The sequence below is a fragment of the Mauremys mutica genome, chromosome 23 (genome assembly GCF_020497125.1).
Source record: "Mauremys mutica isolate MM-2020 ecotype Southern chromosome 23, ASM2049712v1, whole genome shotgun sequence".
NCBI classification, from domain to species: Eukaryota; Metazoa; Chordata; order Testudines; family Geoemydidae; genus Mauremys; species Mauremys mutica.
Genome location: NC_059094.1, coordinates 12408062 through 12530912, shown reverse-complemented (window position 1 = coordinate 12530912; position 122851 = coordinate 12408062). Strand labels below are relative to the sequence as shown.

General features: G+C 47.9%; 6 protein-coding genes across 17 annotated transcripts; 2 read left to right on the top strand and 4 right to left on the bottom strand.

The window, feature by feature from the left end:
• Window positions 1-928: 928 nt before the first annotated feature.
• Window positions 929-29196, top strand: SELENON (selenoprotein N). The gene is made up of 12 exons (XM_044998027.1): window positions 929-1054; window positions 7855-7972; window positions 8738-8868; window positions 9552-9764; window positions 17498-17622; window positions 18796-18933; window positions 20666-20747; window positions 21845-22033; window positions 23477-23582; window positions 24568-24680; window positions 25425-25526; window positions 27304-29196. Exons 1-12 carry the CDS (start codon window positions 929-931, stop codon window positions 27472-27474), a joined length of 1614 nt encoding a protein of 537 aa, XP_044853962.1. The 3' UTR covers window positions 27475-29196.
• A 4424-nt stretch (window positions 29197-33620) lies between these two features.
• MTFR1L (mitochondrial fission regulator 1 like) lies at window positions 33621-54850 on the top strand. 8 transcript variants are annotated; one of them, XR_006575117.1, is made up of 8 exons: window positions 39222-39746; window positions 39849-39984; window positions 40837-40941; window positions 41716-41825; window positions 42703-42914; window positions 47039-47348; window positions 51715-51977; window positions 53954-54850. XR_006575117.1 is itself a non-coding variant. In XM_044998036.1 (7 exons), exons 2-7 carry the CDS (start codon window positions 39895-39897, stop codon window positions 54057-54059), a joined length of 933 nt encoding a protein of 310 aa, XP_044853971.1. In that variant the 5' UTR covers window positions 33621-33697; window positions 39849-39894; the 3' UTR covers window positions 54060-54850. The 8 variants fall into 8 exon arrangements, 6 of the variants coding, with proteins under 6 accessions (XP_044853971.1, XP_044853970.1, XP_044853969.1 ...); XR_006575118.1 differs by having other exon boundaries at window positions 39226-39746; window positions 51779-51977; XM_044998036.1 differs by lacking the exons at window positions 39222-39746; window positions 51715-51977 and adding an exon at window positions 33621-33697.
• A 2523-nt stretch (window positions 54851-57373) lies between these two features.
• LOC123355490 (aurora kinase A and ninein interacting protein) lies at window positions 57374-64463 on the bottom strand. 3 transcript variants are annotated; one of them, XM_044998030.1, is made up of 4 exons: window positions 60930-63408; window positions 60628-60848; window positions 60328-60481; window positions 57374-58615 (listed from the first exon to the last, which is right to left on the bottom strand). In XM_044998030.1, exons 3-4 carry the CDS (start codon window positions 60452-60454, stop codon window positions 57567-57569), a joined length of 1176 nt encoding a protein of 391 aa, XP_044853965.1. In that variant the 5' UTR covers window positions 60455-60481; window positions 60628-60848; window positions 60930-63408; the 3' UTR covers window positions 57374-57566. The 3 variants fall into 3 exon arrangements, with proteins under 3 accessions (XP_044853965.1, XP_044853963.1, XP_044853964.1); XM_044998028.1 differs by lacking the exon at window positions 60628-60848 and adding an exon at window positions 64386-64463 and having other exon boundaries at window positions 57380-58615; window positions 60930-61068; XM_044998029.1 differs by lacking the exon at window positions 60628-60848 and adding an exon at window positions 64369-64442 and having other exon boundaries at window positions 57380-58615; window positions 60930-61068.
• A 2579-nt stretch (window positions 64464-67042) lies between these two features.
• PAQR7 (progestin and adipoQ receptor family member 7) lies at window positions 67043-77940 on the bottom strand. Its single transcript, XM_044998031.1, has 2 exons — window positions 77848-77940; window positions 67043-73455 (listed from the first exon to the last, which is right to left on the bottom strand). Exon 2 carries the CDS (start codon window positions 73406-73408, stop codon window positions 72350-72352), a length of 1059 nt encoding a protein of 352 aa, XP_044853966.1. The 5' UTR covers window positions 73409-73455; window positions 77848-77940; the 3' UTR covers window positions 67043-72349.
• Window positions 77941-83723: 5783 nt separating this feature from the next.
• STMN1 (stathmin 1) lies at window positions 83724-89602 on the bottom strand. Its single transcript, XM_044998085.1, has 5 exons — window positions 89514-89602; window positions 87072-87141; window positions 86128-86300; window positions 84968-85159; window positions 83724-84513 (listed from the first exon to the last, which is right to left on the bottom strand). Exons 2-5 carry the CDS (start codon window positions 87082-87084, stop codon window positions 84445-84447), a joined length of 447 nt encoding a protein of 148 aa, XP_044854020.1. The 5' UTR covers window positions 87085-87141; window positions 89514-89602; the 3' UTR covers window positions 83724-84444.
• A 16447-nt stretch (window positions 89603-106049) lies between these two features.
• On the bottom strand, window positions 106050-121358 carry PAFAH2 (platelet activating factor acetylhydrolase 2). Of its 3 annotated transcripts, none has more exons than XM_044997999.1 (11): window positions 121257-121358; window positions 119342-119455; window positions 117191-117335; window positions 116335-116431; window positions 114574-114642; window positions 114147-114288; window positions 110898-111011; window positions 109362-109453; window positions 109029-109199; window positions 107790-107938; window positions 106050-106889 (listed from the first exon to the last, which is right to left on the bottom strand). In XM_044997999.1, exons 1-11 carry the CDS (start codon window positions 121326-121328, stop codon window positions 106795-106797), a joined length of 1260 nt encoding a protein of 419 aa, XP_044853934.1. In that variant the 5' UTR covers window positions 121329-121358; the 3' UTR covers window positions 106050-106794. The 3 variants fall into 3 exon arrangements, with proteins under 3 accessions (XP_044853934.1, XP_044853936.1, XP_044853935.1); XM_044998001.1 differs by lacking the exon at window positions 121257-121358 and adding an exon at window positions 121218-121236; XM_044998000.1 differs by lacking the exon at window positions 121257-121358 and adding an exon at window positions 120743-120922.
• Window positions 121359-122851: the final 1493 nt, after the last annotated feature.

Sequence of the window (122851 nt, the reverse complement as noted above, 5' to 3'; positions counted from 1 at the left end):
TTGCTTACGAAACCTGTGTGTCTTGGATTTGTCTTCCTTGGGGTTTACAGTCATATCCCAGAAACAGCCCTCTCGGGGCCAGGATTGTCCTGGAGTCTCCAGGCATTAAAGATTAATCTTTAAGGGTTGTGTCATGTGATGAAACTTCCAAGAATACCTCCAACCAAAACTGGCAACCCCAGGGGAGAAACAATCACAGAGGGAAGAAGGCCCAGGAGCTGCAGCAGCACGGAGACTAGCTGGGGAGAGGGGAAGGCTGGAGGAAACGTGGCTGGTCGTCTTGCTATGGAGAAGCTATAGGTGCCCTGTGGTGTGTTATTCTCTGGCTAGTTTGCATCAAGTTCCCAAAACAATGTGATCTTCCAGCGACTTGCTTCCCCCCCCCCATTAGCTGTTCCCTTTGGCCTTGTCTCTGTGCACCCCAGTGCCCAACCCTTCCCCTAAAGCCCCCACCCCCTCTAACCCCCAACCCTTCACCTAAAGCCCCCAGCCCCTCCAGCCCCCAACCCTTCCCCTAAGCACCCAGCCCCTCCAGCCCCCAACCCTTCCCCTAAGCACCCAGCCCCCAACCCTTCCCCTGAAGCCCCCAGCGTCCTCTGTCCCCCCAACCCTTCCCCTGAAGCCCCCAGCGTCCTCTCCCGCCCCTCCCCTCCGCACCGCGGGACCCTGCCCCAGCACTAACGCCCGGGCGGGTGGTCGCTGCAGCCGGGCTCGGACGCGGGTCTCCCCAGTGGGACTGGTTGAAAATTGCCCTTGGAAACCCCCGGGCCCCTCCCGCCCCAGCGCCCCCGTATGCAGCCCGCGGGCCGGGCGCTGCCCCTTTAACGCCTCCCCCAGCCCGGCCGACGCGGCGGGCGGCCCCGCGCTGAGGGCGGCGCAGGGAGCCGGGCGGAGGCGCTGAGCGGCGCGGCCCAGCCGAGGCGCGGGGATGGCCGTGGGGGCGCAGCCGGGGGCCCCCTCGCCGCGGCTGCCCAGGCTGGGGCTGGCCCTGGGCCTGCTGGCCGCCCTGGCCGCGGTGAAATACTATCGGGACGCCGAGGCGGCCCGGCGGCAGGTACCGGAGCGGGGGCGGCTCCGGGCGCGGGGGCTAGTGCTGGGGGGCCCCGCGGGGGCGCAGAGGGCGCTGGGGGTTGGGGACTTTGGGGGGAAGGACTGGGGGGATAAAGGGGTCTGGAGGCTTGGGGGGGCAGAGGGGGTTAGAGGCTTGGGGGGAAGGGCTGGGGGAATAAAGGGGGCTGGAGGCTTGGGGGGAAGGGCTGGGGGGTAGAGGGGGCTAGAGGCTTGGGGGGAAGGGCTGGGGGGCTAGAGGCTTGGGGGGATAAAGGGGTCTGGAGGCTTGGGGGGGAAGGGCTGGGGGGTAGAGGGGGCTAGAGGCTTGGGGGGAAGGGTTGGGGGGCCAGAGGGGGCTACAGGCTTTGGGGGGAAGGGTTGGGAGGGCTGGCGGGGTTGCTGAGCGATTGTGCTGGGGGCTTAGGGGAGACTGTTTTGCTGGGAGGCTCTGATTTGGAGGGATGTCGGGGGCTGTGGGGCCTGGGGAAGGCTGGGGGCGGAAGGGAGCCCTGGGGAGGTGCTTTTAGGGGGCTCTGGCTGCAGGCAGGGGGCCTGCCAACTTGGGCACCCGCAGGATTTTCTCTTCTCCTCCTTTCTCATCCTTTGCTGACTTGTTTCCGCGTTGTGCGTCTAAACACGTATTTTTATTTATATTTATCAAAGTACCATGGTCAGATCCCAGCCCCTTTTCCTGAGGGGGCCTGCAGGATCTTCACTTCTCTCTGAACTGTGACGTGACCCCCTCTCTCCCCAGCCAGGACATCTCCCAATCCAGATCTTCTCAGTGCCCCAAATCCAGGGGCGGCTCCAGGCACCAGCGCACCAAGCGCGTGCCTGGGGTGGTAAGCTGCGGGGGGTGGCCTGCCAGTCACTGTGAGGGCAGCAGGCAGGCTGCCTTCGGCGGCATGCCTGCAGGAGGTCCACCAGTCCCGCGGCTTCAGTGGCAATTCGGTGGCAGGTAAGCCGAAGGCGCAGGACCAGCAGACCTCCCCAGGCACGCCATCAAAAGCTGCCTGACTGCCATGCTTGGGGTGGCAAAATACATAGAGCCCCCCCTGCCCAAATCCCAGCCTAGCTTATCTATAGAGGGGGGAAACCTTATGAAATAAAACCAACACAGGTTCACACGGAGGCACCTACTTCAGCAGCGAACTGGGATTTGTGTTGAGGAGAGAAATAGAAGCACTTGGCAGTGGGTTGTCAATAATACTCGACAAACATCCTATATCTTGTAATTTCTATGTATTATTGTATGCTTAGGAGCCCCAGTGATGCACCAGGACCCCATGTTGCTAGGTGCAGTACAAACACAAAACAAAAAGATTGTGCCTGCCCCCCAAAAAGTTCACAGTCAAAGGCCGTATGTGCAGTGTGGGTGCTACAGTAGCATTGCTATGGTACCGCAGCTTTGGTGCTGTAAGCCCATGGTGTAGGCACAAACTACAGGGACAGAAGGGGTTTTTCCATCGCCGTAGTGACTTCACCTCCCTGAGCGATGATAGTTTGGCCGATGGAAATAGGCTTCTGCCGACTTAGCTGCATCTGCACCAGGCATTAGGTTGACAAATTTACGGTGCTCAGGGACGTGGAGTTTTCATGGCAACCTATGTTTTAAGTGCAGACCAGGCCTAAGTCTAAGACACGAAACAAGCGCAGAAAGTACAAGGAAACAGTGAGACGGTATTGGTCAGCATGACAGGCTCTGGTCTTCATCACACCAGTAGCCTAATCGTGGTCAAGTTTTTGTAGGTTTCATGGCAGAGGAGAGTTTCGAGGAGAGATCTGAAGTATAACGAGTTAGTTTTGCCATTGTTTACTGGGAACTGCTGCCAAGCATGAGGGTCAGGAATGGAGAAAGCACAAAGGTGCTTGTTTGGAAGTTTAAGAAGGTGAAGATGTAATTTCCAGTGACGGTTCTGGTGACAGGGTGGACTGAGTGTAGGCTGACAGGCAGGAACATACTCGTAATAGTCCCATCTCAGACATTGCCCCTTTTGGGCCTTGGAGAGATCACTTCAGTTCTCTGTATCTTAGTTTCCCCATCTGTAAAATGGGGGTAATTTACTATGCTTACCTCATTGGGGTGCGTGGTGAAGGATTGATTTAGAATTTAGATGAAGTTTGTAAAGCGCGATGTAAGTGGCATTGTAGCTGAAGATGATAGATAAGTTCTTAGCATCTTAGACCCTGATCTCTCAAACTGACTCAGACAAGCTGCCTCTTGTACCCAGCCAGCTTGTAGCATGGTGGGCCTTATGGTAGTAAACTCTTTGGGGGAGGGAATATGTCTTGCTCTTTAAAATGCAGAATAAATTATGAACTAAGGCACTGATCCATTGACGTGGTGGGACTGCTTACATGAATACAGCTAACCATGTATGTTAGTCGAATCAGGCCCGAAGCTCATAAATTAGCAACAGGATGTATATGTGTAGATGTATGTACATACCTGTATGTATTTCTAGTTTAAAACCTCATAGTTGAAATCAGTTGCCATTGTGCTTGTCAGACCCCGAGTTCAGGATTCTCCTCCTGCTGCAGGAGTTGGGAACCTTGCAGACTGTATAAGGACATAGTTCCCTTCTTAATTTGGGGCATTCATGCTGAAAACCACTGCAAGACAAGCAGAGGCGCATGTTCACATTATGCCTGACCTTGTTCCCTGTTAGCTCAAAAGATTTTAACCCAACTTTAAAGTGGCCTATAAAGGAAAAATGAGCTTTTGGGCCCTCTTGGAGTTTTGTTCTGTATAAAGAAGTTCTGAATTTCTTTTAAACTTTTGTTTTTAACACTAGAGATTCTGGTCTTGTCTGCCCTGAGGCTGTACGGTGATTGTAGAACTTGTGAAATGACATTGCATGAGTGCAAGTTGTGCAACAGAGAAAGAAATAGAGCGTTTTTTATCAGACTGATAACAACTTTTTTGTTTTAATAACTATGTAACTCAAATGACTAACATGAACCCTGGAGCAAGGTTGTCTTTGTTAAAGATTCTACTCCCCCTGAATTCTCATTTAAGGTGGGAAAGCCTCAGACGTACATCTAGGAAGACCTCCAACAAAGACCAGACTGCAAAGTCCTGATATTTCAATGATAAAACACCCAACAGTAAACTTTAAAAAATCCTTTTTGGCCTCTGTTATGTATCACAAAGAAGCAAACAGGGTACAAGCCCATTGTATAAAAAACATTCTTTGAAGGTGACTGTAAATGGCAAATATGTCTGTCCTTTATTTCTGCGGTAGGAGATGCATAGAGAGTCTGAGAGGATTTCAGTTGATAAAACTCTTTTCTGACTGTCTTTACACGAGAAATATCAGGTCTCTTCTACTCTGCTCCTGTGAAGGATTCAGTGGATGACAGGCAAACAGGTTGGATTGGGAACTGTAGGAGAAAACATTGAAATCTGAACAGCTGTGAGTGTTTTCTATTCAGACTTTTAAAAACTTTTTGTCCATTGCCTTTGGTAGCACCTGTCTAATTCAAAGGTCTAACAAACACTTGGGGGAATAAATCTTTGAAGACTCAGCTCCCTGCCACTATTACATTTACAGGCTGAGAAAGCTTCTGCTCTTTGCCCCGGCAGCAAAAACAGGGAAGGCAAAACTTTATTATTCCTGACATTTCCAAGGTTAAACAAAATAAATCTTAGGAGCCTTTTTTTGGCTTGCTTTAACATATGTGCTATAAAAAGGCACAAATCCAATTTCTCTTTCTATTTGTCCTTCTTCACCATCTCTCAGAATTTCAGGACTGATTTGCGCTATACAGGAAGCCTCACTTCCATGTTCTGGATCATTATCTCCTATAGGGCAGAAGCACTGGGGTTTCCCTTTCAGTAGGACCATTTTGAGGAGCTGGTGCTGAACAGCACTGAGCTGGCGTGTCCGTGCTGGGTATATATAAATCAAGAGTTCTGATGGAACAAGGTTGTGTGTGGAACTGTTGGAGTATTGCCTGGAAAAGTGCCTGTCAATCTCATTTACTAGATGAGCAGCTAGTTTGTCACCTCGCAGAGGGGAGTGTGTGATGGGTTGAGTCCTAGAGACCCTCTTGGGGCTGCCACCTGATGTGCTGAGACTATCTTTGAGCCTGTTTTCCCTGCCAGCTTCGGACTTCAGTACCCTGTCTCGTTGAGTGTCTGCTGTCTGCTCACGGTAATGTTGGAAGCCAGAGCCTAACCTTACACTGCCGCTCTCTGAATGGAATCTCTCGGGGTTCAGATCATGGAATTCTTGACCTGCAGAACTGGGGAAAATGAAAAAGGACCAGAGACTGGAGAGGGGCCATCAGATAGATGATTGCAGACAGCTGTGGAAAAGACAAAGAAGTGACCCTCTGTGACCATCTCTAGAGCTCTGCATGTGCTCAGGAGGGTGTGATCTGTGGAGGGAAGCCCCTGTATGATGCTATTTACGTTTCTAAACTGTTCTGTCTCCTCTTCCTTTGTTAGCTGCTCCCTGCCAGACTGGCTCTTCAGGGGGATGCAGAAGAAAATTGTAAAGCAGTGGAAAGGCCATTATAAAGCCTATGCCTTTGGATTAGGGGAGTGACCTCAGCACCTGGGCAATTCCCATTCCAGTAACGCTAGAACAGGGGTCGACAACCTTTCAGCAGTGCTGTGCCGAGTCTTCATGTATAAACTCTAATTTAAGGCTTCGCGTGCCAGTAATACATTTTAACGTTTTTAGAAGGTCTCTCCATAAGTCTATAATATATAACTAAACTACTGTTATATGTAAAGTAAACAAGGTTTTCAAAATGTTTCAGAAGTTTTAATTTAATTTTTAAATAAAGTGCAGATCTTATTAGTTTAGTGTGATCCTTGCCCTTGCTTTTCCTTGCTGAGTTTTCCAGTGTCTGGTGGCATGTATTTGGATACTTTAAGGTGCACACAGGCTTCTGAGTGATCAGTTGTTAACTGGCTGGAACCCCAGATTGGCAGCTGAGGTGAGTGGAGCTGGCGGCTGGTAGGGCTGAGCGGGGCCGGAGGCCTGGACCCTGTCTGGCAGGGGGCCTGCGCTGGAACTCCAACTGGAAGCAAGGGGAGTGGGGCTGCAGCGGGGACCCGGCTGGCAAGGGGCCAGCAGCTGGAACTCCAGAGTGGCACTCAGGCTGCCCCGCTCTGGGGTTTCGGACGCCGGCTCCTGCCAGCCGGGGTCTCAGCCTGCGGCCAGCCTGGGGTTCCTTCCCCCAGGCCAGCAGCGGGTGTTGAGTGGGACCAGTGGCGGGACCCTGGATGGCAAGGGGCCAGCAGCGGAAACCCCAGAGTGGCAACGGGCTGAGCGGCTCAGCCTGCCCCACGTGCCATCAAAAATCGGCTCGCATGCCACCTTTGGCACACGTGCCATAGGTTGCTGACCCCTGCGCTAGAATAACGATATCATTGGTAAACGTGCATGTAGAGCCATAGGTAGGTGCAGGGCATTTTACACACACAGTAGAGGAACGGTCCCTGTCCAAAGGAGCTTGGGGTGTCTTAGGGGATTGATCCAGTGCTGGAAATAATTCGCTCTCTCATTCCCTTCCTTCCATAGCAGAGCTGTTGCCCGCCCTCTTTTCCACGTATCGGGTTCTCACCTTGCTTCAAACGGACCTTCCTCTCGTCCCTCTGCGGTTCTTGTTCCAAGAGCGTCTCTGCTTCCCTTTGTTTTTTCTTGGCCCAGGAGCTGAGCCTTCCAGGCTGCATTAAATGGTGTTTCAGGCTGGCAGGCAACAGATGGCACCTAGACTGGTTCAGGAGCTTTGGGGATGTGAATGGTGCTGCAGGCAGCAGAGAACACACACAGCTAAGCAGCAGAATGAGGACTAGTCTCTTGCTCCTATAGGCTTTGCACTGCGGGGAGGAGGGGAGTTGTCTCCCCTGCCAATAGAGCCCTGGATCTGCTGCAGAATGGCAATGAGGAATATGACTTGTCTGACTGCCCCACCCCTCCTTTCAGCAGAGCAGCTCTCTCCTTCCATCTGTGTATTGTCTCTTTCCTCGGCTGGCTGCGTGCTGCAGCGTGGAACTGTCTGGGGCTGTTCCAAGCGAGAACTGCATTTCTGTAGCACCTGTAGGGAATGACGCCATGCAGGCTGCCCCCTCTGAGATCTGAAGGGGTTAGTGTCTGATGGGGGGAACTGAGGCCCAGACTGGCTGTGAGTGCCCACTCCCCAAGGTTAAATAGTATTGATGGCAGAGTAGGAATAGACCGCGTGAGTCCTGACTCCTGGATCAGTGGTAGAATCGCGAGGCAACACTCCCCACCAGGAGCAGTGAGCTGGAAGTTCTTGACTAATCCCAGATTGTTTGTGATCTAGGCTGTGAATGTGGTTCTAGCTAGAGCTGGTCTCTGTGGCAAGCAATGTCTCTGGATATTGATCGGAATGTAAATGTTGATTTGGCCATGTTCACTTCCTTTAAACATGGGAGGGCCCAGTTAGTGCTCTTCCTCCTTGTGAAAAGTGAATGCTCACTAGCAGCACAGAGCCTTCTGCTAATATCAGCAGTTGGCCACATTCTTGCAGGCCCAGAATTACTCGCTACTGAAGTTGACAAGTTTCTTGGACAAAGACTCACTGAGAGAGAAGACAAAACCGAGCCGGCGATTTGTTGTCAGTTATTTGTTGTCCATCCAGATTTAGTTGTAATACATGAATGGAAACTGTTCCTGGACCCCAGTTGCTATTGTTGATAGTGCAGGGTCTTGCCAATGTGCGTTACTTTGTATTTGATGGCTTTGTGTGCGTAGTAACTCAAGAGCCGGGTGGAGGCTAGATGAACTAGTAAAACAGCTCCTGCCTTTCTTCTTCCCAAACCAGGAGCTGGCCTTGAAGTCTCTGGGGAACGAAGGGCTTTTTCTCTTCTCCTCTCTGGACACTAACAATGATCTGTACATTAGCCCTGAGGAGTTCAAGCCAATAGCAGAGAAATTAACAGGTAGGTATCCACCTTGCAAGGTCAGTTGTGCAATAAAGGAAAGGAAAGCTGAAGATCTCCGCACTGCATGTGCACAATGGCTAATTATCTTCTTTTTGTGCTGGTCTGGGGCTGATTTACACAGCGAGAGGCTGCAAAGCTTTAAGTGTTTTTGGAAAGGCTTAAGCCCCAGACACCACTTCCCAAAGTGCACTTTTTATAAGACTGACGCTCCCATTGTTGGACTAGTAAAGTACATAAGTTACTCTGTGCGGGGCTTAGAGGGGATTTGGAATGGATGAATACAAGGGATATGGCTCAGCACTGGCTAGACCAGAGCGATTCCATTCATATTTTCCTCTGGCTTCAGAAGTCTCTGTCATACAGTATCAACATGTAGCAAATCTTTCTCAGCTATGCCAAAATGCATGAAACCCTGTGATGTCAACATAGCATGCAGGAGGGATTGATCTGCAACCGAAATACCAGGAATACTGTCTCATAATGTAATGAAGCAGCTAGAGTGTGTGTCTGCCCCTGCTGGATGCAGCAAGAACCGCTCAACCATGTGTCAGACACTTTATATTGCGATCAATTAAGGGGAGAGTCTCCTTTAACTCAAGTAGCAGGGACTTGTGCCCTTGAAGCAGGTGGGACTGAGGTCTGTTGCTAAGAGCTGTAACATAGTGTAGCATAGTGACAGCTGTGAGGTTCCAAGTACCTGCCCATTAGACTATTATAAATGTATAATAATTTCCCTTGGTGTTAAATTATTGTTCTGTTTAGGTGTTACTCCTGTCTTTGAATTTGAAGAGGAAGAGACACTGGATCCCAGTGGGGAGACGCTATCAATTGTTGCTAAATTCCAGCCCCTGGTCATGGAAACAATGACAAAGAGCAAAGATGGTTTCCTAGGAGTAAGTATCGTACACCATTTATATGAATAGAAAACCCAAATTCCCAGCAAAACCCATGCAATGTAGTAGAGGCTGTAACTACTCCCATTGGAGTGAACATATAGTGCTTATTGTGTCGGTTGTTCCTTCTGTGAGCAGAGATCAGACTGAGACAGTGTGCATTGATGCATTATTTTGGCATTTTTGTGGTGGCATCATCAGTTTATGTAGCACTTAATTTTTTTTTTAAAAGACATGTATGCTTCCAGCTCTTATGAACATGAAGAAAATCTTCTGTATGTGACCCGATGCAGTGTTGTCTACTGGAATTTGAAAATTCATTTGAAACAATAGCTTTGAGAAGCATAAACTACCCCCATTTCTCAATGGGGCGTTAACTCTGGAGTGTAACGGTGCGCACCCTATATGTAACCATTTCCATGGCATTTGTTGCCATGGTATCTGACTACTTGCATTATCAATTTATTTCACTGCTGGTCATTTTTAGCAGAAACTTCTAGCTACTGTGGGATTTTAGGTGGTGCTTGGGATTGTGGGCGGAGTTTAAAAGGAATACCGCTTTCTCTTACCCCGAAAATCTGACCTCTGTGCAACGGTTCATATCCATCTGCCTCCTATGGAACCAGAACTCTTCAAATGTTATTACATCTCATTGGCTGGTTCTGACGTGTTTCTCTTTGTAGATTTCTCACATTGCTCTGTCTGGCCTACGGAACTGGACAGCCCCAGCAGCCCCTATGAGCATGATGTTTGCCAGGCAGTTCAAAGCCTTTCTTCCCCCAAAGAATAAGATAGAACTCGGTGATCCCTGGTGGATAATCCCAAGCGAATTAAACATCTTCACCGGCTACCTTTCCAACAACCGGTTTTACCCTCCGGTCCCCAGGGGCAAAGAAGTAAGAGCACCACTTAATATGAAGCATGATCTCTCTCGGGTGGGAGGGTATTGCTTCTAACAGATGCTTCCATAGTGTTAATTTTGCAATTTTCATATCTTAATGAGCAGCATGTAGCCAATATCACCTTGGGCTATCTGTCATCTCCTCCTGTCTCACAAACCAAGCATGGTCACGTGGGTGCTTGGATGGGACACCTCCAAAGAAAATGTGCATGTTACAGGGAGTGCTGGTGGTAAATCCGTAAAGCCGTTTCGAGGAGGTTCAGCAGCTCTTGGAGGGAACCCTAGTGTAGACAGTTCTTCTTCGAGTGATTGCTCCTATGCATTCCATTGTAGGTGTGCGCGCCGCGCGTGCACGGTTCTTCGGAACATTTTTACCCTAGCAACTCTGGCGGGCCGGCTGGCGCCCCCTGGAGTGGCGCCGCCATGGCGGCTGATATATACCCCAGCCGGCCCGTCCGCTCCTCAGTTCCTTCTTTCCGCCCGTGACGGCTAGTAGGAACAGTGGAGTGCTCCCTTACCTCCACAGCCCTAGCGTTTCTCCATAGTTTAGTGTATATAGTTGTTAGTATTTGTTAAAGTTTCTTGTTATAGTCGTTTAGTTAGTTGTATAGTGTAATAGTTAGGGAATTAGAGGGGTTAGCCCTCTTCTTCCGCCCCGGTGCGGGCTTATGCCTGGAGCACCGGGATTCAAGCCCTGCGTGGCTTGCCAGCGGCCGATGCCGGTGAGTGACCCGCACGACTCCTGCCTCCGCTGCCTCGGAGAGTCGCACAGGACAGATAAGTGCCCGATTTGTGTGGCTTTTAAGCCTCGGATGAGGAAGGAGCGGGACTCTCGGTTAAAACAGCTCCTTATGGAGTCGGCTCTCCAACCTCCGGCACCAGCTCCTTCGGCACCGAAACCGGCCTCCGTGAGCAGCGCACCGGCAGCACCGAGCCGCTCCGGTACCGACACGTCTCGGCACCCTGCTCCGAAGACCCGGCACCGCTCGCTCTCCCCGAGGAAGAAGCAAAAGGTGCCGAAGACAGCCACTGCGACACAGCAGCAGAAGCCGTTAGTCCAGCCGCCACCGACCAAAACGGTACAGGCTGAGACAGTGCACAAGAAGTGCACCGGGCCGTCGACTCCGGCGCCGCAAGGGCCGTCGAGTCCGGCACCGCCCAGCTCCCCGGTGCCGACCGAGGAGGAGCTGAGGCTCCCGTCCACGCCGGAGGCGTTCGCGATGGCGAGGGAGCTGATCGACCTCACGGCCGATACGGGCCATCAGCTTCCAGCACCGCCGGTGCGGACAGTGAAGTCCATCGGGAAGCCATTGATGATGCGCCCTCCGTCTCCTGGCGGCCGAGGTGATCGGAGCACCATGGTCCGCTCTCGCTCCCGTTCTCCCTCTAGAAGGCGGTCGCCAACGCACCGGGGCCGAGCCGCACGACGGTCAACGTCGAGACGCCGCTCCCCATCTCGTCACCGGTCGCAGTCCCGGTACCGCTCGCAATCGCGGTACCGGTCGCACTCCCGGCGGCGCTCTAGGTCCCGGTCACCAAGTCGCCGGCACCGCACCAGGTCCGGCTCCAGGCATCGCGGGCGATATCGAGACTCTCGCAGCCGCTCACGGCGACGTCACTCCCGATCCAGGTCTGACTCCCGGCGCCGCCGGTCGAGCTCCCGGCGCCGCTGGTCGAGCTCCCGGCACCGCGCTTCGCGGAGATCCCGTTCACCCATCAGACCGCATGACGACCGGCACCGTCCGTCGGCACCGGAGCGACAGTTTACTCCGGCACCGGACGTCCGCCCGGGAACCGCAACGGCTCCACCCTGGCCTTCGAGGGAGCCCTCAGTTGCTTCTCCTGAGGGCAGCGCGGTGGACTTTAGAGCGGGGTCTCTGCCGCAGGACCATGGACCCCAGCAGTGGGGATTTTGGGTGCCCTGGGCCCAACATGAGCAGGGACCTCCCCTCCCTCCGAGACAGCCTGGCTCGGCGCGCTCGGTGCCGGTGGCCACTGTCAGCAGGCCACCCCCGTCTCCAACACCACAGACCGCCACTCACGGCACGCCGTTGGGGCAGGAGACACTGGCACCTGATCGCCCAGAGGCAGAGCAGGCACCTGAAGAGGTGCTTCCAGGTCAATCCTCGTCCTCCTCTCCCGACGAGGCTGTGGCAGGGGCGTCAACATCGGAACCCCCGCCTATTGACCTGAAGGCGCACCAGGACCTTCTGCGGAGGGTAGCGAAAGCCATCAACCTACCCGTCGAAGAGGTCCAGGAGGTGGATGACCCCATCACGGATGTCGTGGGAGCAGATGCCCCCGTGAGAGTGGCGTTACCGTTCATCCGCACAATCCAGCGGAACAATGCCGCCATTTGGCAATCGCCATCCTCCGTCCCTCCCACGGCACGTGGCGTGGAGAGGAAATATTCCGTACCGCCTAAAGGGTACGAATACCTTTATGTGCACCCCACACCGGACTCCTTAGTCGTACAGTCCGTGAACGACCGGGAGCGTAATGGACAGCCGGCAGCTGCGCCCAAGTCTAAGGAGTCCAAACGCATGGACTTGCTCGGGCGCAAGATTTACTCGGCGGGCGGCCTCCAACTCCGCATCGCGAATCAAATGGCCCTGCTATCCCGGTATACGTTTAACATCCTGGGATGCCTGGGTAAATTCGCAGAGCTGACCCCACAAGACTCCCGCCGGGAATTCTCGGCCCTCCTAGAAGAGGGCAAGCTGGCCTCCAGGACCTTGATTAAAGCAGCGGTCGACTCAGCGGACTCGGGGGCCAGGACGGTGGCGTCCGGGGTAACCATGCGGCGCATTGCGTGGCTACAGTCGTCCACTTTGCCGCCGGAGGTGCAATATACCCTCCAGGACCTCCCCTTTGAGATGCAGGGCCTGTTTTCTGAGAAAACTGACACCAGAATTCAGACCCTGAAGGACGGACGAGTGGCAATCCACACTTTGGGGATGCATACACCAGCCACTCAGAGGCGTCCCTTCCGGCAACAACCCTATCGGCCCGGGCCGCAGGCCAGATCTCGGCCATTTAATAACCGCAGGGCCCCATTCCGCCGCAGACCATCGGGCGGGCGGCGTAACCAGTCCCAAGGCTCGTCCAAGGCCCCTCAAGGCCCCAAGCCGGCCTTTTGATGGGACGCCCGGGGACGGCGCACCACTCTCACCCCAGGATCCATCCCCTTTGTTTTCAAGTCGTCTTTCCCGCTTCCTTCAGGCGTGGTGTTCTCTAACATCAGACAGCTGGGTGCTCAACACCATTCAGCACGGCTACCGCCTACAGTTTATTTCGCCCCCTCCCTCCCACCCACCTTCCCCGTCCCTCTTCAGGGACCCCTCTCACGAGCAAGTCCTCTTACAGGAGGTCCAGTCTCTGTTGAGCATGGGTGCCATCGAGGAGGTGCCCCCCTGCAGGCGGGGCAGGGGATTCTACTCCAGGTATTTTCTCATCCCCAAAGCGAAAGGAGGTCTTCGTCCCATCTTAGACCTCAGGGAGCTGAACAAGTACCTCTGCAAACTCAAGTTTCGGATGGTAACCTTGGGGACCATTATCCCTTCCTTGGATCCGGGAGACTGGTTTGCCGCCCTCGACATGAAGGATGCTTACTTTCATGTGGCGATTTACCCCCCTCACAGACGCTACTTGCGCTTTATGGTCAACGAGACCCACTACCAGTTTGCGGTGTTACCCTTCGGCCTCTCCACCGCACCGAGGGTATTCACCAAATGCATGGCGGTCGTGGCCGCAGCCCTCCGTCGTCGTCGAATTCATGTGTACCCGTATCTCGACGACTGGCTGATTCGTGGTCGTACCCAAGACCTGGTAGCAGCTCAGGTGTCCGAGATACTGCATCTGTTTTGGTCCCTCGGCCTGCTTGTCAACGCCGACAAGTCCCACTTGGTTCCGACTCAAAGAGTGGAATTCATAGGAGCCGTCCTCGACTCCACTCTGGCCAGAGCCTGCCTCCCTCGGGCTCGACACGAGACGTTGGCCTCCCTGATACGGTCACTGCAGGCCTTTTCAACGACAACAGTGCGGTGCTGCCTACGTCTCCTAGGTCACATGGCAGCGTGTACGTTTGTGACCGCCCACGCAAGGCTGCGACTTCGCCAGTTCCAAATGTGGCTGGCATCGGTGTACCGCCCTCAGCGCGACCCTCTGGATATGGTGGTGGTGGTGCCGAGTCCCGCTCTCCAGTCGCTCACCTAGTGGCTGGATCCGGAGACAGTTTGCGCAGGGGTTCCGTTCCGCCCTCCTCGGCCGTCGATCACCCTGACCACGGACGCGTCGGCGCTTGGATGGGGGGCTCACATGGGAGACCTGCACACCCAGGGCCTCTGGTCGGCCCAGGAGCTCTCCCTCCATATCAACGTCCGGGAGTTGAGAGCGATCCGTCTGGCGTGTCTCGCCTTTCTGTCTCACCTTCAGGACCGCTGTGTGGCGGTGTACACGGACAACACCACAGCCATGTTCTATGTCAACAAGCAGGGCGGAGCTCGATCCTCCCCGCTTTGCAAGGAGGCGATGGTCCTCTGGGACCTTTGTGTGACCCACTCGATTCGCCTCGAAGCGTTTTTTCTGCCAGGGGTGCAGAACACGTTGGCCGACCGTCTGAGCAGGTCCTTCGCCTCCCACGAGTGGTTGCTTCGCCCAGATGTGGCTTACACAATCTTCCAGAGGTGGGGGTTTCCCCAGATAGACCTCTTCGCCTCCCGGGCCAACAGGAAGTGCCACAGGTTCTGCTACTTCCAAGGTCAAGCTCCAGGCTCCCTCTCGGATGCGTTTCTCCTGCCGTGGACAGAGTCCCTCCTTTACGCGTTCCCTCCGTTCCCGCTCGTCCACCGAGTGCTGCTCAAGCTTCGGCGGGACAGGGCTCGCGTAATACTCGTCGATCCGGCCTGGCCGAGACAACATTGGTACACCATGCTGCTCGAGCTGTCGGTTCGGGATCCCATTCCCCTCCCGCTATGGCCGGATCTCATCACTCAGGACCTCGGCAGGCTTTGTCACCCGAACCTGCAGTCGCTGCATCTTACAGCTTGGTTCCTGAGTGGTTGACCGACGCAGAGAGAGGTTGTTTGGCGGCGGTGCAGCAGGTTCTGCTGGAAAGCAGGAAGCCTTCCACGCGCTCTACTTACCTCGCGAAGTGGAAACGCTTTGCACTATGGTGTGACCAGCGAAGTCTTAACCCCTTCTCGGCCCCCATCCAGACCGTCCTCGATTACCTCTGGTACCTGAAAGGTCAGGGTCTCGCAATCTCGTCCCTCAGGGTACACCTGGCAGCGTTGTCAGCCTTTCGACCCGCTATAGGAGGTCGCTCCGTCTTCTCCAACCGAATGGTTGCCCGCTTCCTTAAAGGGTTAGACCGGCTCTACCCTCAGGTGCGTCCTCCTGCTCCGACTTGGGATCTGAACCTGGTTCTCGCCCAGATGATGGGCCCGCCCTTCGAGCCCTTAGCCACGTGCTCTCTGCTCCATCTCACCTGGAAGACGGCCTTCCTCGTGGCAATCACATCCGCCAGACGAGTCTCGGAACTCCGCGCCCTGACGGCGGGTCCCCCGTATACCGTCTTCCACGGGGACAAAGTGCAGCTTCGACCGCACCCGGCCTTCCTCCCCAAGGTGGTCTCGGCCTTTCACCTCAACCAGGAGATCTTCCTCCCGGTCTTTTTCCCGAAGCCGCACGCCTCACCTCGTGAGCAGCAGCTCCACACCCTGGACGTCCGCAGGGCCCTCGCTTTCTACATTGACCGGACGAAACCCTTCCGGCGTTCGACCCAGCTGTTTGTAGCGATCGCAGACCGCATGAAAGGCGAGCCTGTATCTTCCCAGCGGATTTCCTCCTGGGTGACGGCCTGCATACGAACATGCTACGAGCTTGCTCGCGTCCCCCCGTGCCGACTCACGGCACACTCGACCAGGGCGCACGCCTCGTCGGCCGCCTTCCTGGCCCATGTTCCCATCCAGGACATCTGTCGAGCGGCCACCTGGTCTTCGGTCCACACCTTCACCTCCCACTACGTGTTGGTGCAGCAGTCTCGAGACGACGCAGCCTTCGGCTCCGCGGTATTACACTCCGCCACGTCTCATTCCGACCCCACCGCCTAGGTAAGGCTTGGGAATCACCTACAATGGAATGCATAGGAGCAATCACTCGAAGAAGAAAAGACGGTTACTCACCTGTAGTAACTGTTGTTCTTCGAGATGTGTTGCTCCTATCCATTCCAGACCCGCCCTCCTTCCCCACTGTCGGAATAGCCGGCAAGAAGGAACTGAGGAGCGGACAGGCCGGCTGGGGTATATATCAGCCGCCATGGCGGCGCCACTCCAGGGGGCGCCAGCCGGCCCGCCGGAGTTGCTAGGGTAAAAATGTTCCGAAGAACCGTGCACGCGCGGCGCGCACACCTACAATGGAATGGATAGGAGCAACACATCTCGAAGAACACCAGTTACTACAGGTGAGTAACCGTCTTTTCTCTGGCTTCAGCAGCTGTTTCCAGCGCCATATCAGTTGCATCTGTTTCTATACTAGGGTTCCCTATAGCCGATATTAGTGGAGTTGAATGAGTCTCAGGCCAGTCTACACTAGAAACTTTTGCTGGTATGGTTATGTTGTTAGGGGCACAGGGTTTTTATGACATTTCTTGACCAGTAAAAGGCTTAGTGTAGACAAAAATTATACAAGCAAGAGTGCTTTTGTCAGTGTAGCTTATTTTGACTGGGAACCCAGAATATATCTACATAAAGGGAGGGTGGGGGGGCGCGGGTGCAGTTTAGCCAGCACCACAGAGGAGAAGGAAGCAGCAGCAAATGACAGAGAGGAATGGAGGAGGCTAATTTCTACATGCGTGCCAGTGTTGGCCTGGGTAGGATGTAATATATAATGTAGACTGGGCCTTACCAACTCTCTGTACAAAAATTCCCTAGTGTAGATGAGGCTGTAGTTTGTCACTTCTCTGTAAATCGATGTCCCAGTGCAGTGTTAAGGGAGCCATCTTTCAGATGAGAGGTAAAACCAAGAATTTTGTTTGTGGTCTCACAAGATCCAAGGTATTTATAACAATAGTATGGGGTATCCACAACAGCCAGACAAACTACTAATCAATTTAAATAACAAAAATCCTCATTTAGTCTGACTTGGGTAAGAGTCTCCACTCCCCGTCTAAAATAAGTGTGTATAATTAATGTGCTTTGTCAAACGGTGACCTCCTATTCCACCCCACAGTGGTCAGTGACGTGATTCTTGTATGTGGTCTATAAAATCAGTCTGTAAATGCTCTGCCCTCATGGGTGTTTGGTTAGGCTTTAATACTTCCATATTTCGTATACTCCAGTGGGTGGCATAAGTGATCACTTCAAATTGAAAACTACATCAAAGTCTTGAACAATTATTGTTCAGTATAATGCCCAACAGGTAATCTGATCCGTTTCCAGTATTCATTTGCTGTGCTCTGGAAATACTGGGTATATGGAAGACAATGGTTAGACAGTGGTTAATACACTTCCAGATAGAGGATACATTTGCAAGGTGGTGGAAAACTGTAAATTATAGAAGGGAGTCCAAAAAATGGAAGATGGGAGTTGTTAGCCAGATCCAAGTCACATTAATTGTTTTATCTTCCTGGCCTTGTAGGGGAGTAGATTTAGAAGTGTAGCTAAACTGAGGTCTGCATTAAAGGCCATTGCCCTTTTTTTTTTGCTACCTCTCCAATTCTTTCCATAGATCGTGATCCACAAACTCTTGAGCATGTTCCACCCTCGTCCATTTGTAAAAACTCGCTTTGCCCCTCAGGGAGCTGTGGCCTGCATCCAGGCAATGAGTGAGTTCTACTATATCGTAGCGTTCAGGTAAGAACTTCCCAAATGGGACTGGGAGGTGCAGGGTGTTAAAGGTGGGGATTGGTGCTGTTTTAATTAGATCTGCATCGTTTTAAAGACCTAATTTCCCCCCATTCAAAATAGAATCCAAGCAACTACTATAACGTGGAGGTTGGGACTTTCACAATTAGTCTGTTAATTATGTTCAATCTGTTTTGGGGGTGGAAGAAACCTACGAAAGGGGCTGTCAAGCAAAGGGGTCGTGACACTGGGCCAGGCAGCCAGGAGTCCCTGGGGTTTGATAAGACAGCATGAGATCTGGGGAATGGGAGGGGGCAAATATGGACATGTCCAGCTGGCAGCAGCCCGGTGATTTCCCCATCCTCCAGGGAACATAACCCGGGAGCATAACTGTGATTATGCTCCCTAACAACATATGTAACTGACAGAGCTGCTCAGCAGCTTGCAGAGGAGAAGGGTGTGTCCTCCAGGAAGCGGCTTTGAATGTGTTACTTCCCTTACAGCTCTATCCATGGAGCCAACGCTCCTGTTTTTGTCTGAACTGACTGGGTGAGAGACGCTATTGCTCTGTAAGTCAGTCCCCAGTTCCAGGGCTAAGCAAACACCCTCTATTTGGTGATGTCCAGAATCGAAAGGGGGAGGATCTAACCGTTCTAGTCAATGGATGGAACAGTTCTCTAAAGCCAACGGTCCCTGGAAGAGTGACTCCTCACGCTGCTCTGGTTCATGTCTAGTCTGTTCTGTTCAGGTTCTTGTATGGCCGTTATCGTATGGGGAAATGAAAGCACAGGGAAGTTAATTGCTGTTATCACCACAGTATCTGAGTTAATGGCACCGGAACCAGGGGGCCATACCCTCCCCCTTTTTAACATGGGTCTAGTTGCGGGGGGGGCGCTGGGGGTGGTATTACCCCTCTTTCCCCCCCCCCTCCAACTGTAAGCCTTGGGGAGGTGTGGAGCACGAAAATGCAGCCCCTGCCAGCACCTCTCTGCACCTGCCCGAGACTTGCAGTTTGGGTGGCCCCCCGACTTCTACAAAGGTTCCGGCACCCTTGATCTGAGTGCCTCCAGAAGCACATGAAACGACACGACCAGCATCCGGCATGTATGACCCATTCTCTTGCCTCCCTGGTTCTTGGCCTTGGTTAGGGCACCAAGGCTGATGATGATCTTCCTGTTTCAGGATCCATGCCGAGTTCCAGCTGAATGAACCTCCAGACTTCCCTTTCTGGTTTTCCCCTGGCCAGTTCACAGGCCACATCGTCCTCTCCAAGGATTCCTCCCATGTTCGAGAGTTCAAGCTCTTTGTCCCTAACAAGAGGTATGGCCGTCTCTTTTCAGTATACGCTGAGCAAAGTCCTGAGATTACAGTAATTGGAAACCAGAACATGAGTGAAGCTCGAGGGGCTTTGCGATTCTGCAGCTGTGCTGTGTGTGTTGCAGATCTAGAGGATGTTCCTTGCACGTACAGTGACATCTCCTGTCTGCTGATATCAAAATGCATTGACTGTTTTAACTAAGATTTGCATCTCTTTGAGCCAGGTATCACTATCCCCATCATGTATATGGGGAAATCAAAGCACAGGGAAGTTAAATGTCTCACCTAAACTCACACAGAAATCTGTGTTCGGGTACGAATTGGAACCGAGGGGTCTTAGGTCATTATCCCATGCTCTGATTACCAGGTAACAGTCTCTCCCCTCCACACAGTACAGAAATTACCATGCGGTTAATATTCTGTAGTCAGATTTCACTCTTGATCTCTTGGGACTGGACCCAAGAGAGCTAGAATCTGTTCCTGGCTCTGTCACAGACTTGAAGTGATTTGGGTTTTTATTGCCAAATTGCTTGAACTTCTGAGCCTGTAAAAATAAGGAATTTCTTCAACCTGTGCATGAGGCTTAATGAGCGTTTGTAAAGTGCTCGGGAAAACTTTTTGGATGAAAGTTACTAAATGCATATTCTCCCCTTCGTTGCTTGTGCTACTGCAAACCCATATTCCCGAGGAATGTCTGGCTAGCTACCCATGAAAGAGTTCCAGAGATGGCTTAGTTTGCAATTAGAGGTGAGGCTGCTGTTCTGACTGTTGCGCATGCAGCAGGGGCATCGAAAGCCCCAGAAGAATCATCCAATGCCTGTGTTATATTGCACACCTCCGGGCGGTTTACATTTTGCAATAAGTCCCTTGTAAATAAAAGTGAAACAAGCTCCACTGTCGTCATCACTAAAACAGAGAGAACCCGTTACTGCAGCGGCAACACGTTTTTAGTAGAGCCACTGAGAACGCTTAGCTTATGCAAGGATCTGATTTGTTGAACGCGCTGTAAAATGGTAATCCTTGGAACATCAGGGGACGGGGAGAAAAACCCTGGTGATCTCCACATGTGTCTTGGTGCAGTGGAGTCTGGTGTAGTGTGACTCACTTGCTTTGAAATATTCTTCACTTCATATTTCAAAGGCTAATGTATTGTGTGTATAGATTTACACTCTCTCATTATTTCTCTCTGGCATGTGGCTGGAAGCATTTCAGGAGATAAAAGCTTACATTTTTCTCAGACCACGGCGGCTTGAATCGAAATTCTATATAGAGCATTACCCTGGTGACTTGATACTAATGGTTCTGGCAGCATGTTCATTATGGGAGCTCTTTGCTTGCAGAAAAAAATGTTCTACGGGAATGGAATTCCCAAATTCTCAGGGTTTGGGAGCAAGCGGGGATATAAACATTCCCCCCTCCCCACGCCCCAAGTGTCTAAACACATTAAAGCTCATGTATGACTCTGACTCTCCTTTCGTCCTATTGGGCAGGCGCTTAGGGCCTGATCCTTCAGTGGGTTCCAAGAGTGGTGGATCTGTACAGAACCCCCCTGACTTCAGCAGAGCTGCGCAATGTCCCTTGCAGCACCTGGCCTTTAGTCCTGAATCCGGCCTAGGGATGTTGGATGTTTAGGGAGAAATGGCTCAGGTTTAGTTGAGTTATCAAGTGCAAAGCTCTTTCATCTGCACAATTCTTAGAAATGGCTGTTACTGAATGTGCTGGGTTCTCCTGCTAGGTCTCTCAACGTTGACATGGAATGGCTGTATGGGGCGAGCGAAAGCAGCAACATGGAAGTGGATATAGGTTACCTACCTCAGGTGTGTACTAACTTTCTCTCCTTTATATGTGTGCAGCATCTTAGTTGGGATTCCTCGCGCTCCACCCCATAGGAGCGTTGCCTCTATCACTGTTGTTTTTCATGTGACTTCTTGTCATCTTGGATGTGATCCTGGTGTTTCCAGTGTATATGTGGGGCACTGTGCAGAAATGCCACCCACTGTTCCTAACTCATTATTTTTATCATGATGCTCACAATATTTAGTGTTTTTTCTTGAAGCCCAAGCTCCTGGAGTCATGTGATTACACAGGAATCTTGGCTTAAAAATTAAAGTTCTCTTATGACCCACATGGCTGCAGAGGAACAACTTGGGAGCCTGAACCATCAAGTGTCAAAACCCAGAGAGCAAATAAAAAAACACCAAATCTATTTAGCTTAAAATGAATTTCTTTAAAAATCTAATAACTGGGGATGAGGGGGGCTGATTCATGGTTTTTGGATGCCTGGGGTTGGCAATGCTGTTTTTCTCTGAGACTAGATCTTTTTCCCCCCTAAATAATTAAAAATAGCCGTGTTGTGACAGACACCCATAGTCCCAAGAAATATAACCCTGGCCTTGCCTGTAACACCTCAGCAGTGAAGTCTCCTGACAGCTGCCCTATTGCATCCTCTTGTGGCAAGCTGCGGGCATGGAAAACTGCTTTCCAAGGACCCTGAACATCTGACTGTCTTGGAGTTGCCAGGGTGAAGCACCAAGCTGTTCCTGGAAACGTGACCGATTCTAGGGAATATTTGGATGTCAGGTGCCCAGTGTGGAAAATCTCCACATAAAAACTTAGCTGCAGCTTAACAAGGTGAACATGTGTCTGATGTATTTTCCATCCAGACCGGCACAAAGCCGTCACTGGAGGAGAAACGGGGAGCTCAGGAAAACCGTCCCATGCATGCACATACAGAACAGACTAAATGGGGCTACAGTGAATACAAATCAAACGGACGATCTATCCTGTTTTCATTAAAATGACTCCGAGACACTTGTGTGTGTACATCTTTGTTCCGGGCATAGGCCTGCACTTTGGAGGTGGGAGCTACAAATGCAACTTCCTATGGACTAAACTCTCTGACCTTGTCGTGTAGATGGAATTAGAATCTTCAGGGCCGTCCATCCCGTCCGTGATTCGTGACGAAAATGGCAATGTGATGGACAGCCGAGACCCTGCGGGGGAGCCCATTCAGTTTGTGTTTGAAGAGATCAACTGGCAGCGTGAAATAAGTTGGGAAGAGGCAGCCCAGAAACTGGAAGTTGCCATGTACCCCTTTAAGAAGGTAAGAAAATGGCCCGCTCCATTGCTGCGTCAGCATTTTGTTTGGAGGGGGCACTCCACTGAGATGCTCCAGTCATCTGGGAGAACTATGAGCTATGGGGTGAGGCCCTCTGCTGGTTTGATTTAGAAATAAGAAGTGACTATAGACATTGTATTAATATTCTACCCCACGAGCACCTGCCATCAGGTGCATTGCTATTGGACTTGAATGAATCCAGCCTCACAACACTTCAGTTGCAATTGGGACCCGGGAACGGGAGTGGTCACAGAGAAGCCCCGGGCCATGCAGGAAACCAGTGGTGGAGGCCGGTAGAGTCCTGATCTCACATGTTCCAGGCTTGTACTCAGTGTTGGCTCCCTCCTCGTAACAGCAGCCACTGGTGCTATTTTGAGAGGCGAATAATGGTGGTTTTCTTTTTGCACCAGCCGAAAGCCGCAAAACTATTGTAGGGACTGAATTTTCCTTATCAGCAGGAAATACACAAAACACTTATGGCTCTGTGTCTTGCAGTGAAAAGTGAATCTATAAGACAGGGTGACCAAAATGACTTCATGCTCCAGTGGCAGCTAGAGCAGATCGCTGCTCCCTGACCCTGATTCCTTGGCTGAGGGAAACATAAGAGCAGCCATGGGAAAAGATGTCCTTTGGTGCAAATGTTTTCATAAGCTTTCCAAGATGTTAATAAAGTTCAGTGTGTGGGAATGATTGGAGCCATCTTTCTGCAGAGCGTCTCCGTGGCTAGTTATTGACATCTTTTCTCACAAATACTCCTGGACATGTTTGGGTGCGTAGAGTGCACAGCTGTGTGCCAACACCTGCTCTGGGTGTGTAAATACAGACAAATAACAGCCCACACACTCTGCTGATGCATCTGTAGAGGCAGGCTGGAAATCGGTCCCTAGGTGAAACCATTGAACAGGGTTTATGAGAAGAAAGTACAAGATGGTTAAAAATTCCCTGAAGACTAAGGTATCCTAGGTAACAGTGCCTCCAACCTTCCCAATACTTGCCTTTCCATCGTCACTTTCATCTGGGGATCTCATAGCACTTTAAAAACAATGAATTGAACCTCATCCCCCCCCACCTGGCACAGGAGGGAAGAGAGATTTCCTTTCATACACGTGAGAGTCACGGCGAGACCTTCAGCAAGTCCAGGCAGAGCTGGGAACAGAACCCATGAGTCCTGGCTCCCGATCGCTTATGATTTGGAACAGCCCCATTGCAGATTAAAGGGACAGTATAATCCAGTGGGAGGCAGGGGAGCACAGAGGCTTAATCTTAAAGCCAGAAGGGGAGCTGAGAGTACCACTACTAGGGTTTAGTGACTATTTCTTTACTTGTATGTGTGCCTGATGTGATGTGGCAGGCACAGCATCTCTAAACCCTGCCTCGCCCCATGGGCTGCTTTGGCATCAGCTTCTCCAACTGGCTCTCTGCTTGCAGGTTTCGTACCTTCCCTTTACGCAGGCTTTTGACAGAGCGAAAGCGGAGAACAAACTGGTGCACTCCATCCTGCTGTGGGGCGCCTTGGACGACCAGTCCTGCTGAGGTGAGCTGCTGCTGACCTGTATAGGTGCATTCGGGGAACCCCGCAAGAGCGACCAAGCCAGCTGGAAAGAGAGAGCAAAGAAATGTTTCGTCCAGGCTTCCGCGAGGCCGTTGGGATCAGTGGGGAAACCAGCTGCAGGCATCTCCTGTTACACTGCATTGATAGCAAAGCCCCTGGAGTAGATGGGTTTGAACTAGAATTGCTGCCCTGAATTCTGGGAAAGGGCAGATCAGAACCCTGCAGCTGCAATCTATAATAGGCCCAACCCAGCCTCCAAATTCAGATATCTTTCATCCCAGGGGAGGTTTGGAGCTAGGTCCCAATCTGGTGTTTAAGCCCAGCTTTACTTCTAATAGATTTATCCTTCTCCCGTGACACCTCTCTCCCCACATCCCTGCCCCACATCAGCCTAATCCGGCAGCTGCAGCCTCTGGAAAATACAGCACAATTCTCCCCCTGCCTGGCACCTCGTATCATCTCGCATCTGTGCATCCAGGTTCTCCTTGTCTGACACCCACTCTGCACAGGTGTAAATGAGAGCCCAAGCTGCAAGGCCAGGGAGAATCGAGCCCTGTACCTCCCAGAGTTCAATGAGCTGATCCAAAGAGCCTACTCTGCATGCCTGGGCCTCTAGTTTCTGCAGGCTGCAGACACACACAAGTGTCTGAGTCATTTTAATGAAAACAGGATAGATCGTCCGTCTGTGTTAAAGGCTGCAGTGGTTAATTTACTCTTGGAGCAGCCATTGCATAGGGGCTCACCTGCAGCGTAAATTACATAAAACAGCCTGTGATGGGTGTAACTAAACCCTCCTCTCCTTGCTCAGGGAGAAATAACTCTTCGTACCCAGTCAGGGGTGTCCCATTCAAGCTGCCACGGTAGCCCTCAATTGGCAAAGCATTAGCACCCCAAGTTACCACTGCAACAGTCTGTGTCAGGCAACTTGGCAACCCAATCTCTCTCTCTTTCTCTCGTTCTGTCCCAGGTTCGGGGCGAACTCTCCGGGAGACCGTCCTGGAAAGTTCGCCCATCCTTGCTCTGCTGAACGAGAGCTTTGTCAGTAGTTGGTCACTGGTGAAGGAATTAGAAGAACTCCAGGTAAGCTTCTTTATAGCATCTGGCTTCCATGCGTGTCGTGCTGGTAAAAGAGACCAGCTCGACAGTCCTAGGGACTGAAGAATTTACAGAACAATGGTCTGGTGGCAAAGGTGCTAGGGATGTCTGGGTTCAATTCCCTGCTCCTCCGCAGGCTCCCGCAAGTCACGTGGCCTCTGTGCCTCACTCAGCATCAGTAAAAAGGGCTAATACCCCTCCCTGTCCTGGAGGGGTGTCATAAAGATTGAGGGGCTCCCATGTCCTCAGACAGTGTTGCGTGGGCAGTGCTGTGCCTCTCTCCTGACCCGAAGTGACCGCTCCCCCGCAGGAGGGTAGTGCACTGTTGTGGGTAGCAATGCCAAGAGCGTCACCTAAGGATTTATGCAATAGCCAAGAATGGCTGGATAAATAGCTGCCGGGTGACTGGATGGTCTGCGGAGCCTTTCATCGCTATCCGTCCAGGTGAGGAGAGGCCATTGCATTGGCAGTTTGAGTCTCTGTCCACTTCCCAGGAGGACAAGTGGTTGTGCAATGTGGACACTAATTAGCTCCTGGATTGGCCTGGCTGAAAGAAGCAGTCAGGCAAACAAAACAGGATCCCTTTTTTATGTTACTGTATTGAACAGCTGTTCGGTCTTGCATGTGCTGCCTCCACCCTATGCCCCCCCTGGGGTTCCCATGTGCATATTGCATTTATTTTTCACTCCTGGGGGTCCTTTTTTAATTTTTATTTTATTTTTTTTACAGACTAAGAGGCAGAATGAATTTTACAGCAGACTGGCTGACCTGCATCTAGAGAAATATAACTTCCCCGTGGAGATGATGATCTGCCTTCCCAATGGAACAGTGGTACGTTGGTCACGTCGGGTGGGCCGGGTTTTGGCCTTTCCGTCTGTACCCCACTCTGGCCTCTCTTCCTCCCCCTTTATAAGAGGGCATATCTCGGGGCAAGGCTTGAAAACCACCTGGCCTATGTTAGGCACTAAAATCTACATACCTGTACTTATTAGAATGACTGTAAGGGCTGTGGGGTAAAATAAACTGCTGCTGATATGAACCATCAGAGCCGCTTGCAGTTACTAAATGACCAAGAGGTTTCACTAACGGCTGAGCATTCACGAAGCGCTTCTTATTGTCTGTGAACTTAGCAAACGTTCGCTGAGCCTCACCTAGCCCAACAACTACACTTACCAGCTGCCTGCGAAGCACTCAGCATGCTCTTGGTAGAGCCAAACGAGAGATGGTAAATAGTACCATTTTACAGATGGGAAAACTGAGGCATAACGTTTTGTTCTCTGTCACAAGGAGCTGATCTCCAAGCCAGCATCAGGGCTCTCGAGTTCCTAGCTCCCAGTTCTGTGTCCACCCCTCCCTCTCGAACTGCTCTTGTCTGCTAACTTCTGAAATACCTGCTGCTGCAGCCTTAGCTGAGCTCACCAGGCTGCTGTGCTGGACCCACATCTCTGGATCCCACATGGCATGAGGCTGGGACTCTGCAATCTAGACATTATCTCTGGACATCTAGCGCGCACTCAGGGTTCAGTTCCTCTATCCGGCACCCGGCCTGAGATACAGCCCACCTGCCTAGGACCTGAAACTAATGCCGCTCTCCCAAGCCTCCCCAGTGGCTGTTGCGTGCTCCCATTGGGTTTCTGTTTCACCATTCAGGGGCTTTGAGACAGTTAAGGCAAGTAACTCGCCATTTGCAAAGGGAGCTGAATGAATCACGCTCCACTAACACAAGCAATATATAGAGCTGTGGAGAAATAACTAAAACGGTAAGCAGCCCAGTCTCTGTTTCCTCACCCCTCCGAAGACTCCTTGGGTTGTAGTTCCCATCGTTGAGAGCGCGCTGGATTCTTCTGCTCCACTTTCTTCTCCTGCCTCGTCTTGTTTTCTGGCCTTGGTCTGTGAGAGAGCCTCTCTTTTAACAGCAGATTCCAACAGCTTTGTCCCTTCCTCTCCATCCTTCGGGTTTGTCACAGCGAATCAGAATCATTAGCAAGTCAATAGATTTTGTGTCCATCGTGTCCCCTTTGGACTTGAACAGCAGCTCTGAACACTTATGTTGGTTTGGCTAAATATTGGCAATTGAGATGTCCACACCCACTGTCTGCGCCAGCTCTCCAGGACTAAGTTAACCCTTTGAAGCCAGGTAGCAGACACGTGGTAGTAACCATATAGAGGTGCATGTAATAATAATAGTCTCCCACGCGTCTCATGTCTACTCCCTGAAGTTCACTAGTATCTAGGATTTTTCCTGGCTCTGCCATAGGATTCCTGTGTGATCTTGTGCAAATTACCTAGGGCTTGATATTTTCAGAAGCACTGAGCAGCCCCAGCACCCACCGTGGTTGATGGGAGCTGCAGGTACTCAGTGCTCTTGAAAACTAGGCCATCAATCTCTTGGTCCCTCCATTCCCCATCTGTAAAATGAGAGCCATCCTTGCCTTCCCTCCCGTAGGGGGTTGGAGGCTTCATTCATTAACGGAGAACCTGGGACTTCAGGTGAAGGGAAAACTACCTAGTAGTTGGCCATAGGCTAATTCACTGGATGATGCAGTGTCCTTGTACCTGTGCTTATTAAACTCTGTCCTGCCAATACACCCTTCCTCTCCTTTCCCAGATTCACCATATCAATGCCAACTATTTCCTGGATATTACTTCTATGAAGCCTGAAGAAGTGGAGAGCAGCATCTTTAGCTTCTCAACCAATTTTGAAGATCCTTCCACTGCAACCTACCTCCAGTTCCTGAAGGAAGGACTGCAAAGATCCAAACGGTTCCTGCAGACCTAAAAAAAAAAAAAAGGCAAGTGAACACCCAGCAGAGATGGCCAAAGATTTTAGAGTTCTTCTATTTTGATTAAGGCAATTGTTCCTAATCTATAGACTGGACATGGTACTGATACTAAAATGTAAAGGATTCTAGGACTGGAGTCTTGGTCTGAATAGTAGGGCTGTAGATTCTAGAATACATCTTTTTTTAATGCGTTAATTTCACTTAACTTACCCTTTTGAGTTTAGGAAATTTCTACAGGCGCTGAAATACTTTAATTTATAAACTTAATACACTGTTTGTGCATATGTCTCAAAGTCTGATCTGTTACCGGTTCTCCTATTTTCTATCTTTGGTTAAAAGATTGTGTATAGTAAAACTCCTGTTATAGCTACATCGACTGAAAATCAGAAATGCTTGTTAGCTACGGCCTAGTTTCAACTCTCATTACTCTTGCTGAACAGCACCTTGCAATAGTCCCAATGAAATTAAGTGCTTCTGTTAAGTGCTACTCCACATGAATAAGCATTACAGAATTGGGTCTCCAGTGCAGAATGGTTTCTACAAGCATTTCGCAAATGACACCAAATGCTCTTTGCTTCTGGGTGCAATTCAGGGTGTTGACTCTGATCTATAAACTGTTACGTATTTAGGTCCTGAGTAGTTGAGATGGCCTCTCTGGCCGCTGTAGCAACTCAAAATCAGCTAGGACACCTTTGCTGACAATGTCTAGATCTGAAGGTAGGATGTTTTAATTGGAGAGCCTTCAGCTCTGGAAATAATCCACTCCCAGATGCTTCATGACATGGTGTAAGACCCATTTTATTTATTCAAGCTTTTGCCTTCGAAGGGGGATTATGAAATTGATATGGTGCAAGTGGCAGTGGGGTATTGGTCAACAAATGTCTTCAGTGTTCAGTGCCTTGAGAGTTCTTATTCTATGAGATGTCCTGGATGTGACTGCAAAGTGCCAGGGTCATCCAGAAGTTCTCCCATTTCTTGTATTGTTGCAACATGCTACTATCCAGATTTATTTTTTTGCACGTTTCATGTTTCCAATTTGCGTTATGTAAAGTCCTTCTTCAAAAGCAAAATGTAAAAGTTGGGGTTTTTTTTAAATGGAAGGTTCATATTGTTTCTTGCAAGTTACCTCTGATAAAATTTAAGTGTTTTTTTGTTTTGTTTTAACTAGCTGCTTTGAAAACTGCACCTGAGAATTTTCCAAGTGCAAAGAATGAAGGAGAACTTGCCCAGACAAAATGCTTTTCATCCTTCGTCTCTAACCATCCTGCGCATATATATGCATTTACTTTATACAAGTACTTGGTCACAAAACAAACATGGTTTGAGAGTGGGGGTTAAATTTAGTTAAGATCAGAGAGATGAAATTTTAGATCACAAAACGCTTCTGTTATCAATGATACAATAACTATTGGATTTTCCATAAGAACATAAGAGTGGCTATACTGGGACAGATCAATGGTCCATCTAGCCCACTATCTTGTCTTCCAAAAGTGGCTGATGCCAGATGCTTCGAAAGGAATGAAAAAAACATGCAAATTATCAAGTGAGCCATCTCCTGTTGTCCAAAGTGGCATCTGGTAGTCAGAGGCTTACGGACACCCAAAGCATGGGGTTGCATCCTTGACCATCTTGGCTAAGAGCCATTGATGGACCTGTCCTCCATGAACTTCTCTAATTCGTTTTTGAACACTGTTATAGTCTTGGCCTTCACAACGTCCCCTGGCAACGAGTTCCACAGGCTGACTGTGTGTTGTGTGAAAAAGTACTTTTTTGTTTGATTTAAACCTGCTGCCTATTAATTTCATTGGGCGACCCCTAGTTCTTATGTAAAGGGGTAAATAACACTTCCTTATTCACTTTTTCCACACTATTCGTAATCTTATAGACCGCTGTCATATCCCCCTTAGTTGTGTCTTTTCCAAGTTGAACAGTCCCACTCTTTTTAATCTCGCCGCATATGAAAGCTGTTCCATACTCTTAATCATGTTTATTGCCCTTCTCTGGATCTTTTCCATTTCTAATATATGTTTTGAGATGGCGTGACTAGAACTGCATGGAGTATTTCAAGTGTGGGCTTTCCATGAATTTATATGGTGGCATTATGATATTTATTGTCGTCTTATCTATTCCTTTCCTAATGGTTCCTAACATTCTGTTTGCTTTTTTGACTGCCACTTTGCATTAAGCAGATGGTTTCAGAGAACTAGTCTTGACGACTCTAAGATCTTTCTTGAGTGGTAACAGCTAATTTAGACCCCATCGTTTTGTATTCATAGTTAGGATTATGTTTTCCAATATTTATCAACATTGAATTTCACCTGCCATTTTATTGCCCAGTCACACAGTTTTGTGAGATCCTTTTGTAATTCTTCACAGTCCGCTTTGGACTTAACTATCTTGAGTAATTTTCTATCCTCTGCAAACATTGCCATCTCACTGGTTACCCCTTTTTTCAGATCATTTATGAATATGTTGAACAGCACAGGTTCCTGGGGGACTCCACTATTTACCTCTGTCCATTCTAAAAACTGACCTTTTATTCCTATCCTTCATTTCCTGTCTTTTAGTCAGTTACTCATGCATGAGAGAACCTTCCCTCTTAACCCATGACCACTTAGTTTGCTTAAGAGCCTTTGGTGAGGGACCTTCTCAAGGGCTTTCTGAAAGTCCAAGTACACTGTATCCACTGGATCACCCTTGTCCACGTGTTTGTTTGACCCTCTCAAAGAATTCTAATAGATTAGTGAGGCAGGATTTTCCTTTACAAAAGCTGCGTTGATACTTCCCCAACAAATTGTATTAATCTATGTGTCTGATAATTTTTAAAAAGGATTGTTGCTTTATAGTAGCCATAAACAGTTACTTTTGTGGCAGCACATTTTAATTTACATTCCTGTTGGTAGGTCAGACAGCATCCGTGGTAGACAATCAAAAACAGCCAATTGCCTCAGACAAATAGCAGAGCTATTGTCACCTTTTCTGCTCTCTGAAGCACAATGCACTGTACTGTCTGTGTATCTTGTTTTTCTTCCTTCATGGGGTGTGTAACCTGTGACAAAAAGCTCATCCCAACCCACTTGTTGTAGTGACATTCACCCTTGGGATGTTTCCCACTATTGGCTTTATAACTGTGTGTTTTGGCTCCTGCTGGCATTGCTGAAGCACTAGAAATTACAGACTCAGGTTTGGCAGCATTTTTATGGTGATTGTGACAATTTAATGACTGTAAACAGTATTGTCTGAACAAAAAGAACCTGGATCGCTCATGGAAGCAGCCTTAGCCACGCAGCAAACACGCAGTATCCCCTGTATTAAAGGGACTCTATTGCAGTGGCTCTCAAACTTTTGTACTGGTAACCCACCCCCCTTTCACAGAGCAAGCCTGTGAGTGTGACCCCCCCCTTATAAATTAAAAACACTTTTTTATATATTTAGCACCATCATAAATGCTGGAGGCAGATAGCTCGTGACCCCCCATGTAATAACCTTGGGACTCCCTGAGGGGGTCCCAACCCCCAGTTTGAGAACTGCTGCTCTATTGGCTCAGGCTGTGATTTTGGTGGGGGAAAGTCCTGGCCTTGGCTTAGACCAGGGGTGAGCAAACTTTTTGGCCCGAGGACCACGTCTGGGAATAGAAATTGTATGGTGGGCCATGAATGCTCACAAAATTGGGGTTGGGGTGAGGGCTCTGGGGTGGGGCCAGAAATGAGGAGTTCAGAGTGCGGGAGGAGGCTCTGGGCTGTGGCGGGAGAGTGCGGGGGGTGGGTGAGGGCTCTGGGTTGGGGCTGGGAATGAGGAGTTTGGGGTGTAGGAGGTGCTCTGGGCTGGGACCAAAGGGTTCGGAGGGCAGGAGGGGGACCAGGGCTGGGGCAGGGGGTTGGGGTGCAGGCTCCAGCTGGGGTTGCGGGCTCTGGGGTGGGACTGGGGATGGGGGGCTTGGGGTGCAGGAGGGTGCTGCAGGCTGGGATCGAGGGGTTTGGAGGGTGGGAGGGGGACCAGGGCTGGCTCAGGGGTGCAGGCTTCCGGTGGTGCTTACCTCAAGCGACTCCCAGAAGCAGTGGCATGTCCCTTCTCCGGCTCCTGCGGCCAGGCAGCTATGCATGCTGCCCTGTCCGCTGGTGCCACCCCTGCAGGTCCAATTGGCTGTGGTTCCCGGCCAATGGGAGCTGTGGGGGCGGTGCTTGGGGTGTGGGCAGCATGCAGAGCGGAGCTCCCTGGCTGCCCCTACGTGTAGGAGCCAGAGGAAAGAAAAGAATCAACTGGTGCTAAAGATAGTGACAATGTGATTGCATCATACTATTATGGTAAGACAATTGGTGCAAGTATTTCTCTCACTGTTGTGCTAAGGTGTGTCAGTCACCACAGAAGCATAACCAGAATTCACCAAGAAGTGGTGCTGGGAACTCTGGGATACATTCACAGATGACAGAGTGTCACAGTTAGCACAGCATCAATGTGGACACAGGGTAAAACCTTCCACTGCTACAGCACTGCATGTGTCTACAGGTAGTGGAAATTAGAACAGTTGGGTTGACGTTGATGGATATGATACCAGTGAATCTCTAAAGCAGACAGTGCCTACGACATTCCCAACCAAATTAGAACCAAAACCTAGATCTGTGGTATCCTTAACATTGTCCAAAATGACTACATGTCCCTGGAATGGGCATTTTCCCCACCATAATTAGAATCAACTCATTAGAAATTAAGCATGGTGGGAAGAATTCTTCTGTTTCAAGAATAATCAATATACTCCAGGGGCTCAGAAACTGTTGTATGGCTCTCAAAAGGAGCTCGATTCCAGTATTAATCTTGCAATCATAAAGCTGCCTAAAAGAACTAATTGCTGTTTTTACTGTTGTTTAATCTTGGATCGAGTTTTGAGAGGTGGACTCTGAACAAAAGCCGTGTCTTAAACTTTCTTAATATGTGCCAAACTTTTCATATTTTTACTATATACTTCATAGGCTTTTGTAAGTGGTTTTGATATCTCTGAAGAGGATGAAGTAGAAGCTTTTTTTTTTATTCCCTGATCATCTGTGCTTTGTGACGGTCTGATCTTAAATCGTGAATGGGTCAGGGCTGATTTCTGACAGCTGTAATTCAGGGAAAAACTTATTTCATTTCCTCCTCCTCTGCGAGTTTTTTAATCAGTGTATGTAAAATATATTTTCATCTAACGTTCTTGCCCAGAGACAATTCACGTTTAGAGGTGAACATTCTCAAATCGTGTATTTTTTACAAAAGTAAATGTTTCCGTTCTAATGTGTGTGAGACTAATTTTAATACATTGTAGTCAGGCTACGCTGGACAGTTTCTGTAGCAGTATTTGAGAGCTCTCAAGGATTATTTAGTGTAGTAGAGGGAAGAAATACCTAACATAAGGTAATACCAGCCATCCTATAACTCAGATATATACTGTGTGTCAACCATGGATGCTGTTCTCCATTTGTGTTCCCTAGTGATCTTGGAATTAAAGAGCGGTGTGGTAATAAGCTAATACACACAGAGGTCAATATGGAATGATGATTTTTGTTTTGTGCATACCTCATTCTTTCTAAAATGGTTTTACATATTTAAACACCTGATTATAGGTTTGTTCATAACTACACCTACAGAAAAACCATGATATTAAGCATTAGCTCAGTGTTCTGATTGAGGTTTACAGGTAATTCTTGTGAGGAATGTTCTCAATTTTACCATCTGTACCAGCTTAGTTCACTTATTTTTGTGTAATAAAAAAAAATCTGAAAAATAAATGCTTGTTTTGCTTGTCACTTTGATATGTTGGCAATTGGACTAAATCAATCCTTGTTTCCCAGTGAGTAAGGTGTGAAAGGATTAGCAGGGTTGAAATGGCTGGGCACATACTGAAAGGTAGGAGGTATAGTGTGAGGGAAAGGACGTCAAAACTTTTAATGTCTCAAGGCCAATGTTTTGAGCCAGAGCCAATACAAAGGTCAACCCTCTCTGCATACTGCAGAGCCTCAGATCCCTGCGATCTAATTCTTCCCAGGGAAAACTCCCTTTGCTGCTGCTAGAAGTTTGGCAGCACGACACCTACATTGGAATATTGCTGTCAACTCTGAAGGTCACCAAGAATATTAGAAGGAACAGATGATGAAAGTTCTGGAACTGACAAAGGAATCCTAGAACAAAGCCCATTTTTAGGCGACTGACTCTCCTGTAGCCTGGAGATGGATAGACTCAAATGCCAAGGTATTTAAAGTTTGACTGGGTAAGGCCAAAATAGGTTATGTTGCCATAGAGATGGGATTGGAGTTGAGATGTGCTGACTTCTGGACCTTTCTTCATGGGGCAACTAGCATGTTTGTGTCACTTTTCTGCCAATGGCTCTAGTCTCTTCTTTAGCAACTGGCCTATGTCCAAAGCTCCATTGTAAAAGCAGGAAGAAAGTGAGTCAGGCAAGGTAAATTCCCTGTCGCAAAGTGAATGTGCCTGGCTCCTCTCAGCGAGCTCTGGCCTGAAGGGTTACAGTACTGGTGTAGTGGGGGTGAAGGACGTTCTGAAATGCTATGTTGAGTGGAGATCAAATATCTCACTGCTGAGCACCACCTAACAATCCAAAATCACTCTGCATTGTGTCCTTAAGCTAAATCATTCCAATCAGCTGTGAGAAGGCCCCTTGCAAAGTGAATAATGCTACTAAATTGCTACTACGTATATACCTTGGCTGCTGGGAACTCTGGGTTTCTAGAGTGTGACTGGGGCAGCCTTGCCCTGGAGCCCATTAGCCTGAGAACTTCAGCTCTCAGTGGGGCTGGCTCCATGAGTCCCCAGGCTCCAGCCCACTCCTCCCAAGAACTGGGCACAGATGGCTGCTCCATGTGTTTTGGGGACAGTTGAACAGACACAGTTTGATTTCTTTGGAACTGCCTCATTTTGTTCCAGAACTGACTGAAAACTTTTGGGGAATTGCCAAGCAGACAGAAATTCTGATTTTTTTGACCAGCTGTACAGGAGGAATTCCTAGGGGTGGCCTGATGTGTCTGCCTGCCTACAGGATGATGGGGTTTCCTGGAGCTTCCCCCTGTGTCTCTGCACCCCTGCATGGGGTGAAGGGGGCTTCCTGGGATAGGGCTGCCAGGCATCCAGTTTTTGACCAGAACACCTGCTTGAAAAGGGACTTGGTCGGCACTGCCAACCAGGCCATTCAAAGTCCGGTCAGTGGTGCAGCAGGGGCCTGGGGCTTAGGTAGGCTTCCTACCTGCCCTGGCTCTGCACTGCTCCTGGACGCAGTCACCAGATCCCGGTGGCCAGGGACTGGAAGGGTCCACCTGCTGCCTCTGCCCTGAAGACTGGCTCCGCAGCTCCCAGTGGCCAGGAACCGTGACCAATGGGAACTGCAGGGGGGGCGGTGCCAGCAGGTACCAAGGCAGCACACACTGCGCAGAGCTGCCTGGCTGCTGATGTGCCTAGAGGCCACAGGGACGTGGGGGCTGCTTCCCTGGAGAGGCGGTACGTGCTTTTGGGACACCCCACCCCACCTCCTGGCATGGTCCAGCACCCCCCTCTTGCACCCCAAACACCTCATCCCTGCCCCTACCCCAGAGCCCCCATGAGCCCACCCCCAGCCGGAGTCGTCCCTCTATGCCAGCCGGGAGCCCCCTCCGGCACCCTGAACCCCCCAGCCCAGAGCCTGTATCCCCTCCTGCACCCCAGCTCCCTGCCCAGCCTGTGAAAGTGGGGGGGGGGGAGAGTGAGTGATGGAGGGAGGTGGATGCAGCCAGTGGGGGTGGGCCAGGGGCGGGGCCTCAGAGAAGGGGCGGGGCGTGGGGGGGTTAGGAAGTTGGCTGCCCTCTCCCCGGGGCTGCCCCAGGAGGACGGGGGTGGCTGGGGAGGGCCCCTCTTGTCTCCGCCCCCCCCCGCTAGGGCCCCTCCCTCCCTTCACCCCTCTCACCCCCCCGGGGGCGGAGTCAGCCTCAGCCCCCGCCCAACAGAGCCGCGGTGCGTCTCCCTGTGACGCCACCACGCATAGGAGAGCCCGTGCGACGCCGGCACTGAGCGGTGGCTCGCGGGAGGGGGCGGAGTCACTCGCTCCCCAGCAGCAACCGGCGGGGCGGAGGCGCTACGCTCCGGCTAACCCGGAGGGACGCGATACTGCGCAGGCGCGGGGAATGAGGCGCTCTCGGAAGTAAGTCGGGACAGCTGCCTGAGTCGGTTATCGCGTTCTACTTCCGGGTCAGGGCCCGATGGCTGACCGGAAGCGGAGGTGAGACTGGGTTGTGGGAGGTGGCACCGGCACCGGCGGGTTCCTCCGTGGAGAGAATTTCAGGTGGGGGTGGAGGGGCGCACGGCAGGTAACCGCAGGGGGTGATTGTGAGGGGAGGGGGCACGGCAGGGAAGGGGGAGCTGGGGGTGATTGTGAGGGGGGGGCATGGAGGGGAGGGGGAGCTGGGGGTGATTGCGAGGGGAGGGGGCACGGAGGGGGGAGGGGGAGTTGGGGGTGATTGCGAGGGGAGGGGGCATGGCGGGGAAGGGGGAGCTGGGGGTGATTGCGAGGGGAGGGGGCAGGGCGGGGAAGGGGGAGCTGGGGGTGATTGCGGGGGGAGGGGGCATGGCAGGGGAGGGGGAGCTGGGGGTGATTGGGGGGGGAGGGGGCATGGCGGGGAAGGGGTAGCTGGGGGTGAAAGCGGGGGGAGGGGGCATGGCAGGGGAGGGGGAGCTGGGGGTGATTGTGAGGGGAGGGGGCATGGCAGGGAAGGGGGAGCTGGGGGTGATTGTGAGGGGGAGGGGGCATGGCAGGGGAGGGGGAGCTGGGGGTGATTGTGAGGGGAGGGGGCATGGCAGGGGAGGGGGAGCTGGGGGTGATTGCGAGGGGGAGGGGGCACGGAGGGGAGGGGGAGCTGGGGGTGATTGCGAGGGGGAGGGGGCATGGCGGGGACGGGGATCTGGGGGTGATTGCGGGGGGGAGGGGGCATGGCGGGGAAGGGGGAGCTGGGGGTGATAGTGAGGGGAGGGGGCATGGCGGGGAAGGGGAACTGGGGGTGATTGTGAGGGGAGGGGGCATGGCGGGGAAGGGGGAGCTGGGGGTGATTGGGAGGGGGCATGGAGGGGAGGGGGAGCTGGGGGTGATTGTGAGGGGAGGGGGCATGGCAGGGAAGGGGAACTGGGGGTGATTGTGAGGGGAGGGGGCATGGCAGGGAAGGGGGAGCTGGGGGTGATTGCGAGGGGGAGGGGGCACGGGGAGGGAGGGGGAGCTGGGGGTGATTGCGAGGGGGAGGGGGCATGGCGGGGAAGGGGGAGCTGGGGGTGATTGCGAGGGGGAGGGGGCATGGCGGGGAAGGGGGAGCTGGGGGTGATTGCGGGGGGAGGGGGCATGGCGGGGGAGGGGGAGCTGGGGGTGATTGCGGGGGGAGGGGGCATGGCGGGGGAGGGGGAGCTGGGGGTGATTGCGAGGGGAGGGGGCATGGCGGGGGAGGGGGAGCTGGGGGTGATTGCGAGGGGAGGGGGCATGGCGGGGGGAGGGGGAGCTGGGGGTGATTGCGAGGGGAGGGGGCATGGCAGGTGTAAAGAGATTGGGGGGTTGGGGGGAGCAGCGTAACTGGAGGTATGGATGCAGGGGGAGGTGTTTCACTCTCAGGTATTGCCTCTGCTACTCTGGGCTTCTCTGTAAAGTGGGTGAGAGACTGAGAGTCCCAGGTCTGGTTTGGGGGGAATACAGGACCTCGCTAAGAACATGCCCCACTTGGCCTTTCTGCAAACCTTTCCTTCTCTAGTGCTGCCCTCGCTGGGTTTTAAACAGCAGGGAGGTCTCCTCAGGAAGCAGGTCACTGTCATCGCCCCTATTTTATAAATGGGGAAGCTGAGGCACTGCGGGGTGAAGCTGATAATCTGCAGTAACGGTTGACAAGCCAGGAATAGAACAGAGGCTCCTGCTCTAACCACTAGGCCACATTCCCTCCCAGAGCTGGGACTAGAATCTGGGAGTCCTGGCTCCGGATTTGACACTCAAACACTTCACCATGCTCCCTCCCTAGTTCATCTTGCCCAGTATTTTTTAGCTGGAATTGAAGCTGCATCACTAATAGTCTGATTCTCTCCCTAACACAGACATGTACACTCCAGTTGCCTGTTAATTTTCATATCACTTCCTCGAGGGTCCCTAACAATAAAATGCCCTGTGTCAGCATCATTCCGTGTTTTTTTTAATTAATACTATTAAAATAAAACTCCCCAGTCAACCCAAAAGGGTCCCTAGCCCTGCTTGGGACAAGGCTAGGAAAACCGATGGGCCTGGCTTTCTCTGATGGGATCCCGAGTTTCTTGTATCACTGTAACTCAGGAGTGAAGCTTAAGTGGTTTGTAGCCTCTGTTGAGGCATGGGAGGTTTCTCTTCAATTCTGGGAGCAGCTGAGCTTATCCTGGAGCAATAGGTTTCAATCTCTGTTCTGCAGTTGTTATCAGTTCCTCTTAGGCTTCTCCCCCATTGATTACACTGTGGGCTCCTGGGTACGCCAGTGTTTGTACTCTTGTGTAAATGACATGAGCGGGGGACAGTTAATGGTGGTTCTGTGCATGCTGCAGGCTGAAGAACACTTTGGTGGTGCCCCTCTCTGTCATGCGTAGTTATTTTTGGTTGACTGAGCTGTGATACTGTTAGCGTATGTCACTTAGCTGACCTTGGTTCAGTATGGAGGAGGGCTGTTGTAGCTTGTTTTCTCTACATGGCTGACGTTTATATGTCCTTTGCCACACTTGTTGCTCTTGATTCACCAATTTTGTGGCAGTTATTGCTGGAAAAGCAGGTGGTGGTTTTATCACAGCAAACCTGAACTTGTATTTGTATATGAAGGCACCTGGATGCTACGGTGACTGCAGATCTTATTAGAGACGGTTGCTTGCTTCATGAAGTTCTCCATGTAATTCATACGGTACTGATGTTACTGCAAGGGATGAAAGTGGACTACGGCAAATTAACCCCCCTCCCATGAGAAATCAAGGAGAGGAAATGAGCTGGGGGGAAAAACAATCCCTTTCAGACAACTAACTGCTAAGTCTCAAGAGGCCTGTTTATGTTAGGGAGACGTGTCATTTTAAATGCCTTTTTTGGCTTCTCTTTGGATCTTGGCAGTCAGAGCAGCAGCTTCTTGCAGCTGACCTCTGTCAGCATGAGACTTTGTCCCTTGTTTCGCTGGTGCTTGTTAAAACATCTTTGGCATGTTGAAAATAAGGAGCTTAAAGGGACACCATCAGCTGAAAGACAGTCAACTTCAAAAACCTGAGTTAGATGTATTTCCAAGTATACGCCTAACCCTGAGCATCCCCCAGCCAATCTCTGAGTTTCTAATCACATTTTACTATATTTAAATACCCGTCTCTGTTGTGAGAGATTCCCCAAGCCCACCCGCAGCTAACCAGAGAAACTGACTGTATACAAAATCCTGTCAAATGCACAAAGTTGACAAAACAAGGGGGAAAAATTATTATTCTCCTCTGATGTGCCCATCACTAGAGGATTCTCTTTCATGGGTCTCAAGCATCCTCAAGGCCAGATGGAACCGCCAAAGTTTAATGTTTTTGGATGGTGTCATACTCCTCCCCCCACCTCCGCTGTCAGGTTCCCCTACCAGTAAGTGGAACGTTCTGATCCTGTGATGTGGGTACTACAGTTGAACACTGCCTCCAACTGGCAGTTCCTTTGTCACTACTAGCAGGTGAGGAGCTCCCCTCTAGCTGCTCCTGTGGGTTGCGGGTGTGTGTGTTGTTTTTCTGCCTTTGTTCTTTCCACCCACTGGCGAGTGTGAGCTTACATGTGCAAGGGATGAGAGTCAGAGGCCTGTCTTTACAGAACCTTGCTAAAGACATTTCCTGTCCCCTTTATCTGCCTGAAAACCTGCCCTGTTCGCACCCACCTCTAAGGAGCTCAAGTAAGAGATGCCTCAACTTACCCACCTATCTTTATTTGGGAGGCAAGTGCCATAGCTAAGAGGGAGAAACTGCCAGTCACCATGGTAACTTCATGGCAGAGCTAAGAGTAGAACCCAGGAGTCCTAGTATCCAGTCTGGCTTTTGAACCATGTGATTACATACTCTCCTTAGTTCATTTTGTGCATTACTTTTCAGCTGGGATTAAAACTGCTTTTTGAGGAAGGCTGCATGGTTACCATTATTCAAGGTCCAGAAAGACATCCCACTTGATAATCACCTCAGCTGTAAGGGTGGCAGAATTCCTTAGCCATAGGGGCCTGTCTTAAAACCACTGCATGCCCCAAAAAGGGCCATGTTAACGACCCTTCTGATAAAGGTGGGGCTCTTTGTAAAGTTGACTTAGATATTGATGTTTAAATACACAAATGCAGAACTTGTCCACATCTAGGCTCATTGTTTGTGGGTTGTTTTTTTTTAGTGAGAAAATCTGTGTTTGTCAAGGTGAAATAATATGAAGCTGCCTTATGTTTCTTGGCGTTACAATTTTCGTCTCTGATTTAATTGCTCATCCAGCTTGGGAACCTTCTCTACAGCCTGAGATGGAAACAGAGTCAGTAAGTACAACAGCTCTTTGAAAAATACTTAATTATGCAGAGCCGAGGGGATCCCAAAACTTCTCATTCTGCAGAATGCATCGTGAGAGACTGTCTCATTAGTCATCTCCCTCCCCAGTACCCCTAACCTTCATTGCTTGTGTAAGAGCTGCAAGGATGCCGTTTCATGTACTCGCTATCTGTTGGGTTTTATTATATATAAAATTTAGCTATTTTGTTTGAATTGTGAGATTACAAATACATTAAGGAACTTCATGGTATACCATAAAACAAGTGTTGCTTTGGCTTTCAAATCTGTATTATAGGAATTGGTGCATTTATAGCCTAGTGATTCAGTTTATTATTTAATATAGGGGTAAACAATTTAAATTTAAAACCAGCACTGTCAGGTAGCTTAGGTCCAAAATATAGACTTTGTGTGTCTTAATAAAAAGTTTTATCACCCAACTATTAATGGAGTTTTGCATGAACTGAAAAATAAGCTTGCTTGGATTTAAACATTTACCTCCAGAGTTTGCCACAGTCTAGAAGATGACTATAAACAGACATGAAACTGACTAAGGAGGTGATTTTCAAAGGCACAAATACCAGTTAGGCACCTCACTTCCTTTCATTGACTTTCCTGTGTGTAAAGTTAGACATGGGTTTGTAGAAAGAGGATCTTAATTTGAAAATAAATATTGGTACTTCCTGGTACTCTTAACTTTTTATTCTTTTAAAAATAGCTAAAAGAGGTGCTATAGGTTTGAATTTAGTTTATATGGTGGCTCTTGACACTTTCAGAAACTGCCTTTTTTAAATCTAATCTTTCTTTATTTGAAATATTTGATAAAATGTTGTCTTGGTTCTCAGACTATCCCAATTTGGCAGAACAAACCCCATGGCTCATCACGCAGTGTTGTCAGGAGGATTGGGACAAACCTTCCTTTAAAACCCTGTCCTAGAGCATCCTTTGAGGTAAGGGAATGCATAAGAGATTCTGCAAATATATGCAGGACTCTTCAGTTCTTTAGCAACAGTAACAATTCTGATTTGCCATTCTTTCCCATAGCAAAGTAAAGTATTTTTGAAATTGGAAATGCACCACATGCAGCCAATAGGATTGTATAAATTATCAGTTTTAACAATTTTAATTCTTCCTAGTTTTTGTAAATCCCTGAAATGATCAGTGGCAATTTGGGAACATGTTCTATACAATCACACCAGCAATCAGGAAGGAGTGTGAGCTAATGATTAGAGGGGACTGAGTCCAAACTTCTGGGTCCTATTCCTAGCTGAGCCACTAACTGAGTGTGTGACCTCGGGCAAGTCACCTAATCTCCCTGTGTCTCTATTTCCCAAACCATAATATGAGGCTCATGATACATACCTACCTCATTGGGTGTTTGAGAGTTAGCTCAATAATGGTATCGCTTTGTAGCTGAAAAGTGGTGTTCATGTGCTCGCTAATTTTTCCTTTTTTGGCTGCATGTCAGGCAATAGTGAGTACATTTTTGCAGGGTCATTTTCCAGTTTTATGATGCACATCAAAAAAGCTAAGAGGACAGTTTCATAAACACAGACAGCATTTCATGTACTGGTTTATCTGAATCTATCTACACTGGCTTCATACAGTGAAGACCCAGCTATGAATCTGACGCAGAGAAGGCTTCGTGGTCTTTAAATTGTACCAAACACATTAAACAGAACAAAACCATTATATTTATTATAATGTCATTATGTTCTTCCTAGGTTCTACCAAACATTTCAGATCTGTATCTAAATGATGCACCTCCAGTCCCCACTCTGGCAGATATTGCATGGATAGCAGCAGATGAAGAAGAAACATATGCTAGAGTCAGGTATTTTTACTTTTTCTCACCCAATAGCGTTCCGTTCTTCCTGTAAAGTGGCTTATTTTGTGAAAGATAAAACCGTAACTGATCAAATGCTCATAATTTCTAGTCACTTGAGTTGTTCTGGTGAGATGCCGATTGATTTGATTGATTTATTGAAAGTTGTTCTACAGAGAGGAGGGATGAGACGTTTTGGCCAAGGACACTAGGGCAAACTCTTACAGAAAGTGCCAGGGGATACTTAACGTTCAAGCAGAGTGGCTAGGCTCTTAGTTTTTAAGATCATAACTGAAAGACCTCCACCTAGTAAACCACATGGTGCTCAGGGTATCTGCTTCAGAAGGATGAAGGGCTATCATATCCCTTCTGGGATTCATACCTGTTTCTCCAGGGAGTCCACGTCTATCCATTTCACTTTTTGAAGTTCTGGGGCAGGCCAGTAATTTTAATATTAGTGTGTCTTGTGAAAAATCAAATGCAGGCCTTTTGAAGTCCGAGAAACTATGTAATGGGGACAGGTGACGCCCCCATGCATACACAATATCAAATGCCGTTCCATTGCATAGAAATGTAAACCAGCCGGAAGAGAGGAATATCCTACTGGCCTCCTGGGTAAGGCTCTAGACTGAAAGTTCAAAAGCTTGCTTTTTGGTTCCTGCATCTGCCACAGACTTTGGGCAGCAGTTTTTGTGTAGTTACTGTGTCACATTTTCCTCCTCTATAGAACAGGGATAATATCTACCTCCCACGAGTATCCTGATTTGTTGTTTGTAAAATGCTTTGCAGTTCTTGGGTGGCAGGCTGTGGAAACACAAAACATTATTGCTTGAGTGGGGTCTGTTCCGTTTGTATGACTGATGGGCTTTTGTGCTGCACTTTTTAGGAGTGACACACGTCCATTGAAGCACAAATGGAAGCCCAGCCCGTTCTTTGTTATACAGCGAAATGCTTCAGTCCCCAACTTGAGAAAGCAGGAAGAGAAGCTGCTGGTCTTAAAGAAACCTGGTTTACCGGCCCTCAGTCGGACGACGGAGCTTCAAGATGAGCTGAGCCTCCTGCGGAGTCAAATAGCTAAAATTGTAGCTGCAGAGCCAGGTAGGAACATAAGTCCTTCTTTTCTAACAATAAAAGGCTTGAGACTGTGAACAGTGATGATTCTGCTATAAAAAGCAGTGAATACTGGTCAGATACTTTATCAAAATATTGCCAGTTTTCTGGCTTTTTGCATAAAATGCAAGACAATAGATATTTTGTCGTCTTTGGATTCCTATCTCTAGCCTTTGCCTGGGCGATTTAATACAATATATACGTTTGGAATGGTATACATAGCCAAAGCTGTGCATACAGCTCACTGTTACAACTCCAGCTGAGTTGAGTGTTATAGGAGTTTATTGACTAGTGGGGAGACGACACCCATGCTGATCCTATTGCTTCGTAAGAGCTGGCAGTGGCTTAAATGGAATGCATCCATTTTTGGCATCCATGTAGTGGAACGCAAATGACATAAACAGCTGGAGTTACAGAATTCACAATGGCTGAGTACATTTCTTCTCTCCCCTTGTTGGTGCAATGTCATCTGTGATGTCGGTAGAACGAATGGTACTGTTTGTACATATTGGCATTGGTTTGATTAGAAACCCCCAACACACACTTTATTTTTGAAATCAGTACAACCAAAATTAACTGTACTGGAGAGAGAGGGTGTTGAGTTTCCAGACTGAGTGCCTTCCACTGAATGAAAACGTTGGGGATTTAGTCTTGTCATTCTTGCCCCCAGGCCTGCTGTTGGTGTTTAAAAAGGGTTATTTTCCTCTGTTTCTTTGGGAGTGTGATGTAAGTGTTCTGGTTTTTCGTGACCAGAGATGAGTACTAATTGTTCTCGGGCCAGTTAAGCTTTTTGAGAAGAGGCCGGCTGGAGTTCACAGATTAATAGATTATAAAGCCAGAAGAGTCCATTGTGATCATCTAGTCTGACCATGTGCACATCATCTTCTTGAATTAATTCTCGCTGGTTAATTGTTCCTGTCATAAACACACTGATTTTAGTTGTGTTTTAAGCTAAAAAAATGCAAGTAAATTTAATGTGAAAGAGGAAATGCCATCCTTTAATTTGCTCTTGTGGTCTAGCTTCTGCTGGGTGGCTCTGGAAATAAACAGGATGCTATTTTTGGTGAAACTCCAGAGTACACAATGGCATCACATGCTTGTTCGTATTGCTGACCAATCAGAGTCACAGAGCTGTGCAAGACCAGAAGTAGTCTTAAAACCTTTTAAAAGTAGCAACTTGGCACGTTACTGGAACTTGAACCTTCTCCAAAACAGCTTCTCTTGTAGGAAGCTGCATCTGTTGGTGTACAACCAAGGTATAAAGGGCGTGGTTATGATTTGGCTTTCTGTCAATGGCATAAAAGGGGGGGAAAATTAACTTTGTTATGGCAAAAAATGCAAAAGCCTTTTCCATTTTTAAATAAAATGATGTCATGACACTATCTTAAATACTGCTTTGTCATGGAAAATTGTGGTAAGTGAAATACCCTTTATTCTGCAATTAAACATAGTTTGCTTGTTGTGTTTTACATTTAAAACCCAGGGCACTCTTCCATACTCGACTACAGAACCAAACCTAATCCTTTAGGGAGAAGGAGACAGTTGAGTAAGGTGACACTTTTTATGAAAAATACCTTGTCATAGGATCTGTCATAAGTCATCGCTGTGACAAACTTACAGCCTTATAAACAATATAAGCCATTGCTTATAGTTAGTTCATTGCAAGGGGAGACACTTACTCATTACATCCTCAGACTATACTGGATTTAGTTTGAATGTTGGCCTCTGCATTTCAGACATGAATCTAATGTATTAGGTTCAGCCCATTCTAACTTATTTTATCCATCTTTAATATATTAGATGCCCCTTGGAATACATAGGATGTTTTTGTCTGGATCACAATGTTTAAATGCGATGCGGTACAAAGTAGACTGACTAGTGTAGCTATGATGATCCACTCGGGGCAGAATTTGATCACAAGTTCATAGGTCACCGGTTACATGCACAGAATACCTAGGGGAGCACTTACAGAGGTGGAAACTGAGGCAGAGAGGTTCTCTGGGACAAGACTACACAGGATGAGAGTGAAAAAGCTGCCTTTAGAACTGCAGACTTCTTTATTCCCAGGCTTGTATTTTAACCACTGGACATGCCTCAAAAGTAACAGAAGGCAGAATTTGACCCTTAAAATGTCAGTGCAAACTACTTCTTAATCAGCTCTTTGTACCTTTCATTCTGCTTAAGCCATACGGCGTCAGGAACAGCTTTAACGCTTCTAGTTCAGCAGTAAAATGGGGGGTTGTTAATAGAATAGTTTATGGCTCTTGCTCAGACTACATGAGCCTTGTCTCATCCCCACCCCTTCCCTATGTCAGGTGATATATTTTTGTGTAACCGTCTCACTGCAAACTCTGGTCCAGTCGTCATTTTCCAAAAAGATTCACTCAGTGATTTCATGCATGTAGGAATTGTTCTTGCTGGTTATTTTGCTAGGAAACTAGGGAATTGTCTGTGCCTTTGGGTAGGACATGGTGCATTCTTTCTTAGAGACAGGCACCCTCTGACACGGTGGTTGATACTATCTCACAGAAGATTAAGAATTTTTCTAAACTCTTCCAAGATACTTCATGGTCATATTTAGGTTGCATATGTAGAACAATAATTACTTTTTCCTGATCTCTGGCGCATTTGTGCTCTTACAAAAAAGACAAAATGCAGACAAAGGGGGAAAGGGATTAGCTGATCTGTATGGAAAACAATCCATAATTTAACACAGAATGTACTGGGCAGAGGTCAGGTAGTTTAAGGGAAGTACATTTGTATCTTGTTATCTATAAGCCACAAGGTATCAAAGCACATACACACTAAAAGGCTGAAAGAACTCCAGGGGTGGGGAAGCCATCTCACCAAGGTTCTTGGAGACCATGAAAGCGAAGGACATCTCCTCTTTGGAGAGACTGTTACCCTCATTCTTCCTCCTTGTGTAAGATCCAAGAGGAGCAATTGAATTAGAAACAAAGAATGGAGAAGATGTCATGTCTTGAGAGCAAGATGTCAGATCAGTCATATAAACTGTTCAACTCGCCTTAAGTAGAGGAAGGTAATAATTGTGAGCGGATCAGAGGTCTGCATGGGAAACACTGATCATATTTCTCCCTCCCCGCTCCTTCCCTGGCAACGTTCCCAAGTTTGTCAGCTCGCTTGTAAGGGCTTTTTGCAAAGTCTGGAGCATGTTCTGATTTCAGTACTTTGGAATTATAGTTGAGAAGATAGTTGCAGACGAGTAATCTGACAATCCAAACAATAACTACAGTTCTCAATCGCATTTTGGAGGTGTTGGTGGAAAGTAATAGGTACTGTGCAATTGGCTTTTATCTACATCAACAAAATGACTCTGATGGCTGGGAACTGAAAGCAAGTCTATGCGGTTCTGTATGCTCCTTTCTGACACAGAGAAGGCCCTTCTCGAAGATGCATGTACTCTAACATGTTCAATAAATTAGGGAAAAATCCAGGGTCCCAAAGAGCATTGGTATCAGAGTCAAAATTTAAAATGAAGGCATTGCTAGTTCCCAGTCCTGTGTTCATACTGTCATGTGTAATGGGTTTTCAGAACAAAATGGAAAGGAAGCAACTTGATAGAGGCATTGTATAAGGGGGACAGCCCTGGGATACTGCTGTAGGAGGAAGGCCCTGGATTGGAAGAGGAAGAATGGCCTTTTGGTTAAGGAATTCAACTGGGATGCAAGAGATCTTCATTCTGTTCCCAGATTTCACAGATGTCTTGTTTGTCCTTAACCATATAATGTAATCTCTGTGCCTCAGTTTCCCACCTGTAAAATGGGTATAATACTTCCCTGACTCCCAGGGGGCTTGTAAGGATAAAGTCTGTCTCTGCGAGATGCATGGTAATATAGTGATGGAGGCTATATGTGTAGACAGAAGCATGGTATCAGGGGCAGTGGGGATGAGAGCTGTAAGGTTGGGCCGGGAGGGATGGAGGAAGCAGTGTGCATGTGGAGGGTAAAAGGGAAAGTCCTCAGTCATGTTTATTTTTGCATAACTTGGGGGAGGTTGGCCAAGATCTGAGCTTGATTTATATTCTTCTGCTTAGAAAAATAAGGTGGTTTGGCACTAGTTTATGTATATACATATATTGTTTTCTTTTTCAGCTTCCGCTTCATTAACGCCAGATTTATTATCTCCAGGAAGTTCAAATGTATCTTCTCCCTTACCTTGTTTTGGATCCTCATTCCAATCTACAACTTCCTTTGTCATTAGTGATATCACAGAGGAGGCAGAATTAGAAATCCCGGAGCTTCCATCAGTTTCCATGCTTTGTTCTGCAACCTCTGAATGTTGTAAACCAGATCCAAAGGATGCTGACGAGGAAGATTCTGTGTCTCTTTCGAAGGCCAGCAGTTTTGCGGACATGATGGGCATACTTAAAGACATTCATAGGATGAAACAGAACAAAGATTTGTAAGTCCTTCCTGAACCTCTTTTATTTTCTGCATGAACGCTCCTGTCCTCTTTTTTTTTTTTTTGTTTCAAAGCATTGTAGACACATTGAATATTGTGTTCATCTGCTTGTCCTTCGTGCTATAATCATGCTTTACAAAGAAATATTTGTTGTACATTAGAACTGCTGCTATTTCTAGATCTGTTTTATTTGCCTCCCAAATGATTGCCTTTGAGCCAAGCCTTTGGATTGAAGGGTAGAAAACAATGGAGAGAGGGGGGGAAGCACTGGAAGTCTACCAGCACACTGCTTGACAGCTCTGCTTCAACCCGTCCACACCAAAAATCACCTTGCTTTTCTTATCGTTTAGCAAAATGTGTGGGGAGAGGAGACATCATGAGTGAAGCCCTCTGAGACCCTATTGTCAGATATCTGCACACCCCTCACCTCTAAGCTCTGTGCATTCCATGCAATGTCTGATTAGGCAAACCGCCCACCTCATGCTTTTTTCCTCATAAGCGCTGTCCTGAAAGCAGATTTATCGTACTGTTGTTGTGTAACCTGGGAATGCCAAGTCACTGTGTGTCAGGACCCTCCCAATGAAGAAATACCTTCTCTAATATCTCAGCAGGCCTTTGTATTATTCTTGTTTCACATGGACGACATGGAATTAGACTGATGATGCTCAGCCCTTTCACCGGCACACTCCAAAATCCATGTGGCCATTTCTATGGTATCGTGGGGAGCCCTATCCAATATCAAAATAAAAACATTTTGAATATTCATTATGTTCCTTCATGAATTTTATGCCTAATCCAATTAAAGAGAAATGTAATTCTCTGGCACCAAACAAAAGTATACCAAAAAATAAAACACTGAAATATACTCTGTACAGCTCAGCCTACACTGAAGTATCATTGCTCTCAAATTTTCCAAAGAAATATTATTCAGAAGTGGAAATGTATCCCTCCTCCATTATAATTCTTGTCATTAATCTTTCTGGAGGCTGGAGTAGGAGTCAGAGCTTAAATGAATTTCTCCTGCTCATGAATACACACTGGATATGTGTCCTCTTTTGAATTGCAGATTGAAGTTTTTTCTTGCCTGTCCAAAGGAGCTTTTTCTTTTTTACCATCCTTTGCAATGTTGATTTATCACAGTCAAAGGAGATGTAATCTTCAAAAAAGTACTTGTCATTTTGCAGGATTTAGTGGGGTTGCATCAACTTCCGTTGTCCGGCATTAGGTAATTCAGTCTGCGATGTCGTATTTGGGCAATGTGAATCCTCCTCTTTTGGTGATCGAAAGCCAGACTTTCTTCAGACTTTGAACCTCCATCAGAAATGGGCAAAACCGTAGCTAAAGTGCCTACAAGCGTGTCTTACACTTGTGTGTCACACACTATTTAACCTTAATCGAGTAAATTCATTTTCAAAGAGGCAAAGTAAACTTCCCCTGGAGGATAAACTCTTGTGTGAAGGGAAATTGCCAGACACCTGGGGCATATTGGGTCTGGGAATCGTGCACTAATGCAGAACAAGGCTGGTCAGGGAAAGACCTGCAATAATCACTCTTTCAGGTGGGAGTTTCAGGAAGCTCATTCCCCGGGTCAGAAGCTGCGGTTCTCACACCAGCATTCCCAGGATCACCAGGAAGGTGCTAGGTGAATAGGGATTGGTGCTGAGGCATTTCACAAGGTCTTTGAGGCGGACTGGAGCAAATCTGTGGAGAGTTTTTTAGAAACGAGCATGGTGACTTGTTTAGGGTTAGTCTGACAATGACTGTTGAACCAGTGGATGCACTTGGGCGAGCAGCTTGGTTAGCGTGAGAATGCAGGTAGCAATATTATCCCCGTGCTGGACCTATTCGGTCATCTTGCATAGGGCAGCTAGCTCAGTGCCTTCAACAGACGTAGCTGAAGTCCTCCGAAAAGCTTGTCATGGGTGGGATGGGGGGATTGTGCTCTAAGTGCTCGTATTTTGACTTTATGCCTCCCTGGCCAAAATGCATAGGGATAACGAATGATGAATGAAAAGGACTGTTCATGGGATGTTTTACATCTTGTTCCTGAACCAGCCGAACAGAAGATGGCCACTGGGGTGAATATTGGGCGGGAGGGTAGGGAGAGAGAATGTCAGACACGACCTCTCCCTAGGATCAGCAGGAACGGAGCGCTGCCACTGAGAACAAGCTAGGTGAAACTGTGCCCCTGCCTGTGACTGGAGGATTTGAAGACAACTGCGGGCTTTAACTCTTCCAGCAACTCTCCTCTCCCCCCCCACTCGTCATGCAGGGAGGGCGCTAATGTGAACCCTCAGGGCGTTTCAGATAAAGTTAAATGACTTGTCCAGCACAGCACGATTTGATGGTGTTGATGTATACGCGGCTGGTTATGCAGATAGTTCTATACAAGGGGTGTTTGACTTTCGGGGTAGCACCATCCCCATCAGTCCCAGTCATTCTATTTCCCTACATGAGATGGAATTGCATGATTCCCCAGGAAGTCAGTATACATCCACTGAGCAGTAGGTGAGTCTCAGTGCTGTGAACAGGCTCTGCGTAGGTGAGGGGGCCATGGGAATGGATGTGCAGCCAGCTGTGATAACACACAGCTATGCAGAGGGTGGCACAGAGAAAAGGGCCCCAATTTTCTTGCTGCTTATTTATCTGCAGTTCCCATTGACTTCAGTGGAAGTCACTCAGCTGCAGGAGCAAGAGAATGGGACCAGTATAATTTTAAGGACTGGGGGCATGCATACACTGCTACGACCGTGCTGCTGTAGCACCACAACATAGACGCTTCCCTTGTCGACAGAAGGGGATTTTCTGTCACTGTAGTTAATTCACCTCTCCAAGAGGTGGTAACTACATCGGAAGAATTCTTCCATCCACCTAGCTGCCGCTACACTGGGGTAGGTTGAGTTCACCATGGCACAACATTCTTCAAAGCCCTGAGCCCTTAACTAGGTGGATCTAATTTTTAAGTGTAGACCAGCTTGTAGCTAATGGTTTATGCCTTTCTCCAAAGAAGGGGCTTGTTCTCCTCTAGGTAGCTAGGTTCCATGAAGGGGCCGTATTACCAGTAACTATTAGCACAGCCGTCTATAAAGTAGAATACAAATGTCTTGTGTGAGGACATCGAACAGATTCTATCCCACTGGGACTGGGCGGGCAGAGAGAAGGAAGAGCTCTGCTTTTCTGTTCTGCCAAGTTAGCCGAGGCCCGTTCCCCACAGGGGATAACTGCTCGCCTGGTTAACAGGAGAAGCCGAACCACATTGTATGCAAATGTGAGTGTCTTTAGCTGTTCTTTTTCCTGATAGGGGTTCAGAATGAATGGCCCAGATATTAGGCAATTACTGCGGTAGCAATAACTGGAACTGCCACGTCTCCAGTGGATTTACCGAAAGATAACGACATTCGTTTGTGGAAAGGTTGTGGTGATGTGTGTTTTCGCCAAGGCTGCCTCTGAGGCTGTGTAACCAAATCTGTAACCATAGGCTTCACACCATGTATTGCTCTTGTCTGTCCCTCTATCTTAGCCTAGTGCCTTGCCTGCAGTGTGCACAGGACACTTGGCGACGAGGGTTACAATATCTGAATGAGAGCTGGGTGAATAGCCATGAATAATGTATTCCATGCGACTGTGCAATTAACTGGTGAACAATTGTCTTCATTGTTTGACCAGCACAAATTGATGATTGCCCTCCAGGCCAGCCCCATACCATGGTGACGTGCCATATATCTGATGAGAGTTGGTTGGGACTCCCTAATATGCTGTGGGGGGAGCAGCTTGTACCTCACTGACCGGCTGAATACAGCACTTCCTTATTGTTGGCCTGGAGAGCAACAAGACCCTACAAGCCTGGATTTCTTGTGGTGAATTGCTGGGCTTGAATCGCCCTGCCCTAGAATCTAATTGATACGGCTTTTGTTGTCTTATCCTGCTGATGTCCGTTCCGTATTTCACACACAATGTTCAGTGAACAAAAACAAGTGAATGTGAAAAGATCGAGTGGGGCTATTCTTAGAACACCTGTTATTTCACAGCTGATGTACATTAATGAGTTGTGAAATATCCTTGCTGCAGCCACCTAGAGTAAATGATCTCAATCAGCTTAGAATTGATTATAGAGTCATTGAGCTCTTTGAGGTTATTGCGGTGACTATATGGACGTCCCAGCAGGAGCAGGTGTAGAAGCAGCATCATGGGTGTCTGACTTAGAAGAATCATGAAACAGCATGAACCGAAGTTGTTTTCAAGAGGCAGGCTCCCTGGGGTCTGTCCCTCGTCTGACCAGTTTCTCGAACTCAAATGGTACCAGAGCCAGCAGTATAAAGTGACTATGTGTAAAAAGGGAGTTAAATGACACTTTTAATTTTTGTAGGTGGAGATGCCATTTACACCTAACAAGATGATTAAATCCGTGCTTCTCTGATGCTCCTGTTTAGGAATTGGTGTTAAAACCCACAGCCTGGAAGCTTCAGGAATGAGCATGAGACACATTTGCATGTTTCCACCATTAAAATCAGAATAGAGCCCTTGTAATATCTGCTGCCTTTTGGAAAGGAATTGTCTGTGTAGTGTTCCAGCTGATCCGTTCATTCAGTGTGTGGTTAAAAACATTTAGCGTGAGGATCTGCTTTGAATGTGAGTACGTTTTTATAAGTACTGGTCATGGGATTGATCTAATTCAGGTGTAATTGCGCATTGATTTGTCCATGATTGCTTCCCTGGTGGTTGGAGTTCTTCAGTGAGAATTTCTAAAGAATCAAGATGCCGAGATGATGATGGTTGAAGGTACCGCCTCTGCTGCTAGTTGCCTGGTGTCAGTTTTCTGCAATAGCTGCTGGTTGTGCGCTGCTGCTGGAGGCTTGTTCTCTTGCTCTGATTTCCCCCCCCCCACACACACACACCTCTGTTAGCTACCCATGGTGGGAAATGAGCTTTTCCCTTGTATTCAGTACAACTTCCGTCTTTATCGCTGCATTCTCACTTTGCCTCTGCCATCCAGCCTCTTCCTGCATCTGCTCTTGGCTTCCCTCCTACACCCATTGCCCTTTGGAAGCAATTTATTGGAACTCTGGGTGATTTTGGATTCTCTTAAGCTTCCCCAGGTGGAGGAGTGGCTTCTTCAGAGTCCATGCTCTGAACCCTGTCTGTCTCTGCACTCGGATCAGAGGGAATCCTGCTTCTGGTGAAATCAGTGGAGTGTTTCTCTCTCTACGCTCATGATTTAAGCAATGCATTACAATTGTGGACTAAGGCCTTGCCCCTGCAAACACTTCACGTGGTACTGGGGGGTCAGGCCTGAAGCCAGGGGTTACTTGTGAACTTCTTAAATCTAATCACTGAGTCTTGTAGAAGCTTTCGGTGCAAATTCGAGATTAAGTGGCTGCAGGTGTTTAAAACAAATACAGCAAACCGTCATTATTTTTTTGCTTTCATCTAGTTAAAAATATGCATCCGACGAAGTGGGTATTCACCCACGAAAGCTCATGCTCCAATACGTCTGTTAGTCTATAAGGTGCCGCAAGACTCTTTGCTGCTTTTACAGATCCAGACTAACATGGCTACCCCTCTGATGCTTAAAAATAATAGGCTCTTTTAGAGGCTTTTAAAAGATTTCAGAACTCCATGGAATCTTTTCCAGCCTATAGGGAATTTTTACTCTAAAATATTAAACTCTGAAATCAGTGGCTGTTATCATGGGATCCTTATTTTCAAGTATCAGGAATGACCCAATATAATTCATACCTTTTTGGTTTCTTGTGAAGTAAGATGCAGGACCCACTGCCTGCCTGCCATGCAAGACTAATGTTGGATTATGTGAGGAAAAGGGGAGGTAAAACAGAAGAATCCTCTTTTTATTGCACCAAGACATGCCAAGTGAGCAGTGTACCTATTTCACAATTACACCTCTACCCTGATGTAACGCAAATTCAGATATAACGTGGTAAAGCAGTGCTCCGGGGGGGCGGGGCTGTACACTCTGGCGGATCAAATCAAGTTCGATATAATGCAGTTTCACCTACAACGTGGTAAGATTTTGTTTTTGGCTCCTGAGGACAGCGTTATATCGGGGTAGCGGTGTAACAGAAGAACTAATTATCTGATGATATTTCAGTTCAAAGTAATATGTCCTTTGGTTTTAATAGAGGACAGCCTGCATACGGCTTGTATTTTGTACATTTCTTCTTACCTTTTAACACTTCAGATTTAAAGCAGAGGGGTAGGAGAAAATTTAATGTAGGCTGGGATTTTTTACACCACATGGGGCATTTAGACCACACAGTTTCCCCTTGACATTAATGGGAACTGTCTCTCTACATTTCCTAGGCAGCTTGCAAAATCTCAGCCGTAAGGTACTATTCACTCTGTCTTCCATTCAATTTTTGAACTTTACCCAACTCTGACAGACTGTCAGGGTTCCCAGTGCTGCAGGGAAATGTTAAAATAAAAAAGGGGTTTCAGTGACACACAATTTTCTCATAATTCAGTTTATAAAACAATTTTTTTTAACAAAATCCTAAAGCTTGGGCCTAGCAGAGACAGTGTCTTCTACAGACTTCGGAGAATCTCTATCGAAATTGCTGTTAATACATTTAATTTTTTATCTCCATCAGGAACCGAACTTTATTGAAAGAGGAAGACCCGGCTGTTCTTATATCAGAAGTGTTAAGAAGAAAATTTGCTCTAAAGGATGAAGATGTAACCATGAAAGAGAACTGACATTACACTTTCATTTAAATCTGTAAGCAAGTGTATCGTGCTCCTGAGATTTTTCTCCACAGTAGCTGCCTTCCTAAGGATCAAACTTTCTTGCCTCTTTACTAATTAGAAATTATTTCTGCACTGGAAACTTATTCAAGAAAGCAACTGTGGATTTGCAGTGTTTTCCATGTCTCTAAATATATAAAAACTTTCTAAGAAAGGAAATTTTTCCACATATTTTGAAGCATTACTGGTAACAGTGTCTTCTACAGAGTGATGCGAGTGTTGCTAAATGAAGTTCTCTTCCTATCTGTGTTTTCCCCAAGGTGACTTTAACTTGAATCATTCATTTGGCTCATGATGGTCTTGTTGCAATATGACTAGCTACTAATTTATAATATAAATGGACATAAAGCATCTAATTCTTTCTCTGATCAGGGGAAGTCGGGTGCAAAGCTATCAATAAGAGTAAATTGCTTCTTCCTTCCAGGCTGTCAGTTTTTAGGAAGTTCTGATTGTATTGAGGATGGTTTAAGAGCTTGCGTTATTATCTCAAAAAAGGATTCCCTTTCCCTAAAGTTTCTTCCAATTACTTTCCTGTCCCATTTAGGACAAGAAAAATTAAAGTGAATTATCAGACCATTTAACCACACTCAATTTGCTAGACTGGTGTTGGCTGGTGAGTGACTTTTTAAAATAGTTTGTATGTTTGAAAGATCAAAATATGCCCCAAGTCACATTACACGACACTTATATCCTGCCCTAAGGTAACTTGTCAAGAATTCCATGTATTTCATTAAAATGATCTCTTTATTCAGATTAACTTTATTTTATTAATGTAAAATTCAGTAAGAATTTTGCCCTGTTAATGTGATTTAAAGTATATCTACTGAATCATCAAAGCTTGGAGTTGAGTCCTGTAGAAAACCACGTGGGGAAAAGGAAAGGAGAAAGTCAAGTCACTGTTGAAGTGTCATTCTGTGCTAATGTCTCTCAGCTCTATTCAAGGTAGATGATGATTCCTTGATATAAATGGATCCCTATACGTGGTTCTCCAATGATATTTGCAGGTTTCCTCGATAGTCTCAGCTTGGTAACTGTGCTGGGGGTTTTTGAGGATTGGTGCTGTCTCGTACTGGTATCTGAAACATTGTTCATAGACGAGTATTACTGTCTTAAGCCATAGCAATTGTTTTGGGCTGTTTCTGCTGCAGCAAAGGGCATGGATCACTGTTCTCCATGTTGATTCAGCTTAACATCTGTCTGCCAGCAATCACTTGGTTCTTTGGCTCCCTCTTCCTGGTCTCTCCTGAGTTGCTTTTGAGCAGCTGGTGCTTTCTTGTGTCCTCTATTGTCCTTGCAACTTAGCAGAGAATTGAACATTCAGTGCATGCCTGTTTAAAATACTGTGTCAGGAATGTGTTGAGTGAGCAGCTCTCACATATATTTGTGCTGTAGGAAAATATACACTACATGGTGGTTCTGCCTGAAACACACCATATGCAGTTGGTATCTAACCCCATTTGTTCTGACTTATCACCAGGGCTGTAATGGGATTGTCAGGCATGATTTGTGTCGGTTGTAGGATGGGATAGTATAACTGGGAGGACTGCCTGGCACGTATTTTAGTCCTTGGTGTGGAATGATAATTCCAAAGATGCATTGCACAATTCTGTACACATACACACAATCCTCTGCCGTGCCACCAGCTACTAGTCAATAGGGAAGATTAGTCCCCCTTTCCCAAAATGGCTCTGTATCCACACATCTGTGGACATACTGTCTTGTCAGAGGGAAATATTGGAGCCTGATCCCACATAATACAAACAATACTGGGTCAGCTACTGCAAGTGATTGCACTTTTGTATAATCTTCCTGCTCTATACTAACATGCTGCCTTTGAATGGGGTGAATTGCCTCTCTCTCCCCTTACAGAGCAGGCACAAATGTACTCAAGCCAGATTCTTCCCTACTCTGGCAGTGGGGGAAAAAACCACACTTCAAGTCCAGATTCACTCCGGTAGCCAGTAACTGGCTCAGATAGGAAGGAAGCTTGCTCTGTTAGAACCCCCTGCTGGTAGGGCCAGCAAGAAAAGTTACACTGTGACTTCCTCCCCATCGCTCCTTACGGTGGCAGTTGTGGTGCCCTGTAGATTATGAAGCCAGATCTGGCAATAGAAAGCTTGAGACTACCACTATTTTTGAAATAAGTATACCTGTCACTGCCCTCTTACTTTATTTAAACACCCTGGTGGTAATCACAACTTGCACTGACAGTCTAGGATCTCACCCTGTACACAGCTACAACCTTTGGCTTTCACAGTCTGAAATGCCTGTTGTGTACATCTCTTCCTTCTCACACCAGCTACCTTTGGTAGGGATGGTACAACTACAGTTTCTGATGATTTATTTGGCTATTGAGCCAAGTAGCTTAATCCTACTAATTTAATGAAGGGACTGATGCAGGAAGACATGTATAGCTGACAGCTGTGCCCCTTAAGCATTATAGCTTTCTATATAGCACACATGCTCCATTTAACTCAAGATGATATTCTGTTGCTCTAGTAACATAAGAATTACCATACATCAGAACAGAGGTCCATCTAGTCAAATAACCACTACCACATGTTCAAAGGAAATTGCAAGCAACTTAGTTCCAGTCTTCATAACACCTGTCAATTAGGGGTTGCCCTATATGCTGAAGCAAGAGGGTCTGTGTCCTTTACAAACTTGTTTTTAAATAATCCCAGGGCTGTTCTTAGCTATATACATGTCCAGTCCATTTTTGACTCTTGTTAAGTTCTTGACCTAAATTTTGGGGGCAGATAATCCACCTGTAGATGTGTTGTGAGACACTAGACTACACAGTGTGGGTCCTCAGGTTTGTGGACTCTGGGGAGCTGAAGTTAGGAAACCTTTAACTTCGACTTCCAGGCTGTTGAGCCATATTGCAATATTCAAATCTTATGAGATGAATGGGAATGTTCTAAATCACTGGCAAGGTGTCTTTTTTCCCCTTAAGTCTTGAATAGTAATGGGCCCTTATTCCTCAACATGTGGGATTGAAGGTACCTGTCATGCCTTCTTTTATATAGAGCCACCACTAAGCAGAGCCTTGCCAAACATGCAAATTGATGGTGACCCCCCCACCCCCCAAAAAGAGAGTTTACTCACTCAGATACAATGTGTGACAACATGGTGCCTGTGTTCATCTGAGCAGGGCACTGGAAGGAACAGATGTGGAAACTCAATTACAGAACATTTTACTATAAAAGGATCACTTTATTTGCACACACAATCTCTTTAATCAAAGACAATCCTGCATGCAGAGTAAGTAGCCTGTGGGTTTGGGTCTATACCACTCATAGCCAAAGGCTGTATATGCAGTGTTTACACTTACATATTCCCTGTATCTTTCTTAAAGAAAGTGAGGCACTGTGCAGGCTTTAGAGGAATTTTCATGTACATCTAAAAAGTGTCAATTTTTCAGCATCTTCTTTACTCAGGAAGAAAACTACTACTGAATCAGTGTTTGATCATTCTATTTCCTTCTGAATCCTCAGTGAATAACAAATCATAGGATGACTCAGGCTCACTTAAATTCACGGCTGTAGTAGCTAAAGGAGTTCTGTCCCGTACCCCTGAAGAATAAACCTTAAAGCAGCCTACAGCGGGTGGGCTAGGCACTCTATGGACAAAGTTGGTTTTGTCCTGTAGATACTTTTTCTGCAAAGGCGATCTGACGCTCTCATAGAAGTGCTGGTGAGAAATGACTCTGTATCCCTCTGAATCCTGGGTAAACAACTGTGTGGTAGGACTACTGTTACTGGCCCCCTGCTCTTCTGCTGAACCAGCCATATTGTGACAGTTTCTTGTCCAAAAGCCAGCAAAATTTTGACTACTGTCTCTCAAAAGCTCTTCTTTAGTTGTTTGCCCCTGGGATAGAGGACAATTGGTCTGCTGGCCTTCATTACCCTTGGGAGCAGGACATACATTCTCAAGCTCTAAGAAATCCATAAAAGAAATTCCACGAGGGGGCAGGTTTTTGCATCTCCTCCTACCTTGCTTCATCAGGTGTTTAGGTTTGAGACCCACTCTAGTTCTCCCCCTCTCGTGGCACAAATGGCCCTCTTTCTCACCTATACAGTAACTCTCTCTCTTCCTTGAAATTCTCTCATTTGCTACAGAAATTCTTCCAGTGAATGAGTCAGCTGAATTCCTGTGAGCTAGAACCCTATTTCCCTCTGAATCCTGGGTGAAGTTTATGGAGAGAGAGTCTTCTGTCTCATCAGCCGAGGTCCTTGCAAGGGCTGTGCACTTACTCCTGCTGTTAGACTGTGCTTGTGGGAAGGTATAGTTCAGCAGGGGAATGTTCAAGCCTTGTGTGTTTTGTACAGGTGGCTGGCTACACTCCTGAATGTTGTCCTCCTGAGGGCTCAAGATTGGTGCCTGGGCTTCCTCTAACTTAGCAGCCTCAGAGTTCTTCATAGAGGAGGCAGCCAAGAAATCCGAGTCCTTTCCTTTATTTGACATAAGGGGATATGTCTTTAAGTTTTCTTCATCATCCTTTTCATCTGGAAAAAAACAATGTATTTGAATAAGACAACACAGCTGATATGCAAACTCTTCAAACTCAAGATTAGTGACCACACAATTATGCCTCTCCTATGCTTGATTTAGACAACTCTTCACTATCCCCATCCCCCATTTAATTACCGGTAATTTGAATACAACCAGACTCTCCCCTGTTTCACGACATCCTAATAGCTCTACCACCTTGTAGAAATTAGTGAGATGGCTGGTCCAATATATGAAGATGACAGTCAAGCAAGTTCTGCCTCCCATGAGGGAGAAGTGAAATTACATCTGAGCAGTTCCAAGCTCCCCTTGGTGCTCTGTCTCTTCTTCAGGCCTCCCCCAAAGAGTCAAATTCCAACTTCAGTAAAGCCATTCCACCTACCTTCAGTTCCCCATACACTTTCAATAGGATGTGCCTTTTAAGTTATGTAATGCCTCTGCTTTCCACCCCTAAGGTGGCTGCAATGATTTTGATGACACTGTATATTTGTGAAGTGCTTTACTGATGAACAGTGCAATAGAAATTAAGATTCTAATAAATCTTCCTCTGATACAAAGTGGTCTGGTTGCTGTTTAGTGATTAACTACTGGAAGATGCTTCACTTCTTTATAAATTAATGATGCACAAGGAATTGGAAAACTGAACTGTAAAATTTTCCAAACACCTCATCATCTTGAAGGGAGCAAAGAAACCACAGAATAAGTCTTCTGCTTTTGAAACCATGTGAAATAGTGTAATTTCTAAATCCTACTCCAAGATTATAGCTTTTTCTCAATTTCAGAATCAAGAATTAATATTTACACAGCAATAGAAAACTTTGTAGAAATTACTGCAGGGAAGTCTCTAAATCTTGCAATAGGAATCTATAGTGAATGAAAGGATAGTAGCCTTCATACAGTAAACCCAGGGAGCAGGAAATAGCACAAAGCATAAGCAGAGGGTGAATGGCACTACTACAAGCCCTGCCCACTAGAGACAAATAAAATCAGACTCACTCATAGTAGTGTGTGCATGTGTTCAAAAAAATATCATTCAAGATTAGTAGGCTACGCTCCCAAGGCCATTGTTGCGCTCACTCCAACAGCCAGAGCACACAAATGTAAAAGCACTTTTCATCATAAACTGAGTCATGGCTTAGCTCACAGTCAGCATTTCTGAGCTGAAATACTGTGTTAGATAAAATTCAATGACACTAGATGGACCCAGTTGACCAAACCAATTAGAGATGTGTCCACAGTATGGGTACACGCCTTCCCCTACCATCTCCTCTCAGCTTGAAGACTTCAGGGTTAACATGCTACCCTTCCCAACAAAGGTCCTGATCCTGTAGCCCTTCCACAGTACAATGCTCCAGTTTAAATTAATGGGAGTTTTGCACAAACAGTGCATTGTAGCATCAGTTCCAAATTTATAAAAACACATAGGATGAATTGGGCACCTAATTCTTTTAGGTTAATCCCAGGCTTTAACATTTGTAAGGAATGCAATCCGACAAACGTAGGAACAGAGATTGGTCAATCTTTCTAGCGTACTCTGAGGAGGAAGACTACCCAGCCAGCAGGCCATAATTTTTAGCCAGGTTCTGTGAATATTAACCTGATCCTGAATAAGTAACATGATGTAGCATGATACAATAACATTTCACTCTAACTTCACCATATTAAAAAGTTTCGTGTGTATGTATGTGCAAAAATTGTTCTACAGTACCTGTTGGTTGAATGCTGAAGAACGAAGAGATGGTAGTTTGCCTGGTGTATGGCTGGGAAAGTCTTGTCTGAGTAAAATTAACTGAAATGTGACTATTATAGTTCCTCTCAAGAAGTGGATTTGGCATGTTTGAAGTTGGCTTGGATACAAGAGTCTGGGTGGGGAGAGAAGTGCTAGAGTGAATTTAACTTGTTAACAGTGACATAACTCCCCTCTCCTTGTTCCCTTTATCTCCTCTCATCTACAGTTGAACCACACTGCTTGAACAACCCTCTTTCCCCAAAAAGCCACATTTCCTACCTCTTCACCTTTAAATCCTTCCTTGTTTCTTTGCACTGCTAGTCTCTGTTAGGATACTCCCCACTTGCACATCTGAGACAATTCAATGGCTCATTTAAAAAAGAAAAGGTGGTGGTGGTGGGGGAAGAGGTAAAAATGCTCTTGGCTTCTCCCTCTGCCAATCTCTCTTGTTCCCATGCTATATCTCCTCATGTCAGCCCTCTAACTTGGATTGTAATCTCCTGAGGGCAGAGAACATTGTGTACTAGGTTTGTAAAGAGCTGTACAAAGCTATGGCATCACAAATAGTATAGATTTATTACCTGTATTTTGCGCTTCTTTAACTTTGCAGTGTCCAGCCAGATGCCACAAGTCTCGGACTGCTCAGCAGTGCTTCTTTTTCTTACACATTTCATGGCTGATCCTTTTTCTGTATACAAATAATGAGGGACCCGCTGCAGCCTGAAATAAGAAGGCAGCTAGAGCATCACCAGCAGTGTCCTTGTATATACTCTGTGCGAGGACAGGAACAATTTCCAGTGCAGTAGTGGGAGAGTGGGCAACAGGGATATGAAACTGACTCACTGTGAGACATTGGGCAAGTTATTTCATCCTGTGCATCTCATTTACCAAGGGATAAGTTGGTAACTGCTTGGAAAGCCCTTTGAGATCTACTGTGTAAGTGCCAAATAATAATTATGATGATGATGTGCTTTGTAACTGGCTGCTTGTAAAAACTCTTGCTGCTTCTCTTTCACACAGTTCTTAGCACAGCTGGATTTATAATTGCTGGAAACACTTGAGGCTATGGCTTCACTGCAGAATTAATAGGCGTTCTCTACACAGGAGTTAGCCTAGCTTGAGTGAGAATGGCCACATGGTGGGTATGTATATATTGCAATAACTGGGATGTACCCAAGCTAGCTTTCATCAAGCTAGCTCAGGTCCCAGAGCAGCAAAACCATACTGCTTTTGCTTCACTGTTCCAGGACCCAAACTACCTAGTTCAGGTATGTCTGCTCAAGCTGCAGTCACACTCCATACCTTGTGAAGTAGCACAGAAGCTGCATGTCTGTACTTGTGCTGCATGCACTGTTGTGTTTTAACAGGGCCAGCGTGAATGGTCAATAGCTGATCTGCAGGGAGGTGAGACAAGGGGCTATGGCCCAGGGCAATGTGAGAGAAAGGGGCATAGGAAGGCCAATAAAGCTCCATCCACAGCTTTTTAATGACCTGAAAATCAAAAAGGAATCCTACAAAAAGTGGAACATGGACAAATTGCCACGGTGGAGTATGAAAAAATAGCACAAGCATGTAGGGACAAAATCAGAAAGGGGAAGGCACAAAAGGAGTTACATGTGCCAGGGGAAATATATTAGGAGCACGAGAAAGCTGAAGGAAAGTGTAGGTCCTCAACTTAGTGGGAAAAGAGAGCAAATAACTGATGACATCAAGAAAGCTGAAATGTTTTAATGCCTATTTTGCTTCAGTCTTCACTGGAAAGGTTAAGGGTGAGCAGATACTCAACACAATTAATATTAACAACAAGGGGGAAGGACCATAAGCCAAAATAGGGAAAGAACAGGTTTAAGAATATTATATAAAGTCATATGTATTCAAGTCGACAGGGCCTGCTGAAATTCATCCTATGGTTCTTAAGAAACTAGATGAAGCAATCTCAGAACCGTTAGCAGTTATCTTTGAGAACTCATGGAGGATAGTTAAGGTCCCAGAAGACTGAAGAAGGGCAAAACAATCAATTTGTAAGTACCTAGAGGATAACAGTTATAAGGACTAGCCAGCATGGCTTTGTCAGGAAAAAATGCCAAACCAACCTAATTACCTTCTTTGACAGGTTTACTAGCCTAGTGGATGGGGGGAAGCTTTAGAGGAGAAGTATCTTGATTTTAATAAGGTTTTTGACACCATCTCACATGACATTTTGATAAGCAAACTAGGGAAATGCAGTCTATATGTAATTACTATAAGGTGGGTGCACAACTGGTTGAAAGACCACGTGCACCATGGTTTTCAATGGTTCACTGTCAAACGGGGAGGACGAATCTCATGAGATCCCTCAGGGGTCAGTCCTGGGTCTAGTAATATTCAAGGTTTTCATTAACAACTTGGAAAATTGAGTAGAGAGCATGCTTATAAATGCTGCAGATGACATCAAGTTGGGAGATGTTGCAAGTACTTTGGAGGACAGGATTAGAATTCAAAAGGACCTTGACAAAGTGGAGAAGTGATTGAATTCAACAAGATGAAATTCAATAGATAAGTGCAATGTATTTTATGTAGAAAGGAAAAATCAAATGTCCAATTACAAAAGGGGCAATAAGTGACCAGGGTCACAGTACTGCTGAAAGGGAGGCCGGAGGTTACGTGGAAGACATAGGCAGTAACTGTCCCACTCTATGCGGCGCTAGAGTACTGGACCCAAGTCTGGGAACTGCACCATAGGAAAGATGGGGACAAACTGAAGTGAGTCCAGAGGAGCACAACACACACAATAAAAGGTTTAGAAACATGACCTATGAGGAAAGGTTTAAAAAAAAACTGGGCACATTTAGGCTTCAGCCTGAGGAGGGACAGGATAGCAGCCGTCACATCTGGGAAGGGCCCTTATAGAGACCGATTGCTCTCCGCACCCTGTGAAGGTAGGACAAGGAGTAACAGACTTGCCCAGCAGCAAGGGAGATCCAGGTGAGCTGGTGGGAAGGCTCTCGAACTCCCAGGACAGATGCTAAGGGAGGTGGGGGACTCCCCATCACTGCAGATGTTCAAGAACAGGCTGGATGAGCCCCTTGCATGGTCTGCCCCGAGAGCCCACTGCCGCTTGCTCCCAGCCCCCCTTCCTGAGCCCCCAGCCCTCTCCCAACTCTCTTCACCCCCATCCCCTCTACCCCATCCCTCCTGAGCCCCCTGCTGAGCCCCCAGCCTCCCAACCACCTCACCCCCAGCCCTTCCTGAACCCCCTGCTGAGCCCCCAGCCTCCCAACCACCTCACCCCCAGCCCTTCCTGAACCCCCTGCTGAGCCCCCAGCCTCCCAACCACCTCACCCCCCCCTTCCTGAGCCCCCTGCTGAGCCCCCAGCCTCCCAACCACCTCACCCCCAGCCCTTCCTGAACCCCCTGCTGAGCCCCCAGCCTCCCAACCACCTCACCCCCAGCCCTTCCTGAACCCCCTGCTGAGCCCCCAACCACCTCACCCCCACCTCTTCCTGAACCCCCTGCTGAGCCCCCAGCCTCCCAACCACCTCACCCCCAGCCCTTGCTGAGCCCCCAGCCTCCCAACCACCTCACCCCCACCCCTTGCTGAGCCCCCTGCTGAGCCCCCAGCCTCCCAACCACCTCACGCGCGTTCCTTGCTGAGCCCCGTGCCTCCCAACCACCTCACCCCCACCCCTTCCTGAACCCCCTGCTGAGCCCCCAGCCTCCCAACCACCTCACCCCCAGCCCTTGCTGAGCCCCCTGCCTCCCAACCACCTCACCCCCACCCCTTCCTGAACCCCCTGCTGAGCCCCCAGCCTCCCTTGCTCCCAGCCCTTCCTGAACCCCCTTTCCCCCGCATCATTGCTCCCCCCAGCCCCTGCTGAGCCCCCAGCCTCCCTTGCTCTCCCATCCGCTCCTCATCCCCAGCCTCCCAAGCCGCCTCGCCCCCGGCTCCAAGCCCAGGGCGCCTCCCCGGCTCCGTGGGGCTCTGAACGGCAGCGAGCGTCCCCGCAAACACCCCTCGCGGGGGCCCCGACTGCTCCTCGCCCCGCACCGGCTCTCACCCGGCCGCGACAGGCCGCTCCCGCCCCAGGGGCCCGCGAGCCAGCGCGCACCGCTGCCAACGAACTCTCCCGCCGAGCAACCCGCCCCCCTTCCCGCCTCTTCCCCACAACCGGCACGGGGGGCGGGGCTGGCCGGGAGAGGGGCCAATCACGGCGGCCGGCTCTGCCCCGCCCCTGCCCCGCGCGGCCGCAGCTGGGGGCGGGGTTAGGCTCGGCTCTCCGCGCGCGCCCGGCGCCTCGGTCCCTAATTGGCCGCTGCGGAGCGAGGCGTCCCCGGGACCTTCCCCGTTGTGGCGGCGTCCAAGGGACCCCGCCCCCAGTGGCCGAGAGATGCGTAGTCAGTAATCATGCGGGGCGGGGTGTATCTCAGGCCGCATGTGTTTGTACAGCGCCTAGCACCGGGGCTGGACCATGCTTGGGGGGTCCATGCACCCCCGCACTGTGCATAGTCAATAATTCTTTGATGAGGAGGGTGGAGCTCAGAATGGGTGTGTGTGTACAGCACCTAGCACAGAGGGGTCCTGTGCACGCCCACACGATGAGCAGTGACTAATTACAGGGTGGGGCGGCTCTCAGGGCAGCAGTAGCCGGGGGTGCCAGGTCCTGCCCTGGGAGCAGGAGAAGGGGCGGTGGCCCAGGCGGCAGCTGCGCTGCTGCAGTAAGCTCCCAGAGGGCTCAGCCAGGACTGCTGTGCGGGAGGAGGCAGATGGGGAGGCAGGACTGAGCAAGGCGTAGCCTGGGGGCACCAAGGCTCTAGCATGGTAGTGCCCAGCCCCCTCCCCTAAGCATGGCCTGCCACCCCCCACACACACTGTGCTAGGTGCTGTACAAAGACACCCATTCTGCCTGAGTGCCATCCTGCTCCCCCCTCACCATATAATTATTTACTATGCATATGTGGGGGTGCTCAGGCCCCCCACCCCCATGCATGGCCCAGCCTTCCCCTTGTGCTATACCAGGGGTCAGCAACCATTCAGAAGTGGTGTGCTGAGTCTAATTTAAGGTTTTGCGTGCCAGTAATACAGTTTAACGTTTTAAGAAGGTCTCTTTCGCTAAGTCTATAATATATACCTAAACTATTGTTGTATGTAAAGTAAAGAAGGTTTTTAGAATGTTTAAGAAGCTTCATTTAAAATTAAATTAAAATGCAAAGCCCCCCGGACCCGTGGCCAGGACCCGGGCAGTGTGAGTGCCACTGAAAATCAGCTCCCCATAGGGTGCCTACCCGTGCTATACAGACGCTCCTGTACCTCCTGAGCTCCACCCCGTCCCCATCCTAGCATCATTTAGTACTCATAGCATGGTTGTGCACAGGCTCTAAGCATGGCCCAGCCCCGCCTTGTGCTACATGCTGTACAAATGCACTCCTCCTGAGATCTGCCCCCCCCCACACAGTGTCTCATTATTTACTATTAATACTGTGGTAGCCAACAGGACCGCCCCGCCCCCCCGGCCAAGCTTGGCCCAGGACCCCATTGTGCTAGGAGCTGTACAAATAATGGCAGGATTGACTAGAGTTTAGCTGCGCCCACATGGCTGTACTGTGGCACAGCCATCATCATGCCATTGGTGGGGGTACGGGGGGGGGTTTACACCACACACTAGGTTTGCATCTGCTTTTACTCACTCCATTTAACAAAGGTTACGTTTACCCCACGGCAGAGGGTGATGAAGCCCCCACATCTTACTTGTTAAAGCGTTCAGTAAGGCAGATGGTGAGGCACATGCTTTCTGCCTCAGAGTGAATTTCTCTTCTGCAGGCTGGGCTAGCTCTTCGACAAATGGCTTCTATTTATTGTTATAAACGGGTAACAGACAAAGCCAAGCCCATCGCTGCATAAAGATGGGAGGGAGGGATTTCTCAATTGCTTTGCAGATTGGGTAAGGGGAGAACATTTGTAAATTAGGAGTTAAAAACTAGCACCCTACGCCTGAAGTGTGTTCCATCAAGGTGGGTCTGTGCTCCTGTGTAACCCAATTATCCTCTACTGTGGGTCCATCATCATGTTCAGGGCAGAAATTTTTTCTTAAAGCTACTTGATTTTTAAAAAGTTTGTCAAAAACATTGCACCTAAAAAAGCAAATAAAGTGAAGTGTAAAGGGGAAGTTTTGTCATATGTTTACGATTAATGGCCTTGAGGTTTTTGTACTCAGCCTATTGCCCAAGAGACCAGATTCTCTAAACAAACACCCAGTACGAATCTGATTAGATCTAATGTAAACCCACTCAGCTGTTGTTTCCACCATTGGATGAAACACAAGTGCTGTTTATCATATGATGCAGCAAATTGGAATCTAACCTGGTAGATTGAGAGAGCGAGACAAGATGGATGAGGCCGTATCTTTTGTTGGACCAATGTGTGTTGGTGAAAGAGACTCGCTTTTGAGCGCCACACAGAGCTCTTCTTCAGGTCTGGGCAAGGTAATCAGCGTGTCTCCCAGTATCTTTCCCATACGTGAACAAGAGCTCTGCAGACCTTAAAAGCGTGTCTCTTTCACCAACAGAATTTGGTCCAACAAAAGATACTACCTCAGGCACCTTGCGTCTCTCATATTCTGGGACCACCAACATGGCTACAACTACACTACAAACATGATAGATCAAGACAATTGCAAAAGAAACAAAGTTGAATTGCACAAGCTTTTTATTTTGTGCTCACCCCATATAACACAGGATCGCCCGAACACCACCTGAGGGATATCCACATAAATGCTATGTGCCGTTACTGGGGCTTTGATTCCAGCCTGTCCTGATTCCCTTATGCTGCTCTGGAGCTGGCACAGCAAAGTAGGGGATCTTTGACAATAGAGTTTGGTCATTTCAACTGATTCCTTTGCCAAACATTATGGCTTGCCAGTTTTCACACCTCCTGAGCATGCCGGATATTACATGTTTGTAATATGGTCAGTGCTGCAGACACTATGGCAGCTGTGACCTTGTGATAACAGAAAAGAACGTCCATGTAGCTGCAGTGATTAAGAACATGGATGAGCTGCCCAACTTGTTCCGGTAACAAAACCTATTTGCCAGACTACTACCACCATCGTACTAGCTGGTGACCGTGCCCCACCTCTTGGGCCTGCAGCCAACCACCTCTATTGCTTTCCCTTCCTTAATAGGCCACCCAGTCCCCACCGTGCTCTAGAGCTGGTGTGATACCAGCGAATGACCCCTGGCCAGATACAGCCAACAATAAAGTGGAGGGTGGGCGGTGGGAAGGCACTGGGACCAGGCACAGAGGCTGAGCCCAACGTTCATCCTGAAGACAGTGAAGCAGTTGGCCACGAGGCAAAGAGCAGCCGATTAGCCAATGGTAACGTTTGCAGTACTAGTATTACTGGCACCCACTAGTGGGAACCACCAAGCTATGCCCCTGGGAGGAGTGGGCTACAGGCATCGTTATAAAGCAACACATACCCCATTGCCCTAAGTCTGTGGAGGCATTTACCCCACTAAAGTCCAAGTCGTCAAGATCATTGTGCATCAACAGGCCGCACGCCATATTTACAACAGCTGCTCAGCCAGCCTCCCTAGCAATCCTGAAGCCTAACCCCATAGTTACCAACCTCTGTTATCCCAAAAACCTGAGCTAAGGGCTGGACCTTGCCCTGCACTCGGGAGGGTAAACTCAGGAGCAGCTGAACTGATCGGGCAGGGGAGGGCTCCAAAGTCAAGGACTCTTCACTGAAAATGTTTTGAGCCCAGCACCTCCCCTCCAGCCGGGGTCCAGACCTAGGGGCTGTTAACAGCAGCACCATGACCCAGCTCAGCGACAGGCTGAACTTGACCCAGTCAATGGGAGTTGCGGGTGTGCAGAATGGCACTGGCTCAGGCCGTTAGGTACCACACAGGGCTTTACAGATAGACACCTAAGACAGCAGAGGCAAGTGGTGCTAGCAAGGCAACTGATCCTCAGTAGTGTAACTCGTCACTGTTATTTTTACTCTTGCCTCCTTCGGGGATTAAACAAACCCCAAAGTTAACATGCAGTTCCTTGGGCCAAGGATGGAATGCGTGCGTAAGAGCAGCAGGAAGGAATGGCCTGCAGTATAAACAATGACGCGCCAGTAACATCTGCTTTGAGACATACCAGTTGGAGCAAGGGGGGCTGAATCCACAGAGCGCTTTGGCAGCAGAAGAGCCTGATCATACACGGAGGCTGCAGATTGGTCAGGACAGGCGAGGCATCATTGCCTCAAAGGACAAGGAGAAGCTTAGTATCCATGGAAGTGTTTAAATGAACATCATGACCTGGGAACGTCACACACCAAAGCTCAGATCCGAATACCCTCAACAAATAGGGGTTGTTTGAAACCTGCATGCACATCTGGGCTTGAATTTTACATGTTCCCCCACCTTTATACCTAGCCCGAATATACCCAAACTAGGGGGCTGTTTGAAATCTGGCTCCTAATTTTCATGGGCCTATTTCCAGTTGCAACAGGCCTGAAGATAAACTGCACAAGCTTTGCTGTGCTGCATTCAGTCCTGCTCCTCCTGGGACTGCTTGGCCCTTCAACACAAAGCAACCAATCCCATGTGCTGCCCCGTCTGCGGCAAGCAGCAAACCTGCTGCAAGTGAGAAGATCTAGTCCCCATCAGAGGAGGCACCGGCCTGCCCGTGGTGCTGCAGCAGGTCTTACGGTGGAAGCTAGGAGCATTAGAGACATTGCTCACACTTGTCAGATCTTGTTCTGCTTGTTGCGCTAACATCTCCTCTGTGGCCGACCAATTAACTCCTACGAGGAGGCGTTCAGCAACACAAACTCTGCTGCCAGCAAGCACATGTGCAACTAAACGAAGATCCAGCTCAGAGGTGTGGCAGCAGGATCAGACCCCCAGGGCTTCTTTCAAAGCCCACCAAGCTATTGTCTACCTCTAGGCATTCCCTTCCCTGAGTCTTTCCAAGGTGAAAAGTAGCCCAAGTGTTTGCAAATTAGTGAAATAATTGTCAAGGAAGCAAAGCTTTTAAATCTGTCAAGGAGTGATCTCTGGTGAAGCACAAATCTTTGCTAACCATTGGTGCTAGGGCCTACCTTTCCCCCCAGACCAGGTAGCCCCAGTCTGGGGACATCAACACAGCTTGGGCTGATAATCCACATTGCCTGATCTAGTCTATTCATATGACACATTAAATATTTTAATAGTTTAAACAAACTAGAGATTGGTCCAAACCAAAGCGCATCCAGACTTTGAGACTGGTCCCTATTCCTGTCACAAGTTGAATCAAAATCCTAGATCCAAACACACCCAAACATTGGAGAAGTTCAGATCCGGATCCTTCCCCATGTTTGGAAGGCACATGGGTGTTAGTTTGTTGCCATTCTAAAATCTTAGGGGCAGCGAAATCCTGGATTCCCCAATAAAGTAAAGATAAACTAAAATTCAAACTACATCCTAAGGCTTTTTGTGTATCAATAGAGGAATAAAATATTTACATTCAGAAAACACCACCTACCAAGAGGACAAGCTTTAAGCAGAACTGAAGTCAACTGGCTCGCTCAAACTCTGTATTGTTCATGCTGGTGTGAAACTCCCTCACTTCAGGATTTTAGGAACAGAGAGGAACCCTTCAAGTGGGTTGTGGGGGACACAGAGCTGGTGAAGCCACTCCTCTCCCACTTGAAAGGAGAGGGGAGAGGCACTGACGCCTGTTAATTATATGATTCTCTAATCATTTTTAACATTTACACAGTGTCTTTCATCTTCAAAGCACTTTACACACATTAAACCGCCATAAGAGTTTGGCATCTGAGCCAGAAAAGTCCATTGGGAGCTGCAAGGGCTCAGCACCTCCCAGGATCAGCTCCTGTCTCCTTGCTTAGGAAAAAGTGGCAGAACAGAAATGCACTGATCAAAACACTTTAAATATGTGGCTTGTGCATCTTAAAGTCAGTTGGTCCGGTGAGCACAGCTATGCTTTTTTACAAAGCTGTCTCATTAGCCATTAGAGCTTGCCGATGAAATCTGTGTAGCTTTAAGAACTATGCATATGGCCAATGCATTTTAAAGCTATTTAAAATACTGTCTACTTGCCAGAACTTGAATTAGGCCCTGAGAGGTCTGTGATTCCTCCTGCAGCCCTAACTACGCAAACCAGATCAGGCAGCTGGATTCTTTAAGTTGCAGTAGGCACCAGCCCCTGGAAATGACAGCGTTCTGACACCACTTTTCAGTGACAGCTCTTAAAAATGGTTTCAGGTGAACCTGCTTTGCTGAATGCTGCTGCCCAGCTTAGACAGGTCAGAACATTTATTTTTTACCATGGTTATTGAAAACCATCTTCAGGAGCAGCCGAAGTAACCAGGTTCCTGAAACCCTTGCAGACTGGACAGAGTGAGAAAGCAATTTCAGGACTTGGTCGATTTCATCACTGTGGACAAGGCCTTAGTCTAGATCAGTGAGGGCAGCAGAGGAAAGAGAAACCGGAGGGAGGAGGGTGGAATGAGCTCAGGTCCTGGCAGGAACTGGAACCAATTTTAGAAGCAAAATTTAAGTCTAGATTCAAATCAGTTGTTTTAAACTTTTCTGTTCACCCCACCTCCCCAGCTGCCCTTCCCCCTCCCAGGCCAGAATCTTGGATCATTTTTACCTCGGCTTTCTTTCTCCTCCATAGCCAAATTCTTGCTAAATCTCAATCACTGCTTCGTCACTAACATCAGCCCTTTTTCATTCTCCTGCACCCCCAGCTGAATCCCCCTGCCTTTGAACACAATCATCTTCGCCTCACTAGTCTGTCCCAAAAACTGCTGCTAAAGTCATCTTCCTGCCCTCCACCACACTCCAGCTGCTTCAGCTCAGCCCCCCTCATCTTGAATCTTTCCCACCTCTTGACACATCGAATCTAGGCTCCTTGTACTCACCAATCTCGCCCCCCACCTATCTCTCACTGCTCGCATGTCCCCTTCCTTCTGCTCCTTTTCTCACCCGCAAATTCACCTCTGCATTCACGCGCCCCCTGTGCCTGGGACACACTCTGGCTATGTTTACAGGAGTGTCTCTCTTTACCACTGTTGCCAATGCTGGTGTAACGACAGTGGTGGCAGCTGTAGTATAGACTGGCCGCCAGTGCTCCTATCACCCAAATCAGGTCTGCAAGACACAGTGGTTAAAACACCAGCGTTTCATTTACAGTAGCACTCACGTTATTGCTACCTGCAATGGAACTGCACCAGTGGTAGCAACAGAAGGAATTTTTAGGGGTACAGGGCCAGTATAGACAAAGCTTCCTTCTTCTCAGAGGCCTCTTTCCTCCTTCAGATCCCACTTAGAAACCCATTTCTTCCAGCTATCCTTCCTGCCTTCTCCTCTTCATCGTTACTGATAACCTCCTCCCCTCTGCTGACAGGGCCTTGTCTTCAGTGTATCTTGTCTTATTTAGATAAGGGCAGGCCACATGGCTTTCGCTGAGTGTAAAGTGCCATGTAAAGTTACTGTGCTATATAAAGTGACCTGAACAGAAAAAAAAATGTTTGTCTTGTCCCCTTGTTTGCTTCTCTGCGACATGTAAAGACAAGCTGGACTTGTTTTTTCTGTCTTAACTTCTGCCCGAGAAATATCAGGAATGTCAGAGCTGGCCACTCCTGGTTTTGCTAGAAGACTCACTGAGGATCTCAGCTGTGCAAGTCATCTCAGCCCGTAGATGCCCGTGTGTCAGGGCAGCCGGATGCATATTTAGCAAAGAGAGCGTTGCTCCCAGCTCTTCATTGAGGCCTTTTAAAGACAGGACCTGAAGTTCTAAGGCAGAAAATAAGCAGAAAAAGAAAATGTTTTAACCCTTATACACACATACACCTTTCCAGGTCTTCTTTATACATCATAAAAAAACCCAAAAGAGCACAAACTCCCAGTATTTTCCCTTTGCAGATCACTTAACAGTAGCACATTTCCAAGCATTCCATCACTCTTTACACTGCAGTCCACAGCCAGATGGGAGAGATCAGGAGCATCCCCTCCACAGCTTTCATTCTCCTTTGCAGTTCAGTTTGCACTTCACTTTGCTGGTCATGTAAGCGGCAGTGAGGAGGCAGCAGGCTACGGTGAAGAAGCACAGGGCAGAGAAATTGTGAGTCTGGTCACCGTGCAGACTGGTGTAAATCTCTCTCCTCGACTCATAGTCCAGAGCCACCGCCTGCACCTGGGCCAGGGTGCACAGCACCAGAAACACGTGGAAGATCTGATGCCCTTGCCCAAAGAGGTGACATTTCCCAGGAAACCATTTCTCTGGATAAGGGTACGAGAAGAAAAAAGCACCGATGAGGAAAAACAGCACCTGGCATTTGTGGTATAAAAGGGCTGGATCCGCCTGCTCGGAGGTCTGAGCTGTATAGAGCCGGTGAATTACTGGGCTAATATCTAGAGCGTACGCCAGGCCCAAGGGCATTTCCTGACACAGCCTGCTCAGATGGCGAGGAAGCTGGTGGTATCTATATTTAGCATAACAGGAACCTGCACAGGATAACCACGCTAGCAAAACAGCCCCCGGCATGTAAAACCCCATGATCCTTGCATGCCAATCTGGCTCGATGGCATAGTAGTAATGCACCAAGGCACTGCTGTACTGGTAAATGGCTACTCCCACATAGTCCATGAAAAAGAAGCTGTAATGCCAGAACTCCGATTTGGCCTGGAGGAGGTGAGCCAAGGTGCTGAAGGTTAGGTAGGTGATAGAAGCAATGACAATGATGAACAGGGGATGGGCATGAGGATCGCTCACAAAATCCACCGTCTGGGAAAGCCGCCAGAACCTCAGCAGCAGGATCAGCGCAGCCACGAGGTGAGTCCAGACGTTGACAGCTTCGTTGTGCTGCTGGAAAAGCGTCAAGAAGTAATACTTCCAGGTCTGGTTGAGGGGTCTGTAGCCGGTGTGAATGTAGGGTTTCCAGAAGACCTTAGGCACATCCGAGGTGCCCACGGTGCAGGGAGGCGAGGGGAACGCCATTTCCAGCAGCCTGGGGACCTGCCAAAGCTGCTGCACGTTAATGAAAAGGCGGGTAAGTTTTTCCGGGACAATGGTTGCCATGACAAGGAGCCCCGTACACTCAATTGCTGCCAAGCAAGCAAACCTTCCTGAAGAGAAGAAAGGAAAATTTAGTTTGGTTTTAAAAGCAGCATTATAGGGGATCAACATGTAGGATTCATTTTTTGTGTGTGTGTTTTTTTGTTAAATCTTAGCAGATCTGCTTATCAGAGAGAATGTTCTCCTGACGTTTACAAGGAATGAAGAATGAAACGTAGCGTGGAGGGGTTTTTTGTTTGGGTTTAAACACTATTATTTGTATTACAGTAGGGCCTAGAGGTCACAAGCACGTTTGACCCCATTGCGCCAGGTGCTGTAGAAATATGTAATGAATGACAGTCCCTGTCCCTAAGAGCTTAGAAAGCAAAAATGGCAAGACATAACAGGAGGAGGAGATAAATGAGTGGGAGGGGGTGAGGAAGATGGGATAATACCTACATATAGTAGGTGGTGCACAATTCTTAGCTAATGATCACAAATCTTCACCTGCTTAGCCAGTAGCGGGTTGTGACGGCCCAAGCCCCAACATCCTGGACAAACTTGTAACTCAATTAGTTACGTTCCACCACCCAACCCCGCCCCTACAAATGGGATTCAGCATCCCCCTTCACTCCCTGTCCTAAATGCTTGCATAGTGAGGCTGTGAGTTGTTAAACAGCTGGTGTGTTCCACCTCAGAGGGGGCTGCATTTTAGAGTTGGTAAAGTGTTCTAAGTCTTAGCTGCTTTTTGCAGCTCTTAATTTTCCATATGGCCTTATAAAAACACTAGTTACAAAACACAAATAGTCCAAACTCATCATTTAGCTTCCCTAACACATTCTGTGGGAGCAGACCGTTATGTAGGTGCAGTCTACTCAGAAACTACTGTCCCTGAGGAGACAAAAACAGACTTCTTGGCTCCTTTTACCGCATTCACTTCATTGGAAGTGTATTAAGAAGACCCTGTTCTAGGCTAGAATGTTTTTTAAAAAATGTGTCTACCCCCAACTCTACTTGCTAAAGCCCTGTTTAAACACAAAGTTCAAACTCCATTCCAGGCCCAGTGCAACTGGGCGCTTTAGATTAACTCTTACATTTCAGACATGAAACCATTGGAACAGCTCAGGATACAGCTACACTGTGGTAAGAAACCCACGGCACCGAGTCTCATAGCCCAGTAGGGTTGCCAACTTTGGTTGGATGAATTCCTGGAGTTTTCATCACATGACATGATATTTAATTAAAGATTAATCTTTAATGCCTGGCAACTCCAGGACAATCCTGGAGGGTTCTTGGGGGTCTCAGAGCCTAGGCTCCAGCCTGAGCCTGAACATCTACACTGCGATTTTATAGCCCTGCAGCCTGAGTCCTGGGAGCCCAAGTCAGCTGACTTGGGCCAGCTTTGGCCATGATGACACGGGTCTTTTGACACAGGGTAAATGTACCCTTAGACAAGGTTGGGGCATTAATTATTATTATTGACCTGCTATCATTACCTCTACATCAAAATAGATACATGGCCCCCCCATGCTGATAGCTGAAGATAAACCACATGCATTCAGACGAAAAGATTGCTTACTGCTCAGCTTCTACACTGCATCCCTTTCCCCCACTGTCTGTCCAGAAGATTATTTAGATTGTAAAATCCTTGAGGCAGGGACTGTTATTCTAGGTTTGTTCAGCAATTAGCACAATGAGATCCAACTCTGTCCAAATATGACAGAACAAGGAGCAATGGTCTCAAGTTGCAGTGGGGGAGGTTAAGGTTGGATATTAGGAAACACTATTTCACTAGGAGGGTGGTGAAGCACTGGAATGGGTTACCTAGGGAGGTGGTGGAATCTCCTTCCTTAGAGGTTTTTAAGGTCAGGCTTGACAAAGCCCTGGCTGGGATGATTTAGTTGGGGGTTGGTCCTGCTCTGAGCAGGGGGTTGGACTAGATACCTCCTGAGGTCTCTTCCAACCTTGATAGTCTATGATTCTAGGATTCTTGGTTGGGCCCACTAGACCCCACTGTGATATTGAAAAAATAAGCTTGGGGACAAAATAATATTTCCTAGTCTTTGCAGCTCTGATTAGTGCGGAAATCACATTGTAGAAAAGAATTCCAGGGTTCGAGACAGAAAACTCTTGGGGAGGCAGCCTCCAAACTCCAAGCCCAAGACGACGAAACCCAAAAGAGTGAAGGCTAAGAGGGCCGCGCCTAAGAAGAAGTGAAATGACGTGAGATACTAGCCATGACCCCCCCCACACACACTGCTCATGCCACCCTCCTCTCCTCCTGATGGGAATCACCAGAATGGAGAGAATGACAATGGTATGTGATCACCAGCTTCTTTCACCCTCCAACTAAACCTCAACAAAAAGAACTGAAACCGTCCTGATCCCTGCTAGGGAAGGCACAGGCAAGAAGGCAGCTGCACACGTGCTTCCTGACTCAAACACATTATGGTCACGTACATTAAGTGATCTTCCACGGTTTGGTAAAAACCTCAAGCCTTGTCTGCACTGAGAATACGTCCTGATTCCAGCCGTCAGTGTAGCTGCACACCAGTGCAAACCCCAGGTGGAGACAAGGAAAGCCACAATTTGCATGGGTGTTGCTTACCCAGCTCTAAGCTATATTGGTGGATGGGTGGTTCAGCAATTGCTGGAATCGGTGCAAATTCCCAGTGAAGCTAAAGCCCCACTTTGCTACTTTTTAGGAGACACTTCTCCAGGATCTACAAGGCACTAGAGAAATATTTATTTGAAGCAGTGGTAGTGCTTGCTAGGCATAAGCAGTCTAAGTATTTGCTTAGGGTCCCCAGCAGCTCAAGGGCTCCCCGATTTAGTATTACACCCAAAGTACCATTCATCTTATTTAATGTGGACTTGTTAACACAAGTGTGTTAGTATGTGTTGTGTTGGTATATATTTTGGTTTGTGGAAACAATGCACTTAGTATTTTTTAGTGGGGGTGGTGAGAAGGGACCCAAAAATATTCCTGTAAGTTAGCATCACCTCTGATTCAGAGCCTGAACAGTAGCAAGGCAATATATCATTCACGCTCTGACCTTCCATGTGGCCAAACAAAACAGAAGATAGGAAACAGATAGCAACTTAAATCAGGCAGCCCCAAGACTGGTTTGAGCAGCGCTAATCTTTCAGTAGTGAACTTCTTACAACATAGTGGGAGCGAAGAAATAATAAGGGCCCTGTATAGTTCCTAGGAAAATACCAGTCTCATTTACACTCTTAATCAAGAATACCTACGTGCCTAACTAGATTGCAGTAGTGCTGCACCAAATACCCAGGTCACCTCCAAGTGTGCCATCGTGCCATAAACTAACTCTCCCACGATGTATCCCTGACGCATACTGAGTAGCACTTACACTGGTAGTCCCATAGAGTGCTACTTAACGTAAAGCTTGCAACATCTGGCCCTCAGTGTTTACATGCTTGTGTATACACATGTAAACATCCTGTTAAAAGCACAAATAAAAGTGGGTTTATTTTAAATGTCAGTCACTATGTGGTTTCTTTTAAACTGGGGCAGGATCGGCAAAACTCACTTCAGTGGCTGGCTTAAACTCAGTGTGCCCTGTAGGGATCAATTTCACTTCCAGTGAATTTTTATCTTATTTCTCAAAGTTCTGAAAAACTTTTATCTGACAGGCAAAAACTGAGCCAAACAGAGCTGTGATTTTTTTGGACTTGGTGCCTAGGATAGTGGGGGAGGCATAGCTCAGTGGTTTGAGCATTGGCCTACTAAACCCAGGGTTGTGAGTTCAATTCTTCAGGGGACCACTTAGGGATCTGGGGCAAATCAGTACTTGGTCCTGCCTAGTGACAGCAAGGGGCTAGACTTGATGACCTTTCAGGGCCTGATCCTGTGAGATAGGTATAGCTCCCAAGGGACAAATTGTGCCAGTGTAAATCCAGCATAGCTCCACTAAAGTCAATGGGCATTCAGCCAAATTACTGAGAGCGAACTCTACCCACCCCATATACCAGGCTCCCATTAGGGGCCTCCAAAAAGCTATGGGGAGTGGGGTTTCTGAGAATTTCCTAATATTAGGAGCTATAGGATTAGGGTCTGCCCAGGGGTAGGCAGTACCAGGGCTCCCCAGCAGTCTCCAGGTACCCCTGAGAGATCTCTAGCTATTGGGGTTTCCACACAGGGTACCCCATTTTCTAGTGCCCTAAGGTTTTAAGTATTGGGGTCCCCTACAGATTCCTATGATGAGGGATGCCCCAGGGTGTGCCCTAAAGTCTCTGGGAGGTTTGCAGTGTTCGGGAGGTACCCAGCACACTGGCTCCCCAAGCAAACAAGGTGCCGGGGTCTCAGAGGTGCCCAGCACAAGGCTACTCCTAGTTCTAAGGGGTCCCCAGTACCGTGCGCTCCTGGCACTGCCCCGAGATCCCAGCCCCGACCACCCCTCCCTAAACAGCTCGGTCCCTCCCTCGCCCCGCTCGGGTACCTGCGAAGCTCGAACTCCCCCGGCCCGTGTCCGATGCTCCGGCCTCTGCCCCGCCCTAGTCCCAGTGGCACCACGGAGAGAGAGGGGGGAGGAAGGAGCTCCCCAGTCCGCCAGGGCCGCTCCTCTGCAGCGGCCGCCTCCCCACGCAGACCCGCCTCATCTGCTTCCCTTCCCCACCCATCTGGCAGGGCCGCCGGCGCCGCTGCAACCCAGGGACCAAGCCGCTGCAGCGAGGCCGCTGCGCCCTCTGGAGGCCGCGGAGACCTGCAGCTGGGGCAGGCGGGCGGGTGAGATGCCCCTGCGGGGGGCGAAGTGGGGCTGCAAAGGGGGGGATGCCAGGCGCTGAGGGTGGCAGCAGAGGGCTGCGGGGAAGAGCCGCCCCCAGCGCTCCCTCTTCCTGCTCGGACACTAATTGCCCTAAGAAATTATTTTAAAACCAGCAGTTTTAATCCCAGCCTCAGGGTGACCCTGACAGGGACTAAATCTGCCTGGATCAGGCATGGGGGATTAGGAGCGTTTCTAGAAGTCAGGCTGGGGAGGGGATTTAAGATCCTTGACCCTTCCCCTCTGCCCATGGCCAGCAGCCCCGTCAGCCTGTATTTTCTCCGTGAAAACGAAGTGACCATTGCATTATTGTTGTCAAACAGGCAGCTTCCAAAATCTAGTGAGGGGCACTTGCCTTCCACATGAACACACACTTCTCCCACCCTCTACAATGGCAACCCCAGTCTGGATCTTTCTCAAAACCTTGGCAATCTCCCACCTTTCCCAGCCCAGCTGACCTATCACATTACAGCCGTGGCTTTTCTGGAACCCAGTATGTTGTGGCAAACTCTTTTCACTGGGTTTTTTAATACTGATTAATTAAAATGCATGACCATTGTCTTTACATGGCAGTCAACATCCAATCACACTAGTGTAGCTTTGGATCAAGATTTAAATAGGCGCAGTCCCAGGGACACCTGCCTTTCTGCACTGGTTCCTCAATAAAATATATCTCTAAGTTAGTGTGAGCCTTAGTGTAGCACTTTCCTGCAAATTCCCTGCTGTTTTCATGGCACAGCGCTATGTGCACCCATGTTACCAGGCACCCCCATCTATAAAACAGGGTCATTAATATCACACAAGTGGGTTATAAAGTTTCACTCTATCAGTAAAAAAAACTTCAGGTGACATAGGAGTTGACAAAGGTTTTGTCTATTGTTTGGTCTTCTGATACTTCGTGGTTTGGTGTCAGTTTTATCAAACAGGAGTCAGGGATCAGTGGAATATCAGACTGTTGTATCTCTGATCTGAATTGTTCCCCAAATGGCTTCTCAGCTCTCCCTATTTCAGACATTTCACCTCGATACCCAACCTGTTTCTGCCATGAAAAACTTTAGCAGGACTATTAACATTTGTCAGTATCTGCGAGATCAGAGTGTTAGAAGTGCCCAGTGCATCTGGGTACCATTAAAAACCATTAATGAAACACAAGACCTTCAAAATAGACTCAGGCATGGAGGATGTGAAAAGTGACCCACAGAGAATCTTTAAAAATCTGGCTTGTGAATCTTTTGCTTCTTAATGATGGATAAACAGATGAGTTTTTGTTTTTTGATTTTGGAAATATCAGAAATGTCAAGTCTGGTCTTCTCTGGTGTTGGCAAAAAAATTATTGGATGCCTCAGAGGATGTGTATTTTACACTGAAACACCTTAACTTACCTTGAAGGGTTGGGAGTGTTCCTTTAACAAAGACATCCTTTCTCCAAAATGTATATTAGTCAAACAGGTTAAATAGTTAAAGAGGTGTTACACTTGAAAAAAATGTTTTAAAGTATGATTAAAAATTCCCTCCCTTCTCATTTGCTCAGCTTTCACTCTCTGGACTTATAATTTCACCAGATCTTCAATCATACTAGATCCACCCAGTGCAAACAGAATCTGGATTTCTATTTCTATTAGGAAAAAACTCCTTCTAGGTTTTCTTTATACATCATAAAGAGGCAAAAGAAGGTACAGCCCCCTTTTCTCCCCCTTCACAAGTCACCTTTAACATCATTTAAAATTCAGTCAAAAGCCACTCTAGAGAGGTAATTCTTATCTGCCAAATGCAGACTCTGGGGCAGTAACTCTCAAGCTTTCTAGACTACTGTACCCCTTCATCAGTCTGATTTGTCTTACGTACCCGCAAGTTTTGCCTCATTTAAAAACTACTTGCTTACAAAATCAGACATAAAAATACAAGTGCACACAGCACACTGTTACTGAAAAATTGCTTACTTTCTAATTTTTACTAAATCAGTTGGAATATAAATATTGTACTTACATGTAAGTGTATAGAGCAGTATAAAGAAGTCATTGTATTACATTTTAGTTTGTACTGACTTTGCTAGTGCTTTTTATAAACTAGGCAAATATCTAGATGAGTTGATGTACCCCCTGGAAGACCTCTGTGTATCCCCAGGGGTACACATACCCCTGGTTGAGATCCACTGCTCTAGGGGAATGGCCAAAGAAAAGGTTCCTGCAATATCCTCAATTATGAATACTCAGCCATCTGTCCTGGAGAGGTAAGAACAATAGCAAGTATGTCAAAGCCATTTATAAAGGAACATAGATCTTTCCAACTGGGTTGCAGACCATTTTGGGCTCTCTAAATCATAGCTAGAGCCCCTGTGTAATCCATGACTCAGTGGCTATGGAATTCACCCCTGGATGCATAATTGTGCTCCAGAATCTGAGCTTGCATTTTTTTTAAATGATGTTTGTAGCACTCATTATTGCAAACATAACCCTGAAAACCTGAACAGAATAAAGGCTTATCTACACAGGGAAGTAGCTATTCTGTACTACCTCCCCATGTGGATGCTTATTCTGCAGTGAGTGTCTTTATATAGTTTAGCTTAAACCACTTTGGGAGTGCAATAAGATGAATATGCAAAAAGTCACTCAGTGTGGAATAAGAATGCACACACTGGGAACTAGTGTGGAATAACTATCATGTTTTAAATTCACACCCTAGCTTATTTTGCAATAGCTTCTCGGTGTAGACAACCCCTAGGGCCTATATCAATGCAGTGACGTCTTCCAGAGTCTGCGGACAACTTGTATCAATACCTGAAAGAGGTGAACTGGCCTGTTCATCTCTGAGTTAACGCTAAAACCTAAAGATGACATTTTAAATCCCAACATGGTTAACTATTTCACAGATTGCTGTAGCAAAAACATCCAGCTACTACAGTGGTTCTCAAACTTTTGTACTGGTGACCCTTTCACATACCAAGCTTCTGAATGTGACACACACACCCCTTATAAATGAAAAATACTTTAAAATATATTTAACACCATTATAAATGCTGGTGGCATAGCAGGGTTTGGGGTGGAGGCTGACAGCTTGCGACCCCTCATGTAATAACCTCATGACCCCCTGAGGAGTTCCAACCCCCAGTTTGAGAACCCATACCAGTGAAGGGGTCAACCCCAAATGTCCCCTACTCAGATGTCTAGCTTCCCCTAACAATCTCTATGATGTAACTGGACATTATCAATGCAAAAATCTGTGGTATATTGAAAACTAAAATATGAGGGCAGCATAAAATAAACATGGGAGCTTATAATACTGGCTATATTCATTTTCATAGTTAATCCAATAAAAACCACATCACAGCCTTTTCCCACTTCTCAAGCCACAATTCTTCTAATATGGACCCAAGAATTATTATATAGCTTTGTAGTTTCATAGATACTAAGGCCAGAAGAGAGCATTAAATCATCTAGCATGACCTCCTGTATACTACATGCAATTAATTTTAAGTTATTACCTGTAATAAGCCCAGTAACTTGGGTTTGGCTAAAGCATATCTTGCAGACAGGCATCATCTTGAGCTGAAGACATCAAGAGATGGAGAATTCACTTTCCCTTGGTAATTGGTTCCACTGCTCAGTCACCATCATTGTGCCTTATTTCTAACTTGAATTTGTCTCTTAAAGCCTGGTGCTCTTTACAGGCTGGCTGGCCGGCCTTTCACTTTTTCCCCTGATGTCTTCTCCCTTTATTTCTTTCCCCTCATCTTATCTGTTCCATCCTCTCTCTCCCTGTAATCCATTACTTCACTTTTCCCCTCACTTGCTGTGTCATCCTCAGTTCCTTGGTCCCTCACGTTTTAATTCCCTCCTCAAATTCATTACCCTTCTTTAAAGACCCTTTTCTTCCACCAGTCTCAAGATGGAATGAAACTAGTTCAGCCATATCCCCCTTGTGTTCCTTTTGGAGATAACAGGATCAGGGTTAGGTGTGACCAGATCTTTAGAGATAGCTCCAGGGCCCATCTGGCAACCTACTACAGGACATAATGTGGAGGTTTTTAGTTGGCGGTCCTCTTCTTCACAGCATGGTGCTAGGCTGCTGCCAGGGTGGGGCTTTTTCCCTGAGGCAAAAATCAGTGTGATGAGTACTTTGGGGTCCCCTGACTTATTTTCCCCCCACAAGAGTGGTGTAAGTGCAGCATAGTGTATATCATGAGATGTGCTAGGCTCGTAGTTGCCAGATCTAGCGTTCATTTCTAATTGGCACGGCTCTGTGATCTCAGATAAGTCACTTTGCCTGTCCTCTCCTGTATTCTTAAGTTTCCACCCCCCCATTGATGGAGTAGCACCCCACAATACTTGGACTAAATATGCAGAATAGATTCTTGATCTGATCAGACCTGACATTATACATGTAACAGCTAGGAGGAGCCCCAGTCATTGACCAGGGTCTCACTGTTCTAGATATCGTACAAACACTGCACAAAACCAGTCCACATTCAGAAACAAGGTTTCCATAGTAACAGCCCCCAGAAAACTGGAGGAGAAGCTTGGCATTCAGGTTGGCAATTTAAAAACCCTAGATCCCTGGCTCAGCTATCACACCATCTTCAGGACATCAGATGCCCTGTGACTTTTATTCCCATAAAGTGGAACTGGATTGTGAAGTAACTGTTGCAATAAGACTAAACAATAAGAGCAACAAATTAAAAAATAGTGTCCAATTTTGAGCCCTCAGCTGTTTTAGCAGTGCTGACCATCCAAAATTCCAGCTGAAGTCAGTGGGAGCTGTTAGTGCTCAGGGCCTCTGAAAGTCCAGCATTAGCGGTCTCACATTTGCTACCTGTATCATCTCCCCCACCTTGCCTCTTACAAGCTTCAGTGGGAAGAGTACATGGTGTCAAGCCATTCAATGGGTACTCCTGTATTTAGCTAGAAACGTTCTCTGAGACAGATTATAGTACAAGCCTGAGTAACAGGGTCTCAGTTTAAGAATGAATCCTACCTATATCTAGGTTGGAGACTTTATAGTCATATAGCTACTTACCTCATAATTAGCAGTATACATTCACAAGTGTCTACAAGATCCTCCTAGACTACTTCACTTTGGAAGGAAAGCTACTGAGCTAAGTGAAATAATGGTCTTTCTCCAATTAGACTGGCATGAATTGAATTAAATAGGGACAACACATGCTAGCTAACAATAATTAAGCAAGTAGTCTTTTGGGGAAACTATTTTGTAAGGACAGGGATGGAAGTTGGGTGCTTATCTCTCCCTTAAGTTCCAACTACTGTTTATTCTAACTCAAACTATTTTTTACTCACAAAAAGGGTGGCTCCTCTTAATAGAGGTAGACTGCCCATGTACAGAAACTATTCCAGTACTTCACTGTATGTCTCAATAACATTCACATTTTTAAATTTAAACCTGTTTGTTGTTGGATTAGGGAAGTGCAAGAACTGTGTCAAGTCTGAAATCACCATTTCCCCTGAAGTCTCTTCACAAAGCTGCATGGTGACAATTGGATCGCTCTCTTAGTGTTTCCAGAAAAGTTGTTTTTAACATAAAAAGTCAGATTACAGTCATGTGGTAACAAGGATTTATTTGTTGAAGTGTCAATGTCCAGAGGGAGGTGGTTCTGAATTGTTTAAACAAGAACCATAACAGCTGACAACTGCTGAGGTGCCACAACAAAGCTCTTATTGTAAGATTAAGACAATGAAGACAGCTCTAGGGAAAAAGATGCCATACAGTATATCCAGTAGCTGGCTGTAAGAAAAAGTGCTGCTTTAGGCTTTTCTTTCTAATGTTAAAGAAGGCCTGTTTTAGACAGAGTCATCTATAAAAGCTGGATTTTGTTAATGTATTGTCATACTAGTTCCAGAAATAATTCACTTGTGATAATAGCACTGTGCAGCTTTATTAAGTCAGTCAGTTACAGTAGTATCTTATAAGACTGGGACAGAGTCAGATTTGAAGTGTAACATATTCAGCATGGAATAGTATACTACATATTCCTTTCACAAACATGTCTTACAGAGCTTATACAGTACTAGCCATCAGCCCAGTAGCAAGTGCACTGGAGTAGAAAAGGATGCAACAAGAAGATAGCTACACTGGAAAGACAACACTTTAGAAAAAGTGAAACATGTAAGATCTCCCCTTTAGTCCCCAAAGCAAGTGTACAGTTTGGATCTAACTATCCAGCTCTACATCAGTTTTCTAGAAATTCAACAAAAAAACCCCACTGGCCAATACAGTCTTTGGATATTTAGGGGAAGGGGAGAGTTATTTTCCAGAATGAAGTCAGTCAGTTTCGTTCTCACCAGGTTCTTTGCCTTCTTTGTTCTTTCGTACTTCTTCAATATGCTTGTCCTGAATAAAGGAAAGGTGATTGAGCAATTAGTTGTTTGAATTAATCTACTAAAGAAACCAAGACTCTAGGTTTGTAGCAGCACTCATGTCTACACTTCAGCTGCCACATCTTCCAATTCCACCTTCACATCTGACCCCGAACTGACAGGATGAATTGTAGCATATGCCACGGTTTTGAAGATCAGCAACTTCTTTCTTCCTTTTTTAAAGTGCATAAATTCCCTCCTATTCCTCTTCCCAAGAGAATTACTATAGGTCTTTTGGGGATTTAATAATAAGATATAATCCTCTTTAGTGACTGACCAAAAGATACACCCTCCCTCCCCCCCAAGACCTCCAGATGTCTATTTAGACAATTACCCCACTCTGCCCTTAGTGGTTATGTTTAGTTGGTTAGCATAGAAAAGAACATAAACGAGTTCTTCCCAAGTGGGAATTAGAACTCTACACCTACTTTCTCCCTCAAGCGCTCCAGTTTAGCAGCCATTTGTGCCTCTCTGTTTTCTTTGTTAGCTTCCATTTTGTGGGTCAGCTTCTCTTCTGCCATTTTGCTGAAGTTATTATTTTCTTCAATTGCTTTCTGAAGCACTTCTTTTTCATGCTCTCGTTTCTCAGCTAATTGCTTCAAGACTTCTGCTTCATGAGACTAACAAGATAGACCATGCATGTTTAGACACAAGACAGATGAACTATATAGCAAGGTACCCAATTGTAGTTGTCTACATTGGAGACAACATAATGTTTTCTACTGACTATTTCATTTGTGATTGTAGTCTTAACACATATCAGGCACAAATCCCCAGTGCTTTCCTCCTCTACTTGCCCAGATTCCATCACAGTTGAGTACACAAGAAAATAAGTTCTTGCAGTTAAGTATAAGAATTGGGTAAACTAGATCGCTTCTGAAAGAAAAAGGGCACATTGCTGCTAAGTTTTCTGGATGATTCTATCCTCCTCTAGTCACTGTATGTTTTAGCATAAACCCATGGACACTAGAGAGACTATGCAAATATCAGATGTTATGTTTATGTTAAAAAGCCTTTGCATTTATCACCCTCCTAATTATTATAATTAGGAATTTGAAGCCGTGTCTCAACAGCAGGTCCCATGTCAAGTCCAACTTTCAACCATGTACTTCGTATCAGGAGTTTCAGAGATTTACTAGTAGCCAGATTTTTCTGGGAGAAGGAGTCCAAGACTTTCCCCGTGAAGTAAGAGGTAGGAGAAGAATCAGATCGAAGACCAGCTTTCAGTAAACTTTAGGAGATCACAGAGTAACATTCTCTCTCCCTATTAAATGGCCCACCACCCCCATGTTTGGGGCAACCATGAAAGGTCACTTTGGGAATGAAGTTTAGGTCTTGCAGATATATTTAACACAACTGAGTAAGAGCTTTAGAAATTCTACTGCAAGCCATTTAACAAGCAAACATTCTCCTGCTCTTTTGCAGCACTGTGCTAGCATGTGAATAGCTGGCTGGTTGTCCAAACTAACAAGTGCCTATATTAAGATTGAAAGTCCTGCAAGTTTAGATTTATCAGAAAGGGTTTGTTTATTTTTAAAAGTGAGCTTTACCTGACTGGCCCTTGTAGCTACTGTTAATTTGGATTTACCTTACGTCTCTCTTCTGCAGCTTCCAACTTCTTCTGAATTTCTTCCAGTGAAAGATCCTTCTTCTTTGGAGGGGAGAGGGGAAATTCTGGGACTGCTTCTTTTGAACGAGGACTGAGTATCAGCTCAAATGCCTGCCCAGAGGCACGCTTTTCCAGCTCCTTCACCTGAATATCTAAGAGAATGACAAGACACATTGATACTTTGAGTCAACTTAAGTGTTGTCTTTACATCATTACACTGGATTCTAAGATTTAGATTCATGCAGCTGACTGATGAAGCAAGAGTTTAAAATAAGCAGATTAGCCTGTTTTAAGCAGCAGCATAAGCCAACAATACATTTGTTTAAGTCACATAGCCACAACAGTATCTGCACAACTTTACACGTAAATTTATCCTCACATAACATGCTAGTTAGATGAGCAAGTATCCCCAACTTTATAGATGGAGAACTGAAGGACAAAGATTAAATAACTTGCTCCAGGTCCCTCAGAAAGCTGTGGTAGAGCCAGGTATTGAACCCTGGTGTCCCAAGTCCCAGTACAGTGCTTTAGCCGGCAGACCAGCCTTCCTTCCAGAACTTCAGACTATATTTCTCAGAACAGAGCACAAATGGCTCCTAAACTCCTGCAGAACTGACTTGTCTGCTTATAGAATTTAGGGCATCACATCCACATCTTATAGTCACTTTCATCAACCATACTAGACAGCATGCAGATGAAGGGAAAGCTGTCTGCTACCAGACAAAGCTTTTCATGTATTTTCACACACATTTAAAGTTTTCTTAACCCCTGCATTAAGAGACAGAAGAATAGTACTTTGCTCACTGCTTATTTAACATCAAAATTAGGTTAGTGAAGAAACTTCCCTTTCATTCAAAATATTTATAAATTGAGAAGATACAATACAAGAATATTCAATAAAGTGTTCTTAACACATTACATACCAGAAGAAGCCATGACTAAGAAGGTAGACACCAGAAATGTGCTCTGGAAAGACTCCAATCAGTGGAACCCCTAAGTAATTAATAATCATTAATTCTTTGAGTAAATAACCATAAGAGTTCATAAAAATTGCTTTACACACCAGAATGCAACTCCCATCAAAATCTCTTTGTGTTACAATAAGAGAATATTGAAGAGGTATTCATTACTACAACCAGATGACCCTTGTGGTCCCATCTAACCCTATGATTTGAGAGTTTGTGGCCAATTTAGGCAGTTGGCACTGGATGGGTGGAAACTTCTCCTCTAGGCCCAGTTGATTTCCTGAATATTTTCAGTCCTTGTTTGCACTTCTAAATTGCAAAGGCCACAATGTAAGTGTTTAGTCCAATAATTTCTCCGCCCCCACAAAGGGCTACTAATCCTACTGGGGAAAGTAACATTTTAAATTTCAGGGGTGGCACTGTAGTCCAAAGGAAGTGGATTCAGGACTACAGCCTGTTCCCAGTTTCAGAGAATTGGGGTGACAATTTAGACTTGGTCAACACTATATTTAAGACTACAATGAGACAACTAGTCATAAGACAGCTGTCTCTCAAGACACTAAGTTTTGGTTGTGCTTGTGCAGATAGGGACTAGCCATATAAAAATAAGGGAAATTTGATCCTCTCTACTGAAGAGAACCCAAGCCACATTATATAGCATGCTTGGAGCATAACCATTTTGTAACACTTAGCTCTTAAAGTCATTTTTCCACCCATTGATCTCAAAGCACTTTACAAACATGGACAGTATCATTATCCCCATTTTAATGTGGAAGTGAAGGCACAGAGGGGGAAGTGACTTACCCAAGGACCCAGCAGTGCAGTAACAGAGCCAGGAATAGAACTCAGATCTGAGTTCCAGTCCAGCATTCTATCCAGAGGATTCACTGGATACAGGCCAGCTACAAGTGCCTCAGTTTACCCATGTACAAAAATGGGTACAATCCCACTGATGTTGACTCTGTTTAGAATGGTTATTTAGAAGTCATTGGATGAAAAGCACTACATGATACTCTGCACTTTTATAGACTGACAGCTGAGCCATTTTCTTTAATGCCAGATAGCCTCACTAAAATAAGAGTAGAAATAATTTAAAAACCACAGAAGCATGACTGATAGTTGAGGTCAGTGAGGCAGCTACGGAAGAGCTGGATGGTTAAATAGGGAAGAACAGAACCCGATCAATAGCTGCGGATGGGCAAGGCCTGTAAGCCTGGAATAGTAGGGCAGAGGGGGGGGACCCCCTTTGCAGGCAGGGCGGACGGACAGGGCTCTGGAGGAGGAGTAATGGTGGAGCAGTCTGGCTACTGTGGGTAAGCGGGGCTGGGGGGCAGAGCGAAGAGCTGCCCCGCAGGTGGCACAAGCTCCAGACAGTGCGCGGGACCGTCTGTAGCTCATGGGGCGGGGCCAGGGCCGGCCCCTAAGCGGCCCAATCACACTACCGCGTACGGGAGAGGCAGATGCCCCATACAGCCACTCAGAAGCGAGCGTGACGCAGGGCTCCCTTGAAGCCCCTCCCTCGGCACGCGCGTTTCGAACAGCACCGAATTCAAACCGCTGGAGAGCGCGCGCAGGGGCTGTGGGGAGGGGGCGGGGCTAACCGTAACATCCGGGCACCTGGGTATCCCCCTCCCCAGCTACTCCTCCCGCCCGTTTCACCTGATAGGGGCCCCCGCCTTCCGCGCGCCAAAGGTCCTCGCGCGGCGACCCCTTCCTCCGGGGCGCCTCCCCCCGGCTCGGCCCCTGCCCTGCGAGCTACGGGCTGATTCGGTCCCTTCCGCGCCCCTCACCTCGCAGCGAGGCGGCCGCGGTCCCCACTAAAGCACCGAGGGCGGCCGAGCTCGCTGGGCACCGCCCCTTCCCCGCGAACAATGGCGGGGTCCTGTCAGAGGAGGGAGGGAACCGGGGACAGCTGCCGCCGCTGCCTGAGCCTGATCCCACCCCCTCCGTAGGGAACCGCCCCGGCCCCCCCCCCGCCCACACGGACAATAGAGCCCGAGCCGGCGGGGTGGGGACGCTCCCTACCCCGCCCCCCGGCTCATTGTCTCCCACAGCCCCGTCCTCTTTGTCAGCCCCACTCCCTCCGCGCCGCGACCCCGCGGGCTGGGACCGGCTGCTCCCTTCACCCGCGGAAAGCGCGGAGCCGCCGCCTCGCCCTCGCGACAAAGCGGCCGCGGCCCCTGACGGAGACTGACCCACTTCCGCGCTGTGGAGGACACAGCCCCCCCCTCCAGCGCCGAACCGCACGGGGGGGGGGACCCTCCCGCGACCCCCGCCCACGGACCCTCACCCTCCCGCCAGCCACCGCGGGCTCCCTCGCAGGCACCGACCCGCTGCTTCCCCGCGCCTCCCCTGGACTCCCGCTGCTCTGTTCCGTCCTGTCGCCCCTCGCTCACCCACCTGCTCCGTCCGCGCCGCTGGCCACACTCAGCTCCCAACCGACCTGCTGCTCACAAAAGCGCCAAACAATGGCACGTGACCAGCCCCGCCCCGCCCCCATTGGCCGAGAGCGGCGGCACGTGTCGCCCAGCGGGGGGGCGGAGGGGGGGCTCGCGCGCCCCCTTCGCCTGGTGCATTGTGGGAGCGATCGTCCACACAACAGGGCGTGGGGGGCCAATGGGGGGGGGTCGGGGCCGGACCCTGGCGGGGGGGGGGGAAGGTGCTGGGGGCCAGGGTCTGCCCCCGCTCGGCTCCTCCACGCGCCGCGGCACGCGCACCCCGCCTCTGCCTCACCGTCGCCACGTGTGAAATGGGGATAACGGGACTCCCTTTGTCTCCTTCGCCCAGCCCTGTCTCTGCCGGGGCTGGCGCCCCGTGCAAGGGCTCCGTCCCGCCAACCACCCCCTGAAACCCACTTGTCCCGGGAGGATCCCAAACTCCGAGCCACGTGCCGGCCCTCGCCCTTGCAGGGTCAGCTGCGGGAAGGCTCTGTCTGGGGCTCCCAGGCTGTCCGGGGCTTTGTCCATCTTTCAGGAGGGCAGGGACAGATCAATGCTACAAGGTGCTGGGCGACCTCAGCTCCACCCGGGGTGCTGCAACCAAATGCCTTGCTGGGGAGCAGGGAAGTCAGTGGGTATTGAGGCTGCTCTCACCCATTTAAAAGGGGTTCTCAGCACAGCAACACGCCCTATTTGTGCCTTGCGCGTTGGGCTGGGATTTAGCCTAATGAATACCTAATTCAGAGGGGAGTAGTTCGGCTTCATTCGCTAATGTATGTAAAATGCTTTGAGAAACCTTCATGGGAGATGCTACAAAAGGGCTAATTATTATATGCCACGTGCTGTAATTTGTATGAAGCCATAAATGTACCTGTTACTTCAATGCAAGTGGAATACAGGAAAGAGAAATCGGAGTGAAACGTGCCCCCAAAACAATTTACAATCTAAATTGTACCAAGTACCAAGAGGTAGTATAATATGATAAATCCTTTGCACTTTCTTAGTATCTTTTAGCCAGAGGACTCAACATGCTTCGTTGAAGCTTTCCCTAAACCACACAACCCTGCCTGTGAGGGACGTAAATATTATTAGGCTACAATACAGTTAAAAAATGGCATGCAGCCTTCATTGATGTTTTTTGTTACATGCAGTACACTTGGCCAATGACTCACAGATTTGTGCAGTTACACTGGAAACCCCTGCAGCCATTCCGCTAGCCAGCTAGTCCGATTTCTTCATCCATAATGATCATTTTATAATTACGTACATTTAGGCTGCCTTAAGAACCATCCCTATCTGTGTTAAGGGGTACATTAGGAACAATTCTGGTGCTGATGTATTGAATTACTAAGCATAGCTAAGTGGTTAATTCCCAGACAAACTTTGAATGAACTGGCTGGGTTTTAGTGTGTTCTTTAAAAATTATTTCAATATGATTCCCTTGGTAATTTTTGTGATCCACTCATTTAAATTGCATCAAAAGTCAATATGCATGAGAGGTAAATGACCAGGGAAGAGCAGCCTTAATGTGTTATGAGCCAAGCTCTTTATTTCAAAGGCTTTGTACCTGAATATTGAAATACGAGGTTTTATTAAGGGGATCCACCCCTGTTGTGCATAATTTAAAAAACAAGGATTTTACACACAAAATCCCACCTTAAGGTAGGTTAATATTTTGACAGAAAACTATAAAGCTCTCAAAACACAAATTATTTTAAATGCTTTTTTTCCCCCCTGATCTAACGTCTATTTCCATGGAAACAGCATCCAGCAGCAGAGCTGTTAGAACTCGGTTTTCAGCTGGATCAGCTAGCTCAACACAGCAAGAGCCATTTTTAAGCAGTATTTTAGAGGTGATTTTAGGATCTAGTGGCTAGTGTAATGTTTCAGTTTTGAAACAGGATCCATCTGCTTGACCATTCAATAACAGACCTGGTATACTGGGAAAAACATTTGGTCAGGTGCTGCCCCATCTAAGGAGTGCATCATTCTAAATGCTAGCAGCCACATGTTACTGTGCAGCAAGAAACAGCAGCCAAGGGGCTAGTTATAAAATATAACTGATCATTTTTAAATAAAGGAAATATCTTAAGTGCTGTGATTACACTGCTTTAAATGTTGTTTGGAATGTTGTTGACCTGCAGAGAGCTTGTGTCATTCCTAAATCAAGTGTTCTTATTTTATTATTATGTATTCATCATTATTATCCATATGATTTCAACAGTGTGTTAGGTGTTTGTATTTTAAAGCCTTTTAGTAACAAAAGGGAGCTTGTCATGGGGTGATCTCAGGAGTCACAAAGTCAAGGACTTCCTGGGTTTTGACTGGCATTCCTGTCATTTCCTGGTGCCTGGCCCTTGGCAGAGACATGAAGAAATGTCCCCTGTACCTCCTGCAAAAGGGAGAGGGGTGGGATCCCACTACCAGTCACTTGGGGCCAGACTCTGTGCCCAGATTCTATACATCTTCTTGGCTTGTTTGCACATTGTAAATAACTAAAAATAAAAAAAGGCCCAAGACTAATTATTTTTCCTTAAGACAAAGATGCCTTTCCCATATAACCTCTAATATTTAGAGGCAGCATTGTCCAGTGGCTAGGCCCCAGTTCTGCCTATTTCCTTCTGTCACCTTGGGCAAGTGACTTCACCTCTCTTCCCCTGCCAACCCTTTGTCTGCCTTCTTTATTAAAACAGTACGCTGTCTGGGCCAGAACTATCTTTAACTGTGTGTGTGTGTGTGTGTGTGTACAGCATCAACACAGTGGAACCCTGATCTCAGTAGATTCTTTAGCCCTACTGTAATGCAAAAAATATATAATACTCAATATGTATTTCCAATTTCTTACAGTATTCTCAAATATTTACCTTTTGGGATAAAATGTCTCATTTTTGGTCTCCTGTCAGAAGTGATTTTAAGTTTCATAAAACCCATTTGTTTCTGTGAGGCTGGGCTTTGTCACTCCTTGGCTGGGGATCTCCCAGGGAAAATGGAATATAGGAAAATCATGCATTTACTTTGCATTAGACCATTATTTATAGGCAATGTTAGTGGGAGACCAAGCAGATTCCCCTTGAGCTCAGTACACAGCCCAGCAGCTTTTGGTTGCAGGATTCCTTGCAAATAAGAACAATTTTCCAGTTTATTTCAAGCTGTCAAAAAAAGTTCACCTTTTGGAAGAGAAATTTCAGTATGAAAGGTCATCGTTTCTGAACCCTGTAAACTACCGAAAATCAAGGCTCAAGAGTGAATATGCTATTTCAAGCCTAACTCTAACCAAATCAGCTAACAAAATGTGTGCATCCTGGCAGAAAGCAAGCACAGCCTGAGGAGGACACTGCAGGATGCGGAAAGGTGTCGATGGCCTTGTTTATACTAGGGATAAGCCTTGATTTCAGCAATTGGTGGCTAGCAACCAAGGTCACTCCATGGGTAGCTGCATCTGCTTGAAACCAGGCTCAGTTCCACTCACGCATATCAAAGCTTTCCTTGTCTGATCTGGACGTTTGTACCAGTGCAACTACAGCAGTAACTGGCCACCAATTGCTGAGACTGGGGCTAATTCCCAGTACATACAAGATCTCAGACTCAGGCCCTTCAGATGTTTATTGAACACCTCTAACTTTCATTGATTCAATAGAAGCAGGAGCAGGCTAGGCTCTTTATCTTCCAGGGGAGCTGAGAGTGAGCAGGCCCCTCAATGAATCGTTATAATGGGTGTTGAGACATCTCTGCACTTGCACTCAGCTCCTGGCAGGATCGGGCCCTTGATTTCCCCACCAATCAACCTGTGAAGTATAAATCCCCATGGGGCCAGATTTTCAAATGTGTTTAGGCACCTAAAGATGCACATAGGCAGCTAGTGGGATTTTCAAAAGCACCTAAGCAAGTTAGGTGCCCGAGTCCCATTGAAATCACTGTGCTGTGTGACCACTGACTTCAGCCTGAAAATGGACATAATTATACTTACCTCCTTCACAGAATCAATTAATGCTTGTAAAGCAAGTTGAGATCCTCGAATTATAAATGTAACATAAATACAAAATATTTTGAGGCAATTTACTTGGGCACTGCCTCGGGTAAATTCATACTATTTAGCATTTATAATCTAAGGGTCTCAACGTACTTTTAAAAAGGAAGGTAAGTACCCCATGAAGAAACTGAGTGGATGAGTGACTTGCCCAAGGGGGCACATCAGGTCAGTGGCGGAGCTGGCAAAAAGAATCTATGTCTCCTGACTCCCAGTCCTGTACCTTGCCCACTGGACAACACGACCTCTCCTCAAAAATTGTCTGAAAGCATAAAAGACTGTGTTAAAATAATCAGATTTTTCCTGTAACTGGTAACTGCAATTTTTATTCTTATATATTTCAAGGTCTCATCCAGAGAACTGCTTGTACATGGAAGTAGGACATGAAGTGATCAGATTTAGCATGAAGATTAAAAATGCTCCTGTGATGTACTTATCAAAACACCCCACAAAGGGACTGACATAATTAGGTGACAGCTCAGCCCACGGCAGTGCCTTTAACTTGCCAAAACATTTAATCTCCAACAAGAAAATGCACTTTTTGAGTATTAAATTGCCATCCTTAGTGTCCATGGTAGATGGACTGACAGATATTTGGTTTGTTGTGCAGAGAATGCCTTAAAGCACCTTTGTAAGTAATGTCAATGGCAAATATTTTCTACATTTGTACATATTAGTAACAGCGTCTGAACTAGGAATGTTTGTTGATTTCAAAATGGAAATCCAGTACTTGATTTCTAATGTATGATTATAGCTGGTCTTAAAATGATCACCGGTGGTTTTTGATATCACCTGCTAAGGAAGACATGGGCGCTAAAAGAGATTCAGCACCTGAAGCTGGAGAGAGGCATCGTGGTTAGAGCAGGGGACTAAAGTCAGGATTTTATTCCCAGCTCTGCCACTGACTTGCTGCGTTGACCCTGAGAAATTCACTTAGGCTCATGTCAGCCTAACTCCCATTAAAATCAGCAGAAGTTGGGCTCCTAACTTTGAGGATCTGGGCCTCAGTTTACCCATTGGCACAATGGTTATAATAATACTTACCTAGGGTAGCTCACAAGGGTATTGAGAGAGTTAATCAATGTTTGGAAAGCACATTGAGGTCTTTGGATAACATACATTCCAGCCTACCATTGTGCACCAGATAAAGCAATCAAAGAATCTGCAGAATTTGCCAAAGACTGAGACTTTCAAACAAGACTTTCAAGGCGTGATTCCCACTCAGTGAGAGTTCTTCAATGGGTGAAACAGAAATAGTTTGGAAACGATCGGTATATCCTAAACAGGATCTATTTTCTTATGTATATATTAATATTAGGTTATTTCCGTCTTAGTTTTTTGAGACTATTTGGTATCTTTATGCCGAAAACATGAGTATTAGTAACTAAATGCTTTCTTTAGGATTAAATTTTGCCTTTGGCAGTAAGGCAGTCAATATGCTTGGATATGGCCCTGTGGTTAGAGCAACAGCTGGGGATTTAGGGTTCTAGACCCAGTTCAGCCACAGACTTGCTGTGGGCCTGTTGGAAACCCACTCGATGTTTCTGTGCTTTTCTTTATTCCCCCATAAAACAAGGATAGTTATAGCACCTCACAAGGGTGAACATGCCAGTGACAAAAGATATATAAATGCAAATCACTGTAATTATTATTATAATATATAGGCACTATGACCCTGACATTTCTTACCCTTCATAAAAAATAATCACGTGACAGCTGTTGCTTAACGCAGTGTTGGAAGGTGCTCAGATGCTTTGGAGGGTGGTATAAAAACCTGTATACAACAGAATAGAACAGTACATTTAGGGTTTTATTAAAATACTCTACCGCCTTTTCAAACACTTTCTGGCCCACAGAAATGGCTATTGGCAGAAAGTCCCTGTATGTTATATAATCAAAGTAGGACCTTGCTTGTTCTCATATTCACCTTAAGTCTGAACTCTCTTGTTTTTCTCTTTGGATGAAATTCAAACCCTCCACATAACTCCTATGTAACTGGGCTCTACGCTCAATCTCAATGGGAGAACAATGGAATTCACTTCCCCAACCTGTAGGCAACCCTTCTAGCCCTGCTATGCCAATCTATATGGGATTCTACATAGTCACAGATTTTGTGGCCCCAATTCTCCTCAACCATTATGTGCTACCCAATGCAAAGCTGGCATGGAGATCCCCTTCCACTGAGTGCACGGAGTACAGAGAAAGGGCCTCCTTCCCTTTCTTGGCTACTCCCCCTGTCCCCCTAGTCCTGGTCTTCGGAGATATGCAGGGGCTTGCACCAGCGCTCTGCACCCCAGCTGAATTTCATCCTGAGCACTTCACTTGTCAAGGAAGCCCCTGAATAACCAGCTGCTGAAAGTTCAGAAATGACCACTGGGCTTGCAAGGCTCTCTAAATAACGGAGCAGCAGGAAGAGAAGAGCGGAGATAAAGTTTTTTGTGAGCCGACTTGAGGTGCACTAATTAGATTTCAAGAGTGTCAGTCTCCCACTTCACCTGGGATACAGAGCAAAGGAGACAATGTGAATTTGACAACGTGCAGAATAGCAATGCATACAGAAGCCATAAAATATTCAACAGAGAAAGAAGGTTCCCGTAAGACGTTTGCTCTGGCTCTTTGAAAATGAAATGAAATGAAATAAAGAGGTTTGGTGTAGCACTAATTATTCCCCAGTCTCTAATTAGACTCTGGGATTCAAAAGATGGGTTCAGCTATAGAAGAAGCTCAGCAAAACCCATTGTATTATTAATATCTTCTTGGCATGATACCATTAAAAATACCACCTCCCTTTCAAGACAGAAATTTACGTTGCAATAATGGGAGGAGTTTTTAGATGGAAACCCTCTTAAAGGTATATTCCTTGAAAGTAAGTTCATTCACATTATTGATCTGAAATGGCAGAAAAGACCCCAGACTGAGTCTACTCCAATTAAAGTAAATGGCCTAGACGCGTAGCTCTCAAAGCTATTTCACATGCAAAATTGGTGGTCAACCAATTGGTAACACAATTTGCTTTTAGTTTTTTTTTTTAACGTAAAGATCTGTGATGTGAGAAGCAGAATTTATTTAAAGTACTGACGTGTCTGACTTACTCAAAGCAGACAAGGCAAAGTGAAATTTGGGCCTCTATAAGATTTGTAAAAACAAGCCTTTACATAACCTAAAAACCCATACACTGCTGCACTGTGGTAGTGCAGGAGAACCAGAAAATGAACTTATTCTTACTTGTATTGCACTAGCATCAAGGAGTCTATTCAGGGACCAGGACTTTCAGTGTGGTAGGTGCTGTACAACCACAGAATGAAAAGTTGGTCTTGTCCCGGAGAGCTTGGCCATCTAAGTAAATCGACTAGAAGCTGCCTATAAAGAACGGTGAAATGGACGTCTGTTTTTGTTGGCCTAATATAAAATAATGAAACAGCACAACTTGTGGAAAGTACATTTGATCTTTAAAATGTTTTGAATTGTAATCCTGTAAGGTGTTTTAAATATATAGAATCATAGAATAGAATCATAGAATATCAGGGTTGGAAGGAACCTCAGGAGGTATCTAGTCCAACCCCCTGCTCAGAGCAGGACCAATGATTTTATACTTTAAAGTTCATGTAAAAATATAGTAAATTTCTCTCTTGTTCCCCCCAAAAATTCTCTCTAAAGTGTTCAGTCCTTGGGTTGACTTGAGTATATATCTTAACCAAAATTATTTAAAACAATAATTGTCTGGAAACAATATATCCAGATCCCACTTTGTTTATTACTAAATTGGATTTGTTTTTAAATTGAGCATTTAATAGATCAATGCAAATATAAACAGTAGTCTACAAATACTGTAAAAACATACAAACAAATGCAACCTTGGGCAAGGAGCACTGTCATATCTTGAGATCTTTACCTAGCAGATAGAAACGTTACATGGAATATATCAGCATACTGCTACTGTACAGTCACATAAATCATCCAGAAAGGCATTTACATGGTTCTGCATAGCACAGCATGAATGCGAGTGCTTCCTTTGCATAAAATATAGACAACCTGTGAAATTCAAAGAGGGTTCTGCCCCAACGTACGTATTTTAAGATGCAACCCCAGACCTTCCCAGTGGCACTCAACTGGGCACCAAGCGTGAGCGGTAGGAATTGAATCTGTTCTGTGCTTTGCAGAATTGGGCCCATAATTAATGGCTTTTCGGTGTATTTGAAAGAGACTTTTTTTTTTTTAAATCCTTCTTAGTCAAGTGAGCACAGCTGGAGAGACCGGACGTGTACGTATCACAATACAATGTGCCTTCCCTCTGTCCTCTGCTGCATTAATCAACAGCACTAATCTTGGGGTGTCAACCGTGCAGGGGATGCTGGGGAAACCTAAGAAGTGCCGCACTGTCAACTCCCAGTGCACTGGAGCCCAGAAGGCACATTTCTCTTTTGGCCTGAAAGCTGCACGTCATGCAGGAGGCAGGCTGGCGTCTGACGCTGTCGGTTTGGGGCAATCCCATACCATCTGATATGCCTGTGGTGGCAGCAGCTTGGGTTGTCACTGCCATCCCTCCTCCTCCTCCTGCAGCTGCTGCCTGTCTGTCTCTATAGAAACCAGGGCAAAGGCCCCATCCACTGGGGCCTGGGTCTAGGTCTTAACTCCCACCCCCATCTCAGGCTGCTGGACCAGGAGCCTTGGCTTTTCCCTGGCCAGATCTGTCCGTCTCCAGTAGCAGATGGCCAGGAGCAGGTCGGGTGGTGAGTGGCCGATCATGTTTCCATTAAAAAAAAAAAGACCTAATTAACTTTCCCTTCTCCTCAGCCCGAGATTTGGCAGCTCAGCCACTTTCAGGAATCACCTCGCTGACCTGTACGAAGCTGCTTTACTCTCAGACTAAAATGCTGGCCGGCCAGTATCGGCCTCCCTCCCCCACCTGACTGCCTCCCATCAGCAAGGACAGAGAGACACAGAGGCGAGGAAAGGCAGGGTCACGAAGCAGCGTCCGTCCACCCCTTTTTTAAGAAAATGGACGGCCGGACAAATTGGCCAGGTGGGGAAGACAATCCGGCAGGGTTTTGAGCCTTGTACGTTTGCAGGCGTCTGACCACCAAGGCTGTGGGCATAAAGAGATGAAGCTAAGTTTCCCCGGTGCCATAAAAAATGTTAGGGAGGGATCCTAGAGAGCTAGATTATATTCCCAGCTGTCACTGCCCTGCTGTGTGACACAGGGAAAGTCATTTCACCACTCTGCGTCTGTTTCCCCTCCCAACCACCCTCTAGCTTGTCTATTTCAGATTGCAAGCTCTCTGGGGAAGGGTCTGTCTTTTGCCGTGTGCGCAAGTGCCTAGCACAGTGGAACGCCAATCTCAGTTGCGGCCTCTCGGCCCTACTGTAAAACGAATAAATAAATAATGCAATGATAATAAATGTTTTCGGATTATTTTAGACTCCTCTGAAATGTAAAGCGAATCTACTCACCCCTAGGATTCTAAAGTAAGGGACTGGTGCCGAGTTGGCTACATCGTGAAGGCCACCAGATCCGGGCCCAAGAGGCCCTAAAGATGGAGTGAATTTCACAGTCTATCACTCAGAATTCTCTGCCACCCTTTCTTGGGATAGCAGCCTTGGGAACAGAGGGTAAGTGCATTGTGACTGATTGTAGCTGCTATGACACTGTATTGCAAAAATCTGGCTAGTATATGGGTGTCACTGGATGGAATCTATGCTGCCCACCCATGTGTCATAGGCCTTTTACTGCTTAGAGCTAAGAGAGATTCTCCTTTAACTCACGTGGTAGAAACTTGTGGTTTTTGGGAAAGAAGGATCTGAGTTCTATCCCCTGGTGATGCCTTGATATTCCAAGTGTCCAGGGTGTGTAACCTAGTGAGAACAGTGACGCTCGTATGATAGATGACCATGGATTTGATACCGATATCTATAAACAAGATTTTCTCTTACCTTTTCCTCTGTGTGATTTTCCAAGGCTTTAATGCTGTGGTAAAAATCAATATAAAATCCAGTTTATAATCACTAAACAGAGAATAAGGAATTCTGCCCTGGGAAGTTTTTTAAGGGATTCTGCATTGTTTTTAATTAGGTGCTACAATGCTAGATATTTGTCCAAACGGGCCCCATTCATGCAATCTGATCCATGCAAATACACTCGCAGGGAGCCCCTTTGTAGCTAGTTGGGATTTGCATGGGCATCCGCTCAAATCAGTTTGCAGCGTCAGGGCCTTCATATATTGTGCTGAATCCAGACCTCAGAGAAAGTCTTGTCTTAAAAAACAAAACAAAACCCTCCCCCCCCCACCCCGAAAGACAATTAAAGGGATGTTTGAACATATATTTCAATTTATTTTATTGAAATCAATAGGGAACCTTTGGTTGAGTAAATCTTCGCCTCATTTCTCCTTTATAAAGAATTAAGCTTTCAAAGAGACAGGGGATTCTGTGGCGGGCACTGGCTGGTAGTGGGGTGACCAGATGTCCCAATTTGGAGTGATCTGACAAGGCTCAAAGGGGTGTCTCAGGGTGGGGGAAGGAGTACAAGGTACCAGAGGTTAGGATATTAAGACCTTCAGTATCTAGTCTGTGCTGACACTGTCAGATTTCAGCTTCAGCCCAAGTCACAGCGGCTGCTGTGAGAAGCCTTTGAAGTTAGCATAGGGTGGGGGCTGAAATTGCTCTGCAAAGATAAGCCAGGGCTTAAAAAAAATGTATTCCATTCACAGCTGAGTGATGTCTTAAATGAGACTGTGAGGGGAATCTAAATAGGCCACTTTTTTTTTAAGCTGCTTGTTTGAATATATTAAAACATATATTCAAATATATTTGAATATTAAAATAGATCAGAAATCATTTTTAAATGTATAGCTTAACAGGGTGCTAATTCCAAAGCTGCGTCTATTACACAGGTGCACCCACAAGCTCTTTGGGGTAAGGGCTAGCTGTGGCCCCACTCCTGCAATCGGATCTGCTACTGCTGACCCTGTAAGGAGCCTCTGCACACCTGGGATGTTATTTGTGCAGCCCGCACTGAACCCGGTGGTGTTTAAGGGCCTGATCCAATGCCTATGGACGCCAATGGCAGTTTTGTAGGGCTTTGGATCGGGCCCTAAATAAACAAACGCACCAAGGAATTTAAAAATCTCTGGGCTGTAGGGGGAATAAAACATGGCTCCAGGCCCACCCCAGGAATGACCAAGAGCTGACGACCCTGCGGTGACTGGCGTGAAAAGAGTTAGTGGCTCACCATCCATTCCTGATGAGGTAGGTGAATGTTGCACAAACCCCATGACTACAGCGGGTATGACACTTTTCATCTTGTTGGCTTTCTCCGCAGGGGGAGAGAGGGACTGCTCAGTGGTTTGAGCATTGGCCTGCTAAACCCAGGGTTGTGAGTTTAATCCTTGAGGGGGCCATTTAGGGAACTGGGGCAAAAATCTGTCTGGGGATTGGTCCTGCTTTGAGCAGGGGGCTGGAGTAGATGACCTTCTGAGGTCCCTTCCAACCCATATATTCTATGGATCAAAGATGGGATGAATCCTTGCACTTCACTCTTCTTCCAATGCGACCATCTGAACTAAGCTTTTTCTCCTTGAGGTGTTTCCTCTAAGGATGGGTTAAGACACACTGGCAGGGCAGAGCAGAGTAAGATTGCATTGCTGCTCCCTGCATTGTACCTGGTTTGTGGATACACAGAGAGCTTCAGTCTTTGGAGCTAAGAGTCCAACACCACATACTGGGATTAAATTGATACTAAAATCAAATAATAATAATAATAATAATAATACTTTGATATTATATGGCATCTTCCAGCAGCCGATCTCCAAACACCTTGCTCAGGTGGCAAAGTCAGCTGTATTGTACAGGTGGGGGAACTGAGGCACAGAGCAGTTCAGTAGCTTAACCAAGGCCACAGGGGAGATGGCAGCAGAATCAAGAATAGAATCCAAATCTCCTTGACACCCAATCTCCTAGCTCTAACCACTAGACATCTCTAGAGGGTACCTCCCTACACACGTGTGGCTGGCATACACTGCACAGCAGCTGCGCACACAGTTCTGTTGCATTGTCTGCAATCATTTATTGGAGGCTGAAATGTGAATCCAAGCATCTGTCTAATAACTGACTGATGGCGTCCGAATTAAAATTCAAGGCTACCTTGGAGGGAAAACAAAGGTTTGGGAATAAACCATTAATCAAAGCAAAATACTCTGCCCAAAAGACTCTGGGCTGTTGGACCATTTTACCTTTTCTCCTGGTTCGATTTCATTAGCCTTCAGGATTTTTGTCCTCAGAGACCTGCTTCTCCTTGCCACTCAACAAAGAACAATTCAAACATCATCTTCATCCACGAGTCCTCTTGTAAAATGCACCAGCTAATGAAGGTCTGTATTAGCAGGAGTACTTCAGGCCCATGGGGAACTCTGAAAAATGAGATGCGCCTTCCACAGCTTTTATTTCAGAAGCAGATAACCCTGCCCTAGGAAACGCCCACTACCTGAGAGCTACGGGACTAGGCTGTCTAGAACTTCTAAAGTGTCAGGATCAGATGCACGTAACTAGCGTTCAGGTCATTCCCTTGATCTGTAACTGTCCTGGGGAATTGTTTGAGCCACCTAGATAGATTTCTCCGGCCTGGCGATAGGCACACTAGAAATGGCATGGTAGTTAGATCGGACACACTCCTTTCTACATTGGTTTCTACAGCAAAGAGGTGTGTGGCCTAGGGGCCTGATCCGAAGCCTGTTGAAGTTAATGGGGGTCTTTCCAATAGGCTTTGGATCAGTTGGGGCCTACTGTTAATTATACCCTCAGCATCACTCTGGCCCTAGGTTTGGGGGAATCTTTTGTTAAGACAATAGGGAACGGATCACTTGATGATTCCCTGGTCTGTGCATTCCAAGGCACCTGGCATTGGCCACTGTCGGAAGATAGGATACTGGGCTAGATGGACCTTTGGTCTGAGCCAGTCTGGCCGTTCTTATGACTTGGGGTAGGTGTTGGGGTCTGACTTCCATAACCTCAGTAGCTCATGTCAGGGGAGTTGGGCAGCTGAGTGGGTCAGTGATGCTTGTCATTAGGGGAACATAAGAGGGTTCTAGCAGCTGGTGAGGACTGGGGGCTTGGGAGAGCCAGACAGCTGGGGGGAGAGAGGCCCTGAGTACTGGATGCAGGTTGGACTGCACAGCTCATCATTCAGGCGGAAGCACGGAGGAATGAGGACAGGGGTCTGGATGTGTGGGAAAGGTTTCCCTTCCTTGCACCCTCCAAAAAAGTGTCTGGAAGGTTCAGTGCATCTACTCAGCACAGATCCAGGCCAGCCTTGCTCCTCCATTAATGGAGTCACAGTCACACACACACACACACACACCCATTCCAGGAGCACACTTCTGCACCTGCTCCTCAAGGCACATTATTGATTCTGCTGTATTTCACCATTGGCTTTACAGTCAGTTCTGCAGGAGTGTGGATGAAAGGGCAAAGAGCCAAGGAGAGCGGCTGCTGCAGCACAAGGATGGGGAGATGTACAGAGCCCTCCGTGGCAAGCAGAGGGCTGAGCGTTAACCAGGCAAGCGGGCTTGTTGGGTGTATAGCCTGAGGAAGGGCGACAGGATGGGGCTGTAGTGATGTAGTCACAAACTAGGAGGTGGTTAGAAAAATCTCTCCTCTACCCGGGTCCTGTTCTGGATATGCCCAGGCCAATTCTGGAGGCCTCGAATAGTCCTGACTCAGCTGTCAGTGTAACCGGACTGGAGCTGACCTCTAAATGTAGATAAGGGCAAACTGGGTTTTACACAGATTGAGCGAACCGGGCCTTGGTGCAAATCCCACCTTGCCCTTGTCAGTCCAGGTGCAGCAGCTGCACTGGACGGCTGGCCAACGAGAGCTGCACTGGGGCTGTTTTAACTGTGGGAGATCCAGTGGCAATTACCCCATTGGTACTACCCCTTTAAGCAAAAGGAGTTAGCTGCTTGTGAATGGTTTACATCAATGAAACAGGCTCGATCCAGCCCAGCGTAAGGCAACCACCAGTTCCCAGGCTGCCTGCTTCAGTCAATCCCTCCAGCCTGGCTAGGAACTAAGCAGATGCCTCCTTTCTAGGTAATAGGAAGGATTCCTAAACAGCTGTATAACTCCAGCTTCCGGTGTAACCCCTTCTGCATCTCCATCTCCCCCTGCCAGCCTCTTCTCAGAGAGGGGAATGGCTTTATAGACACTAGAATCACTCCAGCTGAAGCTGACTTCCTGGTGCCCACATTAACTCCTTCCTTACCACATAGCTGCATAAACCCCATCCCAGTCAAGTACAGACAAGGCCTGTGTAAAATAAGCTAGTCTGACAAAAGGCCCCTGGGGTTCTCCCCTCCTCTTACTGGCCATGCCTGTAACATGGGAAGATGCTCCTCACTGATGCCACTGAACACGTATCTGCTCATCTAGCTGCCGAAGGTGCTCACTTCAGCAGGGCTGTCTCGCCCCCTTTCACTGCAGTGAAGAAACCTCTTGGGCCTGGAGGAGAAGCAAGCCAATCAAAACCCATTAAGAGACAGAAAATGTCTTCACTTCAAGCCAGATATTACTTGTTTTTTTGTGCAGCACCTTCCACACAAACTGCATCCCCAGGCACTAGAGCTCAACAAAATCGAGAACGAGCATGTAGCTAGGGAGGACCAGGAGGGGGGTGTGAGTGAGGGGCCGGCAAAGGGGAGAAGAGATGTTTTCAGGCCAGATTTTGACCTGAATGGCGAGTCAAAGATACAAGAAAGGAGTTCTGGATGGGAGGAGCTGTAGAGGAGAAGGCTCTTGCACCACAAGTAGCCAGAACTCAGGAGAGAAGAGAGGGGAGGGGTCAGTGCTAGCTAAGGGGAGGGAGAAACAAGGAGATGCATGAGGTCAGCTGGAATCCAGAGCTGGCTCTTGTGGAGGGGGAAGGCAACAGCTGAGTCAAGGGAGATGCAGGGAGCAGTGAGATGCTGCAGCATGAATGAGTGCAGTGCATATCATCTATCCCACCCTTAACGCTGCGTCCATCACGACCCCAGCAGCGCTCCGGGAACTGAACGGTCAATGTGTTTCAAAGTCACCTTGTGAGTGAAACATGCTCATTCCCCCTCCCAGTCCAAGACGCCTCCCCCTAAAGCCCTTACATAAGAGTCTTGCACAATTAATAGCTCTTCCGGGTGGTGCATTGCTGGAGATGGATTGGACGCGAACTGTTCTCTGCACTCCATGTAACTGTCAGAACAAATCCTGGCCAATGTTAATTGAGGGAGGAAATGGAACTTCATTTCTGCACCAGGCACCGTTGCTCGCTGTTAAAAAGCAGTGAAGAGGCTTTTCCTCATTACGGTCTCCTCACCAATTAGCTCCCCAAAGCAATTCATTTCAAAGTGGAGAGAACTCCCCAGTTAGCCCTGGCGTACCCGCCCTCCCGCTTCGTGGGCCCTGAGGTCCCTGCAGAACAGCCCTGGGATTCTCTGAAACGTGGCAGCCTGACCCAGTCCTAGGGTGCGACAAGTCTCTGGCAGATCGTGGGAATGGGTCAAGAAGTAAATAAGGACACTGGTTGTTTGATGATCTGGGTCAGTTCTGCAGCTCGATGCCAGACTACCTTACAGCTAGGTCCTCAGAGGTGCTGGGGGTTTTAAGTCCCACTGAGGTCAGGGAGAGAGAAGGCTCTTGGGGTCTAATCGAAAGGCCATTCAAGTTAATGAGAATCTTAATCCCTTAGTCTCCCTGCCACACAGAACCAAAAGATGATCCCTTCCAGGGCAAATCTGGAGCAGTACTAAGCACCTCGGACTCCGGCTGAACTCTATGAGAGTTGGAAATGCTTCGTACTGCTCAAGGCTTTGGCTCTAGCAGCATGTAACAGCCGCTCTCCCCATCCAAGCTGACTGCTGCTGGCAGGCTGCGGCGTGGGTGTCCATTAACAGGCAGGGAAATGGCCAATACCTGGTTACATAAACTCCTCGTTCATTCCAAGAGAGGGAGGAGGAGGAAAAATAACATGGTACATTTTCCTTGCGCCTTTCATTGCAAAGGGTTTGATGGTAACAGCAGCCTACCCCGCAGGGCAGCTTAGAAACCACTCCTGAATCAGAGAAAGGGACCTTGGCTGACAGAAGTGGAGAATGGTCTATTGATGGGGTACAACTGAGCTAAAAGAGTGGGTACCCCACCAATGACAAGGCCACTCTCTGGGATCTATGATCAATTCTCCTTGTATGGAAGGTTAGTGGAAGCTGGCTCTTCTATGGCGTGTTTCATCCACAGATCCCAAAGCATTGTACAATTAATATTACTCCCATTTTATAAAGGGGAAATTGAGGCCCAGAGAAGTGAAGTGACTTGCCCAAGGCCATTCAGCAAACAAGTAGCCATGCCAGGAACAGAACCCAGGTTTCAGTACCAATCCAGTGCCCTTTCCACTGGACAATATTGGCTCTCCTATGATAAAAAAAACAAAAAAGAAAGCTTAGATACATGTTATGAACAATATTCTCCATCTTCATTTAATGCACATTTAAGAGAGAAGAAAATACAGTTTCTAATATAGGCACCATTTTACAGACGATACCATTTTGACTGACATAATTACCACAGCAGCATTAATACCTCAGGTAATTCACAGGAGGGGCTTCTGAGGGTTTAACACAAGAAGAGAGATTTTCCCTCCGTTGTCGGAAACTAGTGCAATGTAGGTTCAGGTGTAGACAACAAAGTGCAGCCACACAAAGTGCATGGGGTGTTGGTAAGAGTCAAAGGGGACCAAGGCAGGTCTCATGTGTGAAAGACTTTTGGAAAGAAATGGATTTAGAGGAGGGATTTGAAGGGGCAGAGAGAAAAGTTTGGGACCTGTCAAAAGGGGGCCCGCTAAGCCACACCTCACATCTGCTTCTGTCCAATAAGGCATCAGTTTTCTAGGTTCCAAAATCAGTTCTAGAGCAGCCAGGCGCCCCAGTCTGCTCTCGATGGTGAGTTCTAGACCAGAGGAGGGCCCAGTCTCTGGGTTCCATGGCCAACCCTCGACCAGTCAGGGCCTCTAAGTCTTCCGGTTCCAGCATGAATTCTGGCTCAGCGAGGGCTCCACGTCTCTGGATTCCATCAGCAGCTGCATGATTACACGTGCCTTTTGCAGAGTTACTGGAGTTGCTGATTGAAGGTGAAGCTACTATCTTCCTGGTACGTAGGATGCCTAACATCCATGGGGACGGACCAGCAGACAGTGTCTCTAAAGGCTGGAGATGCAGAGAGGCGCCTCTGGAATCACCGAGTCACCAATGCCTTCCAGGAGATTATTCCACTGATCAAAATCTTCCTCAAGCCCTAATTGGGGAAGAGAGATGACGAAAGGATTACTCCATGATTATAACTGCTGGCAAGGCTCAGCCACATGCATTACAAGAAAGAGCCCCCTGGCCCCATTAGCTGTGCTAGACAATGGCAGGAGCTGATGAGCATTAGTATATGTGTGTAGCTCTTCCCACAGACCACGAGGCTGGCCTAGCCAAATGCACTCGGCTTTGCCTTGTCAGAGGAAGCTGAGGGACCTGCGCTAAGCCCATTTTACAGGGCACTGTCATAACACAGCAAATAGACGCTGCAGGTGTGGGGTAGTGTTTGATTTTTAATGTACCTCCACCCTCGTCCCCACATCTGGCATTCTCGTGGATTGCCCACAGAGGGGAGTCCCTCAGCTGGCAACGTGTTTGGTGCGGCCTAGGCAGTGGGCTTTGCAGACATTCCCGTGAGGTAAGGCAGTATCATCATCGCCATCTGTACATGGGGAAACTGAGGCACGAATAGAGGCGAACTGATTTGCCCCCATTCACAAAGTGAGCAGCTGGCAGAGCCAGCAGGGCTTTGCTTCCAGCCCCACGCCAAGTCCATTCGACCAGGCGGCGTAGCTAAGGTTTTCACAGCACCTTCGCAAAACTCAGGGTTTTGCCTTTAAATCTGGCACTAACCATAGAAGAAGGCCCTGCCTAACACAGCACAAGGCAGGTCACTACACCCCCTCTAGGCTCTTGGCCAGCTCTCCGTATAGGGCAGGAAGGAGGCTCTCCCCGGAACACCACGCACACACGTTGGCTAGCGTGGTCACCACCCAAGCGGGACAGAAATCCTTCTGCAAGCATCGCCTCCTCCAGACTATCAACCCCTGGGTGGACAGAGGGCCCCGCTGCACCATCCCAATGGAAAACATTTTTCTGCCTAGCGCCGTACTCAGATGTTTCTGCAGGAAAGCAAGCGCCGCCCTGTTGGTGATGTCCAAGCCTGCGTAGGGGTCCAGGGTGCCTCTGGTCTGGAACAGTCTGTTCAGGAGATTCCCAGCCAGAAAAGTGAAGTCAGTCTGACTCAGATGCACAGATCCCCTGGAGAAGGGAGAAGGAAACGACTCCTTTGGAGACAGGGATGAAACACTTTCATCAACGACTGGGTCTTGCTAACTTTACAGCCCTGGGTTGGGTCTACACTGGGGTTGGGAATCTCCCACTGGTGGAGACACAGATGCTGCATCAGGAATCATATGACCCTGCTCATAATACAGCTAGACAGCCTGGTGGTAAAAATGCCAGTGGCCATGTGAGCTCTGTCTTCACTATGTCACTAATCTCCAGTGCAGTCACTGCTGGGAGATCTCTCAAAACCGCCTAGGATAAATCCGGGTCCCATGGGCGCTTTGCCAGTGACTTGAATGGGAACAGGACTTCAGCCCCAGTGTAGACAAGGCCGAAGTAACACAATCCACTGCCCGCCCTGACTCATACATCACTCCGTGGTATTTTCCATAGGCCATAGAAATGCACACAACTCTGTGTAAGCACATAAGACAAGATCCATGCCTGAAGAGCTGCCCGTCTAACTGAGACAAACAACCTGCAAAGTAAAGGAAAGCCACAGGAGGAAGAGGTCCTGCCGGAGGGGAGATCAGTGTGGGGAAGGTGCTGGTGCTGGAGGTTGAGGAGGAATTTGTAGGAAGGTTTCTTGGGGCAAGAGAAAAGGGAGGCAAAGGGGGTAGCAAAAGGCGGAGAGCTGAAGGTGGGAGAAGGGAGAGTCGGAGTGAGGACTGGGCATGGGAGACAGAGGCGAAGGGAACATGAGCTGAGCTGTCAGCAGGAGCATGGCTCTGAAGGTGAGGACAAGGAGTCCAGAGCGGATGCAGGCCAAGGTTGCTGCACACCAGTGGGACAATAAAACTCAACACAGAGTGAGCAGTGTTATGGGATTGTTCGCGCGCTGGTATAATAGTAACCCTTGGCTCATATCCAGCACTTTTCATCTGAAAACGTCAAATCACTTTACAAGGGATGACAAATAGCACTACCCCCATTTTAAAGATGGGAAGACTGAGGCACAGAGCGGGGCCGTGACCTGCCCAAGGTCAATAGCAAACCCAGGATGAGCACTCCTGGCTCTCAGGCCATTGCTCTACCACTGCCCAGACACAGCGTGCGGACTTACAGGATGGTTATGATCTTGGTCTGCCTGTTTCTGGAGCTGAGTCTCTTCATTTTGGCAACACTTTCTGCAGTCTGGAATTTCTCCGTGTTGATAAAAAGCACCGGCTTGGTCACCTTGTGGTAGAGATCGTTCTTCAAAGGGAACATCCAGGCATCGAGAGCAACGGCGCAGCTGCAGCAGGACGGAAGACAACAGGTAACTCTGCTGCTACCTAAAGCCTTCTATTCCCATCTGGCCTGTTTCTAGAAACGCATCCCCAGCTCCCAAGCTGGTGGTGAGTCCTTGCTGCAAGTTTTACTGTTTGTTTAAAAGCAGCATCTGTCTGATACTCACCTAAAATGGTCCTCTTTAGAAAGGGCTAGAATTGCGGTCGCTCCTCCGAAAGAGTGGCCCATTACAGCGACTTTAGTCAAATCCACACTCTCCTGCAACGAGGAGGAAAACTGTAAAGAAGCCAGTCCCCAAACCTCACTGCACAAAGCTCCTGCTGAGGAAGTAGTGACCTCAGGAAAAGCCAGCTTGCTACAGAGACTCTGAGTTGCATTCACCAGGGGAGCAGATGTTAGAGGGAGTAAGGGCGTCTTAGGGGTGACCCATGAAGTTCCACATCATTCTGAGGCAGGATGCATTATCCCCATTTTACAGATGAGGAAACTGAGGCACAAAGTGGGTAAGTGATTTCCCTAAGGTTACACAGTAAGTCTATGGCACTGCTAGTAACAGAACCCAGTTCTCAGCTCCCAGTCCCATGCTCATTCCAGACCTATGCTTGAAATGCTGCAGTTGCAGACAATACCTATGCCAACAGGAGGGGTTGTCCCACCAGTGCAGGTAATCCATTTCCCCAAGGGGCAGTAGCTAGGTTGGTGGGAGGGAGACTTCGTATATCGACCCAAGCGACGAAGCTGCGTCGACCCAACTTTTTCATGTAGACCAGGCCTTAGAGTATGGTTATGCTTAAAATGCCACAGCAGGATGGGTGTAGAGACTCCACCTCCCCGAGAGAAGGTAGCTAGGTTGATGGAAGAATTCCACTCTCAACCCAGCATTGTCTACACTTGGGGTTAGCCTGGCAGAGCTACGTCTCTCCGGGGTGTGGATTTTTCAAACCCCCGAGAGACGTAGCTACGCCGATGTACGTTTTCAGCATAGACCAGCCCATAGAATGGTACCCGATTCTGCAACAAGGGGCACCACAGTGCAAGTCCCGAAGCAGCAGATGCAGTTAGTATTTACAGGGGGCTCCGTGCAAGGCCCTGGAATGGGAGGCTGAAGGGAAGAGAAGTACTTGATCACTAAAGAATATCTTCTCTTGCCAGTCCAGGAGCAGCACTATTGGGCCCTGGGGGGGGATCAGAGTCTCCTAAAATAGATATAAACAAAATATAAAGGGGTGGGGGGAGAAATAAGGGCTAGTGAGAAGAAAGGAAGAAGAAAAAATGGGGAGGAGATGGAAGAGGTGCAGTTAAAGGGGACAAAGAGAAAAGGGGGGAAGGGCGAGGAGAACAAATGAGAGAGCAGAGGTGACAGAGGAGATGAAAAGGAAACAGAGGGTGGGGTGGTGGGACAGGACAAAAAGGAAAATGAATCAGGGGCTTAAAGGATTCTGGTTCTGCAAGTTCCGCCCCCCACGCCTCCAATGCCAGGAGCGCAATCTGCAAATTTCACAGAACCAGGCCTGTTCCTGCCAGGGCAATGAAAGGAAGGTGCTGGGTGGAGGAGAGGCGGGTGCTATTGCCTTTATGAGATCAGGTTAAAATCACTGGCCAGCTCTGAAGGCCACCCTGCACGGGTTCCAGTGAATCCCTTCATAATCGGCACGGCCCCAAAATGTCTCTCCACTGCAACTGAAGAGTTGGCTGGAAATACCTTCAGTGCAGACAGATCAAATCCTTTGTGCAAGACATTGGTGACAGCTTTGCCGCTGCTGATGTCCTGCACCAGCCTGAGCCCTCGCACACACTCATTTGCTCTTTGATGAACCTGTAACAAAAGTGTCCTTGGTTAATTCAACCCCTTCTTTCCTCCAGGCTGATCAAGCATCAACACAGGAATGATGATAATATAGCATAATAATGTGCTCTCCCCCAACGCCCTTTGTCTAAGCACATCACAGTGATTTGCCGAGATTAATAAGTCTCGTTACACCAAGTGAGGTCAGTAAGTATCATACCCCTAGCATGCACACACGGAAAGTGACCTGCACCGCTTTTACCTCTGTGTAACTCCACTGAGCTCAACAGGGTTACTCCTGATTTGTACTGCTTTAACTGAGCAGAAAATCAGCCCCTCAGAGACTTGCCCAAGGCCGCTCGGTGAGTTAGTGGCAGAAACAGAATCCAGGAGTCCCAACTCCAGTTTCAGGCTTTAAACCACACTGCCTTTCTTGGATCACAGCGAATGTGGAGACAAAGAGGAAAATACAGACACTGCAAGAGGTTCCCAAGGGAAATCGCTATAAATGTATTGGAAAAGCTTCTTAAAATCCAGTTAATTTAATACCATGAACTGCTGAAGATAAGCAAAATATTTCCACTATACCAATAAGTAAGGAGGGTACTCAGAGGACCGATAATGTGTTTTGCTCAGTGGATCCACCATGGCCGAACCTACCAGCCAGAGGCCAATATGAAAGATGGAGACTTTCCCCAAGGAGGTCCAAACGCCTAATGAGAAACCCCATCCCCCCACCCCCGGCCCCCCCAGCAGCTGGGAAGATGATCGCGGGGATTCCTACTGAGGTGCTGTCCCTGGACCCTGCTCAAGGACTCAATTTTTTGTAATAGCTGCAAAAGATATTCTTAAATAATCTCATGAGGTTTTAACACACTGGGTCACAGTGAAGATCTAGTGGATCACATTGCCATAGATCCCAGTGTGACATAAAAAATACATGCATTGTGCAAAGTCTCTTCCCAAACCGCATTTCCTCCAATTCCTCAGAGAGAGACAAACACCTACAAGATCTCTATCAAGCATTCTTAAAACTACAATACCCACCTGCTGAAGTGAAAAAACAGATTGACAGAGCCAGAAGAGTACCCAGAAGTCACCTACTATAGGACAGGCCCAACAAAGAAAATAACAGAACACCACTAGCCGTCACCTTCAGCCCCCAACTAAAACCTCTCCAGCGCATCATCAAAAGATCTACGTCCTATCCTGAAAGATGACCCCTCACTCTCACAGATCTTGGGAGACAGGCCAGTCCTCGCTTACAGACAGCCCCTCAACCTGAAGCAAATACTCACCAGCAACCACACATCACAGAACAAAAACACTAACCCAGGAACCTATCTTTGCAACAAAGCCCTATGCCAGCTCTGTCCACATATCTATTAAAGTGACACCATCATAGGACCTAATCACATCAGCCACGCCATCAGGGGCTCGTTCACCTGCACATCTACCAACGTGATATATGCCATCATGTGCCAGCAATGGCCCTCTGCCATGTACATTAGCCAAACCGGACAGTCTCTACGCAAAAGACTAAATGGACACAAATCTGACATCATTGTAAGAGCAACAAAACTGACCAGAGTCTTTGTCAATTTCACTCTGCCGGTTTGAGCTCCAGCAGCACTGGAGTGGTCTGTCTGCAGACTCAGGAAGAAAGCCCTGCTTTGGGGTCACATGTGGAAGGTGTTCTCCACTTGCAGAAGGGCAAAGAATTTAAACGTGCACATTTAAAGGGCGACCATCAACTTTAAAACAAAATAAAACAAAAATCTGTCTAAGCTTAGTTAAAAACTTGTTGTTACAAGTAAAACCAAAGATTTTTATAACTGAGATGGGGGGGGAAGCGGGGAGAGACCTAGTGCAAGTTGTTTTCCCCCCAGTTTGTTTATTCTGGACATTGGACATCACAGCTCATAGTTTCCTATGTATAGTCAGCCTGGTGCCCCTGTTTGTGTGGATTTTTCTACAGTGACAAAGGACAGAAAAACATGATTTTAAACCCACAAAAACTGGCAGGGGTCTCAGGGACAGCACCGGAAACCACAATTAACCCCGTTTTTTAAAACCACGCTACATTTCAAGTCACCATTGTCCTTTTAAACTCAGCAGAAATTGAGAGTTTGGGCCCCTCACTTACCATGGGACTTTCCTAATTGCCTGGGGTGAGCAGGCAACTGGATTTTTTATGCCCTGTCCAAAACAGCAATGGGAGAAATCTCATAAAAAGTTAGAACTCGGAGTGCTGATAAGCACCTGGACGTTTGGAGGCTCATCTGAAGCTTAGATCAACCTCTCTAGGCTGCAGAACTGAGCTGGAAACAAGAACTGGTGCCCAAGAGTATTCAGGCAATTTTCTGTTTCCAGTGAGGCAGGAAATAAAGCAAAACCAGCCAGGCTGCTTTCTGCCTTGCCCTGAGCTCAGACACAAAGAGGCCTGTAAAAGTGTGAAAGGCAAATGAGTTAACCGAACGGTTCGGCAGCTACAAAACAAGTTCAACTTTAGGTTCAGTTCCAGAAATGGCGAAAGGTCTGGGCAAAGCAAGAAGAGTGAGGTTATCCAAAACCCTGGTGGAATCTCCATCGCTGGAGATATTTAGGAGTAGGTTAGATAAGTGTCGATCCGGGATGGTCTAGACAGTATGTGGTCCTGCCATGAGGGCAGGGGACTGGACTCGACCTCTCGAGGTCCCTTCCAGTCCTAGAATCTATGAATAGCCCTTCCCCCATACTGCCCTGTGCTGTGGCAGGCTTTTCCCACCCTAGAGCAACGGTGTGGTTTGCTCTAGTGGTGGGTAAAAGGCCAGGCAACTTCCTCTCTGGTTCTCTTCCAAAGTGATGTGAACACAGAAAATGTTCATAAAACACAGTGCTCCTCCCTCAGCCGGAGACTGTCAGCAGACTTCACTGCCTCCATTGCTCTGACTTAGCATTTTCAAGCTTTTCTTTGCAACTGTGACTGCATTTCTTTTTATTTAAATGAAAAGAGAGATTCTGGCATCATCATGTGACACTGGCAACTGAGGCCCTAGGCACATGCTCATCGCACGTACGCCTTAAACTGGCCCGGAATTCAGGTGTGATGGATTTTGCCCCTCCCAAAATTGGTTCGGTCTCCTCCATCCTACAAACAGCCTTTCCCTGCCTTCCAGTCATTACCTGTGGGTTTCGATAATGAAATTCCTTCTGCCCTTCTTGGACCCTTCGAAATGGGATCCATTCCTCCTGCAGCGCAGCCTCCAGGGAATCGGACCCCCCAGCCTCTGCCTTGCAAAAGTAAGTTGCACAGGCAGAATGGTCTCTGCGGGAATAACAGGACAGCCAAGTTAAATCACTGAGCAGCAGCCACTCATCGGAAACATGAGGCATGCAAGGGAAAGGGGAATATTTAGCATTCGGTTCAGCTTCTGAATGCCCCCATTTCAAAGAAAAGATCAGAGACTGCACCTGAGTCCTAGGAGGAGAATTCAGATCACAAATCTGCTGAATTAATAATCAACCAGAAAACAAAATATACTAGGGGAGAGGGTGGGTGACCACCAGGAAACAGAGTGCATCATGCTGTTCCAAAGGGGCCGCAACCCACCTGTGCTCCAGCGCCATCACCAGAAAGCCACGGGAGGCCATTTCCGCACAGACAGCCGAGTAGACGGTTCTGAAAACATGAGGATGCAAAGGGAAAGCAGAATGAGGGCTTGATCCTCTGGCTCCCAGAGGTGCTGAGCACCCTCCACCCCCACTAGACTCAGCAGAAATCCAAGGCACGCAGCACCTCCCGGACTTGCTCTGCTCCTACAAAGTTTTGCTGCAAGTCTCCCTGTTGAAGAGAGTCATAATCTGAGCCCAGGCATGGGAGCGAGGGACTCCTGGGTTCTAATCCCGGCTCTGACACTAACTTGATCTCTGGGACTTGGCAAAGCCACAATTGCCCCGTTTTCAAAAGGTGCTGAGCACACACAGCTTCCATTGATCCCAGCGGGAGCTGCAGGCGCTCAGCACTTCTGATCATGGAGGCACAGAGAAGCTTGTGACTTGTTTTCCCCATCCGTAAAGCAGGGAGCATACCACCCAGGGGCGTTGTGAGGATGGGGTAACGTTTGCCAAGTGCTTTGAAGATGAAAAATGCCAAGTGCTGTTATTACTAATAAAGCCAGATGCAAAACCACTGTTTGTGTAGCGGCTGAATGCTCGGAAAAGCTGCTTAGCCAGATCTATTAGATTGTGAAACAGTCTCTTATGGGAAGAGGTGGAAGCCCCATTGCTTGAATCATTTAAAACTAGATTGGACAAAGCACTAGGAAATACGCAGCAGGGAACCAGTTTCCATTGCCCAGCAAGAGGTGTGAGATGATCGAATAGGATTTTGCTGCCCCTAGCATCCACGTTTATATATGCAGTAACTAGGGATGACTTTATACGTCTAGAGGAAGGTACTAAGCTATTGGCATGGTATTAAACATGGATTTACAGCAGACGTCAGTGGCTCTGACAGCCGGGGATCACAGGGTCTCAGCCTACAAGAGCGGAGTTTTTGCTGACAATACCTTTGCATATCCTGGTCCTTGGCTGTTATAAGGATTTGCTGTGGGGGAGGGAGAAGGGTTGTAATGGGACTGGGAGCCTTTCACTTCTAGGTCATCAATTTAAATCCAGAGAAATGGGCCAAAGGGAACTCTCGTCTGCTGGCCGTCTAGTGTGAAACAAACTGGTGTGGGCCTCCAGCTAGCTCCTTGTGGGAGGTGTGTCCACGCCGCAAAAGCCATCATCACAACTGGCACCAACTGAATCCCATTGTTGGCTGTCCCAGGACAGACACTGAAGATGGAATGGGCCGTAAAAACTAAGCTCTGCTCTTTTCCCTAGAAATGGTCCCTCTAAACCAGAGGTAAGATACTTCGGCCCAGATTCTCCGCTGATGAAAATGGGCAGAGCTCCAGTGCAAATGCTGATTTACACCAGCTGAGAATCTGGCCCATTGGCCGAGCAACACGGAGGCAGCTTGCTCTGTGCACAGAACTCCAGTCTCCAGAGCTGCAAGCCTGGCATCTTTCATCAGCATTCCAGTCACTTACCAAAACAATGACAAGAGACTTGCTGGGGGGCGGGATCTGGGCGAGTCTCAGCCTGGGAGCCCGATCCCTTTTAGCCAATCCCTTGGCAGAAATGACTGAGACGTCCTAACCCCGGTCTGTTGGCTTGTGTGCATTTAAACCAGCCCCCTGCTGACACTGCAGCCCAGCCAAAAGTTCTATTAGCATTATAGGAGAGGCAGCCTCACACAGTGAATATGCCGGAGATCCCTCTCCTCTTTCACCCAGGACCGTGGGAAGTGAGCCGAGACTCTTACCGAAAGGCTCCCAGGCCATGGGAGAATATGATCAGTGGGTACCTGCTGCCACATGCCTTAAAAGGCCCATTCCATCTCACTGGAACTCTGTAGGACCCTGCAGGAAGAAGTGACAGATGTGAGTGGAGTGAGCCAAGTTGTCATAGGGTTACAGCTCTGACTCCTGCAGTCGCTCTCGTTTGTTCTGGGGTTCTTCAGAATCCTGACCCCCCGTCCAGCCTCGTGTAACCTTCTGTACCCAGGGAACAACAGGAGATTGACTGGGAGGGGAGTGAGCATCTTCCCAAGCCCTCGCAACTTTCTGTACCCAGAGAACATTTCTAAGGCACCCTCCATCCCAAAGCGCTTTGTCACCCTGCTAAAATGCAGCTGCCTCTGAGGAACAGGACAGCAGCCAAGCAGTACGTAGCCCAGAAGTGACGGGGGAGGGCAATTTTGGATGCCACAGCAAACGTCCACACTAGGGGCTCTACTGTCCACATGGATCTTGCCTTTGGACGTCTCATCGGAAACTCTGCAGTCTGCATTTCACCTGCTGCAGAGACCTAGTGTCCCAGGGAGCCTAGTTAGTTCAAACCTGTGGCTGTGGACTCTAAGCCATCCACTATGGTGTTATATTATCCAGTCCTCTCCCTTTCTTGGGACTAATCTGTAATCATGCTGCCTTATTAGCTTAGAACACAGAACAACCAGCTTCCTCTGACTCTGGAGCTAAGGTGGCAGCAGGGGGCCATTTTCCTATGACCCCACTAATAGCATGCTGTGATAACTGCCTCCAGGCATGCTCCCAGGAGGCAGAGAGTCTGGGGCTGTCCCCTGGGGGCTGAGATCTATCTGAAGCCATCAGTCCTCTCACCGAAAGTCACATTGAGCAGCGGGGTGCACCACTTCAGGTTGATGTATTCGGCCAGCCCCTCGCAGTACTCACGGCGTGGGATCCAGAGAGGTTGCTCTGCCCCCGCCTGGGGAAGGCAGGGGTAAAACAACCGGAAGAAAAGCCCCTAAAGAAAAGGAAGGAAGGATTATGGCACAAATATCACACAAGTGAAACACCCCATCCCACCTAGATCTGAACAGAGAATGTCACAGATTATAAAACCACTGTGATCATCTGCTCTGACCTCCAGCATCCACCCTTCACACCCTCAATACAGAGGTCAAACCAGGTGATCCTCATCTAGCATGGGGCTATCTCAGCACCCGGCTCTTTGGCTATATCTTGGCAACGCTGTCAGTGAATTAGGGGGTTTGATTCACACAGCTCCCCGAAGGCCGGATCCACTCCTCTCCGCACTCTGCCCATGGTACAGGCTGGAGCTGTGTGCACAGAGCCCCCACTGGGCAGAAGGTGCATGGAAGAAGGACCAGACGGAATGGAGAGGGGACATACAGGAGGAGTGTGGACAACAAATGGAGAGAGCGGATCGGAGTAGGTGGGTGGGAAGGAAAAGGAACAAACAATGGGAGGAGAAACCGGGTATTCTTCCTCTCAGGAGTTAGTGTCCCATCCTGTAGAACTGGGACCTAGAACACAGGCCTGCCCATTGACCGTTCTGATTCTAGGACCCCCCAGACCAGCCAACCCACCCTTCTCTGTGTGCCCTGATCATCTTCTGCCTCCATTACTGCAGCCAGTGGTTCACATCCTTCTCCGGGACGGCTTCCATGTTGCACTTATGCATGGAACAACCTCCCCTGTTGGGTCATCAGGGCAACCCCCATGATTCAAATCCACCCTATTCCATGTTGTTATAGTGAGGCAGTCAAGGTTGAGAAGCTGATTTCTCTAAGTGCTCACAAACCCACGGGTATTTAATCGGGTTACATTGCCTGCCCTTCCTCAACTCCACTGGACTTGTATTATCCGCAAAGGCAAGGGAGTTTTGTTATATAAAAAAATCCTTAACGTTCAGCTGAATCGGACTCAAATTGCACCCTCGCTGGACTATGTCGCCGGGCGATCTTCTAAATATTGCCTTTGTTCTTCCTCCCTCGGTTGGTTAAACTAATTTGCGAATCTGATCTGAAAATTACACAATAAGCTGTCGAGGAAGAGCCTATGTTGTAATGTAGCTGTACAGCACCCTTGACTGGTGCCTATGGGTGCTACTGTAATACAGATAAACAATAATAATTCACTTCTGTGATACCAACAAGAAGTAAGTTCATTATGGCAATTTAAATACATCTCAAAGCAGCTCCGTCCCCAGGCTTCCCAGCACGTCCTGTCTACCTTGCATCTCAGGCCTTGTTGCACTGGGAAGGGGCCCCGATTCCAGCTATGGTGCAAACCCCAAGCAGAGACTAGGAAAGCTCCGAACTGCAGCAGCTGAGCTCGCCCTCATCTTCCCCTATGTTCAAGCCGGGGTTAGCTGGTGCAAATCCTGGCTTCCCTTCTCTGTGCTGGGGCTTTGCACAGATGCTGCTACATCAGTGGCTGGCCAGCGACTGCTGGAACTGGGGCAAATTCTCAATGCATACAAGAATTCAGACGGAGGCAGGGACACTCTTTACTTCCGCACCTTGTACAGCACCAAGCACAGTCATGTTTAGTAAATAATAACTGGAGACATGTGCAGTGTCAGCCTAACTAGTTTTAAGATGCAGCTTGGTCAGTTTACAAAGGGGATGATATGACGGGATTGGCTTCTATAGCAGGAGACGAGGCTCAATGACCCAGGAGATCCCTTCAAGTGTCCAGAGACAGAGTTCAGTTTAAGGAGACCAAGAATCCGGTCGAGTCAGCAGGAAATGTGCAGCTGTAATCTTCTTGCTCACATGCCTCCCCCCAGCCAGTCTGCAGAGTGACCATGAGTCACACAGCAGGCAATCTCAAGTACTCCCCGCCACTGCATTTACAGGGCTTGCTGCAAGATCAGTTCCAGCAAAACAAATAATCAAATAGCTTGAAACACCATTGCCCTCCTACCTGCTGATCCTCTGTTTCACGCTGGCACAACTAATGAGAAGCAAACCCCCGAGCAGCTAGCAGTGCTCATTACTGTACCTTCCGGTTGGGGCCCACCATCACATCCGTGCAGCCCACTTGGTGAGGCCCTTTCCCATGGGGCAGCCTGAGGGACTGTGCTCCCCCCATGCCTTCCTGAGCTGGAGATAGCACCTAGAAAGGGAGAGAGGAGGTTGCAGTGCTAGAGTTGTGTTACCCAATGGCTGGTGAAACAGAGCTAGTTAATCTCACTTCCTTCATCTGTTTCCTGTTGAGCAAAACCCTCAACCAAAGCCTAACCTCCTGGACTTGGAGAGCTGCATAACATTGGCTGGCGATCTTAGCCATCAGGCAGCAAGAGCAGAAGAGTGAACAGGATTTTATCGAGAACCCAGCGTGACCAGGGCAGTGCAAGGAAGCTGGCCTTTTGACTCCCAGAATTATTATGGGCAGCAGAGGCAAAATGAACTAATTGTTCCAGCAGGGCACCGGGAGCCAGGACTCTGGGTTTCAGTCACTGACTCATGGTGTGACGGCAGCTAAATCGTTTTTCTCCATGCTTTACTTCTGGAACGTGCTTCGAGCTCCTCCAATTAAAGGAAATGCAAGTGCAAAGTATTATTATTTGATCCTAGCGCCACAGAGATTAGAGATGGAAAAGACTCCTATCCATCACTGTAGTGTCTAAAGAGCCAGGTTTTGAGAGGCTCCTAAAGTCCTCAAAAGTGTTTAGGAGCTTAACTCGTATTGATTTCCATGGGAGTTGGGCTCCTTTCAGGGTCTGAGCCATGGTGCCTAACTCCCACGGAGCGGAGCACGACTGTTCCCTATAGTGTATTTTCTAGCACTCCATCCAGTCTCCAAGCAAAGGGGCTTTCACCACTTTCCTTCGGAGACTGCTGCACTGTCTTCACAGCTGCTTGTAACAATGGCTAACATTACAGCAGGATTTGACCTGCATCTAGGGCCAGGCAAAGCCCCGCTCTGCACTGATCCCTCTTCACTCAGCCGAGCACAGCTTGTGCATTCTGGTTCTCGGCAGGGCAGCAGCTTTTTGTTGGGAGTATTAGCTCAGCTGCCTCTTGGAACCGAACTTAGAGAACACTTTACACCAACCAATGTCCTGCCCTGGCTGCTGTTTATTGTGGCAGTCGCCTCTCACATGCCTTTTAGACATCTGGACAGCTGCAACATGCTAGGGACAATGGGGTTCTGGGACTCAGGCTGCCGGAGCTGATCCAGGAGGCAAGGCGTGACCAAGGGGGCTCGCTTTTTTCTTTTTCAATTGAGTGACATTTTCAGATTCTGGGATAGGGAGACCAGACAGCAAATGTGAAAAATCGGGACAGGAGGTGGGGGGTAATAGGAGCCTATCTAAGAAAAATACCCCCAAATCGGGACTGTCCCTATAAAATCGGGACATCTGGTCACCCTATTTTGGGAGCTTTACAAGAACAATACCTGAGTGACAACACTTGATCTTATATAAAACCTTCTGTGCCAGGATCTTAGGGGGCCGACACCAACCTACAAAGCAGGGAAATATTATCCCAATAGGACAGGTGGGGAAACTGAGGCACCGAGCGGGACAGTGACTTGCCCAAGATCAGCCAGACAGCTGGAATCGGAACCCGGGCACGGCCACAGGCCACCCCTCAGCCCCGCTTCCTCTCTCCGTCCCACTCTCCCCCCAGTCTCGTGTGCCTGCCCCACTGGCTGCCCCCCGTCACGCCCCCCCCACCGGTGTCACCCTCCAGCCAGACCCCTGCCCCCAGCCCGGGCCCCTCTCTCCCCCCACAGCGCCCCCCGCCACAACCGGCCCCCACAGGCGGGGGGAAGGAGCTGGCGCTTCCCCCCGGGAGCTCAGCGGAACCAGCAGGGGGCGCGCCCGGCCTGAGAGGGACGGTTCGGAGCGCGGGGGGGGCGGGGGGGTTACCAGGGCCACCCAGGCCGGAACTACAGCGCCGCCACCTACCTGGGCTCCCGCCACCCCACGGAAAAAGACGCGGCAGCGCCGCCCGGTGCATCCTGGGACATGTAGTGTCATTGCCACGCCCAGTGTGAAGGGTCCCCAAGCTCAGCACTACAACTCCCAGAGCTCCCCGCGTCCTGGACTGTGCGCCCACCTCCCCCAGCACTACAACTCCCAGAGTTCCCCGCGGCCTGGACTGTGCTCCCAGCTCCCCCAGCACTACAACTCCCAGAGCTCCCCGCGGCCGGGACTGTGTTCCCACCTCCTCCAGCACTACAACTCCCAGAGCTCCCCGCGGCCTGGACTGTGCTCCCAGCTCCCCCAGCACTGCAACTCCCAGAGCTCCCCGCGGCCTGGCCTGCCCCCTCCCCCCAGCACTGCAACTCCCAGAGCTCCCCGCGGCCTGGCCTGCCCCCTCCCCCCAGCACTACAACTCCCAGAACTCTCTACTCCAGGGAGTCTCTCTCTTTTAACTACCTCTCATATATTATTCCTCCTGGAATCTCTCCAGGGGGCAGGGACAGTGAGTTAATGGGTTAGAGCAGAAGGCTGGGAAATAGGGCATTGGAGGGGGGTATGGAATCCCACTGCCCAGGAATATAGTTCTTAGCTCCAGGGGACTAGTCCTCACCCAACCCACAGGACTACAAACCCCAGAGTTCTCTACGGCATGGAGCCTTCAGGACTGCGACTCCCAGAATTCATTGCTGCAGGCCATATTTATCTGCAGTCCTAAAAGGGTCAGAATGGGATGCATGGAGCCCTGCTCCCTATCAAGGCTACCGCAGCCAGATGTATCTGAAGAAGTGAGGTGTTTTACCCAGGAAAACTTATGCCCAAATAAATCTGTTAGTTTTTAAGGTGCCACTGGACTCCTTGTTTTTGCGGATACGGACTAACACGGCTACCCCTGATACTTGACACCCAGAATGGCCAGCTATTTATGTATTTCCCCCCTCTTCCTCGCCTCTTTTTACTACAACTCCCAGAGCTCTTTGCATGCCAAAGTCTGGGCTAGTGAATAACAATGCTACTAAGATGCCTATCTGCTTTTCACCTGTGGATCTCTGCTGCCAGGGTTTCTAGGTGCCATGACACTAGTTAGGAGGGAACAGGTCGTGTTCTCAAAGCACTTCCTAGCCAGACATGTAATACGGGCAAAGGCCTTTAGGCCAGGCAAAGGGTGTGCGAATTGGTTAGCTGAGCTCGAGTCCTTATTTTCACATGCTGTTACCAAATGGTCCTGTGCATTGAGACACCGAGGGTACAGGTGTGCAGATGTTTCCAAATATGGCCTGCTTAGGAGCATCTTTAAAAGATGTGGCCCACAATATGCTCTGTCGAGGAATTTCTCCCTAAACTCTAGTACTTGGGCCCTTCCCCCGAGCTTGGAACATGCTTTTTATGCACCAACTGCTCTTCCTCTCCCATCCTCCTTGAAATCTCTTTTCAAGTCCCTTTCCATCACTGACTACCTGATCTCTCACTGTGTCTGCCTTAAGCAGACCATAAGCTCCTCCGTGCCTAGACTTTGCCTGTGTGTAAAGTTCACAGGACTTCTATGGTGCTACAGAAACGATCATAATCATAGGTCTAGC

Bases quoted from the DNA above. Each gene is read 5' to 3' on its own strand.
- MTFR1L (XM_044998036.1), top strand. From the start codon at position 39,895: ATGTTTCTTGGCGTTACAATTTTCGTCTCTGATTTAATTGCTCATCCA. The intron at 41,826-42,702 runs GTATTTTTACTT...TGCACTTTTTAG, and splicing joins GAAACATATGCTAGAGTCAG to GAGTGACACACGTCCATTGA. The intron at 47,349-53,953 runs GTAAGTCCTTCC...TATCTCCATCAG, and splicing joins ATGAAACAGAACAAAGATTT to GAACCGAACTTTATTGAAAG.
- LOC123355490 (XM_044998028.1), bottom strand. From the start codon at position 61,022: ATGAAATGTGTAAGAAAAAGAAGCACTGCTGAGCAGTCCGAGACTTGT. The intron at 60,482-60,929 runs GTAATAAATCTA...CTCCCCACCCAG, and splicing joins TAAAGAAGCGCAAAATACAG to ACTCTTGTATCCAAGCCAAC. The intron at 58,616-60,327 runs GTACTGTAGAAC...GTTTTTTTCCAG, and splicing joins CTTCAGCATTCAACCAACAG to ATGAAAAGGATGATGAAGAA.
- PAQR7 (XM_044998031.1), bottom strand. From the start codon at position 73,408: ATGGCAACCATTGTCCCGGAAAAACTTACCCGCCTTTTCATTAACGTG.
- STMN1 (XM_044998085.1), bottom strand. The intron at 85,160-86,127 runs GTAAATCCAAAT...CTATCTTGTTAG, and splicing joins CTGCAGAAGAGAGACGTAAG to TCTCATGAAGCAGAAGTCTT. The intron at 84,514-84,967 runs GTAGGTGTAGAG...TCCTTTATTCAG, and splicing joins TGGAGCGCTTGAGGGAGAAA to GACAAGCATATTGAAGAAGT.
- PAFAH2 (XM_044997999.1), bottom strand. From the start codon at position 121,328: ATGACACTACATGTCCCAGGATGCACCGGGCGGCGCTGCCGCGTCTTT. The intron at 114,643-116,334 runs GTAAGAGTCTCG...TCATGTTTTCAG, and splicing joins CATGGCCTGGGAGCCTTTCG to AACCGTCTACTCGGCTGTCT. The intron at 109,454-110,897 runs GTATTTCCAGCC...TCCTCGTTGCAG, and splicing joins TTGATCTGTCTGCACTGAAG to GAGAGTGTGGATTTGACTAA.